Below are 144179 nucleotides of genomic sequence, written 5' to 3' on the forward strand. Positions count from 1 at the left end.
TTTTTTCCTCGGACTCAGCGAGGGATCCCACCTCTACCGCCTCAAGGGCAGTGTCCTGGAGCTTTAGACTCTGGGTCGGGGGATACAACTGGGGAGGATGACCAGTACCTCGCAAAGGCGGCCTCACTTACTATGCTGAACAGTGGCCTTGCGGGGGATGGGGAGATTGGAAGGGATAGACAAGGAAGATGGAAGGAAGTGACCGTGGCCTTGAGTTATGTACCATCCCGGCATTTGCCTGGACGAGAAGTGGGAAACCACGGAAAACCACTTCCAGGATGGCTGAGGTAGGAATCGAACCCACCTCTACTCAGTTGACCTCCCGAGGCTGAGTGGATCCCGTTCCAGCCCTCATACCACTTTTGAAATTTCGTGTCAGAGCCGGGAATCGAACCCGGGCCTCCGGAGGTGACAGATAATCACACTAACCACTACACCACAGAGGCGGACTTTATTATTATTATTATTATTATTATTATTATTATTATTATTATTATTATTATTATTATTATCATTGAAAATGAGCACAATGTGCAAGATACAAAAACTATATTACATTACTCTAGTCCTAGATTTGTTATTGATATTTGTCTTTTATTGCAGGTATTTGCGTGATACCTTGCACAGTGTTCATTGGACAATTCACACTCAGAATTTTCATTCGGGTGATGAAATCTCTTATTTCGGCAGAACTTATGATGAAAAGCATGTGTTGCATATCACGCTATTACGTGTCGAAGCTCGTATTTTGCTTGTTTCCAGTCATGCGTCATTATGGCGTCTGTGGAATAAAAATCGTTCCAGATATAGCTGCGTTTTTCTATGAGAACTTGGAATGTGTTCTCATGGGCCGTAGTGTTTGGCAAGTGTATCTTCATTCTGATGTCTTCTATGTATAAAGTGTCTTTTAGTAAGACATAGGTCAGTCTTGACGGTGCTGTCTTCCCGGTACATGGGATTCGTTTCATATAACGGGCTTTAACTTTCTCTGGTCGTTAATTTTAAGTTAATCCAGATTATATTTTTCCTATAAGTTGCTATTGGTGCTATAACTGTTTTGAATAGTATCATTGCTGTTTTTTATAGTTTTGTGGTTGTTGAATGCTGTAAATTACTTTTATTACTGTTATTGCTATTTCACTGATACGATTGTTGAAAGATGCCAATGTTGTTTGGAGAGTAACTACGAGATATTTGAATTTTGTTACTACAGTACTTCTAGAAGTTTATTTTGAAGGATAAATATATCTTTTGGAGAGAGTTTACCACCTCTTGTGAAAGTAATTTGAACAGTGTTGTTATCATGAGTCATTTTTAGGGCCCATGAAGTGAGCCCGTTTATTACATTCTGGAGCTCTTCTCTGTCTTCTGAACCTATTACCATATCACCTGCATAGGAGAGATATAATTCTGAACTGTTCTTAATGGTATTTGTAACATCCGATGTCATGACGTTGAACAGTAATGGGCTAATCGAATCTCCTTCTAGAACACCATTAGTTTGAATTAAGCTCTTGGATAAGATGATATCATCAGATATTTAGAAAAAAGTGTATTTTACGATGTCTGAAAGTATTTTTCTCATATGGTGCGCTTCACCAATCAAACCGAGTTTTTTGATGAGTGTCTCCCTATTTATGAAATCGAAGGCTTTTCTGTAATCTATGAAGATTATTTTCTCCCTGGGTGGCTTATTGTATCTTGAGCATGTTCTAGTAAGCAGTTCACAGTATGGAGAGTGCTTCTTCCCTTTCCGAAACCAAATTGGTTTTCTGGCATTAGGACATCTACTTCAACAGTAAGCCTGCTGTTTAAAATTTCCATGAATGTTTTGAAAGAAGTGTTTTCGAGGGCTATCCCTCTGTATGAGTCTGGATTACAGAATTCCCCTTTCCCTTTGAAAATAACATTTATTGTTGATGTTCTCCATTGTTCAGGTATATTTCCTCTACTCAAATATGTTTTGTATAATTCTATTCAGTAGTCCTCCATCAGATCGCAAGATTGTTTGGTATGCTATTAAACCTGTTTACGCAGGATTAGATCGACGTTATAGATAATGTGAAATAATAATTTCATTTATTTTTTCGTCCCGCTGACTAATTTCAAGGTGTTCAGATATGCTGAGGTGCCGGAATTTCGTCCCGTGGGAGTTATTTTACTTGCTGGTAGTTCTACCGACACAAAGCTGATGTATTTGGTCACCGGACTGAGGCGGGATCGCTCTCGCCACCTTGAACTCAGAAAACCAGCACTCAGCTGTCATAACTGTATTCTATTATTTGTTTTACGTCGCACCGACACAGATAGGTCTTATGGCGACGATAGGACAGGAAAGGGCTAGGAATGGGAAGAAAGCGGCCGTGGCCTTAATTAAGCTACAGCCCCAGCTTTTGCCTGATGTGAAAACGGGCAACTACGGAAAACCATCTTCAGGGCTGCTGACAGTGGGGTTCGAACCCACTATCTCCCAAATACTGGATACTGGCCGCACTTAAGGCCGTCAATCTCATGCAGCCAATTGTATATTAATCTACCTCATGGATGGCAACGAACCATGGACAACGTAGGAAGTTGAAGGATGTTAAATAGCTTGTACGATACGTACAAATGATTGTATGCAGATTGTAGAACAATAAAGCAAATTAAAACATTTCAAAATGACCTATTTCTCCTTTTACATTAGCAAGGATTCCTGCATCCCTACCCCATGCGGTGTCGCTTATAAAAAGTCCTTGTCGTACACTTCCAAATTTTATTTACAAATTGCTTTTCGTCGCACCGACATACATAGGTCTTACTACGACGATGAAACAGAATAGGGCTGGAGGTTGGAAGGAAGCGGCTGTGGTCTTAATTAAGGTACAGCCTCAACATTTGCCCGATGTGAAGGCAAACCACAGAAAACAATCTTCAGGGTTGCCGACAGTAGTGTTAAAACCCACTATCTCCCGAATACTGGATACTGGCTGCACTTAAACGACTGCAGCTATCGAGCTCGGCCCAATTTTTCTTAGTAGGTCTATATATTTTATATAAGACTTTTTCGAAAGAAAAAGGTGCAATGACTTCTGAATCAACCCTCGCTGTTGGATTGACAGATCGGCAGATCTTCAGATGACAGAAGGCGCGTCTGTCGTATTTGGGAAACAGCGTGTTATTTTGGTGATGTATAATGTCATGTGTTGTGTGCAAGTTCCAGGAATTTTCGACACAAATCGAACACCTCACCCCCAGCTAAGAAAATTAATCGTTTACGATACAAATCGCATGACCCAACAAGAAATCAAACCAGGGGCTCCGAGCCACGAAGGAAAAATCAACTGATATTCAGTCATTGAGTCGGACCGAGCAAATGCTCAAACAGTTCCCTTAGTTTGTCTCCCAAAACAAATGACCAGCTTTCCGGTCCTCGAGGGTCCCAGGCTCGATATTCGACCAGGTCGTGGTTTCTAGCCGCATCTCATTAATTCCTCTGACCTCGAAAACTGGGCGTGTTTGTCTCCACTCCTGTTTATATACACGCAAAACACCACACTACCAACTATCACAGGAACACTGAATAGACAGTCCTGAACTTTACCATTCGTCAGTGTGCAGTACCTCATGTCGAAATGCTCGTACGATGTCTTCTTTGTTGGCAAAGCGTTTCCCATGCAATGACTACTTCACTTTGGGAATAAGGTCGAAATTTCATGGTCTAAAGATGTATGAACACCACACCTTGTTACTTCCATTACGCACCGCTGTCAGCAATCAATCAATCAATCAATCAATCAATCAATCAATCAATCAATGATCTGCTTTTAGGGCTGACGCCCAGGTGGCAGATTCCTTATAAATTGTTTACCTAGTTTCTTCTTAAAAGTTTTCAACGTATAGGGAGCCTGATAACAGCCAAAAAGATACACTCGGCAACATTACGAAATTCATGGAACATACTTTCAAATTAGTGATGGGACATTCGATTCATTTTACTGAATCGATTCATTTGATTCCGTTCACGTTACTGAATCGATACAGTGATCCGATTCACGGCTCATTGGTCACCGCTCCTACTGCATCTGTGTAGTATGTGCTGGTAAGACAGCAGCAACAGCATTCAGTGCTCGCAGCTGCCATCTGGTCTTCATACTATGAACTCCTTTCTTAGAAAAAATGCTAGTTACTCTAATACATCGAAGGTGTCCGGTGATGCAGGGTGGGAAAGGTTAGGATTAGGAAGGTAGCAGCCATGACCTGAATTAAGGTACAGTCCCAGCATTTCCTGGTGTGAAAATGGGGAAACTACGGAAAAACCATCTTAACAGCTGCCGACGGTGGGATTCGAACCCACCATCCCCCGAATGCAAGCGCATAGCCACGCGATATTAACCGCAGTATTTTTCTATCAGCTGAGGATTTTCTTAATAGTCATATTTTGTATAGGCTACCCGAGATGTACAGTAGCCCGCTGGTTTTCTGATTCAACATACTGTTATTGCGTCTGTCCACCTATGATTGAAGTCTTCTGCAACGATGTGACATATGAACTGAGAGAATACTGAGCCGTTCTTCCCAATAAAAAAAAGGTACTTTTGAGTGGTCATGAACATGACTCTGTCATAGGGCAGGCTAGAGTCGAGTATAATTGTCAAGTGTCAACTAAGTTATAATACTAAGATTCATTAAACTAATAAATAATATAACCTAATAGCCTACCTACTTACTAGCTACTTCAGAATTATGTTGTGACTACCTTTATAACACTGCAAGTAAATCCATCTATTATTTAAACTTCCCTGTAAGAAGAGGACAGTGAGTGCAAATGGGTATTATTTTCAAATAAGCTGAGCTCGAGAGTCCATTATAGCATACGATTCTTTCAGTGTAGCATGGCTCACTGTATGTTTCGCTGCAGTGAGCCGATAAGGAGCCGTGTGTATCTTGTGTCTCACTGAGCCGCGCTCGTTCACGATTCTTTCGATGTGCCATGGCTCACTGTATGTCTCGCTGCAGCGGAAGCTCGGCTCTCCGCGTGTCCAGCGAGCCCATAAGGAGCCGTGTGTATCATGTGTCTCACTGAGCCGCGCTCGTTCACGATTCTTTCGATGTGCCATGATTCACTGTATGTCTCGCTGCAGCGGAAGCTCGGCTCCCCGTCAACGTCCAGTGAGTGCGCCACTCAGCACTGTCCGCTGGGAGTAAGCTGAATCATGTGCCGTGAGCTCGCCGTTCCTGTGAATCGATTCACTCGGACACTTGAATGAATCGATACACTGCTTCGAATCATACATTCAGTAGCCAACACTATTTCAAATGTATATAATACATGTTCGGCGTTGGCACATTTCTTCATTTCCTTCTTTCTTTCTTTCTTTCTTTCTTTCTTTCTTTCTTTCTTTCTTTCTTTCTTTCTTTTTTTTCCGTCTTTCTTAATCCGTTTACCCTCCAGAGTTGGATTTTTTTCCTCGGACTCAACGAGGGATTCCACCTCTACCGCCTCAAGGGGAGTGTCCTGGAGCGTGAGACATTTGGTCTGGGGAATACAACTGTGAAGGAGAACCAGTAGCTCGCCCGGGCTGCCTCACAAGCTATGCTGAAAAGGAGCGTGTTGGGGGATGGAGAGATCGGAAGGAACAGACAAGGAAGAGGGAAGGAAGTAGTCGTGGCCTTAAGTTGGGTTCCATCCTAGCATTTGGTTGGAGGGACGTGGGAAATCGCGGAAAACCACTTCGAGGATGGCATAGCCGGCAATCGAACCCGGGTCTCAGTGGGTGGGAGCTAATCACAATAAGCACTACACCACAATCACACAAAATTATTATATGTAATTTGCTCGAATTTGAAATATCTTTCTTTCTTAATCTGTATAAATTCCCAGGGTTGGTTTTTCCCTCGGACTCAGCGAGTAATCCCATCTCTACCGCCTCAAGGGCAGTGTCCTGGAGCGTGAGACATTGGGTCGGGTGGATACAACTGGGAAGGAGAAGCAGTACCTCGCCCAGGTGGACGCACCTGCTATGCTGAATAGGGGCCTTGAATTTGAAATACACCATCGAAATTCACTGTGTGCATAGTCGATGGTCAGTTTCGAACCCTCCTCCTTCTTGTACACACGGATGGGAACAGTACCCAAAACGCATTCCGTTAAATAGCCACTTACACAGTTAAGGAAAATTATGCCATTAAAACACTGAAATGTAGCAGAGTAAAATGTTAGAAAAACAAAGAAGAGAGAAATATATTCGTAGGTTTCACATGATCTAAACTGCTGCCTGTCTGAGAATTGCGTAGACGCAGTCGTAAAGTATTTTCGACACATGCCAGAATCGAACCAGCAATCTTAAACGCGATACCCAGCTTTAAATCAACTGAGCTAGTCAGGTTAAATCTAAGGACCAAGTTACTAGCGCCAAGTTGTTTGAGGATTGTGCACAAAAATATATAGACACGCCGTGTGTCGTGTTGATATATAAATGGTTGGCTAGCTGTAAAAATGTCTTCGAGAGGTTGGCCAGCTCTGTTTTACAGCACACCTGGCGCTGTCATTATCTGGAAAGGCTGGGCGCTGAAATGTGTCCGTGACTATACAGTAACACTACTGTTGTGCTGCTACATTACTGATAAGAAACTTGTGACGGAGAGTAGAAATATTGTGTAACTAAGCACTGCTGGTGTAGTGGTATCATGCAAGATTCCCATTCTTGCGACCCGGGTTCGATTCCCGGGCAGTGCAGGTACTTTTTAACATTTTGAATGCGTGCATGGCTTGATCAGGATACATTATTAAGTTTGTAATTTCTTAAATTAGAATCAGTAACGCTGTTAAATTCCGATTCTGTGCTGTAGTGGTTAGTGTGATTAGCTGCCATCCTCGGGTTCCATTCCCGATTCCCGAGGGACAGGACGGCGTCTACTCAGCCTCGGGAGGTCAACGATGTGGAGGGGGAATCCAGTCCCACCTCAGCCATCCTCGAAGTGGTTCCCCGTGGTTTCCCACTTCTCCTCCAGGCAAATGCCGGGATGGTACCTAACCTAAGGCTACGGCCGCTTCCTTCCCTCTTTCTTGTCTAACCCTTCCTGTCTTCCCATCCCCCAACAAGACCCCTGTTCAGCATAGTCGGTGCGGTCGCCTGGGCCAGGTACTGGTTCTCCTCCCCAGACTCATCGCCGACTTAAAGTCTCTCGATCCAGGACACTGCCCTTGAGGCGGTAGAGGTGGGATCCCTCACTGAGTCCCAGGGAAAACCAACCCTGGAGGATAAACAGACTAAGAAAGAAAGAATACTGTTAAACATACCACACTTACCACCTACCACTTTACTGTTTAACCAGGATTATCCGTATTCATTCGAGCATCCTATGGTCCCCATAAGGCATGTCTGTATCGATGGGGCGTAAACCAAATTTTTAAAGTTTAAACTCTATAACTATGAAGTGGGATGTTCTTCAGTCAGTTGAAACTAATTCAGGATGGAGTAAATTTAGAAAAATAATTGAAATTTTCTTTTCAGGTATTTTCTTTCTTAATCAGTTTACCGTCCAGGGTTGGGTGTTCCCTCAGACTCAGCAAGAGATCCCACCACGATTGGCCCAAAGGCACTGCTGGTGTAGTGGTACCATGCAAAATTGCCATATTTTCGACCCGGGTTCGATTCCCGGGCAGTGCGAGTGTTCTTTCAATGTCGAGGATCCACCTCGGCAGGATGACCGGTAATTCGCCCATGCGTCTCCACCTGTTCTGCTGAACAGGGGCCTTGTGAGGAATGGGATGATCGGAAGGTATAGATAAGGAAGAGGGAATACCGAGCTCGATAGCTGCAGTCGCTTAAGTGCGGCCAGTATCCAGTAATCGGGAGATAGTGGGTTCGAACCCCACTGTCGGCAGCCCTGAAGATGGTTTTCCGTGGTTTCCCATTTTCACACCAGGCAAATGCTGGGGCTGTATCTTAATTAAGGCCACGGCCACTTCCTTCCCATTCCTAGGTTTTTCCTATCTCATCGTCGCCATAAGACATATCTGGGTCGGTGCGACGTAAAGCAAAAAGAAAAAGAAGGGGTAAGGAAGCGGCCGTGGTCGTAAGTTAGTTATCATCCCGCCATTTGCCTGGAGAAGTGGGAAACCACGGAAAAGCACTTCGAGGATGGCTGAGGTGGACATCGAATCTCCCTCCACTCAGTTGACTTCATGGGATGAGTGAATCCCGTTCCACCAACCGTACCACATTTCAAATTTCGTGACAGAGCCGGGAATCGTTCCCGGGCCTCCGGGGATGGCAGCTAATCACTATAACCACTAAAGGACTGAGGCGGACAGGTACTGTCTAAATTTATTGTATCCTGAGTTAATTTCAACAGACTGATGAACCTATCACAATAAGTCGAAGCTGAAAAGAAGTGCCTTCCCCAATAAAAACCGATAGTTTACTTGTGGTTTATTGAAATGAAAATAAAACATCCCTGTCATTCAGATCCCATTTAAACCGGAGTTCCAATTACTATTAACAGTCACGTAATATCATAAACTTGTTTGTTATATCTTTTATATATTTTTATCAAACACCTGAGTGGCTCAGATGGTAGACCGATGACCTTCATAGTACAAGTTGGTGGGTTCGATCCTAGTTCAGTCTGTTTTAGTATTTACCTTTCTTAATCTGTTTAATCTCCTGGGTCGGTTTTTCCCTCCGACTCAGAGAGGGATCCCACCTCTACCACCTGAAGAGCAGTGTCCTGGAGCGTGAGATTATGGTCGGGGCATACAACTGAGAAGGAGGACCAGTACCACGCCCAGGCAGCCTCACCTGTTATGCGGAACAGGGGTTTGTGAAGAGATGGGAAGATTGAAAGGGACAGGCAAGGAAGAGGGGAAGGAAGCAGTCTGAATTTGACTGGGAGAGAAGTAGGGATGCCACGGAAAACCACTCTGAGGATGGCTGAAGTGGAAATCGAACCCACCTCTACTCAGTTGACCTCCCGTGGCTGAGTGGATCCCGTGCCAGCCCTCGTACCACTTTTCAAATTTCGTGGCAGAGCCGGTAATAGAACCCGGAGACGTGCGGCTAATCACGCTAACCATTACACCACAGATAGCATTTAACCTATGTTCAAATACGCCAGCCTCGATTCTGTACATTTTAAGAGAGGACGAGCTTGGCAGTCACAACGAGAGGACGTACGTGCTTCCCGCTGACTCACTCTCCCCGCCAGGCTATATGTACTTCCCAAGTACTAGTCAGGCAACTGTACTTGATAGTACATCTTCCAAAAGAGCATTGTCTACTGTGTTTACTTTGAAGTACGCAGTACGAGCTTTGTCAGGAAGCACTTCTCAGTGCTGGCTCTTCTTCAGGTTTTTATTTCAGGAGGACGACGATGACGGCGGTGGAAAGCGAGACGAAATGGGAAGCCTACAGGGACGTGTGTGACTCCCCTAACGGTTTCGTGTACCGAGAGAGCTGCGCAACCCCGGTGAACCAGGCTCTCATCGTGTACTACAGGCCGGGGAAGGAAGCAGCCGCTGAGCGGGACATGGTCCTACACATGATGCGCCACCACTACACCAAGTGGAACAGGATCTCCCCTACGCAGCTCGTCAAGAGCTTCCTCCCCGGAGGCTTAAATCATCAGCGACCACAGGCAGGAGCGCCTGGACAATATCGCGAGGGAGATCTCTCAGACATACCAGGTCATCCGGCTACCAGGGAGAGAAGACGCACCCGAAATGTTCGACGCCTTCCGATGGACGCCGTCTACCAGCGAAGCGGCCACCCAGACGTCCAGGAAGGACAGATGGACGAGCAGCCCGGCTCTGCGAATTGGACGCAGACGGCTCCCCCAAAGGCCACCTCTGCGAGGTGGACGCAGACCAAGGCCCACCAGGAATGGCCTACCACCAGGGCGCAATCCAGGAAGGCGCTCTAGACGACGGAAGGTTGCTCAGCGGTGGAGAAGGAGCCCCCCTGGCTTTTAGAGGCCGCCACCTAGGCCCGGGCTGCCAGTGAGTCTGTCATGTTGCAGACATCGATGTGCGCCCCACAGGACAGGGAACGCAATCAGGTGTCGGCAACGACTGACGCCACCGCCAACCAGGAGGTGGAAGAAGCCGGCACTGCTACGGGGTCATCAGGCCGGAAGGAGGGCAACCGGGACGAGGCCTCTTCCCCAGCCGAGAAGAGACCGCCCCAGTCAGGAAGCAGGCGCCGCCTTCACACCAGGAAGAAGAAGACGTCCCCAGCTCGCCAGGAGAGGGCAACCCAGCCGCAGCCCAAGACTTCTCCCGGGACAGAAGTCGACCGAGGAGCCAATCAGGAGAGGACCTCAGTGGGTAGCTGCAATCAGGTGAGACCGAAACGTCCCCTTCGGCCGCTCTTGCAGTGTTCCCGCTGCCTGAGCTGGATCCACCGTCAGGAGAGGTGTGGGCTCTTAGTAAGGTACAACCGTTGTGGGTGTTATTACCACTACACTGCCTGCGTAGCACTTAAAGAGGCGCCGGTGTGCTCCAACTGCGCAGGGGGCCACCCGGCCTCTCATCGCAGTTGCCCTGTTTACCGGGCCATGGCGCGGGCAGGGAAGATGGAGGCCCGGCGTCATGTCCCACCCCTATCCAGGAGGCCCCCGCCTTGGAGGGCTTGGCCTCATTCTCCGTGATCGAAGACTGGGTAAGAGGGATCCTAAGGGGTCTGAGCTGTGCGGCTGGCCCTAGTGACCATCGACGTATGGCTCCGCAACCGGCAAGGCCCGCGCTAGTCACGGCAGTGCCCAGATGGATTGATAACTGGACTGGCGAGAATATGGATCATGGCTGGTGCATGATACCTTTTTCTCAACTAACACAAACACCTGGACCTGTCCAAAACCACATCCTTGCATGTGCTATCGAAATTTGTCAGCTTTTACATGTAGGCTCTTTCTTTTTCCGCCTATGTGGTTTTCCCTCACCCTTAATACCACGCCTCAACACCACACACCTAACACAAACTCTGGCCTTGTTAGCATCCTTGACATGGAAACAGGCAGATACTGCTTGGAACACTTCCCACTACTCCCTGCTCCTTTCTCCTTAGAAATAAATAGCATGTCGGAGGCAATGTAGATTAGGGGGGAGCGGACTTCGGGCCCCCATCCGAAAAAATCTTTAGACTTTAAAGAATTTCTGCGGGACCAAATACTGGCACATCGGTGCCTCCGGAAACGATGAGGGTAGTTAGAGGAACATAAGAACAAAAATTGTATTATTTTACCATCACGTAGAACAGGGGTTGCCTGGCCGAGGCGGCAAAGGCGTGGTCGGTTCACCTGGAAGGGCGTCGGTTCGATTCCCCGTCAGGAAGTAGAGAAATTTAAGAAGTGAGATTTCAACTTCCAGGACTGCATATGGTTCTGAGGTTTACTCAGCCTACACCAAAATGAGTACCAGGTTAATTCTTGGGGCAAAGGCGGTCGGGTGTAGAGCAAACCACCCTACCCTATCCAGCGTCGAGGTTACGGATAGTGGAAGCTTTTCACCATCCACCCCTTCAAAGGCCTTCCTAGCCTGTTTGCTTTTTGCTCGCTTAACTTATGCAGAACATATTTTAATTTTAAACACAGTTATTTTCAGCGTAAGGATGGTACGTAGCGAGACGCTGTTCACGAGGTTCCCATGATCGATTCTCAACTCTGATAGATATTTAAGGACTGGAATGGGGTACGTTCAGCCTCGTGAGAACAAGTGAGATGAGGTGATTTGAAATTCCAGTCATCGGCTGTTCGCTTACGATTAGTGGTTTTCCGCCTGTTTCCACGTCAACTCCAGACACATGCTGAGATGGCACCCAACTAATGGACAGAGCCGAATCTTTTCTAATTCTAGCGTATCCCTTTTTGATTTCCATCCTTGGCAGACCTCTGTTCGACTTAGCAGGTAAGGTCTCCTTGACGAAAGGCTAGTCCTTCTCTTCAGTTGTAATTGGATTGAGTGTCTCTCTTTGGAACTCTGCTAGATAGTGTTATAGGGGTGATATTCCCCTTGAGTGAGGGCGATCCTGATGGAATATTCTACTTAAAGCTTTCATGAATATATCCATTAAGGACCAAGCACTGAAAAAACATAGTTTTTTGAAATTTTGTTCTATATATCTCTTGATATCAGATAAATCAGAAATTGTGAGAACAAAAATTATTTACAAATAGTTCAGGTTCAGCATATTGTTGCGTTTACGCAACTTTGGGCCTAGTAGGCATCTTCATTTAGCGAGAGTGAAATTGTTGGAAACGGTTCGAATGAAGATAAACATTGCATTTTTGATACTTGTAAATTGTTGTGCTCTTGCACAGTCGGCATCTTCTTCTAGCTTTATTTTCCTCTTGGATTATGAAATGTCCTATTTGATCACAACGCACTTCCATGGGTAAAGCTGCCTTTGATGGTCGTCGATAATTAGAATTATCTCTCCCTTCTGTCAGTTTATTTGTTGCCTTCCGCGTCATTACCACATACTTCACCATCTTTAGCGCCATCACCTTCAGATTTCATCAGGGAGAGATCTACATAATTATAATCTAAATTGCAGCTGAGAGATTTTTTCATCGTTTGCTAGTCTACGTATTTTCCAAGAATTGACAATTACACTTGTCAACCAAATTTATAAACAGAGGCTACCACCAATTTTTATGCCCAACTCGAATCCCGGAATTGGAAATCCTATTGTCGTGCAGATCAACTCCACATATGATCGTATTGTACTCAGAAACAAATTAGGCTGTGGTACAGAGGCACTTATTTTATTTTCTACTGAGCCTTTTAGCGGTTGCTAGTGGTTGTACAGTACCATTGTTGGGTGACACTGTCACAATTGCATTGTCGTTCCACCTGACAATCAAAACTTCGGCTTCATCTTCGAAAGCAAAATCGAACGAGCCCCTGGCTTTCTTCTTCAGAGCTGTGGAGGGTTCTAAAGGACTATTTTAGCAGTACGGGTTTCACGAATGGTACCGGTTGCAAAAAAAGGAAACTTGAAGTTTCAATATACGGAACAATATGCATAAAGAAAAGAAATTGTCAAAGAAAATGCGGTGATGAGGTGGATTATTTATAACTGACAGCAAGTCTAAAACCACTAACCACTCTTTCCGCCAAAGAAACTTAAGAGTTTTCAGTGTCTAGTCTTTTCACACCATTAGGCATAAACTGATACAATTAACGGTCTGAACTGCACAAAAACCATAGCTTGAAGTTAGAACGTATAGGTTTTCCTTTGATAAACATCTTGAAAGAATGTCTTCCAAAGTACGGCACCATTTCCTCGTCGATGGAGAAATGAAAAAAAAAAATCCGAATTGAAGGCACTTCTTGTTCATTACGTTGAAAACAAGCCTCAGTTTTGAAAATTTGTAATTCTGATCCATTTGACTGTTATCTGACAAATGCTTGTTTTGTTTGATTGTCATAAACTTATTAAAGCTCAAGCAATTTCTAACAATTGTTAGACCTTTGTCTTCGTCCTTTGATCAGTACAACTTCATCGCCGGCAATGAGTGATATCCAAAAAAGGATCATTATCCCCATAAATCTCTTTAGACTTACAATGCTTAGCAGGAACGAATGGCGGTTATTATCGTGAGCATATTTGTTTGTATAATTAACAATCATTTGCAGAACTTGTGAATCGAAGAACAGTGGAAATACTTCGTAAGGTGACTTACCACCTATATTGATGTTCATTCCTTCCATTTTAGACGGTTCTTCTGAGATTGATGAATAAGTATAGACAGGGGCAACTTTTCTCCCGTTTGGGAGCTGTTCCTCCTTTCTCTCTGCTTGCTTTTTAGGTTTCTTTACAGCTGACCCTCCATGTTCATACTCCGGTTCTTGTTCAGTACTTACATATATTTCAAAGGTACCAGCCACGTCACGTACTTGTTCCCATGGGCGCCCGCAGGATCTTTTCCAGGGGGGGGGGGGCACATTAACAATTTTCTTGAATATAAAACCAATATAACGTCAGCAACATTAAACTGTTTACAGAAATTTCCAGTTATAACAAATGCTAGATGACTGTCAGTAAGTTCAGTTTATGAAATAATCTGGTATGATATTAAACAATTGAGCATCAACATTTTTGGAATTCCAGGGGGGGGGCAAGTGCCCCCCCTTTCCCCCCTTGCGGGCGCCCATGCTTGTTCCTCTTACACAAGAAGGTCTTCGTCTATGTCTTCTTCATCCGTTACCTCATCGACATCAGGTGGAACATAGACAGCGTCATTGTTATCTGCATTCATCAAGTCATCATCTTCACCTTATTGTAGTATACTAAGATAGCCACAGTTGGTATTCTCTGGTAGATGTGAGATACGTCTGACAGCAAACAAATCCTAATATAAGTACGAAAGATGTTATAAGTAATTCCACAGCAAACAGAAATAAGTCCTATTTATAAAATAATTCATTTTATAATACAGGTTAGCCTACCTTTCTTGCGATATCGTTTCTTTATCAGCACACAATTTCAGTTTCATGCTTCCTCACTGCACTGCAAACGCACACTTTAACAATGAAGGAAGCAACAGAGGTTGCACGTACAGTCAAGTGAGCAGTCTATGAATCAGGAATACATCCTTGTTAATCCCAAAGTTACCTAAACGCAACATTATTGTAAACTTCAAAAAACGTCTTCACGCCATAGATTCATGGTGTGAAAAAGACCTATTGTCTTATAAGAATATCTATAAAATGTCAATATATACAAACAGTCACAAAATATCCATTCTATTTCTGAAAAAACTTCAGAAACCAATCTGATTACATGTTGTGATTTTTCAATCTTAAAAGAATCAGAAAAAATGCCATTACATGTATTTAGCGTGGCCAACAGTATCAACGATATTTCTAGGATGTTCTTTCAATATATCGATGCTTAAAATTAAAATTCACTAAAACGTTAAGTCGGAGTAAAGACGAAAATGACCTTAATTAAGAATTAGTAAGAATTCCTTAATTAAGAATGATTAATAAATAATTCACCTATTTACTTTTACATCTAACTAGCAACACTCGTGCCGTTTGCTGCACGACTGAATCACAACGAGTTTTCAGAAATAAGATCACGATAAATAATAATAATAATAATAATAATAATAATAATAATAATAATATCCGCGTCTGTAGTGTAGTGTTTCGGGCGAGTTGGCCGTGTGGTTAGGGGCGCGCGGCTGTGAGCTTGTACCTGAGGGATAGTGGGTTTGATTCCCACTGTCAGCAGCCCTGAAGAGGGTTTCCCGTGGTTTTCCATTTTCACACGAGGCAAATGCTGGGGCTGGACCTTAATTAACGCCACGGCCGCTTCCTTCCAACCTATAGGCGTTTCCTATTCCATCGTCGCCATAAGACCTATCTGTGTCGGTGCGACGTAAAGCCACTAACAAAAAAAAGTGTAGTGGTTAGTGTGATTAGTTGCCACTTCTAGTCGAGTTCGATTCCCGGCTCTGCCACGAAATTTGAAAAGTGGTACGAGCCCTGGAACGGGGTTCATTCAGTCTCGGGAGGTCAACTGATTAGAGGGGGGTTCGATTCCCGCCTCAGCCATCCTCGAAGTTGTTTTCCGTAGTTTCCCACTTCTCCTCCAGATGAGGCCGCCTGGACGAGGTTTAGGTCCTCCTCCCCAGTTTTATCACCCGGCCCAAAGTCTCATGCTCCAGGACACTGCCCTAGAGGGGGTGGATGTAGGATCCCTTGCAGAGTCCGGGGGAAAAACCAACACTGGAGGGTAGCGGATTAAGGAAGAAATAATAATAATAATAATAATAATAATAATAATAATAATAATAATAATAATAATAATAATAATAATTGTACCGCGAGGTACACCTTAACGCCGCACATTCAAAATTAGCGCCTAAATGAACCTCTCTATCGAACTAAGGTGGAAATTACTACAATAGGAACTTAGAACTTTAATCAGAAGATGTCGCCACCGAAATATTATGTAATTTTATTATTGTGCAGTTTCCTGTCCTGAGTGAATTTATCCTTGTTTTGTTTGCCATTTATCAAGAAGTTTGGACATTCTCCCATAGATGACTCTACCAAAAAACTATGATCATGCACCCTAGTGCGAGGTGTAAGAAGTTATAATTTAAGGAAATTTGTTATTTCTAGGTTTTTGTAGCTGATGGATGTTCATTTATTTTTGGGTTGGCAATATTTCCTTTTTCTTTCCGCCAGTTTTGAATTTAGGCAATCACTAATTTCTGTAACTTATTTTCAACCTATCACAGGTTTCTTGTTCGATTCTGAGTGTAACTTTGAAATCGACCAATAAAATTGAGAGGGTGTGGTTGGTTTAATCTTGAATGATCTCGAACCTTCCCTGAGGGTTTATAAACTGCGGCTTTTCACGTTTCTTGGCCAATTGATCGTCGCCTTTCTGAGAGTGTGTGTGGTTAAGCAGGAGGCGGGCGGCTTCTTTCGTCGGCAGCTAGAACATCTATAAGGTAATGGCCACTTAACTTCATTCTTTCTTGCTACCTCCGCAGTTTAATCCTAGGGAAAGGTCCGAATCTTTAGTTATGTAACAAACTCTTCTAAAATGTAACTTTCTTCCGGCTAATGTAAAAATTTCATAAAATCTTTAACTGTAAATCGGGGATAGAGAGTGATGTACCCTCTGGAGCTGCCCTTCATATTGGTATGAGGTGACGACTACTTTTTGTAACTGTTTTTCCTTCTGTAATGTGTTAAAGTAATTTCTATACGAGTCACCTCGGTAGTTTGGGAATAGCTCCTGTTTCATCGGCCTAGAACCCCTTAGGTTGTTTTAGTGTTCATATCTAGGAGTGCAAGTATACGCCTCCATTCAGTTTGTGTTTCGGGCTAGTTACTTAACCTGTTCTTTCCCGCAAAGGCCCTGTAGGTTGGGTACTAGATACCCCTGTATAACATTACCTTTCAATTTGTAAGTTGTGTTTTGATGGGCGAGTGATTGTAATTTTCGGATATTGCCTTGAATAGGCTAGAAGAAACTGACAGCCTGTTAGCTCTTTTCCAAGTTTTGTAACTGTAAAGTGTACCTCAGGGGAGGCTAGATATTGTGAGTTAAGGAGCAAGTGCTCTTGAATTAGGAAATTTCTGCCCCTCATTAAATAATTCCTCTTCCTTTTGTAAAATTGTAAAACTAGGGGCTTAAAGCCCAAGGTTCTGTATCTTAGATTTTTCCCAGAATGCTAATTGTACCTGTAATATTGTTTTAAAAAATTGTTAAGTTTGAAGTTCTAAAGAAATATAACCTTTGTTAAAGTTTTAAATCAACTTTGGTATTGTAGATAGGCCCATTCACCCCGGCACCTCTTTCTGCTCTACGGGTGTCTCCGTAACAATAATAATAATAGTAGTAGTAATAGTAATAATGTGGCAATGAAGGCCATGCATGCAGGGGATCGGCGGAAGTAGACAACGCCAGCGAAAAGTAAGGATGACGATGTGCTGGCTGCTGACCCGCGCACATCGTTGCCACATGTGGACATGTGATAAGGATGACAGATGACAGAATCCCTAAGAGAATGCTAAGCTGGGAAGCTGAGGGCAACAAGAGATAGGGAAAAGTGGATGAATGGTATACGGAGGAGCAATGAGGAAGATGTTCAAGATCGAGAATGTTGGTGGAAGAACGTATATGGACATACGGGTTGAAGAGAAACTACTGTATTGTAGAAAATTTCTAAATAATATCTCGAAAATTTCCTTCAACATATTCTCGGGGGCTTAATGGTAAAGAAATATTTTGTAAGGGAATTTTAAAAACCCACAAAACTTCTATGCCATTCCATAGGAGAAAAATTCTCAGTGGATGAAAAATTTATTATGCTTGCGTATTTATGCCTTTTAGCACCTGAGTCTCAAATTCAAAACACCAGAGGTCAGCCCCTGTGGGATTTTGGAAACTTTCGATATTTCTAGAAATCTCGGAGCTATCAGTTTCTCTGATACTACGTTTCAAGCCTGAAAGGGCTCATTCATTCCTTAATTATTTTTTGTTTTTGCTTTTATTTCTTCCACTGCAGTGATAAGGTGGGCCAGGCAGAGGATAGTGCCCACTTTTTTTTTTTTTTTTTGCTTTACGTCGCACCGAGACAGATATGTCTTATGGCGACGATGGAACAGGAAAGGCCTAGGAAGTGGAAGGAAGCGGCCGTGGCATTAATTAAGATAGAGCCTCGGCATTTGCCTGGTGTGAAAATGGGAAACCACGGAAAACCATCTTCAGTGCTGCCGACAGTGGGGCTCGAACCCACTATAACCCGATTACTGGATACTGGCCGCACTTAAGCGACTGCAGCTATCGAGCTCGGTAATGCCCACCTTCAGCCCAGGAGATATGTGCCATTGATTTGATGATTTGAAGTACGGTGAAGTGTGAGAAGGGAAGAGCCGTATTCTATACATAGGAGCTGTCCCGGCATTTGCCTGCAGTGAGAATGGGAAACCACAGAAAATAATTCTCAGGGCAGCCGACAATGGAGTTCAACCCACCGCCTCCAGAATGCAGGGCTCGGCCCCAGAGCCGCACTGCTCGGACTTCATTATATATCGCTGCACTTCGACTTATAATAATTAGTAGTGTATGCTTTTTTTAAAATGATTGTTTATATATTTATTTGAATATTAAAATCCACAGCCTGTTTCCAGTCATTCGAGCAGGTTAAGAATGGAATGAATGAAGCCCCATCTAGCGGCGAGGATAGGAATTGTGCTGGCTGCCGAAGCTTGTCGCGCTCCTCTGGGGCAATTATTAATGGCTGACAGACGAAATGAAATGATATTGGTCAGTCTTGCTGGAATGAAATATGACAGGGAAAAACTTGTCCCGCCTCCGCTTTGTCCAGCAGAAATCTCACATGAAGTGACCGGGATTTCAACCACGGAACTCAGCGGTGAGAAGGCGGAGCGCTGCTGCCTGAGCCACGGAGGTTTTTTTATATTCATTGAATTTATCCATTCATTTATTTTTGATAAGGGGAAATATACCATCGAATCCAATATGCGGTTCCTAACAACTTTGACATTCCCATTCAACGGCTATTGTACGTCCTTTAGCTGCAGGCCCGAGGTAAACATTGCAGGGAGTGATGTGTGCTATAAATGTGGGCTGGCGAGAGGCACAGTGCACTAATAGTTGCCTTGACACAGAGACGACCGAGTACATGTCGAGTTTATAGACTATTTTCGTGTTTTACGACGGGAAGTGACAAGACGGCTTGGAGCTTGTACAGTAATAGAGTTTTTCTTCGCAGTAAACGTTACACCTTTGTAACTGACATTTAATGACGACAAAACATATTTACTATACCATTATGAAATTGACCCTGCGAGAGATCAGTAACAGTGCCACTAACTTCTACAGAAATAGTAACAGTTTTAATCCTTAGCAAGGCATACGAGCTTCTGAAATGGTGGTCCCGACTCCATGGTTCGGTTTGTACGAACAACAGCAACATTCATGGCCTATGCTCTAAGGATTAATTGTTACATAAAATACAGTAACTAACTTCCCTGGTCACTTGCTCGGTTATTTGCTTGTCCTTTCTTGCTAGCAGTTCAACGTCACCTAAGCATATACAAGTTTTCTTCACTTTCTTGTTTACTCGGTCATTTATCCCTTTCAGACCTGAAAGAAAACTGGCGATGTGAATTTTTGTTTGTACGTCAAGAACTGACTAAAAGGCCCTTAAATACATATATTTTTAGTTTATTCTACAAAATAAAAATTAACATCTGAGAAATAGCACCCACACAATTGTGCGTGTCAGGACTTAATTCACTACTTACAAAAAAGAAAAATGACTTCAGTGCATGTGAATATACATATGTACATGATCAAATGTTCTATTTTACAGTGGGACATTATTTAAAACTGTACCGGGCGGTACACCTCCACACCGCTAATTCAAAAGGTGCGCCAGTTGAAACTCCTCTGCTGGAGGAAGTCTGAACTTTATTGACGGTATTAATTTTCTACTTTCTCAGAAGATGTCACTACCTGTAAATTTTGGAGTTTTAGAACTGTGTCATTTTTGATGTGTTTTTGTTTTGCTTGAAGTAAGAAGTGTGAACTTTCTCTTCTAGAGGACACTACTGAAGAACTACAATAGTGCACCCTAGTGCGAAGAAAAAGAACTGTTCTTTGGAGAAAATTTTATTTCAAAAGTTTGTTCTTTGTTAAATTTCTTTCAGTCATTGGTTAAGTTGGCAATATTAACCCTTTCTTTAAATCTAGCCAATCCCGAATTTCTTAACTTAATTTTCCACCAATAATGTGTTTCCTCTTCATCTTGTGTAGGGGTTTCTCCTTATTCTCCAATAAAGTGATTGTGGCCGGGTGTTCTCATTCCCCTAACGCCTAGAACCTTCCGCGAGAGTATATAAACTGCTGATTTTAGGGTCTCTGCGCCACTTCTGTTCCATCTTTCAGTGTGTAAAGTACATAGCAGGGGGCGGGAAGCGCCTCTTTCTTCGGCAGCGGTCAACAACAAGGTAATGGCCAATTAATAACTTCTTTCTTTGCTAGCTCAGCAGTTTAACTCTCGGGGCGGGTCCGAAGCTTTTTCCATTATGTAACCTTCCTTAAAATGTAAAGAAACTTGTATCTATTTCATCTTTTAAACTGCATATCGGGATAGAGAGTGCTTAACCCTTTCGAGCTCCCAATCATATTGTTTTGAGGTGAACTTATTTTTCTCAACCTATTCTTCGTTAATATAATGTAAATTGTTCTTTTCTGAAGTCACCTCTGTAGTATGGGATTAGCCCTTGCATTAACGGCCTAGTGCCAAGTAGGTTTTAAATAAAGTGTATTAGGAGTGCGGAGAGCCTCCTTTCAAGTTGGTATTTTAGAGGCCATATAATTAACCTTTTCTCACTTAATAGGCCTCAGTAGATTGGGTATTTTACCCCTGTGTTTATGTCCGTTGAGGACAGCTTGAAGGTGGAGTTTGGTGTGGCCTGGGAGAGGCTTAAATTTGAGAGCGAGTGGCTCTTTTCCGGAAACTGAGTCTTGTATGCCTCGAGGAGGCTTTACGGTGTAATTTGGAGCAAGTGCTCCAGGGTTTGATTGGGGTCTTCTGCCCCGTTGTTGAAATTTGTATATCGTAAAGTTGGGCTAGTTGCTCAAGAATTGTGTTTTCAGGGCTCGAAGCCCAAATCCTGTAAATACTGTAATTGTACTTTGTTGTCTTGCTACTCCGTACCTGCCATTCTTGTTATTTCTGAATTTTGGAAAGAAAATATAACCTTGTTAAATTTTACATTTAACTTTAATTCCGTAGTTGGAGACCTATTCACACCCGCACCTTCTTTCACCTCTACCTACCACGGAAATCTCCGTAACAAAAACAATTAAATCTTCATGAAAACACAAGTAAATATTACATGTTCTACACTGAGGACGAGTTTTGTCTTACTGCCCTTTTGGTAGCAGCACCTTGTCGTCGGATCTGAAAGAAAACTGGAGGTGTGAATGTTTGTTTGTACGTCAAAAACTTACTAAAATGCTCTCAAATATATGTTTTTGCACTTTATTTTACAAAATGAGAACTTTCAGCTAAAAAACAAACCCACACATTTGTGCGTGTCAGGACTTGATTCACTACTTACAAAAAATAAAAAATAAAAAATTCAGCTCAGTACATGTGAATATACACATGTACATGATCAAACGTTCTATTTTACAGTGTGAAACAATGTATTTTAAACAATTTAAATCTTATAAATTACATTTCCCACGTAGATTACGAGTTCTGCTTTCACAGTCCTTTTGGTGGCAGCACCCAGCACTCTTGCATGCATTGCCTGTAGGGAAACCTAGCCCGCACACATGTGCGTATCAACATTCAAAACCTCATGGTATTACGTACGATGTTGTAAGTTCTCAATTAACGTTCGTTAAACAATTTACACACTTATTTGATTATATTGTGATATTCAGTAGAGCTTCTAGATTAATATGAATGCAATAAATAAATACTTATTTTAGGCATTACTGCTTCCCGCCATCTTGCCAATGAACTGTATTTTTAAACTCTTCTTCTTACCCCCTGGTGGTCAAGTGCTAAATAAAAACAACTGAAGTACAAGCACTGCAGTCCGGTCTAGCGCTATGAAAAAGTCAAGTAAGCTCAGACATAAATAAAATACGAACCCGCACAATTGTGAGTACACGGTCTGAAAGAGTTAAAATAGTTATCTGCTCACTTCATTTCCGGCCAGCTCCGTGGCTAACTGGTTGGAATACTACCCTTTCGTCCGAAGAGTGCAGGTTCGATCTCGGAGGGTTCGAAGATTTTAGCCTTCACTGTTTAATTACTCTGGATCAAGGACTGGTGTTTGTGCCGTCCTCAATATTACATTCCATCCTAGGTAAGGCCCCGTCCTCACAGACCCATAGGTCTCCCATGGATGTCAACTCAAAAGAGTTGCATTTTTCTTATTCTTCTTCGTCTTAATCTTACCCTCCAGGGTTGGTTTTTCCCTCGGACTCAGCGAGGGATCCCACCTCTGCCGCCTCAAAGGCAGCGTCCTGGAGAGTGAAACATTGGGTTGGGATACAACTGGGGACCAGTACCTCGCCCAGGTTGCCTCACCTGCTATGCTGAACAGGGGCCTTGGTGGGGGATGGGAAGATTCTAAGGAATAGACAAGGAAGAGGGATGTAAGCGGCCGTAGCCTCAGTTAGGTACCATCGCGGCATTTGCCGGAAGGAGAAGGGGGAAACCACGGAAAACCACTTCGAGGATTGCTGAGGTGGGAATCGAACCCAACTCAGTTGACCTTCCGAGGCTGAGTGGACCCCGTTCCAGCCCTCGTACCACTTTTGAAATTTCGTGGCAGAGCCGGAAATCGAACCCGGGCCTCTGGGGAAGGCAGCTACCACTACACCACAGAGACGGACTGCATTATTATTATTATTATTATTATTATTATTATTATTATTATTATTATTATTATTATTTGGTTACTCCGTTACTCACTCGTCCAGCTCCTTGACTGTATGATCAGCACCACGGCGCGGTTCAGTGCGTTCTGTATTCGATTCCTGGCCAGCCAGGACGGAGATTTTAGCCACGGCTGTGTAATTCGTGGTTGTTAGTCTCAAGGTATTTCTCTTCATGTACATTCACAATACCAACAACCACGAAAAAAATACGCAATCTTGAATACATTCCTCTACGGGGTTTGGCGTTAAGAAGGGCATCCCACAATAAAACAAGGCCAAATTCGCATCAAGTACTGAGCCCAGTAAACAGGACAAATGGTTGGGAAGAACAAGAAGTCTCTTTCTCATCACCTTGCTTATTTACTTGCTTACGTTCATGACCACCAGATCGCTTATTTACTTGCTTACATTCTTGCTCCTCAGCTTGCTTATTTACTTGCTTACATTCTTGACCAACACCTTGCTTATTTACTTGCTTACATTCTTGCCCCTCAGCTTGCTTATTTACTCGTTTACATTCTTGACCAACACCTTGCTTATTTACTTGCTTACATTATTGACCACCAGCTTGCTTATTTACTTGCTAACATTCTTGACTACCAGCTTGGTTATTTACTTGCTGACATTCTTGCTCACCAGCTTGCTTATTTACTTGCTAATGTTCTTGACCACCAGCTTGCTTATTTACTTGCTAACATTCTTGACTACCAGCTTGCTTATTTACTTGCTTACATTCCTGACAACCAGCTTGTTCATTTACTTGCATACGTTCTAGCTCACCAGTTCCCTTATTTACTTCCTAACATTCTTGACCACCAGTTTGCTTATTTACATGCTTACACTCTTGACCACCAGCTTGTTCATATACTTGCATACGTTCTTGCTCACCAGCTTGCTTATTTACTTGCTAACACTCTTGACCACCAGTTTGCTTATTTACTTGCTTACACTCTTGACCACCAGCTTGTTCATATACTTGCATACGTTCTTGCTCACCAGCTTGCTTATTTACTTGCTAACTCTCTTGACCACCAGTTTGCTTATTTACTTGCTTACATTCTTGACCACCAGCATGTTCATTTACTTGCTTACATTCTTGACCACCAGCTTGCTTATTTACTTGTTTATATAATTGATCATCGGCTTGCTTATTTACTTGCTGACATTCTTGCTCACCAGCTTGCTTATTTACTTGCCAATATTCTTGACCACCAACTTGCTTATTTACTTGCTTAGATTCTTGACCACCGGGCGAGTTGGCCGTGCGCGTAGAGGCGCACGGCTGTGAGCTTGCATCCGGGAGATAGTAGGTTCGAATCCCACTATCGGCAGCCCTGAAGATGGTTTTCCGTGGTTTCCCATTTTCACACCAGGCAAATGCTGGGGCTGTACCTTAATTAAGGCCACGGCCGCATCCTTCCAACTCCTAGGCCTTTCCTATCCCATCGTCGCCATAAGACCTATCTGTGTCGGTGCGACGTAAAGCCCCTAGCAAAAAAAAAAAAAAAAGATTCTTGACCACCAGCTTCCCCATCAGCTTGCTTATATACTTGCTGACAATCTTGCTCACCAGCTCGCTTATTTACTTCCTTACTTTCTTGCTGTGTAGATTACTTATTTACGTGTTTAGTTTCTTGTTGATTAGTTTATTTCTTTACTTATCAGTTTCTATACTTATTCTTTTCCTTGCTTCTTCACTTTATTAGGCATACTTAATTGTTTGCTTTCCTTTTTCATTTTTCTTTCTTTCTTTCTTTCTTTCTTTCTTTCTTTCTTTCTTTCTTTCTTTCTTTCTTGCTTGATTGATTGATTGATTGATTGATTGATTGATTGATTGATTGATTGATTGATTGATTGATTGATTGATTGATTGATTGATTGATTGATTGATTGATTGATTGATTGATTGATTGATTGATTGATTGATTGATTGATTGATTGATTGATTGATTGATTGATTGATTGATTGATTGATTGATTGATTGATTGATTGATAATACACCGCCAATAGACTCACGAAGCATGGAATAATGTCATCTGGACAGATGCTTCGAGGTGACAATTAGTACACGCTGATGGCGGAGTACGAGTGCACCTCCAAGCACATGAGGCGATAGATCTCTTTGGACAGAACGGTAATATTCAGGCCGGTAGTGGTGGTGTCCTCGCATGAGAATGGTTCACATGAAATATAACTGGTACATCTGGCAACGTCCCTCACTGTCAAACGATATAGTATCCCCCATTTGCTTTCCTCCAGCACTCTGAAGGAGACATGTACTCTTAGCAAGACAATTCACTGGTTATTTGCTTCCGAACTGTGGCCGATTGGTTCGATGACCACTCCAAAAACTGGAAGGTGATCCAACCTATATTAGAAGAGATGCTATCAGGAAGAATGTGCTTGCCTTGAACCCTGTTCCGACCAAATTTCGTGAATTACGGTGGGGGGAGAGGCTGTGTAGTGTCAATGCGTCCGAATGACTCCCCAACATTCTTATAAAATCCACGCCATACCACATTTCCATCGTCATCACTACGAAAGAGATAGCTACACGTTCATAGTCAGATATCAGTACCGAGCATGTTGGCCGTGTGGTTAGGATCGCACACCTGTAAGCTTGCATTCGGGAGATAGTGAGTTCGAACCCCGCTGTCGACAACCCTGAAGTTGGTTTTCCGTGGTTTCCCATTTTTCACATCAGGCAATTAAGGCCACGGCCACTTCCTTCCCACTCTTAGTCCTTTCCTATCTCATCATTGCCATAAGACCTGTCTATTTCGGTACGACATAAAGTAAATTGTAAATAAATAAATAAATAAATAAATATGTATATATAAAGAAATTAAATACCCTATACCAGCAATTCAATTGTTCGTCAGTGAGTGTACATATATTATGATCTTTCTGAAATCTGCAGCTTCTAAGGTCAACGTTTCAACACCGTAGAGAAAGAAAGTACAAAAGCCAGAGCTAATCTCCGATTCTATAGCATGCAATAAATCCTCAGTATTACAGTTCTATCAGGTAATAACAAATTTATAACTGTTCTAGCACATGCGAGTGTGGCCCTAGGCATTTCCCGGTAGTAAGATAAAGTGTTAACCTAATCCATAGCTCTGTTGACAAACATTGATGCATGACTTTATTACTCTTTTATCTGGTTGAAACGTATTGACGTAAAGGTAACTATCAAGGACGTCTTATCAAGCCATGAAGGCCGTCGCAGTTGAATGTACATATTGCACATAAAGAGTGCAGTACTTCAAACGACCTCGTAAATGTTAGTATTGTTCTTGAAACCAGATAGCAAGAATGTAGAACTTCGAATACTTCAGTAAATTCTCCGCATTCTCAAGTCTACACATCCAGTAATTATAAGAAGGGAAAAGTTCCTGCGGCCACTTTCTGTACTGTAACCATCCAGACCCATTTAGTAATCCGGGAGATGTTCTCCATTCACTTTCGAAATTCCACTTGCATTACTTGTTCACTCACTATGGAATTTGCTTGAAATCATAACATTCTATGAGGGAAAAACCCTATTATCCTCCCATCCCACACACAAACAATAAAAAATGAACAATATGATCCACAATAACAATTGTTAAGGAAAACCTTATACATTTAAGAAAATGGAAATTGCAACACCATGAAGGCTTTGGTCGTTTGTGTTGATTTTCAAGATATGGAACGATGCCATGAAGATATGTAAACGATCAAAGTTTCAGACCCATTGGATTTTTGCTACAGGTCTCCCCACGTGACTGGTCGTGGAGGAATCAAATCCAGTATACGGACTCTGGTGTAGCGTCGTTGACTTGCAGTCTGCGCAGTGAAGTGTTCCCCCTCAAACATGCCTCGAAGACAGTAAAGAGCACGCCATCAACAAATGTCGCCCTTTGAGAGGGTTTGGATAATTGGGCTGCGGGAGGCTGGATTATCGCTAAGGACTGTCGCTGCACGTGTTGGCCGACAGGCATGTACGGTACAACGTGTATGGCAGCAGTGGTCAAATGAAGGTACCCACACTCGTAGACGTGGCACAGGCCCAGCGCGACAGACAACTGTGAGAGAGGATCGCCGCATCATTCGGATGGCCCGGATGAAACCCCATGCAACAGCAGAGCAAATTCGAGCAGCTGTGGCACCCCACGTTACACAACAAACAGTTGGTAATCGCCTGCGTGCAGCTGGCTTACGAGCCCGTGTCCTTGCAGAAGGTGTTCCATTGATCCTGTACCGGGCGGTACACCTCCACGCCGCTAATTTAAAATGTGCGCCAGTTGAAACTCCTCTGCTGGAGGAAGTCTGAACTTTATTGACGGTATTAATCTTCAAGTTTCTCAGAAGATGTCACTACCTGGAAATTTTAGAGTTTTTGAACTGTGTCATTTTCGACGTATTTTTGTTTCGCTTGTAGAAAGAAGTGTGAACTTTCTCTTCTAGAGGACACTACTGAAGATCAACAATAGTGCACCCTAGTGCGGAGTGAAAGAACTGGGTTTTTTTGGAGAAAATTTTATTTCAAAAGTTTGTTTCTTGTTAGATTTCTTTCTGTTATTGTTTAAGTTGGCTGTATACCCCTCTCTTTCCCCTTGTTTTGCATTTAACCAATCCCGAATTTCTGTTATTAATTTCTGACCAATCAGAGGTCTCTTCCCCCAACTTGAATAAGTTGCTGTATCCTACCCAATAAAGAGTTTGTGGGAGGGTGTTTTCATTCCCCTAACGCCTCGAACCTTCCGCGAGAGGATATAAACTGCTGATTTTAGGGTCTCCGGGCCACTTCTGTTCCATCTTTCAGTGTGTAAAGTACATAGCAGGGGGCGGGAAGCGCCTCCTTCTTCGGCGACTGTCAACAACCAGGTAATGGCCGATTAATTACTTCTTTTCTTGCTTGCTCAGCAGTTTAACTCTCGGGGCGGGTCCGAAGTTTTTCCATTATGTAACCTTCCTTAAAAATGTAAAGAAACTTGTATCTATTCTATCTTTTAAACTACGTATCGGGATAGAGAGTGCTTAACCCTCTCGAGCTCCCACTCATATTGTTTTGAGGTGAACTTATTTTCTCAACCTATTCTTCCTTAACATTATGTAAATTTGTTCTTTTCTAAAGTCACCTCTGTAGTATGGGATTAGCCCTTGCATTAGTGGCCTAGAGCCAGATTAGGTTTTAAAAACAAAGTGTATTAGGAGTGCAGATCGTCTCCTCTCAAATTGTTATTTTGGAGGTCATGTAATTACCCCTTTTCATTTAATAGACCTCAGTAGGTTGGGTATTTTACCCCTGTGTCTATGTCCAGTGAGGACAACTTGAAGGTGGAGTTTGGTGTGGCCTTTGAGAGGCTTAAAGTTGAGAGCGTGTGGCTCTTTTTCGAAAATTGAGTCTTGGATGCCTCGTGGAGGCTTTTCGGTGTAATTTGGAGCAAGTGCTCCTGAGCATGAATGGGGTTTTCTGCCCCTCTGTTAATACTCATTTTGAAGTAAGGTTGGGCTGATTGCCCAAGCATTGTGAATTCAGGGCTCGAAGCCCAAATTCTGTAAATATTGTAATTACCCTTTTGACTTGCTACTCTGTACCTGCCATGTCTGTTATTTCTTTATTTTAAAAAGAAAATATAACCTTGTTAAATTTTACATTAACTTTGATTCCGTAGTTTGAGACCCGTTCACGCCCGCACCTTCTTTCACCTCTACCTACCACTAAAACACGGTAACAGATCCCACAACAGCGACGTGTAAGGCTGGCCTGGTGTCGAGAAAGATCGACGTAGGTCGACGGATGGTATAGGGTCGTTTTTAGTGATGAATCGCACTTCTGTCTTGCCGCCGGCATCGTGTGCGCCGACGTACCGGGGAGAGGGGCCACCCAGATCTTCTTGTCGAGAGGCACACAGGGCCAACACCAAGCATTATGGTCTGGGGAGGTATTGGCTTTAATGTGAAATCACAACTAGTGCTTGTTGAAGGCATTATGACTGCTCGACAGTACGTTGATAGGGTACTTGTAGAGTGTTTGTCAGTATGATGGCGAACATTGCTAATGGGATGTTTCAGCAGGACTATGCCCGGGTTCACAATGCACGCATCTCCAGAGAAGCTCTCCACGACATCACCACCTTAGAATGGCCCGCCAAATCCCCGGACGTCAGTCCTATTGAGCATGTGTGGGATATGATGGGTCGACAACTGGCCAACAGTCCTCAGCCACCCACAACTCTGGAACAACTGACCCGTGCAGTGCAGCAAGCATTGGCCACAATTCCTCAGGAAGCGATCCAGGGCCTTATTGACTCCATGCCTCGACGAATTCATCAACGTATTGCAGCTCGTGGTGGGCACATCCATTATCGATTGTTGTCCAAACTTGCGGTCAGAGGGACCTGAAAGTGTAATCATCGAATTACAACCGAACACTCGTCCTGCATGTTCAATTGCAGCAATGCAGCACTACTCCTTCTGGGTGTTGCATTTTCCATTTTCTTCAGTGCATATAAGTAATGTAAATAGATACTTGAAGACAAATACACAGACTATTATGTAGGACATCTTTATGAAACCTAAATTGTATATATCCCAAGCTGCAGTATGTACTATGAATAAAAAGTGAACAATACAGAATTAATAAAGAGAAGAAGAACAAATACGATTAGCCAATTGGCCAAACCCCTTCTATCTCCTAATTTATACACATCCCATACCTTGCTCCCAAATCCCTTACTCCAGCTTTAACCCACCTGAGTCTCCTGGCCAGACAGAAGGCGTTACCGTACCTTCAAGGTGGCCCGCCTCCCCCTTCAGGGGAGGAATGAAAACTTAAAAGGAAGAAAAAAGACATAACATGAAAAAACTTCTTCGTTTTGTAATAAAGTTACAATTGATCTAGCCTGTAAGAGTGTAGTTACCTCTAAACTAACTCAAAAATCACATCTCACGATTTCTCCTCCGACTTAGTCACTGTCCACTGCCCTCTTGTACTTACAAACTCATGATTTTACCGTTTGGCTTTCGTCGCACCGACACAGGCAAGTTTTATGCCGACCCGACAATAGAATAAGACTGCAAGCGACCGTGGCTTTAATTAACATACAGCCCCAGAATTTGCCTTGTGTGGAAATTGGAAACCACGATACACCATCTATACAGCTGCTGACAGTTGGTTTCGAGCCCATGATCTCCCGAATGCAAGCTTACAGCTACGTGACAGAAACCGCGTAGCCACCTCGCTCCTAATTGAGCTGTTGCACTCGCGTATTCTTTATTGGTAGAGCCTGGATTCGTAGCAGAGCCTGCATTCGTAATTACATCCTATGTTTCCCATAAATAACTAGTGAAACAGAAAAGCTGACGACGTAGAATAAAGGGCATTTAAAAATTAAATCTACATAAATAAAGTTTTAGGGGGTCCGCTGGCTGTTATTTCATTTATTTTGTCAATTTTTCAGATATGTATCCGTTTTAGGTCGACTCAAGACCGTATCAATGGTTTATAGCTTTCGTTTCTCTTTGTCCGCCCGTTTGCCAGCCCGGCTGTTCCATCATCACGGCGAAACGGCTGTATAGTTCTCGACCAAACTCCATATTTAGAGTATTCTCATCCAGGACCAAGTTTAAATATGCATATAATTTAAAAATTACTGAATAAACTGGGGGTTTATTCGAAAACCAGGCGAGGTTTTTGCAATTTTCTCTTATACTATTGATTTTCTGTAAAATCCGAAGACTGCGTGCGAAACTTCTCTTTATTTAAAACAACTTTTGTTATGTACATAATTTCGCTTAGTCTTCAAATGACGGAGAAAATTACGATTTTCTGCGGGTTTCACTCTCTGCGTTGAGTGATCGTCAGACCGACAACGAACCTACCAGTTACCATGGCAACGTAATGTCATTTTCGTCACCATTCCTGTAAACTCGTGGATGTTACATGCGTAGAAGGCGAGGGAGCCATCAAGCTGCCATTCTGCGGGATATTTGCGGAATACCATTAGAGGTTACAATCGTCTTCGAATAGCACCAAGGGGGGCTGTTAATATTATTTTGAACAGTACCGCGGAGTGTAGCCCATTATTTCACACCGTAAGGTGCAATCTGGTATTTGCTTCAATTTTTACTGTATTCCTCTTCTACTTCTGCTTCCCGCCTTAATTCCTTGTCTCAGCCTCGCCCCTTTAGGCTTGAGTAATACTACCATAAGTCATATTCTTTTCTGTTTACCTAAGAATCCCTGCGCTTATATGTCTCCCCTGTTACCGCCTTATCATATCCGTAATTCATATCATCACAATTTAGTGAGGGACATTTCATTTTCCAATACATCTATTTGGTATTTAAATAATTGTCCTAACCGGCTGTCTTGAGTTATAATCGTATTTTGTACAAATTTCAAGTTTCCTTACTGTATTACTTTCTTCCTTAATTGCTCCGTATGTCTGCGAGTGCTAATTCAGCAACCTGGACGGACACTCTTTCCTTTGAGGAACAATTCCAAGCTTTTTCAATGTATAATTTTCTGGCCCAAGAAAATGTCGAAATATGGAGGCAATTTCAATGACGGTGTAAGTCGCATCACAAAACAGATAGCCAAATCGCCGTTCAATTTGGAGAGATCTACAACTATGGTCCTATGACATTTTGTTGTATATCGATCAGTTACACGTTAGTTAGAACTGCATATCTCAATTTTAAGTTAATTTTTTACTTTTTACACGTTTACGTTACTGTTTGACAAACTTAGAGGAAAGATATAATCATAAAATTAGGTACGCGCATTTACACGACCAGTGGTCATACGTTAGCTAAATGTTATTATTCCAGCTGCCATATAAGTATCCAAAAAATAAAGTAATGTGGGAAAACTGTACCCAAATTTAATCCTATTCCATGTTTCTATCTCTATCTAACCAATAAATATAGGAGATGCGAGAACATTTCACAGGATCAGCCATGTAGAACACTAAAACAGGCGTTTGATGGCGGAATCCGTTTGTCGATATGACGTATCGTTCAAAAGGAATAAATCTAGACATAATAAATCTGCACTTACAAACGTACCCATGCTTATTTGTATAAATAAAGTTGTAGGGGGTCCGCTGTCTGTAATTTCGTTTTTGTCAGTTTTTTAACGGCCGTAGCCGTGTTGAAACACCGGATTCCGTGAGATCTCCGAAGTTAAGCAACATTGGGCGTGGTCAGGAGTTGGATGCGTTGCCACGCGCTGTTGGTGGGGCGTAAGGGAATGGAGGAGCGGAAAGGAACTGGCCACCCTACCGCACGTAAACTCCGGCTCAGGAACACCTCTGCGGAGGTTCGGACCTGCCTTCGAGCAGAATAACCCTTACCTCACCTTGTCAATTGTTTAGATATTTATCCGTTTTAGGTCGACTCAAGACCGTATCAGTGGTTTTTAGCTTCCGTGTCCTTTTATCTGTCTGTCTGTCTGTCTGTCTGTCTGTCTATCCGTCCGTTTGTCTGTCCGGCTGATCTACCAGCACGGTAAAACGGCTGAATAGATCTAGACCACACTTCATATTTGGAGTAAACTCATCCAGGATTCGGTTTAAATATGTATATAATTTAAAAATTATCTGCTTGTTTCATGCTCCGCATTGTGTGACCGGCAGACCGACAACGAACCGACCAGTTACCATGGCAACGTCTCTGGCTGCTTGCCAGCAGGGAAGTAACATAATACAATTTTCGTCATTATTCCTGTAAACTCGTGGTTGTTCGTTGGGTAGAAAAAAGAGATAGACCTCAAGCTGCCATTCTGCGGCATATTTGCGGAATACAGTTAGAGTTTATAATCATCTTCAAATAGCTCTAAGGGTGGTTGAGGATATTTCAAAAGTACGCGCAGTGTAGCCTATTATTTCACGCAGTAAGTTATTTTCTGGGATTTGCTATAATTTTTGCTGCATTTCTCTTCCACTTCAGTTTTCTGCTTTAATTGCCTCTGCGCTGCCTCTTTAGGCTTAAGTAATAACACCGCAAGTCATATTCTTATCTAAGAATCCCTGAGACCCAATTTTCTCCTTTGTTACCGCTTTCTTAAATCAGTAACTCATATCATCACAATTTAGTTATTTCAATTTTGCAATACGTCCAATTCGTTTCCAGCTTTAGGTACAGCTGCATTTGAAGATTAGCCTATAATCAAAATCTCCAACTCGATAATGACTGGCATTAGGAAAAGGGGCCTGTCTTTATAATGAAAACTCCACATCTCCATTGTGAATGGCAGTAGGCAAGTGAGCCTGCCGTTATAGTAGAAACTCCCGAAGTCGATTGTGAATTGCGGTAGGAAACGTGGCCTGGCATTTTCATCAAAATTTTCCAACGCGCGCCTTACATCGCAAAGAACGTATGAGGTCCTCCCAGATGTGTTTCTCGGATAACGCCAAGAGACATGCAATTTAATATAATCTTCCTCACTGAGTGTACAGAAATTTACGTACAAATCCGTATACAATGTGAATACCGTAGAGGAACACGTTTACATTTACTAGTTGTACATAAGTATACCTCAGAGTACAATGTAAATGTAGAACATTTATACCCAAGTCTTATATTACATATTTCACTCACTGTCATATATTTCTTAGGATATTACACAATTTCACATTAAATAATCTGAAGATGATTGGTAGCACTGAAAGCAAAGAATAGAACTGGGAAAACAGGTATTTATGACAAAGAAAATCATTTTAAACAGGCAAACATTACTACATATGTCACCGACTATTTTGCAAATAATTTGTCTGGAGTACATTGCTCTATGGAAGCGAAAGTTAGACTCTGGCTAAACTGGAAAGGAACCGCCTTGAAGCTGCAGAAATGTGGATGTGACGCAAAATTACAATAAGGAGCTGGATGGGAAGAAAAACTAACCTGGAAGTGTTTACGGGAAGTCCTTGAAGAGAGAAGATTATTCAAGGAAACGAAAAAGAAAAAACGAATTTATAGGGCATATAATCCGACACAACACTTCCATCATTAACATGCTGGAGGGAAAGTTTTGGGGAGGAAAGGAAGAGGACGAGTTAGGAAGAATTACCAGGAAGACATCAGCAAGAGACAAGGATATAACAATTATATGTAACTGAAGATGACAGCGAAGGACAGAGGAGTGTTGATGTATCGACAACGGGTTGCCTTTAGGATACAAATGAGTTAAGGGGTTGTGATTATTGTCCTAAGAGGAAGTACGACTGGACAACCATCCTCTATTAACACTAATCTGAAAGAAAATGCAAGAGGTCCGATTCTTCAAAGATGAAGCTGTTGTCAAAAGGAAGGGTCTCGAAGGGCGTGAAAATGAAAGACACTGTAGGTCTCGCAAACCTAATACCGGCGGAATGCGAAAAGAAAAAATGTTGACCAAGGGAGGTTGGATAGAAATGATGAAGGGATGGAACATGACATAAGTAACTGGAAGTAATTCCAGGCTTAGTTGGAGGGTCCGTGGTCGCCAAGCCACGTTTTCGAGATAATAATAATAATAATAATAATAATAATAATAATAATAATAATAATAATAATAATAATAATAATGATGATGTTGTTTTTACGTTTTAACGGTATTTTGGAGATACCTAGGAGCCAGAATTTTGTTACGCAGGAGTTATTTTACGTGCCAATAAATCTATCGACACAAGAGGGACGTATTTGAACACCTTCAAATACCACCGGACTGAGCCAGGATCGACAAGCTGAGATCTGAAGGCCAGCGTCTCAACCGTCTGAGCCAATCAGGCCGGCCGTTTCAAGATGAAAGAGACCCTTTTAGTCACCTTTTACGACAAGCAGGGGTACCATGGATCTATTCTACCACTCCCACTCAAAGACAAGTTCATTAAATTTGTAGCTTACACTGTTAGGGAACAGGTAGAATTACCCTATGAATAAAAAATTATAATATTTTCAATATCTGTTTTTCTTTGTTCAAGAGCTTGAACGATAGATAGGTGGGTACTCATGCTCACATACTCGACGTGCGAAACAGTTCCCTTGCAACCGGGAGATAATGGGTTCGAACCCCATTGTCAGCAGCCCTGAAGATGGTTTTCCGTGTTTTCCCATTTTCACATCAGGCAAGGCTGTACCTTAATTAAGGCCACGTCCACGTCCTTCCCATTCCTAGGCCTGATCTATCTCATCGTCGCCATTCGGCCTATCTGTGTCGGTGCGACGTAAAGCAAAACGTGAAAAAAAAAATTCCCCTCGTGTGCTCCATATGTACCTGTTGTTTTATATTATTCCTCTGTTTAAATAGAAGGAACGAGGCAGTAAAAAGTATGTAATGAGCCAGGATCTTCCACATAACGAGTGTTAGAGAACAAATGCCTCAATCCAGTGCTATTGAGTAGAGAGAACTGAGATAAGTAAGCGTGAATCTTCCATGTAACGAGTGTATAGGAGGAAAACGTGCTTATTGCCGTGTAAATTTATGCTTTAACAATAATTTTCATCGAGACTCGTGAACGTTTCTATTTATCGCGTAGTACAAATAATATTGATGCAATTGCCGGGCAGATTATCTCAGACAATAGAACACTGACCTCCTGAGTGGGTTCCATCCCGGCTGAGTTCGGTGGCATTTAATGGTGTTCAAACACGGCAGATTTATCGGTACGTGAAAGAACTCGTTCGGGACAAAATTCCTACACTTCGACATCTCCGAAAACCGTATAAGTAGTTAGTAGGACGTATAACCAATAATAACAGTAGTAGTAGTAGAAGTAGAAGTAGTAGCAGTAACGGTAGATGGCACAAAACCTTAGCTGCGCAGAAAATGAATATCGTATGCGGACGAGTCCATGTGCTGCAGCGTGAGTGAGAAGTTGCTACGAAAGTGTTCACATCGGATCGTCGTGATTCTAACTGTGTTACGGGTTAAGATCTCAAGTGAGCAGCATAGTAGTAGTTACTCTCCACTACCTTCTTTCTCCCTCCTTTCCCGTACAAGCTCATGGATCCTCGCATGTTTGTGCTATTAAGTAGTAATCTACTACTACTAGTAGTTTTATTTTTTCTACTTGTTTAGCGTCATACTAACACATCGAAAGTATTTGGTGACGAAGGGATGGGAAAGGGCTAGGGTTGGGAAGGTAGCGGTCATGGCCTTAATTAGGTATTTACCTGAACAATGAAATATACGGAAAACCATCGGTGGGATTCAAACCCACTGTCTCCCCAATGCAAGACGTTTTAACCTAGCTGGGAAAAAACAAAGCATATCAATATCAAAACCTGTCTGTCTGTTAGGTCATCAGCCCAGAGGCTGATTGGATCCTCAAATAGCACCACCAAAGGCTATGCAGTTATAGGGAAACTGCAAAAACCAATGGCAGAGCCCAAATGAGGTGCACTAGGCAAGATGAGGAGTGAGGTAGTTTGTCATTGCTTTCCTCACTGGACCAGAAGGTGTCACTGCAACACGACTGATCCTATGAGCAACACCTTTCATAACACTCAGACACTAGTTGTGCCCCAAATGTCATTAATCAGCACCGTCCATACCCCAGCAGCTTCCATATTCTCACAGCCATGGATGAGACTGGGACTTCGGTGGAAGCTACACTTTGCTCTGGCCTGTGCCAAGAGACGGATACAAACATACTGCATCCATCAAGAAATGGCAACAGGCGGGAAGAATTAAAATAGCTAAAGTAATTTAAAACATTACTTTTCTGAAAGAATGCCTGTCTAAAAGTTTAACTCCAAACGTTTTAAGAAGTCATAAAAATAGACATAGGAATACGTTTCAAACACGAATCACACAATCCCTAATACAAGCTCTCACTCGGTAGTAGTAGTAGTAGTAGTAGTAGTAGTAGTAGTAGTAGAAGTAGTTAAAGCAGTGATGAATTACGCACCGTTCAAAACAGTTATGTCAATGCTTACATTTTAATGGCCTCTATTTCTGGAAAGCGTACTGTAACATGTAGGCTAAAATCTTAATTTCTAGGAAAACCGTGAGAGTTACAAAGAAAAATCATATGAACTTTTTTGTTTTGTACAAAACTGAATTTGAAGCTTAAATTCTGAGTTTTATTTTGTGATAAGACTAACCACTTACCTACTATTTCAGGTTTGAAAGTCGAATAAATGCCTGCATATTAATGGCCGCCATATTGAAATGGACCTAGATTTTCAAATAGCAGGGGCCTATAAATTAACTGAAGCTACAAGCTTTGAGCTTGTCAAAGTTGAACTTGATCGAGTAGCCTTTTTCGTGAAAGAAAGAGAAACAAACGGACGAACATTTAGTGCATATTTGTAAGGATTATCTTGATCTCCGTCAGACATTTCAGACATGTTCCTTATTACAGGTTTGCGATATCGTGGTCAAGAAACTTGCAGTCTTAGTACTTAATACTCATGACTTTTAACACGTGTGTCCTACTGTCTACATTAGTGAAGGTGATATTAAATAATCTTACTGATGCCTATTTTATAAGCATTGTACACAATTATCAGGGATTATTAATATCCTTTGAATTTCGTAATCTGACGAGCTCATGGACTATGATTTTGAACCATTTTTTTATATTGGTAGAATGTCTCTGGAAGGCCTATGCAGTACCGTCACAAGTTAGAGTTTTATAGACACAGAGTCAGTTTCTAATCTTGTCTAGTATTCAAGAATGATGCACGTTGTATCATTTATGAGTACTCTGAACGGTACATTAAAATAATCGATTGTTGTTTCACATGGTTACTTGCACGTGAAGCAATATTCTCCTATGGAGTTTTCACCACTAGACTTTCAAAACTTAAAGATGAAGCTGGTGGGAGATACCGAAATGGATCTAGCCATGCTTAACCCGCCAGTGCACGGGTCACAAAAAGTTACATGAATAAACGGGTTGGGTCTCACAGACCCATCATCATATTTCTTTTTTATAGTATGCTAATATATTTTTATTTTCAGTATTCATTCCCTCCTATTCCGATAACATCATAAACACATTGCTGTCACAAAACCTTTGATGATTAACACTTACTTAACATTTTACAAAGCAATTCTCTAACCACTGCAAATTTACACACAATACTTTATTTGAACACAAAATTCAGAACTTATCAAGTCAAAATTTATGAAATCGTCATAACCTAATCTTCACGATCCAGAATGTTCACTGGAACATTCAAATTTCAGCTTTACATTCACTGCACATAAATACGGAGGGTTCAAAATACATTTACTTTCTGCACAAACAGCACGAGTAGCGGGTCTTTTCTGACTCTACAGTATGCACGACGTCCTCTTTTATTTTCTGTACTTTCACGCCCTGCTTCTGCCGTCAAGCCAGATATCCTTCTTGCAGTATCGCGAATGCTCTTAGGAAGATATCTTGAGACACCTCTTTCTCTTATTTGTTCTTCAGTTAGAAGAAACAAGAGTCTCTTCAAAAATTTTATTCTGTTCCTTGCGTCTGGAGAGTTAGTGTTGTTGGCTCTGAATATTAAATATTCGTTAAAGCCTGTAATATTCAGCAACGCATAGAAGACGACCATTGTCCAACTTATGGTGTTTCGAGCCGTCCTTTCGTCTACACAGGCTACACCACCCTTACCTGAATTATAGAATGTGACTATTACAGGCTTCCTCTTTCCTTCTATACTTTCCTCAGTTTTATCGTCGCTGTGCATCGATGAGAAGAAAACCACAGTAAATTTCATCATCTGATAATGGTTCCTCCAATAATGCGGCAACTCGTTCCATATTACGTGGATTGCTGACATCATAACACTCCTTTTTCTTACACCTACGAAGAAACGAACTGATTAGCCCAGGTCAACCCATTTTCAGTCTCACCTCTGTACTTAAAACCCAAGGAACTAAGGTGAAAGACAGCCAGGCTAGCTAAACCACGGATTTGGACAAGACGCTAAGTAATAATCACCCTATAATCTTCTTTATGTACACGGTTAATATGGAAAGACTAAAATGCTTATGATAAAAAAAAAACTTACACGACTGCACGGGTTGGGTCTCACAGGCCCACAGAGCACTTTAACTTACCACTGCTCACGTACTAAAGCAATCACTTCCATGTTCGTCTGCAGGAATACTACACCGGTGATAAAAGGAAGGTAGCAGAAGCCGGAAGTATGCAGCTATCACCGTCTATCAGAAAATGTTGGAAATACCAGCGCATGGGTCTCACAGACCCAACCCGTGCATTGGCGGGTTAAAGGAGTGCGGAAGCTCACTTTATCAGGAACAGTTCACGATGAATTACGTGAAGTAGGTTACCATAAAAGCTCTTCTGACTCACTCCGGCAGAATGTTTCCGGAATGAGCATAAACATTCTGGATAAGCTATAAGACTCGGCTCTTCCCGGTTCTCTCTCTCTCTCTCTCTCTCTCTCTCTCTGTTGAATTTGCTTCCGTATTCTAAAGATACTGATGACCGAGCAATAGCCTGCATTGACGATCGAGTGGTTTACTCATCACGAGAACACAGTTTCAAACTTGACTTTTTTAGTTGGAGAAATTTTAGAAGTAAGTACGCCGCTGCGTGCCGTTTGTATGGAAATATAAGTGAGCCTTAGTGAACATATTAGAAGTTTATTCGGCAAAATATATTTCGGTATATTAATCCACCTACATAGAGTGGTGACTGTAGTTACGAATAATTCCGCGACCTGCTTATGACTGATTGAATGAATTGTGGAAACTAGCAGACAAGTTAGTTAAATGGCAAAAACTTCCCTTTCGCAGCAGATATCAGAGACATTAAAATGAGTGTCGTTGTTCTCGTTATCAGTGTTTTTATAATGATGATCATATGACCTAATCTCCCGAGTTTCAGATTTGAAACTGTGTAGTCTAGGCACTCTGCCTGCCAATTTCGACATTGTGATTGAGTTAACCCTTAAATGCGCAATTTATTATTTAGTTCAAATATTATGGCTTCCCATTCCAAAAGTAATACATTATTATCAGAAAAATATTTTTAAAAGTTATTTATGTCAAATATTATTTATCTTTTCAGTTGTGCCAGTCAAAATGTTAAGAGTGTTGAATGTTTTTTACGTACCTGTATATACAAAGCTGTACGATTACTGTAGCGACTGCCACATTTTAGTCCTAGGGATGTCCTAGCTCACGAATTCTCTGAGGTAAACAACATTTTAATTGGTATACTTTAGCTGTTTAAAATTTACATCACTCCAGCTGATTAGCAAGAAAAATCATAAAATAAAAGGTGGTTCATTTTTGCTGCACTGGCGACATCTAGCGAGTTGCTCTGCAAGGTAGAAATAAATGCACAGTTGTAACGTCGTGAAGCAGATATAACAAGCAAGTAAATTCTCCTTCGCACATATGCAATGTTATGCATTTAAGGGTTAATATCTATAACAAGGGAAGAATTCCACAGCACCGTTCCAATTGTTGACAATGAGCGCACCACCAGACATCTTTAACATACCATTGGCAATGACATGGAATATCAAGTTTTCTGATCTACTACCTTAGTCGGCATCGAACCCGAATACTTGGGATCGTGAGTTGGACGCTCTACAACTGATCAACCGAGGCAGTTTGTTGTTGTTGTTGTTGCTATCAGTGCCGGATTAAGGTGTTTGGGGGCCCTGGGCTATTTAAAAATGTGAGGTCCCTTCTTCGTTACATCACGTAAGACTAGCATACTGAAGTCGTTATAGAACTACTTCCACTTAAATTGATGAATAGGGAAGTGTTGAAATAGACTACAAATTTTCTCTATTTTTCATGTTAATATTTCATAATGCCAAAACATATCTTACATTTGTCTCATCATCACTATCAAATCGACATACAAAACAGAACTTACCGGCACCAGTAGGATATTTTCTATCCATCCTACAAGAACATTACAGTTGTAACTTACGAATGGTTCAATAATCAGAGGTGAACTGGAAGTTCTCTTCCTAATGCAAAGATATAGTATAGCATGCGCATTCCACCGTGCTTCCACTGTCCCCTCCCGCTCACTTCCAAGACCTCTTGCCCCCATCCCCCTCTGCCCGTACTCGCAAGCTGCCAGATTTAAATTTTCGTCAACAATAACTTTTACAATAATTACAGTGCGTAAGGTGCGAGGATTCGTGTCTCCGGACGGTAATTGATTCTAGCAGTGATGAAATACTAACGTGGACAACTGATAAGGAGGAAGGAAGAGTGTGTGTTCGATATTTTGCAAGCGTAAATATTCATATACATGCACGGAGGTACAGCAGGCCTTTTTATACAATTTTAGGTTCGACCAAAGGCCGGGGCCCATTGCCACGCGGGGCCCGGGGCTGCCGCGCCTTTAGACACACTCTCCTTAATCCGGCCCTGATTTCTATTGACGACAACGACGAGAACGATGACTATACTACGGGTCTTGGGCAATTTTCTGCCATCATTCTTGTGTATGGAACACGTACCCACGACTAGAAATACGCATGTTACCATCATAACAGAGTGTCCAAAGAATGAAGGAAAATTAGTCTGATTTCGGCCGTTGGCAGCTCTGGGATTTGAAGCATATATAAGCGAATAGTGATTATCCATAGAAGCATCACAAGATGAGGCTTGGCGTCCTTCGCACGAAGTTTCGATGTATGTTGTCCCTGAAGTATTTTGTTGCTTCTCTGCATAGGTTTACGAGCTAGAAAGAGATTACGCCCTTCTCAGCTTCGAGTATATTGCTCTGTGATTATCTTGTGATGAAACTGACTTACTGCGGCATCTGCAGTCAATCTGAGTCAGGATGAAATTTCGAAATGTGCCAGAGGACCTGCAGGGCGACCGCGAAGTACGTGACAAATGTTTGACAAGGAATAAAAAAATCCCAGCAAAATGTTATTGCAAGTAAGAATTGTCTTGTATTAAATATTCTGCTTATCGATGTTCTGTGATATCCGAAACCATCTCTTTTCAGTTTCGTCTCAGTTAATATAAAACTGTTAGGTTCTTTAGTCTGCTGATTCCGACTCATTGGCTGAATGTTCAGCGTACTGTGCCTTCGGTTCAGAAGGTCCCGGGTTCGATTCCCGGCCGGGTCGGGGATTGTAATCGCTTCTGATTAATTCTTTTGCCTCGGGTTCTGGGTGTTTCTGCCCGTCCAAACACTCTCCTCTTCATATTCAGACAGCACACCACACTACCAACCACCACAGAAACACGCAATAGTGATTTCTTCCCTCCATACAGGGTTGCGTCAGGAAGGTCATCCGGCCGTACGACAGATGCAGTTCGCACCCGCGATCCCACAGGTGTGGATAAAGCAGAAGTAAAAGAAGAATAAGTCTACTGAAAATAATTTTGAATAAATACATTTATAAACTACCTGAAAAAGAAACTATATGGTAACAGAAGTATACCCGAAAAATGAACAACTTAATTAAAACAGAATGACATGTTTTGTTCGTCAAAGAACATCATCAGGTTTTATCAAATCACACTCAAAATATTTATAAATATGTACAAATTTATGTTCATTTCTGTTCAAATCCTTGAAAACTTCAAATTTGAACTTATCTTAATGAAGTCTTATCTCCTCTCCAAGGAGAAAATACCACCATCCTGGGAGGTAGGGACCCTCTTGGAGGCAGCCCTACCCAGGGAGTGGCGCCCCTGCCTATGTGAGTCCCAGAGCACACTGACCCGGTGTGCAGCATCTGGAAAGGGTCCCTTGCCAGGGTTACGGTGAAGACCTCAACGGCAGCTATGGTGGAGAAGATAGCCTTCTGTACAGCATAGATGGTGGAAGAGGCAACCTAATTGTCCAGGGCTAAATGGACATCTCCTGTTGGAGGGCAGTAGCTCCAACAGTACCATGTGATAGCACATGAAGAAGGACTTCATTAGTGGTACTACATTGAATGTGAGAAGCGCAGCTGTAACAGCCTCCACGGTTCTCACACTGCAGCACAGGAACGAAACGGAAATCCTACTGAGCTATCTTTCCAAATCTTTCAATATGATTATGGTTACAGATATTAAAGAAACGGCCCTCAGTCCGGGGCACCCCTTAAGTGGGGAGAGGGTGCTAAGAATCCCCCCGAGGTCAAGTATTGATAAGTTTCAAATTTATAACAAAAGAATAAGAATCGTCACATGGAATGTGCGAAGTCTATATATGGCTGGGAAACTTGCAAACGTTGAATCAGAAATGCAACGCTTGGAAATCAAGATTTTGGGCCTTAGTGAAGTTCGATGGCCTGGGTCAGCAACACAACAAACTAATCATGGAGTTCTGTATTACTCTGTGGTAACGATCCCCAACATCAATATGGAGTGGCTGTGCTCCTCTCGTCTGTTCTGGTGAAGTCTGTCATCGATTTCATTCCCTTTGGAGAGCGTGTCATGTTTCTTAAACTACAAACATCCCATCGTCCCATGAATATTATCCAGGCCTATGCTCCAACCGGCGATAAGGATGACGAATTAGTCGAAGAATTCTATTCCATTCTAGAGGAGGCAATGTCCCTTACAAAGAAAGAGGATGTAACTCTTGTCCTTGGTGATTTCAATGCTAAGACAGGTCTCGGTGCAGAGGATGAAATTGTTGGACAATATGGCCTTGGTGAGAGAAATGCCAGAGGTGATCGTCTAGTTCAGTTTTGTTCAGAACAACAGCTCTCTGTTACTAATACCTTTTTCAAGCTACATCCCCGGCGCTTGTATACATGGACGTATCCTGCAGATTGTGAAGGTCATATTGTAAGGAATCAGATAGACTTCATTCTCATCAAAAGTCATCTGAAAAGATACGTGAAAGCTGTCAAAACCTACCTTGGGGCGGATGTTAACAGCGACCATAATCCCGTCGTCATGGACTTAACAATTCATCGTTTTGTCAAGAACATACGCTCTGACAGACCTAAGCGCATCGATACAAAGAGCCTTGACAACCCCGTATTTCGAGCTCAAACAACCTTGAAGCTCGAAGAACGTATGAATACAATAAACAACTTGGAAACAGAGGATATTGAATCACAATGGACTGCATTAAAGAACATACTCACTGATACTCAAGAGAATGATATAGGATATTCGAAAAGTTTAAAAAAAAAAAACAACCATGGATGACAGAAGATATTCTACAGCTTATAGACCAAAGACGGAAAGTGAAACATGTAAGTAAAGTCCAATACCAAGAACTAAACAGGACAGTGAGGAGGAAGTGTAGGGAAGCAAAAGAACTATGGCTCGTGGAGAGATGCAGAGAAATAGAACTTCTCCAAGAGAAACATGACTTGTTTAATCTCCACAAGAAGATCAAGGAACTTGTAGGGAAATATCACAGGCCATGTAAAGCTATACTGAGGGATGCCAATGACACCATTTTGGTAGGAGTCGAAGACAAGTTGAAGTGTTGGAAAGAATATGTTGAGAAACTGTTTAGCGATGTAAGGCCAGACAAACCACCTTTTATTGGCGAAGGCAGCGAAACAAGTCCAAATATAACCCAAGAGGAAGTACTGTATGCAATCAAACTCCAGAAGAATGGAAAAGCTGTAGGTCCGGACAAGATTCATGCAGAAACTCGCAAACTCATTGCTGAAGGCCATGGCAGAGGACTAGAGCTGCTAACTACATTATTCAACGCAATATATAAATCTGGTAGAATTCCATCTGACTGGCTAAGATCTACTTTTGTCACAATACCAAAAAAGGCTAGTGCATCACATTGTGATGATTATCGTATGATCAGCTTAATGTCCCATGTGCTAAAGGTATTTCTGCGTATTATCCACACTCGAATCTACCTCAAATGCGAACACCAAGTTGGACATACTCAGTTTGGCTTTAGGAATGGACAGGGTACTCGTGAGGCTCTTTTCTCCTTGAATGTTTTGACCCAGAGATGCCTAGATATGAATGTAGATGTGCACGCTTGTTCCATCGACTACCAAAAAGCATTTGATTGCGTATCTCATGCAAAACTTGTTGAGATTTCAAAATCTACTGGTATAGATGTTGGTGATCTTCGTATCATTTCCCATCTGTACTGGAATCAAATGGCAGAGGTCAAAATAGAAGGAACTACTATTGAGGACATAGCTATACGAAGATGTGTCCGCTAGGGATGTGTCCTGTCCCCACTCCTTTTCAACATCTACTCTGAAGCTGTGTTCAGAGAGGCTATGGAAGATGTTAATCTAGGTATCAAGATCAATGGCTTTGTCATTAATAACATCCGATTTGCTGATGACACGATTGTGTTAGCCAGCAACCCTAGTGATCTTCAAATCATTATAAACAACATCGTGAGGACCAGTGAAACCTACGGTTTATCCTTGAATATTAACAAGACCAAGCTGATTGTATTCTCAAAAACACCAAAACAGGCCTCCCTTTACATCAACAGCATCGTCCAACAAGTATCTTCTATCAAATATTTAGGAAATCCAGTTAACCAGCATTGTGATTCAAAATGCGAAAACTTATCCAGGATTGGACAAGCAAAAAATATGTTCAATACCATGAGGACATTATTCACCAGCCGAGAACTCAACCTCCAGCTCAGAGTTCGAATGCTGCGGTGTTATGTCTTTCCTGTCCTTCTGTATGGTTTCGAAGGGTGGACGCTTAGCCCTTTATTGGAGAAGCGTATTGAATCTTTTGAAATGTACTTATAGAGAAGAATACTCCGAATATCTTGGGTAGAAAAGAAGACAAATGAAGAAGTCCTCAACATCAAAGAAGAGCTTCTCATAACCATCAAGGAGCGTAAGCTCAGCTACCTCGGGCACATCATGAGAGGTGAACGATACGAACTTCTCCGACTGATCATTCAAGGGAAGATTGATGGGAAAAGATCTGTGGGAAGACGGAGAAATTCCTGGCTGAAAGACTTGCGGCGGTGGTATGGACATAGGTCTACGTCGATAGAAATCTTCCGTGCTGCCGTTTCGCGTGTAATCATAATCAATTGGATCGCCAACCTTCGAAGGGAGACGGCGTCATAAGAAGAAGGGAGAATACAATTTAAAATACTTGAAGTGATGCTATTTCTCTTCTTCTTCATCGTATTATTATTATTATTATTATTATTATTATTATTATTATTATTATTATTATTATTATTATTATTATTATTATTATTATTATTGTACCGGGAGGTACACCTCAACTCCGCACATTCAAAAGAAGCGCCTTAAGGAACTCTATCTATCCAACAAACGTGAAACTGCTTCTACATGAACTTGGGACATTAATCAGAAGAATCATAATTGAGAAGTTTGTCAGTTCAAATCCTAAACTGATTGGATTTATTTGGTTTGTTTTTGCTGTACATCAAGAAGTTTGGACATTTCTCCACATATGTCATTATCAAAAACTATGGTCATGCACTCTGGTGCAAGGTTAAAAATGTTGTTATTGAAAGAAATTTTGTGTTTATGGATTTTCTCAAGTAAATTAACTTTAATTTATTTTTGTAGTCTATATATTTCAAAGTTTGCAACACTTCTTCCTAATTCCGCCAGTTTTGAATCTGGCCAATGAGAATTTTCTGTAATTATTTTTCAGCCTATCACAGGCTTCTTGTTCGTAACTTTTGAATTTGCCAATAAAATTGAGAGGGTGTGTCCGGATTAGTCCAGAATCCCGTCGAACAATCGCCTCGTGTATATAAGCTGCGGATTTTCTGGCTACCTTGTCGCATTGATCGTCGTCTTTCTGAGTGTGTGTGTTAAGACAGGAGGCGGGGCGCCTCATTCTTCGGCAGGCAAAACAACAGCCAGGTAATGACCACCAGACTTTTCTTTAGCTACCTCCACAGACTTACAGAAGGGGAAGGTCCTAATATATAACTATGTAACCTGTTTCCTAAAATGTAAACCTTTTGGCGAATGTAAAATTTCATAAAGTCTTTAACTGTAATTCGGGGATAGAGAGTGCGTTACCCTCTCGAGTTTCCCTTCAACTTGGTTTGAGGTGACTACGACCTTGTAACCGTTTTTCTTCTTTCCTGTAATACATTAAATTAACTTTCATTCGAGTCACCTTAGTACCTTGGGATTAGCCTCTGTATCATCAGGCCGAAAGCCCGATGAGGGTTTTATATTAAAGTTTCTTGGAGTGAAAGTATACGCCTCCATTCAGTTTGTGTTTCGGGCCATTAATTTAACATGTTCTTTTTCCACAAAGGCCCAGTAGGTTGGGTACTAGATACCCCCGTGTAATTTCAATTGTAAATTGTGCCTAGAGAGGGCAGAGATTGTAAAATTTTGAAGTAATGTTGCCTTGAGTAGGCTGTAAGAAGATTGTTAAAGTTGGAGAGCATGTAAGTTCTTTTATGTGTTATCCAAATTCAACTGCAATATTGAGGTGCGCCTCTGGAAGGCTGTAAATTTGTCGGAACAAAGTGCTCTTAAATTAGAATATTCCGGTTCTTGTCTAAAAATTGAGATTTTTGCAGAATTTTGTAAACTGGATCTGGTATCTCAGAATTTGTAAAATAAGGGCTTGAAGCCCCAAATTTGTAAAATTCCGTAATCTTGAGTTTTCCTATTCTTTTTTGTACCAATAATGTTGTTATGTTCATTCAGTGAAAAAATTTTGCTAAGTTTGAAATTCTAAAAAAAATATAACCTTTATTTAAAATTTTAATTCAGTTTCTGATATCGTAGTTAGACCCATTCATGCCCACACCTTCTTTCACCTCTCGCGGTTCCACAGATACCCCGGAAGAATTATTATTACTATTATTATTATTTTGTCCAACCCTTGTCCCATTTCCCCACTGGGTCGGGTATGATGTGAGATGAATCTGTCGTGGCGGGCTTTTTTGACCGGATGCCGTTCCTGACGTCAACCTAATCAGAGGAGTTAATGAGATGAAATGAATGACGTGATATATGATAGTAGGGAGAGGGTGAACCCGGTGCCGGCATATAGCCTACTCCTGTCGAATAGCACCAAAGGGTCTGCTCAAGGTATAACGTCCCCATCCGTCGGACGAATCACCATCGACAGCGTCATATGCCCTCACTCCATATGAGCAATGCGGAGAGGTTTGAAATTTAATCCGGGCTTTTGGCACGTAACTAGTGATTAGAAATAGTATACCACCACCTTCCCTACCCTGCCGGCCATCATTCTGATGGTGAAAACTTTTTCGACCAACGGAACTCGAATCGGCTAACCTCGGTGTCAGACCGTTTAGACTTCAGCGCCTTAACAATCATGGCCTCCAGGCAGGATATTATTATTATTATTATTATTATTATTATTATTATTATTATTATTATTATTATTATTATTATTATAGGCCTACCAAGTTAGACGCGGGAGGGTGGAATCAGAGAGGCTCTGTTGGGAAGAGATCAGTCTATGTGAGCCAATTACTATTGTTGAACGTTGAAAGAGATGAAAATCTTTCGTGGCCTTGATGCCGCAAGTTGTAAGATGTCCGAATTAAGTGAGTATTGAAATACTGAACGTCTCATCTTTCTTCTTGATAACCCAGAGCGTTATCGCGGTCATCAACTCTCTTATAGCAAGAGTTATTCCAATGCGTGACTGATAAGGCAGACACCTGTTCACCTCCCCTGGCTTTCTTCCCAGCAACTTTGCACGATTCACTTTCCCTCACGTTTACGTGAAGATAGAGGCGGCATTGTGCGATAGGGGAATCTAACAGGTCATTTCGTTACTTAAGTCTGGAATCACTCCATCTTACGAGGACTTTATAATACTTTGAGCTGGTTTTGCCACTGTTCTGTGTGGTTAGATCCAGCGATCGAAACTTTCTTCATGCTATCATTGAGTAAAGTCCTAAAGACCACCTTGTCGCTGTAACCAGAGTTTACCGCCTTCTACTGCTCTCTTCATCTGCACAAACTTTCAAAACCCACCTGACTCTTAAATATCTTCCAGGGATTATCTTCTTCGCTCTTCCTTCTTTTCTTTCATCACAGAATCCTTCCTTCTAAAATTTGTTCCAGAAAGCGGTTAGTCTTAATAAGAGATCGGCGAACCATACGAAATGAATTTTCGTCTTTTCTATCATGTCCTGTAATTATCTCTTCTCACCAACGTCCTTTAATACTTTGATGTTTCTTCTTTCTGTCCAGTTTTTATCAATAAATTGTCCTGCTCTCACTTCCGTATAGTAGGTAACATTCTTCCAAACAAAGGTTTGGGCAAATTTCTTCCTTATTTCATGATAAATTTTGCACCAGGTGAAATGGCAGTGCGGTTAGGGACGCACAGCTGTGAGCTTGTATCCGGGAGATAATGGGTTCGAACCCCACTGTCGGCAACACTGAAGATGGTTTTCCGTAATTTCCCACTTTCACGCCAGCAAATGCTGGGGCTGTACCTTAATTAAGGCCACAGTCGCTTCCTTCCCACTCGTAGGCCTTTCCTATCCCATCGTCGTCATAAGACCTATCTGTGTCAATGCGACGTAAAGCAAATCGTTAAGAGAAAGATAACTTTTGCATGCTAACATACTATATTACTGGACGTCAGAGGTAAACTATCCTAATTGACATTTCACTAATTTTACACGCAGAAAGAAACTTCTGAGACGTAATTTTTTTACTAATTCAACGGTTCTGACCATGATAAACTATCGGTAAGAGCCAATACACTAAGGAGTGCGGCAGACGGCATCAGGTTGAACTGTTTTATGATCACTTACCGTTGTCTATTGCTGAGTTCTCCTTACACCTACGATAGTATCACATAGCGTATCTACATTCATGAAAAGAATACACATACAATTGTGTACCCATAAGAAGACATGATGCCTTTGCTGGCCAGATGTAGTGTTTACAGTACATTATGTCTTCTGGTATGGACTAGAATAAATTTGTTACCTTCATTGACCTGTCTCAGCTCATCCCTGGCTTTGATAATATGAAAGTGACTGAGGTATGAGTGATGCTAGAAATACCATTCCTTATGCAGCCAGTCCCTGTTATGAATGGTGTGAAAATACCGCTCATAGGGTCGGCTGGTGCATGCATTTCAGTGGGCTTGGCAGACTGATATGTAATGGCAAATTCTGGCTCGGTGAGTAAAGCAACGGGAAACTACCTCACTCCTCATTTCCCTAGAACGCCTCCTCAGAAGGCTATTATGACAGCCTTTGGCGGAGCTGTGGAGGATCAAACCAGCCTTCTGGCTGAATACCCAACATACAAGAAGACATGACCAAAACATTTTGCATTTACGATAGTTTACCTCTGACGTACAGATATTTTTGGCTATTACTATCCTGATTTGAGTGATGCATTTATCTTCAGTGATGTTTCCCAAATGAGAACATTTAGTAAACTGTTCTACTTTTGAAGTTCCTATTAGTAGAAGTAGTGTTTACAGTGCACCATGCCTTCTAGTATGGGGTAGAACAAATTTATCTTTCATTGACCTGTTTCAGTCTCACCCTTGGCTTTGGCGATATGAAAGTGAGGTACGAGCGATGTTAGTAATGCCATTCCTAATGCAACCAGTCTCTATCATGATGGTGTGAAAATGTTGCTCATTGATATGTAATAGCAACTTCTAGCTCGGCGAGGAAAGCAATCTTCAGTGATGCCTAGGCGACCCGTGGCAAGAGAGTGCCCTGAACCTCTACCCGCTTATCCGCCCTCCGAAGAGGCCGTTGGCACTTGGTAGAGGAGGACCACTTATACCGGTGGTCACTCGGTTTTTATTATTATTACGATTAGACTTCTTGTTTAATGATTTAATGATAAGAGGTGTGGAACTAAACGTAGCTACAGTGTTAGCTGGCAACAGCTGATTGTGGAAACACGTATTTAATTTACAGAGACGTAGAGACTGAATACTGAAAGGCATAACAATAATTTGTAATGAAGATGTGCGTACGTTTGCGGTGCATGTATTCATGCATGCTGTATTGCTTAGTAGTTGTAGAAAGTTTCATTTGTATTGCTTCGAATATACTTTATAATTTACTTGGAAATGTTCTTTTGAAATCTTGTATTTCCTGGTCACATGCAAAATAGGGCTTAATGGTCTTAATGGTTTATTTAGGTCACCAGAATTAGTTTCCTTATTGCCCCTCTACCTCCCATTCCATAGTACTAGAACGAAAACCCTCTTTCATATTCCTTACTTGCTTACCCAAATGTCCTTCTCTATACGTCTCCCAGCAATGTTTAATAAGTTACCTTATTTGTCAACAAGAACCTAGATAACTTCCCATCGTATCCTTCCTTCTGTCGTGATATTTCTCACATAACTTAATTTTCCTTATTTTTCTTTCCTGTCTCAAGTGTATTTCCTTTGTTTATGTCGTTGTTTATGTAAAAATATAAAATATAGGCTTGTAGAGCATTTATTGTGTATATTTGTATCCTTTGTAAATTTTGTATATTTTTCATTTTGTACATATTTCAGTTTTTTGTAATTCGGTGTTATCCTTTTGCTGATCGTAATTAAATAAATTAAAAATTAATTCATCTTGGCAGATAAAATACACCTAATCTAAAAATGTTGTTTTAAATTCGTGGCAGATCCGGCACTGGAGCAAAGGACAGATAAACGAGAATCTATAAAACTAAAAAAGTTTTTTTTAATGGTTAACGTCACACTAAGACAACGAAAGTTTTCGGCGACGCGAGGACGGGAAAATGTTAGGACAGGGAAGATAGCGGCCGTTACCTTAAGGTATAGCCCCAGAAATCTAACTCCTTTATCGAGTCCGTAGACAAGTACATTACTAAGGATAGGCGGATAAGTGAAATGGGCATATTAGTGTTTCGTTAGACAATATAGTGCACTGAGAGTGCCTTCAACCATAATGAGTAAAAATTTAAATGAGTCGAACCTTGTACTTGCAATTATAACAGTCTTGGCGTTACAACATCCCGCACTGCAGGCCTGCATTGATGAAATGTAGACATCACGGAAATCAGGCTGTTTACCACAGGCTGTTTGTGGCAATGTACAATATCCCTATATAATTACGTGATGAAAGGCCTCAGCAAAATGCCACAGTGATGAAGATAGCACGATATTGCAATCTTTCCCAGCGGGGACCTCGTGCTTTGAATAGTCGATTACGTGTATGGATGCCGAATACAATCATTCTCCGCTACATTTTTTTGCTTGGCGGTTGAAGGGGTGGGGGTAGTAATTATATGACCAATAATTCAAAATATATAATTTTCGGACAACTTTTGGCTCAGTTTAGATATATTGTTTCACTGTAAGTTCATACAAATATCAAAAGCACGATAAGGAACTTTGACTCTGAAACCGATAACTCATTAGCAGAGAAATTAAAGTACTGAGATCACCAACGAAAAAGAAGCAATATTATCTCTGTACAATAATGTCCTGTATTTTAGGAATGAATTTGGTACTCATTATTACTATAGGCTGAGTAAAATCCAGAGCCATTTACCTCCCTACAAGAATAAATCTAGTTTATAAATTTCACTTTCTTGAGAAGAATCGAAATCGTGCCGTTCTCGACTTAACAAACTTGACACCGAAAACTCAAGTGTATCTCATTTAAACAACACTGTTATTTGTATTATGCCCCACTAACTGGTTTTACAGTTTTCAAAAACGCCGAAGGGCCCGAATTTTGAATTTTTGAATTTTGTCCTGCTCTACCATGCTGGTAAATAGACCAAAACAAGGTTCGTGCATTTCAAGCATCTTTAAACACCATGGGACTGACGTGGAATAGAACCCACCAACATTGTCCCCATATGCTTTCTGATATGGCTGAGTAACTCAGACGGTAAAGTGCTAACCTTCTCAGCTCAAGGTCTGGGTTCTATCCCGGTTTAGTCCGGTGGTATTTGAAGGTGATTAAATACGCCAGCCTCACGGCGATAAATTTACCACCAAGTAAAACAATTTCTGCGAGACAACATTCCGGAACCTCACCATCTCTAAAAACAGTTAAATGTAGTTAGCGGGACGTGAACTAATAACATTTCGGACGTTGAGTCCCTATGTGTAAATTTAAGGGTGTTACTGTTATACATTGAAAAGGAGGAATGCATCAACGAGAACGACGTGGAACGATGCGGACAATGTTTATATTTTATTACAGTCGCAATATTGCGCATAAAACGTTAGTTATGAAATATTATAGTGCTATATATCGTGGGGAGCTTAGTTTTGTTGCACATTGCAATAGCACAGCTAAATCAGGAGGTACTCGAACATCGTAACAGTTTCTATATGTATAAAGGAAATAGCATTTTTCATCTCTTGATTCCAAATCACTCAAGAGAAGGGATGTTCGCCCTTACAATGAACTTGTAGCTATTTTAAAATTTTTGGCCATAAGACCTAGGTAGTTACACACACACTTTGAATCGAACAGAAAAAGTCGAGCTTCTTATCTTTCGATTTTTTCTAATTTTGTAAACTTGATCAGAGAATTGCAAAAATCCAAAGCATAGCAGCTTGATTTTCTATGGATCGTTTCGGACAAAAGAGTAGCGTTACGAAAATGTCGGAAAAGTTTGATCTGAGAAGATTTGGTGTTTTTAAAAGTTTGGATGTATCAGCTTTCGTCTCGTTTCTCAATCGTACGTTGAGTCCCTATGTGCTCAAGTGTATTTTACAAATGTGTATCATACAATAATTTCTCTACAACAACATCAAATGAAGATAAGGTTGGAATTCAAGAGAACAAATTGGTGCAAATATTCGTTTATAGAAGGAGAAGGAATTGGGAAGAGGGGTTAGAGATTGGAAAAAAATAGCAAGGGAATGTTAGATAAATTTTCGAATTCTTCGAAATTATTTAAGAAAAGGTTAGGTAAACAGCTGATAGGCAATCTGCCACCTGGATGACTCTCCTAAATGTGGAATAGTGGTGATTGATTGATTGATTGATTGATTGATTGATTGATTGATTGATTGATTGATTGATTGATTGATTGATTGATTGATTGATTGATTGATTGATTGATTGATTGATTGATTGATTGATTGATTGATTGATTGATTGATTGATTGATTGATTGATTGATTGATTGATTGATTGATTGATTGACTGCGCAGTGGTCTCTCGCCGTTTTCAGTATCATTCCATATGAAACTGAGGCCTATGACCTTCGATGTTAGGCCCCTTAAAACAACAAACATCATCATCTATATGAAACTTGTCAAGCGGTTTATGACGTGATGCAGGACGACGTTACAAAAATGCGGCCTATATACATATCCAACTACAAGATGACGTGGTTTTCTCTGTGTAGTTGAACTCGCCTTACACACTCTGCTCCCTGAGGGACTTCATGCCAAAAATAGCTCGTGGAAGGAGGTTTTATTTATTACCTGTCCAAAGTTGCAATAACACAGATGTGTTTTCGATTAAGGGTCAAGGAAGGTAGCGAATGTAGCCTTAATTAAACCTTACAGTTCTGATTTTGTCCCCATGGATAGAAAATAGATCACTAGAAGTCTACAATGAGCCCTATTCTTTAAGAAAAAAGTTCTGTATTTTTATTGGCATGTTCAGGAGCAATGGAGGATGATATATTTTCCACTTGTGTCTCTTCGGGAAATAGTTATTCATGACATAAGTTCGTAAACTAGTAATAATAATAATGTTATCTGCTTTAGTCCCGCAGGCGTTCTTTGACGTACCAGTAAATCTACTGACATGAGGCTGGCGTATCTGAGAACCTTCAAATACCACCGGACTAAGCCAGGATCGAACCTGCCACCTTGGGGTAAGAAGGCCAGCGCCTCAACCGTCTGAGCCACTCAGTTCGGTTGTAAACTAGTGGGTTGCTTTTTTCTTTACCAGCTTTCGCCTCGTTTCTTAACCAAATGAAGACCAAGACACTGCTTTACGAATGTGTATCATAGAATGTTTTTCTACAACATCAAATTAAAAGGAAAAGTAAAACTGATTTTACAGTTGGTAAATTATGTATTTAAGGAGCATTATGGCGATGATGGACTGAAATCGTTTATCATCATCATCATCATCATCTGTTTACCCTCCAGGTTCGGTTTTTCCCTCGGACTTAGCGAGGGATCCCACCTCTACCGCCTCAAGGGCAGTGTCCTGGAGCTTCAGACTCTTGGTCGGGGAATACAACTGGGGAGTATGACCAGTACCTCGCCCAGGCGGCCTCACCTGCTATGCTGAACAGGGGCCTTGTAGAGGGATGGGAAGATTGGAAGGGATAGGCAAGGAAGAGGGAAGGAAGCGGCCGTGGCCTTAAGTTAGGAACCATCCCAGCATTCGCCTGGAGGAGAAGTGGGAAACCACGGAAAACCACTTCCAGGATGGCTGAGGTGGGAATCGAACCCACCTCTACTCAGTTGACCTCCCGAGGCTGAGTGGACCCCGTTCCAGCCCTTGTACCACTTTTCAAATTTCGTGGCAGAGCCGGGAATCGAACCCGGGCCTCCGGGGGTGGCAGCTAATCACGCTAACCACTACACCACAGAGGCGGACATCGTTTATCAGAATTATTAAATTTTGATTTTCTCCAAAATGTTATAAAATGTTACATTAAAAAATATAAACGCTACGACATCTTAAATGTGCAAATCTAAATGCTACATTTCTAATTTTAAAATGCTAAAAATCACCGCCCTTAATGATAACTATTACTTTATAAATATTACTGGTTTCCTCTTTATGGCTTTCTTTCTACATTCAGTGAATGATAAGATTTGTCGGCAATCCCGAGTTGTCTCTCACTTCTGCGCCATTTCCTACAAACAACGCCAGTTGTCTGTCGTCACGTTTCTCTGCGGTCTTGGGGGAAATACAACACCTCGCCAAGCCCAGCGCTCCCACAGACAGCAAGACTCACTTCGCATTACTTAACTCCCGCGGAAAAGTAATGTTAAACAAGTAACGAGACATCCTGCCAGAAGTGAAGTAAAGATCACGTTCTCCGGAAACTGTCGAATTAACCGCAAGTCGTACTTTGTTAGTGACAGTGGCATAATTCACTTCCCGAAGGTTCCGTCATGAGAAAAATATAGACTCTGCTGAGTGCTCTTAATGGTTTGCTCTGTACTCACAGCGCACATCAATAAAAGATCCTATCCGAGTGACGGGCAGTGAGTTCGAAACGTTGGGAGGGCAGGGTGTGATGGCGCATTTCAGTTTACCTGACCAACTGAAATTCACAACATAACATAGGCCTACATACATACATACATACATACATACATACTGCACCCTTCCCTTAAGCTATCGGGTGCAATAGGCCTACATACACACAGTGGCGGATCTGTAATATTTGCCCCTCCCACCCACCAAAATTTATAAATTCAGTCCCCTCCAAACAGACAAAAATGGATAAAAGCAATATGAAAGAAATAGGCTTATCGTGTTTAATTATTCGGTGTTTATATTCATATTTTAAACTCAGTTCAAAATTATTCTAAAAATTAGAGGAAGTTACGGTAACAAATACGCATCTAAGACAATAAAAATATCAGCAAATATTACACATGAACTAAAAACTGTACCGGCCTAGTACCGTTAATGAGCCAGTACAAGTAAAATTGCCCTAGGAAGCGAAAGACATCTCCAAAATATAACATTTACTAAGGAAAACAAACATAAGACTTACCTTAAGCAGATAACAACGGAGTCACAATTAACGCGTGAACCAATGAATCCCCTGGTACAGTACCATATTGTCAAGAGTTAACCAAGAAAAGAAAACATCCATTTAGTATAGGTTAATAATTTTAATTTAGAAGAAAGATTCAAATTAAGGTAACAAAGAACCTTCGTCCTCGATGAGTAAAATAAAAATAAAGCTTTGGAACAAGAGTTCAGTTATTAGGTTAGAAAAATTAAATTTAACTTAATCGCGGCCGGCCGACCAAAGAAAGGTGAAGAAAACGAAGCTAAATTTATTACAATTACAACAATTTAAGCATACATCTATGCAGTTTCAGTAACATTATTCTTTTCCTTCTTCAATTCAAATAATATTTTACTTAATTTAGTTGCACTTCGTGAGGATTAGGTTTCATCCAGGGAGCTTCTGCAAGGATATCAAAATTCTTACTCACAATACAGAATTTACTTTGTTTACCAAAACCACCCGAAAACAGGGAAAATAAATACGAACGAAGCAAGGAAGTTCATTAAAATGACTTAAAGAGAGAATGAACATGAAAATACACCATTAAGATCCAAATCCTTTACAGGAGAAATCAATTACACCAACCAGGTCAATCAACAATCAACAATAGTCATCATCACCATCAACATTGCCATGGTAACGTACACATGCTAAAAGAAATAGGAAAGGACAAGTCCAGAAACCAAAGCATAAAAATAGGCGCTTATATAGGAAGAACAAAAGGGAATCTATTAAAACATCAAACTCCAAAAGTAGAGTAAATTAAAATAACGGGCAACAGAAAGTAGATAAAAAATGGGATCAAAACAACATTTTAAAACCCTTTCGGAAACTCACATGGTTGTTAAACCCCTCGTTAACATGATTTCTAAAGAAAAATAATAATATTTTACCAATACAATATAGGGGTGCAACAAGATTGACGTGACCAAACATATAACATAAGAAATTGTTGGCGATATGAATTCATAGTGTACATGTGAAACCCGATAATCCTTTCAAATATAGAGGAAAAGTAAATTTAGAATTTCAGATAATGGACGTAGTTCCTAGAAGTAATACCAAACACACGAAAGTTCACGAAGAGCAGTTCCTTTTAAAGCCAAATGTACCATCCATGAAGGAAATCAAAAACTTAAATGCATGAAGGAAACTTACAGTTTCAGTTGTAGCTTGCACTATATTTTAGCACGCGTTATTCCGTACTCACAAAAGATGAGGTTGGTTAGAAGATGCTTAATTCACTACAGATCCAAAGAAAATGAGGACGATTATTAAAGAAGAAGAAATGAATCTTCTGAGGGGGATAACACCCTCACACTAGATTAGTTATCCTGGATCCATGACCCAAGCTGAAGCCAGGACTCTGCGTCTTCTTACGAAACGACCTTCCTCCACCGTATCAAAACAGTGAGTCATGGCTGCTACAAGCTTACAGGGAGCCAATGAATATTGAATTTTCACGACCGCATTGTAATCGATACAGACTTTCAACGTATTAGGTCGTGTTACGTACATGTAGTACGTGTTGAAGAGATGTTAAGTACAGAACAAAAATGGCCAGCCGGACACCAGTGGGATCCGAACCCACAACCTCCCGATTTCGCGTCGGTTGCTCTACCAATTGAGCTATGGTGGCCTAGGCCATCTTTGTTCTGTTTGAAAGGATCTGAGCTACAGGTCTGGCACTGCTGCTAGCACACTGTAGAGTGCGTTTAAGTCGCCCGTTGTGGGGCATGTCAATGAATGTTGAATTTTCACGACCGCATTGTAATCGATACAGACTTTCAACTTTCAACCCACAACCTCCCGATTTCGCGTCGGTTGCTCTACCAATTGAGCTATGGTGGCCTAAGCCATTTTTGTTGTTTGAAAGGATCTGAGCTACAGCACACTGTAGAGTGCGTTTAAGTCGCCCGTTGTGGGGCATGTCAATGAATATTGAATTTTCACCACCGCATTTTAATCGATACAGACGTTCAACTTATTAGGTTGTGTTACGTCGTAATACGTTGAAAGTCTGTATCGATTAGAGGGAGCCGTTGCTAGCCCAATAATGGCCCCATGCTCTCATTGGCCAGAAATAGCGCCCACAAGGTTGAACCAGCTGCCGTAGAGCGCAGCACAAAGCAAGAACGAATGAGCCCTACTCGTGCTGAGTTGAAGAGATACATCATGAAGGTGGTGGTGGTGGTGATTATTGTTTTAAGAGGAAGTACAACTTGGCAACCATCCTCTATATAACACTAATCAGTCGGAAAATTGGAAGGGATCCGACACTTCGAAAAATGAAGATATCGGCCAAAGAAAGACAAGGGCCACGAAGGGCGTGAAAATGAAAGACTCCCTAGCCCTCGCAAACCTAATAGCGTCGGGGTCGGAAAAGAACAAGAGTTGACCAAGGGAGGTCGGATAGGACAGATGAAAGTGAGGAGCCTGGCACAAGTAAGTGGAAGCAATGCCAGGACTCAGCTGAGGACCCCGTGGTCGCCAACCCACGCTCCAAAGTTCGGAGCCCTGAGGCCCCTTTTAGTCACCTCTTACGACAGGCAGGGGATACCGTGGGTGTTATTCTACCGCCCCAACCCACAGGGGGGTACATCATGAAGTATCTGAACAATAGGAGCTTAGCGCTCAAATGCGAAGTGGATATTAAAATTAAAACTGTGACACCCAGTCACATAGAAAATAATAGAAGACAAATTGGAAAAGAATTCCCAGGAACACATATTTCTACGGCAAGTTTGCCACGTCTAAACTGTCAATGGAAAGGGCCCAAAAAGGTAACCTAGTTTACAAAACTGAAACTCGCTTCCACAGACAGACGAGTATCCTTGTAGAGTACAGTCAATGATTTAAGTTTTAAATGCTTTCCTTTTTATATCAGTCTTGTGAATGCACTTATCAGTTCCATTTTATCCAAAGCAGATACATGTTCTTAATTTACAGAAATTAATGCCAGGTCATAAATTCGCTGCTGGCACTTAGAATTCCCGAGGTAAGTTTTTATTTTCTTCAAAATCTAAAAGGATCTTTCTACTGCTGCTACAGTAAATCGCACAGACAAAACCAAAACCAAGGCCATAGACACCTCTGAACAGCTACACACAACTGCATTATATTTCTCAAGCAATTGTTTTGCGAAGTCATGCAGAGAAGATTTATTTGATATCTCACTGTTGAAATCTGTTTGAAGAGAAAGTATTTCTCTTGGAAATGATGGGTCAGATTCTTTTCCGTAATATCTCTCCATAATTTCTCTGGTTTCGATATCAATTCTTCATTGAGAATTCAACCAACACTTATGGAAAAGTAACAGAAAACTTATTAATGACATGATCAAGTGACAAGATCGTTCCTGGAGTTCCATATCATGAATGTTCAATAATACTCAAATAGATCACTTAAAAGAAAACTTCCACCATGTTTCTAGATTTCGGTAGTCTTTTCTGATTAAAAATAAAATCAACGATCTATTTTCAGCCACTTGAGTTACTTTACTTTTCAGTCGGTCAATCTTATCTCTAAGCTGTTGTAACCTACCTATGGTTACTCTCAATGCTTGTACAGCTCTTTCGAGGCCAATTCTCTCACCCTGCAGAAGTCGAGGTAATATACGTATTTAGCTCTGTGAAATCTTTTGAGGGATGAGAACACGAACTCAAAGGACTCCATTGTCTGTGCAGGAAGACTTATTTCATTTACCTCATCCTTCTTTGGACCAAAATACTGATTTTGCTAAGATATTTGATTATTTCTGTATACCTGAGTCTAAGGGCAAGTACGGATTGGTGTCTTGCTGTCCATCTAGCGCGTCTGAGTTGTTCAGAGTAACATGAGCATTTCCAATAAATTATGAAAGAATAACCCTCCTATTGATTCTATGACGAAAGTCAACATCTGAGTGGAGAAAACCGTGCTCTTCTTTGGTACACTGTTTAAGATAATGGATGCACAGCGTATGTAAATGGCAGTTTTTGAACATTTTGAAATCTCGAATATCAGACTCTCATAACTGTTGCACCATCATATCCTTGACTCCTGCTGTCCGAAGAAGCTCAGACCATTCTTTTGTAAAGTTTACAAAACCAGATGTACAAATCAGAACCAGCCTGATCCCTGGAATTCGAACTACTCATAAATATGTCTTCTCTTTACATAATGCTAACTTTACTCCCATTACTCGTAGCTTCTTCATTCGTATTTTCTTTACATAAATTACAATATCGCAAAACAAAGCACAACTGATATTTCTTAAATATGTCTTCTGTTGTGTCCACTATCAATGGAAAATATGTGGTTAATTTATTATATCAAATTCAGACAATGAATTACTTGATTCTAAAGTATTCTGTATGTCCTTTGGGTGTACTGACTATTCTGATAATAATGTTATCATATTTGATAATAATTGAAGAAAATACTTTCATTTGCATATCATCATGCTCCTTTATACCTGCAAAAACCGGGCGAGTTGGCCGTGCGCGTAGAGGCGCGCGGCTGTGAGCTTGCATCCGGGAGATAGTAGGTTCGAATCCCACTATCGGCAGCCCTGAAGATGGTTTTCCGTGGTTTCCCATTTTCACACCAGGCAAATGCTGGGGCTGTACCTTAATTAAGGCCACGGCCGCTTCCTTCCAACTCCTAGGCCTTTCCTATCCCATCGTCGCCATAAGACCTATCTGTGTCGGTGCGACGTAAAGCAAATAGCAAAAAAAAAATATATATACCTGCAAAAGGGGAATGCATTCTTTGCAAGGGTAAGAGTTACACAAACCAATCTTCCCAGCACTGCCGACTTAAACCTAAAAGGCGTATCTCATAAATTTCAAATATTTGACAAATGGGATTTTTGTTATTACAAACCACATAATTTTAAAATCAATGTTTGTTATGTTTTGGCCAGTTACTGCACTTTTTAACTATATCCAAGAGTAACAGGCACATTGTTAAGAAAATCATGGTACAGCAACCTCACTTACTGTTTCAATAAACTTATGAGGTACAGAATAATTCGTTAGTGTATTTTTTTTACTTTTAAAACAAGATACGGCTACTTTCCTTAGGACCGGACTGAGTGGCTCAGACGGTTGAAGCGATGGCCTTCTGACCCCCACTTGGCAGGTTCGATCCTGGCTCAGTCCAGTGGTATTTGAAGGTGCTCAAATACGTCAGCCTCGTGTCGATATATTTACTGGCACGTAAAGAACTCCTCTGGTACACAATTCTGCAACCTCAGCGTCCCCTAAAACCGTCAAAGTAGTTTGTGGGACGTAAAAAAGCAACACCATTATTATTACTTTCCTTAGGAAATAGGTTAATTGACCCCTAAATATTACGATGGAAAAAAATGAAAATTAAATAAATTGAGACAGGCTTAGGAGGGCAGACTACGCGAGATCGAGCCTTTTCCTTCATATTTACTCTCACTTTCAATAGCTTCATCAACGTCATTTCTCATCTTACATTGGTCAAGTACCACTAAGACTGATATATTATTTTTTGACTTGCTGTGGTCTTTTATTTTCTTGGGAAAATTCGGTCAGCCTATTATCCCCTACTCCACCTGCTACTATTACTATCCACACCAGATAAAGGCCATTAAGACTGACGGTAGACAAAGTCCAAAAGTTTTTATAACATATCTACATTAAGGTAGGATTCGTCTGGCTATGCTGATGCTGTAGCACACTGACGAAAATGACGTCCTAGTCTTCTGAAAAGAAATCAGTCAGTCGCCACTGATCTGCACTTAGGGTTGTGGCTCAGGTGGCAGGTTTCCTATCAGTTAATTACCTAGTCTTTTCTTAAAAGGATTTAAAAGAAGTTCGAAATTCATCAAACATATCCCTCGGTAACAAACCGGAGGCCTGACAGGTTTTTCTCCGGATACTCCGGTTTTTCCCTGTCATATTTCATTCCAGCAACACTCTACAATATCATTTCGTTTCATCTGTCATTCATTAATCATTGCCCCAGAAGAGTGCGACAGGTGCCGCAACATAGGGACTTCATTTATTCCATTCCTCACCCGGTCGAATGACTGGAAACAAGCTGTGGATATTCATTTTCATCCCTCGGTAAATTATTCCAAATTATTCCCTAATTCCTAGTTCTATAGACTAAAGGGTTATTTGCGCCAGGGTTTTTCTTTTGAATTCCAACTCATAGTCATATTTTGATCGGTCCTACTTTTAAGAACAACACTCATGCTTATTCGTCTACTCTACCCACCTTTACCATTCACCATTCAGCCTGGAAACCTCGGCGCGAGCACATCAAGAGCCTAAGCTGACGTCTGTCCGAGCTTGCACCCTGTCAACCGCCAGCTCACCGTCGTCGCCCGCCAAGAGCCAGCTTGCCCACTCGCTCTCGCCGTCGCCACGAGCCCTCACCCGCACTCTACGGCCAGCCAATCAGCGTCGAGCCTGCCAAGTTCCCAGCGCGGTCCGTCTTCCCGGATATACTCTGGGACCAGTCGTTCCGCGGTCTTCCATATTAGCACCAGCTCTTCGACAGGCCACATATCCAACCAAGCCACCCAGCCTGCCCTCAGCCCTAGGGCTGCCCTGTATCGTCAAGCAAATTTGTTTAGCACTCAGTGGAACGCCTGCTCGTGTCTTGTCCCGGCGAGATCCATTTAACTATACCTGACACGACTGGTGCCCACTGAGCGCGCCGTATTCTGGTCCTCTTCGGAGTTTGACCCACCCAGTGCTCCATCCTTACCTCCCCCCCCCCCCGACCCCCCCACCTGTCAGGTCAATCCCGGTGGATTGAGTCGCTGGGACCCTGACAACTACAGTCATGAACCCTTCCCCAATTGCCAAGGCGCGTCCTTTAATCCTGGACCCGTCCTCCACCATATACATCGACTCTGAAACGCTTTCGCGTAAATCATCAGCTTCCAAGTCCCCCTCAGTTACCGACTCACCTAAGCTCAAAAAATCCATCAAAGACCCCTACCGTAAACCTCTTTTCCAATGTGCTCATGAACTTGATACCAAATTCCTACCACTGGTCATTCCACCCATGCCGGATTTCCTTTCTGCCAGTAAATTCCGGCAGCTCGTATCCACAGCTACATCTTCCATCTCTAAGCATATTCAACTGATGCAAGAACTAGAGAATGGCTATGTAATCATATTTACAGACAGCGAGGACAGTTTTCAAGCTCTTTGGAAGCTGCTTCCTTACACTTGCCATATTGAAGCCTCATCTGTGGATGCGAGCACTCAAACACTGTTCTCCCGCCTCCCTCCCAAGATCTCCAGACCCTCTCAAACAGATACAACGATCCCACCTGATCACCAGACAACAACACCCTCCATCACTACACCACCTACCGAACCCGGAAGTGAGACCCCATTAGCCTCACAACCGGTCAAGGCTACTGACTCCCCACCATCTACCGAGTCCGGAAGTGAGACCCCATTAATCTCACAACCGGACAAGGTCACTCTAAACAAGCACACTCAAACTGGGAGCAGGCGTAACAAACCTGCCTCCCAGGGAAAATCCACACCAACACCTCACACCCCCAGAACATCTACACTACCCCGCCCCTCCACACTCATTACACAGTGCTACAATTGCCTGAAACTGGGCCACTCTGCGGCTTCGTGCCCAGAGGCTACAAGGTGCAACCGGTGTGGTGGCCCTCACCGCCACACGGTCTGCACAATACCTAAGGGGCAGGCGAGGTGCGCTAACTGCGATGGCAGTCACGCAGCCTCCTACCCTGGCTGCCCCTTCCTTAAGCAGGCAATTAAGGCACATCACAAACATGCACAACACCTCTACACTCACCCCACCCCTCCGCCTCAGCCACACCGCCTCACAGTCACCACCACGAACCCAGCACCCCCTCCTGCTCAAATTCCCGTCCTGCCAAGTTTCGATAATGCCACCCTCCTTAACCTACTCCTTATCCAGCTACTTTCGTCCCTTAACCAGCCTATGCCAAGCCGCCAGCTAATTGTTAGCTAATCCCCCCCCCCCCCTGTTCAAACACCTCCCTGTACCACGACGTTGAACTCCTCATCTTAACACCCTGTCACGCCAGCACCCTCTCTGACTTCCCCAACTTTCCTCCGACAATTTATGCTCACTTTCACTATAATTATGACAACAACATTGGGAATGGTCATCTATTGGATGGGTGACCATCCACCCGATGTTGCTCCCCTCTCTCCGTTGGCCTCTAGTATCAGAGTACCAACGACCCCACCAACCTCTGCCCTATTAAGGGCACCCCCCCCTTCGCCCCACTTGGGGCCCAGGCCATATCCTGGTCAGTTTGATCCCCCCACAACCATACCACTCATCCACACCCGTTAAGTCACTACTACCCCGACTTATGAAATAGCACTCAAGGCCTGAAATATCGGTCGATGGGCTATAATCACTCATGGTCCCTCGGGACCAGAGAATAGTGGTCTGTAAATATTCGTCTACTAATATCATCCCAAGCCATCTATCTATCCAATGACAGCTCGGAATATTCCTCTTAGTCTAGAGCAAATTTTTTTCATCAATAAAACTTTTTAAGTCGACTTTTAAAGCTTGATCTTTAAAGTTGCAATTATCAGTTGAATACTCTTGTTTTATTAAAGAACAAATTATCGTCAGTGTTAATGGCCCTATTACCGCTGCCATTACCGTTACAGCTGAAGGTTGTTCTCAGGATTTAGATACTTTTAAGTCCTTTGATGAAATGTCAATTTTATTTTTGATGGTTAGTGCATTACAATTCGAAGGATTTTGATCCACTATTATCTTCACCGTAACATTATTTATTTAATTTCTCTAGAAAATAACATATACAAAGTGTATTCAAGAATTTTATAGAACAGGCTCGTCGCAGACACCTACACAAATATTCCAGAACAGCAGTTCGGCTTTATGAAAGGAAGAGGAACACTACATGCAGTAGCAAACCTCATCGATAGCATACATGACACAATCAGACATCAAAATGGTAAATTCTTTGCGGTCTTTGTTGACTTCAAAAAGGCATTCGATCTACTTGACAGAAAACATTAATTTTAGAAGACGCTAAAATATTCATTATTTTCTTGTGGGACCTTTCGACTTCTAAATGTTATAATTTATTTTATCTCTTTAAGTTGCTTCACTTCTTTCACTCATTTTTCCTCAGACAGGCACACTCTTACTTATAAAAATTAAAAAAACTCCATGACGCAAACCCCGAAGGGCCATGGCCTACCAAGCGATCGCTGCTTAGCCTGGAGGTGTGTTGTGTGGTCAGCACGACGAATTTTTATGGCCGTTATTCTTGCCTTAATTGTAATCACGTAGGCTTAGTGGACCCCGAACCAGCTCTCAAATCCAAGTAAAAATCCATGACCGGGCCTAGAATTGAATCCGAGACCTTCAGGTAAGAGGCAGGCATGCTACCCCTACACCACGTGGCTGGCTGCTTATAAGAAATACTGCATGTAATTCGTAGAAAGTGAATGAAAAACTTAGTTACTACATCAAATGGACAAATTTACTTCGCAACCACGATAGCCTGCCCTTTAGGGAAAATTCCAAGCTATTGGAAAACAATAGAACTGAACTGCGGAATAACCGCCCTACTACCTGCCGTCCGAAAAACAATGGCGCTAAATTCTGAAAAAGGAAAAAATCGAAGCTAACTTAAAGCTGCCGATATTAACCCCGCATTAAATCCCTAAGCGTTTAGGCCTCTTAAGCGTCAGGAACCCTGCATACATACATAGTGGCGGTCTGTCCAAACGGGGCTGTGAAAGCTACACGCAGGTGTTTACTATGCTGTACTTCTGAAAATATCCATAAGGTTTTCTCTCACCATTATATGCCATTATGAAGCCTCAGCCGAAGCATATAGCTCCAATCATATTCCCTTTTTAGTCAGGTTATTAGGCCCCCAGTCTAATTGTGAGCAGCTGCCATAGATTCGTGCCAGGCTGAGTGACCTAGACGATAGAACGCTGGCCTTCTAAGCCCAAGTTCGCGAAGTCGATCCCGGCTCAGTCCGATGATATTTAAATGAATGTCCTTCAACGTACCAACCTTGTGTCGCAAGATTTACTAGCACGTAAAAGAACTCATGCGGGACAAAATTGCCACACGACAAGGTTTCCGAAAACTGTAAAACGAGCTAAAAGGACATTAAGTCAATAACATTAAAATTCATCACGTGCATTCTGTCATTCTTTCTTAATCTGTTTACCCTCCAGGGTTGAGTTTTCCCTCGTACTCAGCGATGGATCCCACCTCTATCGCCTCAGGGGCAGTGTCCTGGAGCTTCAGACTTTTGAGCCGAGGATACAACTGGGGAGGAGGACCAGTATCTCGCCCAGGCGGCTTCACATGCTCTGCTGAACAGGGGCATTGTGGTGGGGGGAGATTGGAAGAGATATACAAGGAAGAGGGAAGGAAGCGGCCGTGGCCTTAAGTTAGGTACCATCCCAGCATTTGCCTGGAGGAGAAGTGGGAAACCACGGAAAACCACTTCCGGGATGACTGAGTTGACCTCCCGAGACCCGTCCTAGCCCTCGCACCACTTTTCAAATTTCGTGTCAGTGTCGGGAATCGAACTCGGGCCGCCGGGGGTGGCAGCTAATCACGCTAACCACTACACCACAGAGGCGGAACATCACTTGCATACCAGTTATAAAGCAGATGACCACATTTATTCGTGTAACTTCTCTGAAAAAGAGAAAGATTCAGGTTCAGGGACATGATCAGCGAATAAAAGATATCAATGAAGGGCTGTTTCAAATAATTATTTCGCTTACGAACGAAATAGACCTCGAAAAACTGTTAAAAAATACAATTTACATATATATTAACTTTTATATGGGCCAGCCGCGTGATCTCGGATTTATTCTTGGACTAAGTGCTGGAACGTAATTCGCACACCCTCATGAGAAAAACTGAGCAGATTTAAAATATGAGAGGTAGCGGACCCCGTCACGAAAGATAAGCAGAACACCTGAGGATGTCGCTATGATACCCGCGTGGCAGTCTAGTATATACAGGTCATCCGGCTGGGCAGCAGTCCTCTTGGCAGCCCAAGACCATTAATGGACTAACAAACCAAACCAAACCAAACCCCATGGCACTACAGCCCTTGAAGGGCCTTGGCTTACCGAGCGACCACTGCTCAGCCCGAAGGCCTGCAGATTACGAGGTGTCGTGTGGTCAGCACGACGAATCCTCTCGACCGTGTTTCTTGGCTTTCTAGACCGGGGCCGCTATCTCACCGTCATATAGCTCCTCAATTCTAATCACGCAGGCTGAGTGGACCTCGAGCCAGCCCTCAGGTCAAGGTAAAAAAAACCTCACCTGGCCGGGAATCGAACCCGGGGCCTCCGGGTAAGAGGCAGGTACGCTACCCCTACACCACGGGGCTGGCAAAGGACTAACAAAGCGAAAGATTTATTTTTTTGTTTTATTTTTATACAGGGTGTATCAGAACTATACCGACAAAAAAAAATCGGGATGCTCTTCGTGTTATGCTAAGAACGATGGTGCAATCAGATTGGCGAAGAAAATTTTCTTTTCGAGAAAATTGTGACTTCCGGACACGCGATTCAAATTGACGAACTAGAGTACCAGCCGGTGCCTGTTGCTGTGCGTCAGACGAGGAAAGGGAAGGCAGGGGAAATGCGAAGTTGGAGACAGAGGTAATGTTCGGTGCGAATGCATATGTTTCTCGTTCGTTTCGCATAGTCGCTTCCCAGTTCCAGTAGGCAGTGTGCAGTGTGTTCTGCACAAATTGACTACTATGTGAACCCAGTTGAAAGGGAAGATGAACTTGTATCAAGAATACAGGCATTTTTCCATGTCGTTCGCGACACACCACACATCCTGAGCAGAGTCCAAAAGTCACTACTGCACCGCTGTGAACTGTGCATCGAAGTAGGAAGGGGGCGTATCAAACATCTACTCTAATCAAACCACTGGGCGTGTTGTATCCTTCGTTCAAACAAGTAAATCAATCACTACTGATCTGCATTTAGGGCAGTCGCCCAGGTGGCAGATTCCCCATCTATTGTTTTCCTAGCCATTTCTTAAATGATTGCAAAGAAATTCGAAATTTATTGAACATCTCCCTTGGTAAGTTATTCCAATCCCTAACTCCCCTTCCTATAAACGAATATTTGCCCCAATTTGTTCTCTTGAATTCCAACTTTATCTTCATATTGTGATCTTTCCTACTTTTAAAGACACCATCCAAACTTATTCGTCTACTGTTGTCCTTCCACGCCATCTCTCCAATGACAGCTCGGAACATACCACTTAGTCGAGCAGCTCGTCTCCTTTCTCCCAAGTCTTTCCAGCCCAAACATTGCAACATTTTTGTAACGCTACTTTTTTGTCGGAAATCACCCAGAACAAATCGAGCTGCTTTTCTTAGGATTTTTTTCCAGTTCCTGAATCAAGTAATCCTGGTGAGGGTCCCATACATTCAGTATTTCATTCCTTTTACAATGTTTTGAGTGAAGGAATACACAATCGTGGGGAGGCAGCGTTGCATCTTCGAGCACGTTAAATAATAAAGAGCGTTACTGTAACCTACAGTCCGACTCCGGGCGGCAGCGTTGCATCTTCGAGCACGTTAAATAATAAAGAGCGTTACTGTAACCTACAGTCCGACTCCGGGCGGCAGCGTTGCATCTTCGAGCACGTTAAATAATCAAGAACGTTACTGTAACCTACAGTCCGACTCCTAGGCTGAATGGTCAGCGTTCAGGCCTTCGGTTCAGGAGGTCATGGGTTTGATTCCCGGCCGGGTCGGGGATTTTGATCGTGTATGATAAATTCATATGGCTCGGGGACTTGCTGTTTGTGTTTGTCCCAAAACTTTCCTCCTCATATCCATACAACATACTACACTAGGTACCAACAACCACATCCCTACACATAAGGTGGGCGTCAGGAAGGGCATTCGGACGTAAAGCAGGGCCAAATCCATTCGTGCGACACAGTTCGCACCCACAAGTGTGGAAAAGCTGTGTGAAAAGAAGAATAAGAAGACTGCGACCAACAGACGAGAGGAGAAACGATTTGGTGCATTCCTAACTGACAAGGATGTCTCAGTGTGTTCTTGTAAGGTGTCTGCAGTTACGGCGGGTACGATGCGCAAAGGTATCACCCAAATATCACTATAAAATTTGTCACAAATGGAACATAATAATTGCTTTTACAATTATGTCTTTTGTTACTTTATTCAGGTCCAGGGCTAGCACCGTGGAATGGGAGTGCTATGTCTGTAGATTCTCATTATCTTTGGCCAGTACAAACAGCAAAATGGAGGTCAAAAGAAAAATAGCATGATCCCTGGACCAATAAATATTTTTATTTCTGTTCGAACGAAATCACTAGTCCACTGAATTTTTCTTATGTACATTGGCCATATCATTTTGTCGCCTATTAAATATTGCATATCGCGATACAATTCATGAAATGATGTCATTGACAAGTGAAGAATGAAACGAAAGCAAAGAACTTCAGTGAACACAGATATCACACACGAAATTGTTCAAAGTGTAAGACAAAAGACATACGTGTGTCACTGTGAGCGCAACACCAAATGTACTTGTAAAGTAGTAAAGTACGTATTAATATTCTCCAAAAAAACATATATTTCTTAATTTGCCAGGGATTTTTCACTTGATATGTGTAAAAGTAATTATTATGTTCCATTTGTGACAAATTTTATGGTGATATTTAGGTGATACCAATGCGCACTATATCCGTTACGGCTGTTTAATAAACGAACTGTATATATTGCCTGCAAGAGACAAGGATAATCCTGTGTGAGTCGAACGAGGAAACTCGTGCATACACGCGGAACATTATCTCTGTCTCCATCATACACCCCACTTCCCCTCTCTTCCCTTATTCTCTGAGGCGCGGCATAGGCTTGTGGTCTGGCATAGCAAATACGGCGAGTTCGTTAATTCGAATCGTGTGCCCGTAAGTAACTAATTAACCATATTTTCCCGAAAAGAAGAATTTCCTCCACCAATCCGATTGCACCATCGTTCTTAAAACGAAGAGCATCCATGATTATTTTGTCCGTATAGTTCTGATACACCCTATATGTAGGCCTACAGTCGGTCAAAAAGGAATGAGTGTATGGTATTGTATAAGTTCCTCGCAGGGTTTGCAAGTGCACTATTTTATTTTTCAACTTAGATGAACTGTAGAAGTTGAACTATCAACTTGTTCATGAAAGCGTGTGTTAATATTATGTTCAAAAATATTAGAAAAATTGTAGGTCTGCATCATAAGTGATGGACTTAATTAAATTCAAGGTGCAAAGTGTTATTTTGGTATTTAAATCCATATTAGATGAACTGTAGGGTGTTTACGATTTCTAAAAGAGTGATATTTATTTTGGACATTTTTAAGCAAGTAGATGTATCAGAATACAACAGCATCGATATTTTATTTCTGAATTTTTGAAAATATTGGCTGGAAATTTGATTTTGAAGTTTCAACTGCAGGGTGATTTTCATGAATAGTTTTATTTTAATAAATATTGTCAAAAAGATTTTACCATCTATTATTCGCCCTGCGATACTATCCATCCCTGTGCCTGCTCCAATAAGAAACCGAACACTACCTGAGATCCTTCCCATGCTCTGGCCCCATAATCATTTTCTGGTACAGTATTGTGACAAACATCGAGTCGCCGAGTCAGAAGGACTAATCAGACTCGATTAAAATCCCTGACCTGGTCGGGAATCGAAAATTAAATTAACTCTGATAAAATATTGCATTCGAGAAGATTCCTTCGAAAACTCTTTGGTCCAAAAAAGTCACAAAAGGACCAACATACTTTTCTGTTGAGGTCATACCAGGAACTTTATGAAACAATCGAAAACATTACTACGACGATACGATCATTAACGAAATATAATTCATTTCCCATGTGTGCGGCTCCATGGCTACATGGTTAGCGTGCTGGCCTTTGATCACAGGCTTCCCGGGTTCGATTCCCGGCAGGGTCGGGAATTTTAACCGTCATTGGTTAATTTCCCTGGCACGGGGCTGGGTGTATGTGTTGTCTTCATCATCATTTCATGCTCATCACGACGCGCAGGTCGCCTACGGGAGTCAACTCAGAAGACCTGCACCTGGCGAGCCGAACCCGTCCTGGGATCTCCCGGCACTAAAAGCCATACGTCATTTCATCTCCTATGTGTCCGACACATTGGCTGAAAGGTCAGCGTTTAGGTCTTCGGTTCAGAGGGTCCCGCGTCCATCAATGATTCCTGGAACGTCTTTCTTGGAACCTGTTTCTGCCTTAAAGTACCTATACATACCCTCCATTTCTCAGTAAAATTTGTATGACTGCCAATTATGCTTACCTTCATGTTATCCTTAGCGGAGTAGGGCTATTTGAGCATCTTTAGAGGTAAGAAGTAAAGAGACTAAGAAGGAGGTGCATACTGGAAAGAGTAGTTAGAAATGGCTGTAAAAGTAAGGAGAAATTGAAGAAACTTAACAGGAAATAGAATCCAGCGAAGATATCAGCGTTCAATACGACGAGGAAAAGGAGACTGAACTTTTGGGACGCATTAGAAGGATGAATCAAGGTAGGTTGGCCGACAGAATACTACTTCTGCAGGAAATGTGGATTAAGAAACTAACCTAGGTGGCTTACACAGGTGCACAAGGTCCCAATGGAACTGAGTGTCAAGGAGGAAGAGATACAGGACAGAACAACATTTAGAAAAGAGGTTGCATGAGTGGGTGATGCACCCGAAAAGCTACTGGCCAAGCCACGGAACATCCCGGTGGAGGAGAGAGAAAGGATAAACCAATTACAGTGGTGGTGATGATTACTGTTTTAAGAGGAAGTATAACTCGGCAACCTTAATCTATGTACAGGCTGACCCAAAAGTCCGTTAACTTTTGAAGAGGCAATACTTCTCGGAATTGACACACATGATTGCCATGACATGGGGTTTTATTGACACCAAAATAAAGAACTGGAAAAATCCAAATAAAAGCAGCTTGATTTGTTCTGGGTGATTTCCAACAAAGCAGTAGCGTTACAAAGATGCTGCGAAGTTTGGGCTGGTAAGACTTGGGAGAAAAAAGACGAGCTGTTCGTCTAAGTGGTTATGTTCCGAGCTGTCAGTGGAGATGATGATATTAGTAGACGAATAAGTCTGAGCGGTGTTTGTAGAAGTAGGAAAGATCACAATATGAAGATAAAGTTGGAATTCAAGAGGACAAATTGGGGCAAATATTCGTTTGTAGGAAGGGGAGTTAGGCGTTAAAATAACTTACCAAGGGAGATGTTCAATAAATTTCCAGTTAATTTGCAATTATTTTTGCATGTCCGGTTCGGGTATTTAATCTTAAATGGTTAATTATCTTAGTTCGGGGACTTGGTACTTTTGCTGACCCTAACATATCTACAACTCTTACTCCACACTCAACACTATACTCCACCACAACAACTCCCAGCTTCCCAAACACGGCAGGTGCCACGCATCCTCGTAAGGACTGCACCAGGCCAGCAAAAGAGAGGCCAAAATGTTATTAAAATTAAATCTGAGATCGATCTCGCTCTCTGGCAAAATAAGGTCAAAGATGAATTTATTTCATTTTTGTATTATATTGTGTCCGCCTTTGTGATGTAGTGGTTAGTGTGATTAGCTGCTACCCCCGGAGGCCCAGGTTAGCTCCCCGGCTCTGCCACGAAATTTGAAAAGTGGTACGAGGGCTGCAACGGGGTCCACTCAGCCTCGGGAGGTCAACTGAGTTGAGGGGAGTTCGATTCCCACCTTAGGTATCCTCGAAGTAGTTTTCTGTGGATTACCACTTCTCCTCCAGGCGAATGCCGGGATGGTATTTAACTCAAGGCCACGGCCGCTTCATTCCGTCTTCCTTGTTTATCCCTACCAATCTTTCCATGCCCCCACTAGGCCCCTTTTCAGCATAGCACGTGACGCCGCCTGGATCAGGTACTGATCCTGCAGCCCAGTTGTGTCCCCGACCTAACGCTCCGGGACACTGCCCTTGAGAAGTATAAAGGTGGGATCCCTCGCTGAGTCCTAGATTTAAAGCCTACCCTGGAGGGTAAGCGGATTAAGAAAAAAGAAAATATTATGCATATCGTCATCATTTCCTCATCTCTCCTTTACATCTGTGAGTTCCTGCACAGTGTCTCGAGGACTCGCATCTGCCGGTTTGGGATCCTACCGCCCCATGGTTCGGTACAATTGCTATATCTGGTACTGTGAAATTGAACTGCGAATAATATTACCAATTGTACGCATGATTTAGATTTTATTAAGGTCACAGAACAAGCAAAGTGAGGCTCATTTAATCAGACTAATATTCTGTTTCAAATGAATGAAGTGTTCTAGTTTCCATTCATTACACAACATTCGTCAGTGACATTCCCATAGTGGTTTTCAGATCAATAGCACTCATTTGCAGTCATGAACAGTGGTAGACAAAACGTCAGTCCATATCTAGTCCTCACACGTGCGCTAGTTGTTTTTATTGTCATATGACTTAAAATATATATACATTTCTTTTGTTATTTGCTTTACGTCGCACCGACACAGATATGTCTTATGGCGACGATGGGATAGGAAAGACCTAGGAATGGGAAGGAAGCGGCCGTGGCCTTAATTAAGGTACAACCCCAGCATTTGCCTGGTGTGAAAATGGGAAACCAGGGAAAACCATCTTCAGGGCTGCCGACAATGGGGTTCGAACCCACTATCAACCGATTACATGATACTGGCCGCACTTAAGCGACTGCAGCTATCGAGCTCGGTAGGCTTAAAACATCATTAAATACATGGTTATTAAAAATTATGGTTCAAAAGTAAATCTGATTCACTGAACAGACATATACAATCCACAATGGTATGCAACGATAGATGACTTTCATACATGTGTATGTGTTCATGAATTTCATGTCTACCTGTTTAGTTTAGGGGATTGTCGCCAGGGACGCTGTTGTTCATACGTTTCATATGGACATTACAAGTGTTGGCCACACTGGGCGACATGGTACACGTCTAGACGGTAGTTCATTTCTCCCCAGACGCGTCCCAATATATCGTTGGCTATCCATTCTGTTTCACCAGAGGTGTGGTCGTTCAAATCCCCCAGTTGTTGTGATAATGGGATACCATTACACAGCATCCTTGACGTATCTCCACAATAAGAATAACAGGGTGTTAAATCAGGTGATCGCGGAGGCCAGAACAGCATAGGCGATTCACGACTCCCAGCATGGCCGATCCAGGTGAGTATTACCGGGATGCAGACATACAGTGGATTGAAACTACTACTCAAAGTGATATACAGTTCGTATGCCGTGGGTGCTTATTAATTCGTGCTCGAAAGTGTTACAACAGCCTCTATTCGAGCAATCCCTATCATACAAAACCTTTCCCCCTGCTGCGAGGTTAGGATTTCGAACCAAACTGTAAACAACAATAACTGCAATGCCTATAGCGACGAGTACGTAACTTACACTGGCAGACATGAAACTTCTGAACTACAAATTTATGAAGGTCGGCTCTCACTGAATACCATTGTGGATCGCGTATATCAGTTCAATAAATAATAAATCAACTTTTCTGTTAGGTTACCAGCCCAGGGGTTGGTTGGATCCTCAAATATCCAGCATATATTATACTGTTATAAGATAATGGAAAAGTCGACGGTGATTCTAAAATGAGGCCGTACTAGGCAGGATGAGAAGGGGGATAGTTTGCCATTGCTTTTTCAGTAATAAATCTGAAATGTCCTTCCGAAATGTTTTTGAACCATATCCTCAATTCTTCAGCCAAGAAATTCTCCTTCTTCCAGGTCCTCCATTTCCTTCTGTTTTCTCCTGGAGGAAGTATATATTTGCCTATTCCTCATGGTATGCATAAAATGCTGCAGTTTACGAGATATAACTGTCAAAATAATATCTTTCTGCTTTCCTATTGTTTCCAGAGCAGTGTCATTGCTGATGTGGTCAGTTCAAGAAATCCTGAGTATCCGACCATACAAACACATTACATAGGCTTCCAGTTTCTGACTCGATTCTTGCGTCAAGGTCCAGGAGTAAATTCCATACAGTTGTACAGGAAGACATAACATCTCAATGGTCTGATTTTTGATTGAAGGGATAGATCGTGACAACTAAATATCTTCAACAAAAAAGCAAAGCAAAACAAAGTCATCTCCGTACAGGCCATGAAGGCCCTTGGAGGGGTGGAAGGTAAAGGCTTCCACTATTCGTAACCTCGGCACTTGATGGGGTAGAGTGGTTGATTCTATGCCCGGCCGCCTTTGCCTCCAGGAATTAACCTGGTACTCATTTTTGGTGTAGGCTGAGTGAACCTCAGGGCCATGTGCACCTCCGGAAGTGGAAATCTCTTTTCTTAAATCTTACGATTTCCTGACGGGGATTCTAACCCACGTCCTTCCGGGAGAACCGAGCACGCCTTTACCGCCTCGGCCAGGCAGCCCCTAAATATTTTCCAACCTCAGAAATTCCACCCTGGACTTTTCTATTCGGCCCTTTATTTCTGATGACTGATCCCAGTCTTCGTCAATAGATGCCTCCAAGCATGTGCAATTTTGGACCCTTTTTATTGGATGATTATTATTCGTCAGCATCGCAGGGATGACTATCTTTATTCTTGGAAACGATCATTAGCATTTTACATGTTGAACGACAGTCCACAATTTTGACTTGTCTCAATAATTATGTTCATAAGTATCTGCGGAGAATCCTCCGTTGCTCAGACGTCAGCGCGCCGGCCTCTCACCGCTGGGTTCCGTGGTTCAAATCCCAGTCACTATATGTGAGATGTATGCTGGACAAAGCGGAGGCGGGGCAGGTATTTCTCCACGTACTCCGGTTTTCCTTGTCATATTTCACTCCAGCAACACAATCCAGTATCATTTAATTTCATGTCATCTCTCAGTCATTCATTAATCATTGCTCCAGAGAAGTGCGGCAGGCTTCGACGGCCGGCACAGTTCATATCTTCGCCGCTAGATGGGGCTTCATTCATCCCATTCCTGATGCGGTCGACTGACTGGAAATCAGGCTGTGGATTTTAACTTTCAGTGTCTGCAGACCCTCCAGTCTATCTGCAATAAAATAGTGTCATCCACATATCGAATATCGTTACGGCATTCTCCATTAATAATAATGTCCGCGTCAAGATCCTCCATTGCCCCCTGAAAGATCCTCTCTGAATAGATATTAAATAATTGCGGCAACAGGTTACACGCCTGCCAAACTCCCTGTTTAATCGTGATCTTCTCTGTCTCTCTTCCTTGGATGCTAGCAAGCTAGTTTAGACAACCACTCTCGAGCAATATCTGATATTTTATGGAGACTTTTCGATCCTTCTTCAAATTAAGTGGACAGTTCTACAATAAGCATCACTAGTATGTAAGCCTGTGTACGACAGCAGGAATGACAATGTAAAACGTTACTTAGAATTTGAAATAGACATATTAAAGTATGTTATGAATTGAAATAACACAGTGTCGATAGTTATAAGTCTTTTTAGATGATGCTGATGTTGCTACTAGCAGCAAAATAGCAATCTCACATCACTAAATGACAGACGTTTAATTGAGCATATGGAATTCCTCTTTGCTCGAATCATATCTCGATATACCTACTGTGAAACATCGACGAAGGGAATATGTTGGATATTGTTGGGTGTGTCCTCCGCGCCTACAATCTCCGCAGCCCGCCCGACACATGGATGATTCCCCAGAGACCACGCGGCAGACTGCAGTGCGCTGACGTGATTGTCGGTGACGTCAGCCAGCGCTATAAAAGGAGCAACATTTCTCCCCTCTCCAGGACTACCACAGTGTCCAACGACCAAACTACACCGTAAGTCAGACGCGGAGGCACCCTCTTAAAAATGTGTTCTGAATAGGTGGACTGATTCCTGGCCGTGAGGTTTCACCTCTGGACATTGCCTCATTCATCCTGCATCCCGTAGCCACGTCGAGCACCCATCCAAGCATTCTGCTACTTACTCAAATCCTCTACAGTGCTCCGACTCCAATCATAGCATTCTAATACGAACTCTCTCTACAAGTTACACTTGTTATTATACATGACCGATAGTTTCCGACTATCAAGAACATTCTCTCATTTGAACAGACTGTCTCATCAAGACAAGATTGAATGTATATAGGAATCTCAACTCTTACGTATGTAAATATTATTCAGGCCCTCAGCCTACTACCTTATATTAACATTAAACGTGTGCAACTCAACAAGCTTCAAGAAAAGTTTCATTCTATTTCATGTACATATTGTATAAATGTGTTGAAGCAATAAACTTTTACGTTGTGCCTTGTATACCAAGTTCCTTGTGTACAACACAAATCACGCCACAAACGCAGTCATTCAGTTCACTGACAGAAGCTATTTTCCACTGAAATGTTCATTTTCTTGTAACCTATATCTGGTGTCAAATTTAGCCTTTTAAACATTATCGTTTTCTCAGTTCGAGCATCGGTTTCATGAACTACACCCCTCGACTCCCCGAGGCGCTTCGAAAGGCACTAGTGCCGGTGCGCTAGTGCGCTCCTCTGCCAGTCTTCTTAGGGGTTTGTGTGTTTAATTTGAAGTCCATTTAATTGAGGTTTGATTGGACTTGTTCGATTTGATGGAAGTTAATGTTAAAGTACTGGAGGTAAGTATATTATTATTTGACCATAAGTAGAAGACTAAATTATGTCTCCCAAGATAATAAAAAATGTTTATTTATGCGCTTGTCAATTCCGAATTGCAGTACGGAATTATAGAATGGGGTGGGGCAATGTACAAGTAAATAATTCCACTATTCATTACTCATAAACAGATACTAAAAGCTATGCATGGGAAGATTTTTTCTTTTCCTCAGATAACATGTTCAATTTAGATCAGGTTTTAAACATAAGACATAACATAACGCAAGAGTTGCCACAACATCCATCGTAATAAACTACCACAAATTCCGGCACTAGAAACGTCCACGCCATGGCACTAGACTACAACTAAGATCTGCATTACCAGTCCCAAGTCGAAATACTACTCCTTGGACAGACACATGCAGCATATCTAGGACCACGTATTTTTAATACTCTACCCCCGAAAATATTGAAACCAAACCAAACCAAACCCCATGGCACTACAGCCCTTGAAGGGCCTTGGCCTACTAAGCGACCGCTGCTCAACCCGAAAGCCTGCAGATTACGAGGTGTCGTGTGGTCAGCACGACGAATCCTCTCGGCCCTTATTCTTGGCTTTCTAGACCGGGGCCGCTATCTCACCGTCAGATAGCTCCTCAGTTCTAATCACGTAGGCAGCGTAGACCTCGAACCAGCCCTCAGGTCTAGGTAAAAACCCTGACCTAGCCGGGAATCGAACCCGGGGCCTCCGGGTAAGAGGCACAAACGCTAACCCTACACCACGGGGCCGGCTGGAAATATTAAAGGACCAAAACAAATGCCTGAACAACTGGCTTTTCCAAACACATATGAATCATATTACAAATGTTCACTTACAATAACACCTTCCAAACACCACAGACTATTAAAAGTGATTTTATGATGCATTGTATTAAATATAACTATTTCACAGTATACAAGCCCACACACAAGCTTGCTTATGTGGGATTCACCGAAATGTAGACTAAAATATTGCTACTGTGAATAATATAAATTAAAATGAAAAATAAAATAAATTAAAAATTGGTATAAAGTTGATGTGTCCGCCTCTGTGGTGTAGTGGTTAGTGTGATTAGCTGCCACCCCCGGAGGCCCGGGTTCGATTCCCGGCTCTGCCACGAAATTTGAAAAGTGGTACGAGGGCTGGAACGGGGTCCACTCAGCCTCGGAAGGTCAACTGAGTAGAGGTGGGTTCGATTCCCACCTCAGCCATCCTGGAAGTGGTTTTCCGTGGTTTCCCACTTCTCCTCCAGGCAAATGCCGGGATGGTACCTAACTTAAGGCCACGGCCGCTTCCTTCCCTCTTCCTTGTCTATCCCTTCCAATCTTCCCATCCCCCACCAAGGCCCCTGTTCAGTATAGCAGGTGAGGCCGCCTGGGCGAGGTACTGATCATTCTCCCCAGTTGTATCCCCCGATCCGATGTCTGAAGCTCCAGGACACTGCCCTTGAGGCGGTAGAGGTGGGATTCCTCGCTAAGTCCGAGGGAAAAGCCAACCCTGGACAATAACCAGATTAAGAAAGAAAGAAAGATAAAGTTGATGTTATGAAATATACACTGCCTGGCAAAAAATTTAAGCACTCAGAAGGAGCGGTTGAAAGTGAATGAAACCATACATGCTGAAAGATCATGTGCCTTTATCGAACTGATTACAATATGGGATGAAGCAGACAAGGCCGTTGGCAGTTACAGATGGAATGTTGGCGCCATGTCAGTCGGGTTTCGCAACACCCCGATCCGCCGGCCCCAATGCACGCCCTTATGCGTTTCGGAATGGTGTCAAACAGCCTTTGGATCTTCTCCTGAGGCAAGTTCGTCCACAGTTTTTGCAGCTGTCCCTCCTGATCCCGCAGCTTGGTACTGAGACGTTCTCCCCTTACAATGTCATCCCAGACATTTTCAATAATGGAGAGGTCCGGGGATCTTGCTGACCACAGGAGGACCTCAACTTGTTCTAGGCCGTCCGTAGACACACGTGCTGTGTGTGGACGTGCATTATCTTGTTGGAACACTGTCCCAGGTTGCTGTGCCATAAGGGGTAGGACGTGCGGATGCAGAATGTCTGTGACGTATCGCTGTGCCGTCAAAGTCTGCCGTAGCACTATTAGAGGTGACCTGAACGTAAATCCTATGGCTCCCCACACCATGTTGCCAGGGATTCCGCCTGTGTGTATTTCACAATTTGGGCAGGTTCTGCCCTCCGCCCTTGACGCCACCAAAACCGCATCGGAGGTTATGGAGAAGCGGGACTCATCACTGAACATGATGCGACGCCAGTCGTCCTCTGTACATGCCTCCCGGCCAAGGTGCCACTCCAAATGCAGGCGTTGGTATTCTGGTGTTAATGGCAAGCGACGCATGGGGTGGAAGATCCCCAATCCGGCGGATGCGAGTCGTCGAGACACTGTGGGGGAACTCACAGGTTGTTGTAGAGTCTCCAATACATGTTCGCGGATGGCGGGTGCCGACGTTATGGGATCCCGCAATGCTTGGCGCACCATACGACGGTCCTCCCTCGGGGTGGTTTTTCTTGGTCGACCCGAACCTGCACGACGTGACATGGTGCCCTCATGTGCCCACTGAGTCCAACATCGGGCCACTGTGACATCTGAATGGTCCACATGCCTGGCAATTGCATGATACGACCAACCGGCCTCATGCTGTCTCACAATGCGGCTTCTGACAAATGTTGTCAGTTGGTGTATAAGCTGTCTAACGCGTCTGCGAGGCGTCGCGGGTGCTTCGTACTGTGCGTAGTCCTCTCTGCACTGTCTGACTCACAGAAGTTGACTGGTAACAACTTATCAACAACAGGACAGTGCCATCTCGAATGCACTCTGCTTGGCGTTCTACACATTACATATCCTTGTAATCTAATCATTTACTCACACATTAATGGTATGCATGGATACCGAAATGGGATAATATTGGACCACTCCTTCTGAGTGCTTACCTTTTTTTTGTCAGGCAGTGTAATTAAAATGTTCCTGATGGCCTAAAGTACCCCTCTGTGAAACTGCCGATACAGGGACTGACCACGCCCAATTTTGCTGATTAAAATGCAGCATGGGAGTACATCGCTCTTTCTCTCGCGGCAAGAATGAATTAAATGTCAAAGATGTTAGTGACATGTTTTAAATTTGGAAAAGTGTATAGCATTTGTGTACTGGCAGGTCTAGAATGGACCACCTCGGCTTGAACCTAAGATGCTAATGTTTCAAGGGGATAATATGAGTAGATGGACGCATGGCAGCATCTTGGTTGAACAAATGAGAACTTCGTTTGACTTACAAGAGAAGGCATGGATCTTACGTAAGTTGTGCACACACGTTAAATGAGCGAAGAATAACACAACGGCCAAAAAGTTTATTTCGGTAATTACCTTATGCGATAAACAGAAAGCACATTCGAGGTATCAACCGTACATGAGTGGAAGACACTGTCAGTGTCGGCACTGCTACTCTGAATATTCTAGGACTGGGTCCGTCCCTATGGCTAAATGGTTAGCGTGCTGGCCTTTGGTCACAAGTGTCCCGGGTTCGATTCCTGGCAGGGTCATTAATTTTAACCTTAATTGGTTCATTTCATTGGCACACGGGCTGGATGTATATGTCGTCTTCATCATCATTTCATCCTCATCACGACTCGCAAGTCTTCTACGGGAGTCATTTCAAAAGACCTGCATCTGGCGAGCCGAACTTTTCCTCGGACACTCCCGGCAGTAAAAGCCATACACCACTTTCATTGCAATTTTTTATTCTAATACTATAACACCAAAGATCTGTGATCAAACTCAGTTCATTCTTAAAGATACTATTGAACTTCTGCGCCTAAACCAACCTACTCTATTACAACTGTCGGACTCCATGGCTAAATGGTTAGCGTGCTGGCCTTTGGTCACAGGGGTCCCGGGTTCGATTCCCGGCAGGGTCAGGAATTGTAACCATCATTGGTTAATTTCCCTGGCACGGGGGCTGGGTTTATGTGTTGTCTTCATCTTCATTTCATCTTCATCACGACGCGCAGGTCGCCTACGGGAGTCAAATCTAAAGTCCTGCACCTGGCGAGGCGAACACGTCCTGGGGTTTCCCGGGACTAAAAGCCATTCGCCATTTCATTTTTCTATTAAAACTGAACGGGTTTCGAGAAAAATCCCGCATAAAATCCTTTTCGATTGTTTTAACTTAAATATCCAGTACAAGGTTAATATCGTTGTTCCTCCGACAATGTAATTTTGAAAACAATAATACGAAAAACAAAAGTGGGGAAGCATTATGCAAGTAATTATCCGCGCATAAACTTGAAGCAAAAGCTGCATCCAGCCTTAACTCGGCAAGTCATCTGTTTCTGTTAACAGCGCGGTTGAGGGAGAGCGGATGTGGGAAGTAATAAAAACAACACGTACCAGTAGGTCAAGGTATTTGTGGAAAGGTCGTACAAAGACAATTTCGGTTTAACACCAAGGTTTATTTAAGGGGCGGCTTTCAAGCTTTCAAGGAAACTTTTCGAAGACAGTAAAATTACACCCACTGACATTCTCAAATAGGGACCTATACTGACACAAAAGAGTTCAAAAATCAACTACATACTGATTTGCTTATGATGATACTTATACGTTTTAGAAATTTGTCCCACGAAATAATTCTAGATTTCGTGAAGTTATAGTTAAATATCATTTCATTTTCAAGTCCGAGGGAAAACCAACCGTGGAGGGTAAACAGATTAAGAAGAGGAAGAAGCGGCAGAAGAAGAAGAATAAGAAGAATAAGAAGAAGAAGAATACCCATAAAGTAGTTCTTTGATGATAGTTTCTAGCTGTTTTAATTTGCAATGCAACTAGAGGACTGTAACAGCAATCGATGAATAGTGAAACAAGATTATTATTATTATTATTATTATTATTATTATTATTATTATTATTATTATTATTATTAAGCCCTATGACTTTTGATTTCATTATCCCTTTAATTTTTAGGGTTGGTTTTTACACTGGAATCAGTGGGGGATCCCACGTCTACAGCCTCAAGAGCAGAGTACTGGAGCGTGAGATTTTGGGTCGGGTATACAACTGGGCAGAAGGACAAGTACCTTGCCCTAGCGGCCTCACTTGCTATGCTGATCAGGGGCCTTGTTGGGTAATGGGAAGTTTGTAACGTATAGGCCAGGAAAAGGAACGAAGAGGCCTTGGCCGCCAGCCCCGAAGTCCCGGGATCGATTCCCGTCTCTATCACGAAATTTGAAACATGTTACGAGGACTGGAACGCTGTCCACTGAGCTTCGGGAGGTCTGCTGAGTAAAGGGGATTCAATTCTCACTTCAGCCATCTTCGAAGTGGTTTTCCGTGGTTTCACACTTCTCCTCGAGGCAAATGCCGGGATTGTACCTAACAAGGCCACAGTCGCTTCCTTCCCTCTTACTTGTCTATCCCTTCCAATCTTTCCATCCCCCCTCAAGGCCCCTGTTCAGCATAGCAGGTGAGGCCGCCTGGGTGAGGTATTGGTCATCCTCCCCAGTTGTATATCCCGACCCAGAGTCTCACGCTCCGGTCACTACTCTTGAGGAGGTAGAGGTGGGATCCCTCCCTGAGTTCGAGGGAAAAGCCAAACCCTGGGCAGTCAATGGGTTAAGAAAGAAAGAAAGAAAGAAAGAAAGAAAGAAAGGAAGAAAGAAGGAAAGAGAAAGTAGCATTGTTCCCGTAATTTAATGGAAGTTATCAAATGTATTCAAACCATAAGAATTATTTAATTCTTGTGCAGTAAATTTACAAGGGATGCCATAAACAGCTCATCATATTAAGTTCTACCTACAGAAGTTTCAGTGATGCAGAGTCAGATATCTGAGAAATCTAACATTCACTATTCCAAATCCCATTAACACTTCCCATTTAATGACTACGAGTTGTCTCCGTAGCGTAAGGGTTAGTGTTATAAGCTGCCATGCTCGGGTTTCGATTCCCGGTTCTGCCAGAAATGTGAGAATGGTAGGTGGGCTAGTAAGGGCTTGAAATGATGCAGGGGTGTTCCTGAAAATAGCTGCACGGCCTCGGGATGAGGACATGAGTTTACTAAAAAATTATTATATGTTATAATTAAAATGGCAATCAGTTCATGGCTCCAATGACCAATTCGATATAAGAATACAAGGAACTTTCACCAATCAACAGCCGTATTTCAGGAAAAAATATCGACTGCGATTTATTGCACCTCCGTGCACTTCTTGTATATGCGTTTATCAGAATATCGCACTCAAGCATGTATGTAAAAATGATTGGCGACACATTCGATATTCACCCAATAAAATTAATTAAAACTGAGCAACAGTTCATCTAATCGAGTTCCAGTTTATATGACGTCTGGCTGAACAAAGTGGAACGTGAAATTGACAGGAAGGCAGCTTATGTGGCGTCAAGCCGAAATGTGCTCACGGAGTAATGGAAGCTATATTATTATAGGTACACCTCAACCCCGTGCATTTAAATGAAGCGCCTTGAAGAAAGCTATCACATAAAAATTGAAACATCTAGTACAAGAAGTTGGGACGTTGATCAATAGATGTCACTACTAAAGTGAAAAAGTAATGGGTTATTTTAAGGTTTCCTAAACTGACTGGATTTCTTTTATTCTTTGGTCTATCATTGTTTACAACAGGTATTTCAAGAAGTTTGGACTTTTCTCCATAGATATCTCTACAGTATTTAAGAACTGATGTCATGCACTGTGGTGCAAAGTGGAAAAACTAGAAATTGAAAGAAATGTTGTGTTTATAGGTTTTCTGAACTGAATCGACTTTCTATATTTTTGATACTTCAAGGTTTGCAACACTTCTTACTCATCCCGTCAGCTTTGGAGTCTGGCCAATCATAAATTTTGTGTATTTATTTTTCAGCCAACCAAACGCTTCTTGCACCTATTTTATCTGCCAATAAAGTGAGAGGGTGTGCCTGGGTTTTGTCCAGAGCCTTCTCGAACCTTCCTCTCGGGTATAAAAGGTGACGCCTTTTCGAACCAACTTGTCGTATTGATCGTCGTGCTATTGAGTGTGTGTGTTAAAAGAGAAGGCGGGAGGCCTCATTCTTCGTCAGGCAGAACATCAGCTAAGGTAATGGCCGCCATTTTTCTATCTCTGTAGTTATTTCCACAAGCTGATTCGAGGGGAAGTTTGCAATTTTTAACTATGTAACTGTCCATTTCCTAAAATGTAAACTTCTCTTTCTTCTCATGTAAATGTTCAAGTAACTTAAGCCAAAGGTACTTTAATTGAAAACCTGGGATAGAGAGTGAGTTACCCTCTCGAATTCCCCTTCAGTTAATCTTGATGTGACTACAATTTTGTAACTGTTTTTCACTTGTAAATTATAAATAAACTTGTACATCTAGTCACCTCAGTAGTTTAGGATTAGCCCCTGCATCGTCAGGCCTTAAGCCCAAGTAGGGTTTTAACCTCTTAATTTCAAGGAGCGCAAGTGTACGCCTCCATACATTTTGAATTTTGGGCCAGTAATTCAATCTGTTGTTTTCCACAAAGCTCCGGTAGATTGGGTACTCCATACCCCTGTAATATTTCTTTGGTGTAAACTTAAAAGACTACGGTCTTGTAGAATGTAGGTAGTGCCTAGAGAGGCCAGAAATTGTAAAGGAATTGTACAAGTGTAAATGTTAAAGGCTGTAAGAGTTTGGGAGCGCAGTCTCCTTGTTAGAATTGGTAGAGCACATAGGCTCCTTCTTGTAAAGTAAAATGGGTGCCTTTGGGAGGCCGGAACGTGTAATATTTTGGAGCAAAAGTGCTCTTGATAATTAACATCCTGTAAAAGAAAATTGGGAGGTCTTTCTCCTTGAATGTGTTAGAAATGAGCCCCAGTGCTCTTGTTTAATTGTCATTTTAAAGACAAGCTCAGGTTCCTAATGTCTATGTTTTCAATGTTACCTACTTTGTACCTGATCTAACTAAGCAGTTCTGTAACCCTATTTTCGCAAAGCGAATTGATTGTTAAAATTTTATTTCTGGAAAGAAATCAAAAGAAATATAACCTTTATTTTCAAAGTTTTAAATGAGTCTCCTAACTATCAAAGATAGATCCATTCAAGCCCGCACCTTCTTTCACCTCTGCCTGCCACAGAATACCCTGGAACACATGCGTTAGAAGTAATAAACATGAAAGTAGCGAGAATGAGAGCTGGTACAAACAGATGGGAACAATGGCAGGAGAGTATTCGGAATGCGGATATAAAGGCTAAGTTGGGAATGAACTAGATTAATGAAGCTGTACACATGAACCGGCTTCGGTGGTGGGGTCATTTGACGTGAATGGAGGGGGATAGATTACCTAGGAGAATAATGGAATCAGCCATGGAGGGTAAGAGAAGTAGAGGGAGAGATCACAACGACGATGGCTAGACTCAGATTCTAATAATTTAAAGATAATAGGTATAGAACTAAACAAGGAGGCAGAGCTAATTACAAATAGAAAATTGTGGCGGCATTTACTAAATTCGCAGAGACTTTCAGACAGTATGTACGTACGTACGTACGTATGTATGTATGTATGTATGTATGTATGTATGTATGTATTTCATGTAATGTATACGTTTTGCTCTCTAACGAGCATCTAGAACCATTGTATATCCTTGGTATTCTTCAACTTGATCTTTTTGTTCTTCGAATCTTCCCAAAACTTCCTCACCCTTTCAGTACGGGGCAGTCGTCTTTCTTGTGTCCACGAGTTCTTTATTTATAAGTTTCTTGCCGGTGGATTCTTGGATCCATATTTATGGTTGTTATCTTCTGTCTGTATCTACAATGTTCCTTGCTGTTGTCAGTGGTTCAATATAATATATTATTATTATTATTATTATTATTATTATTATTATTATTATTATTATTATTATTATTATTATTATTATTATTATTTCTGGCTCCGTGCTAAATGGTCAGCATGCGAAACAGCTCTAATTTCTCGCATAAACGAAGCCACGGACAACGTGACTTAGGCTATACATATAAAATTTTCCCAATACAAAGGAGAGTATTTATGCATTTGAAATTATCCTGTTTTGTCTTGGTTAAGCAACAACAATAATTTATCTAGGTTTTCCGTTGTAATTACTTGATACTTGAAACCGATAAAATCACTTTATTAGCGTACATTGATATTAAATTTTTTGCTAAGTTTCTGCGATTGCAATATCATTATTTATTAGGTTTATTACGAATCATGAGTATTCATGGCCAGTAAATTGTGTAACAGTGGTGAAAATAAAGAAACGAGACTTCAGGGCGAGTTCACAAGCTTTCAGTCTTCATTTACAGACTTTTTATCTTTGCCATCCTGCTGCAATTTCTTTTTCGTGTGAAGATTCTCTGTCTAACCAAGTTCCTTCAGTTAGTATCGGTACAGAGAAAAACAATGTTGGTGGACATCACTTGTATCTAACCAATCAATTATAGAGCAATACATTTAGGAGAACAAAAGAAGATTACTACTGTATACAAAGCAAAGCAAAGTCACCTCCGTACAGGCCATGAAGGCCCTCGGAGGAGTGGAACGTAAAGGCTTCCACCATTGTTAACCTCGGCACGTGATGGGGTAGAGTGGTTAGCTCTACGCTCGGCCGCCTTTATCCCCAGAAATTAACCTGGTACTCATTTCTGGTGTAGGCTGAGTGAACCTCAGGGCCATACGCACCTCCGGCAGTGGAAATCTCGTTTCTTAAATTTTACGACTTCCTGACGGGGATTCGAACCCACGTCCTTCCGGGCGAACTACTGTATACTACTGTATACAACCCGTAATAAATATACACATAAGACTGGACTCACGCTTCGAGTGAGTTATAAACAGTTACAGTATTGTATCCAGTACTCCTCAGGTCTGTAAAAACCAATAATATGTAATCTGAGAAAGACCGTTCTGTCCCTCGCAGTACTCAACTGTATAACTGCAGCTATCCCGCTCGGTTTTTAAGTATCTAGAACCGCCACTGCACATATTGTAATAGGCTACAACTGAAAGAGGAACAACGTGTATTTATAGCAATTTATTCTTATTCAGTATGAGGGTTCTCAACCATTACTGCATCTCTTTCTGTAACGTTACGCCATTTAGCCATTCTTTTAGTAAGATATGTTGTAGCTTATTCGAACTGACGATTCACCTCCGACCTACAATTACCAATAAAAATAAGTTAATTGTCTTATTTTGAATAGTAAGCATCATTGCGTCACTAATATAACAAAGACACTTCATTAAAGTCAGGTAACATCTACCTCAGATAAGGCAGCTGTTTTAAGTTCATTCGCAATTTCATGGTGTTCTTCACCAACATATTTGTCATATTCTTCGGCGTGTTTTAAAGAATAATGTCGATGAATGTTAATATTTTTTGCTAGTGGTTTTACGTCGCACAGACACAGATAGGCCTTATGGCGACGATGGGATAGGAAAGGTCTAGGAGTTGGAAGGAAGCGGCCGCGGCCTTAATTAAGGTACAGCCACAGCATTTGCCTGGTGTGAAAATGGGAAACCACGTGTAACCATCTTCAGTGCTGCCGACAGTGTGGTTCGAACCCACTATCTCCCGGATGCAAGCTCACAGCCGCACGGCCAACTCGCCCAGTGTTAAAATTGTTAATAAAGTTTAATGTCTTATTACAAATCAAGCATTTTGCCATTCCATTGCACTCGGTAAAAAATATAACGTGCTATTGAAAGGTCATACCACAAGTAGCGAGTAACGAAGTATTGTCAGCGTGTCCACTGCCGCTTGTTATGAAGCAAGGGTGAGGAAGCTACTGATAGCAGCTGAAGATCTCGCTCACCACATCCCTGCGTGGGTAAGAGCTAATCTATCATCATCCCTCTTCAAGGACAAGGCTTTGTGACGCTGCGGCATCTGACGGAAACTGGCTGAACTACCAGCACTAGAATTCGGCCGACACTCGGAAGTCAATAAGCAGAGCTTTATTAAAATCACGATTAAATATATAAAGAATCCCTAATTTTGAAGTATGTTAAAGTAGCCACTTAGAGAAAAAAATAAACTTCCCTACGGTATAGTTTGCTTCTAATTTGAACACCATCTTGACTTAAAACAAGTTTAGGAAAACCGCGGTTCAGAGCTCAATTTCATATGGAGATTCGTTATTTTAAATACCATTTTATAACTATACTTGCATTTCTTTTTAAAATGCTTTTACACTAATGAGAAGTGTATCACAGACTACCGTTCGCTATAAAAACAAAATAATTTTACCTTGTTCCGTTTCCTTATAGAAACTCTTACAAACATTTGACCCATGTTACAACAACTACTGAGCTGGTGGCCGGCCGTTCCAGCTCCGGCCGCCTCTTAAGTTCTAAGAAGCAGAGGGACACCACTATTCCGAGTAACTATGAATGTGATGAAACCTTTGTCAGTGAAGCGGGGACCTTCGTGATCCTTCGTGCGTTACAGACCATGTGGACAGTTAATGGCATTTATTTTGGAGCTCATTCGCCCAGGTTGCGCATCGAGTAAACGGTACTGTGACCTTGTAACCCTACCCAATTGTAACCAATAGGATTGCCAAATCTCGCAGTTTAGCCAGGTACCACCCGGTGTTTAACTTGAAACATTCAGAAAACTTATAAATACTCTGATCTCTGTATGTTTGCATTTTATGTCCTCCTTACTCCTGCCTTAATTGGTTATTCCACAGAGAGTATAGTTTAAGACTTCCCACATCTGTTCACAGGCCGTGGAAATCCCCATATGGCTTGTGTCAAGCCTGGCGTGTTAAGAAGTGTTGAGAGCTGAGACAGCTCAGTCCACACAAGAAGAAGAAACCAGTGAAAGGTGCCTTCGAAAATTCTGTAGACAGTTTCCCGGTTTTACAGTAATATCGAAACGTTACGTGCATCAACTCATTCACAAGCGGCGTAGTACTAGTTCCATAACCAATAAGAAAAAAACAGTAAAAGATAACACCTCTCACACAAGAGATGTTAGAAGATATACAAGAAAGACTACAAGTCAGTCAGTCCGCGCAAGGCGCTTCGGAGAGAAGCTCAGGAAACGGATATTTCACATTCGTCAGTACGTCATCATCATCATCATCTGTTTACCCTCCAGGTTCGGTTTTTCCCTCGGACTTAGCGAGGGATCCCACCTCTACCGCCTCTAGGGCAGTGTCCTGGAGCTTCAGACTCTTGGTCGGGGGATACAACTGGGGAGTATGACCAGTACCTCGCCCAGGCGGCCTCACCTGCTATGCTGAACAGGGGCCTTGTGGAGGGATGGGAAGATTGGAAAGGATAGGCAAGGAAGAGGGAAGGAAGCGGCCGTGGCCTTAAGTTAGGTACCATCCCGGCATGCGCCTGGAGGAGAAGTGGGAAACCACGGAAAACCACTTCCAGGATGGCTGAGGTGGGAATCGAACCCACCTCTACTCAGTTGACCTCCCGAGGCTGAGTGGACCCCGTTCCAGCCCTCGTACCACTTTTCAAATTTCGTGGCAGAGCCGGGAATCGAACCCGGACCTCCGGGGGTGGCAGCTAATCACGCTAACCACTACACCACAGAGGCGGACTCGTCAGTACGTAATGAACAAAATTATCAGATTTTAGATCTTACCGGACTCATTCAGTTCATCACATACAACCTACAGATTTCATTGCAAGAATAAGATTTTGCAGTTGGCTAATTAATAGTGTCCACGATGGTATCGTGGATCCGAACTTTCTCTTTATGCGTGACGAAGCGTGGTTTCATTTGAGTGGACATGTCAATTCACAGAACAGTAGGATCTGGGACACAGAGAACCCGCACATTTTAGAGCCGAGACCTCTGCAGGACGTGAGAGTTGGTGTACGGTGCGCTATTAGAGCCCAACGAATTATCGAATTTTTCAGGAGACAATATTACTTCCGACCGTTACATTCACAAAATTCTCGAACCATTTTTTACTGAACTGAATGAAGAAGACAAAGGTACGGCTATTTCTACCAGGATGGTGCGACGGCTAATACGGCGTGTAGCTCTTTGCGACGGTTGCAGGAAATGTTCGATGATGAACAGATCACAGTAAGGGCTTATGGCCCCCTCGTTCACCTGATTTAAGCGCCTGCGACTTGTATCAAATGAGAAGACATTTACAGGAATACTCCTCGAAATGCATAAGAAATAAAAATCGAAATTAGGAACATTGAGGGTTCCATTAGTGTCCATGAACTGCAAAGTGTGTTTAAAAATCTTATTACAAGATGTAAAGCTTGCATCGCAGCTCAGGGGGACCACTTTCAACATCTTCTGTAAGTAATGTAATACCCAAATAACAATATTCATCTACTTCCTTTAAGATACCATTTCCTAATCTAATATTTCCTCCATCACCTGACTTCATTCTACTGTACTCCAGTACTTTTGGTTTGCATTTGTTTATTTTCAACTTGTTCACCTTCTCCAAGACTGTGGCCATACCATTCAGTAATATCTCTAGATCTTCTGTGGACACATATGAGCAATAAATGGACTCAGAATTATTACATCTTCACGGCGGTGGAGTGGATCATTAGAATGCCAAGAAGTTCAAAATCACCTATGCGGAGCGTCAAAAGTCTTATCAGGAGCGGCGGCCGGGCGTCGCGAGGCAAATCTTGCGCTACTCGAGCTGCTGGAAAATGATATAGTACTCGTAGATGTGGAGAAAATATGCACGAATTTATTTAGAATAATATATGAAATGTTGATAATGTTATTGATTTTACGTCCCACTAACTAATTTTTTGACGGTTTTCGGAGATGCCAAGGTGCCGAAATTTTGTCCCGCAGGAGTCATTTGCGTACCAGTAAATATACCGATATTTGACGTACATGAGCACCTTCAAATACCAATTGGCTGGGCCATGATCGCACCTGCCATGTTCGGGTCAGTAGACCAGCGCCTCAACCGTTTGAACCACTCAGACCGGAAAAAAATTTCATCAATAAAAATTCAAATTGATTTTGACTAGATATTTTATTTCGGTAATACCTTTCACATGGTACGTATTCTACGTCCAAACTTGAGGCCGGTACACCAAAATCAGCCTCGCTCGATTTGTTTTCTTATGGATCTTCTTTATGTGGCTTCCGCAGGCCTGACATTCTAATAATAATAATAATAATAATAATAATAATAATAATAATAATAATAATAATAATAATAATAATAATAAAGAAATTCAAATATTTGGGTGAGACAATTCAAGAAAATGGTTTAGAAAAATCTGCTATAGAGGAGATGATACAAAAGATGGAAAGAGCTTACGGTATAACTAAGAATACTTATAACAAAAAGTGCTTATCAAGAAAACTTAAAATAAAGCACTACAACACAGTAGTGAAACCAGAATGCCTTTATGCCAGCGAATGTCTAGCACTGAACTACAAGCTCGATAAATTAGAAATATTAGGAAGAAGAATTATAAGTAAAATATTAGGTCCTCTAAGAATTGCAGAGTTTGGAAATTAAAAAGTAACAATGAAATTTACCAGAACATAGAAAACATATCAGAAACAATAAGAAAAAGGAGATTGCTATTTCTTGGACACATTTACAGAATGGATGACAATAGACTAACTAAACGAATCTTCAAGTACCTTTGGGAAAAGAAATCAACTACCACCTGGATTCAAGGTCAAGAAAGACCTGGAAAGGAACAACATACGAGAAGAAGAATTATTGGAAAGAAAGATTTTTAGGATGAAAGTCTTACAAATGGAAGGATTCCAAGGGAGGAAGGAAAAGAAAACAGGCACAAAGTGGACTGAAGACAGGAAAAAAAAGCACAGTGAAACAATGAAAGAATACTGGAAGAAAAGGAAAGAACTAAGGAGGAAGAATTGAAATTGTAACGTGGTCCTTAGAAGGCCGGAACGCAAGAAGAAGAATAAAGGGGTGGAAAGTAAAGGCTTCCACTATCCGTAACCTCCATCCTTGGAGTGGTACAGCGGTTAGCTTTACGCCCGGCTACCTTTGCTGCCGAAGAATTGACCTCGTAATCATTTTTAGTGTAGGCTGAGTGAACCTCAGGGCCATACTCATACCTGGAAGTGGAAATCTCGTTTCTTAAGTTTTTCGACTTCCTGACGGGGAATCGAATCCACGTCCTTCCGCGTGAACCAAGCACACATTTACCGCTACGCACCCCCTAATAATAATAATAATAATAATAATAATAATAATAATAATAATAATAATAATAATAATAAGCAGAAGAAGGTAACATACGATCTGTTCTATAATAAATGGTATCAAATACATGCAGAAGACATTAGAAACCGTGTTGTTCTTCTTCAACACCGCACTGATACAGCAGATAAAGCAGGAAGGTTACTCTACGGTGATCTCAAAAGATGGAGATTCTTTCTAGAATTGGTCAGGTCAGAGCTGGAAGTCCAGAAATGTATCTTAGTGCGACTCATCCTTTTCTAAATCACGCTTTTCTGTGGCTTCCGAACTTTCCCACCAAGAAAATTCTGGGGTTATACCTTAATGAAACGCCATTCTCTTCCTAATCGTAGTCCTTTCGTATCCCATCATTGCCGAAATGGCGTGTAAGTGTGACGCCTAATAACAATAATAATAACAATAACAATAATAATAATATGTATTATTATTTTATGTCCACCTCTGTGGTGTAGTGGTTACTGTGATTAGCTGCCACCCTCGAAGGTTCGCCTTCGATTCCCAGCTCCGCCACGATATTTGAAAATTAGTACGAGGGCTGGAAGGGGTCCACGCAGCCTCGGAAGGTCATCTGAGTAGAAGAGGGTTCGATTCCCATCTCAGCCATCCTCGAAGTGGTTTTGTGTGGTTTCCCATTTATCCTCCAGGCAAATGCCGGGATGGTTCCTAACTTAAGGTTACGGCCGATTCCATCCCACTTCCTTGCCCATTCGTTCCTATCTTCCCAAGGCCCCACAAGGTCCCTATTCAGCATGGCAGGTGAGGCCGCTTGGGCGAGGTACTGGTACTCCTTCCCAGTTGTAACCTCCGACCCAAAATCTCACGCTCCAGGACACTGCCCTTGAGGCGGTAGAGATGGGATCCCTGGCTGAGTTCGCTGGAAAAACCAACCCTGAATGGTAAACGGATTAAGAAAGAAGAAAGAAAGAAAGAAAGAAAAAGAAAGAATTGAGTAGCTGCGTGCTTGGGATCACGTAGTTTTCAGCTTGCATTCGGAAGATAGTGAGTTCAAGTCCTACTGGCGGCATCCCTGAAGATGGTTCCCTGGCTTCCCATTTTCACACCAGCCAATGCTGTGGCTGTACATTCATTAATGCCACGATCTCTTCCTTCCCGATCCTAGCCCTTTCCATTATCGCCGTAAGAACTATCTCTGTCAGTGCTACGTAAAGCAAACTGTAAAAAAAAAAAAAATACTGACCGTGGTAATTATGTTCTTCAAATTTATTTTAGTAGGTCATTTGTACTGCAGTAAAACTGATTCGTGGTAATTAGAATATTGTCCTGAACGTCATTCTGCGGTCAGCTATTCATCATCAAAGTGGTGAAAGTAATTCTTTGTGAGCAATCGACAGTTTGCTTAACGCTATTGAACTCGACGGACACATCTCCACTTTGAATACTGGTTTATTCACTATATTCTGAGGCTATGCTTCGTTCCGGCTGCCGCCGGGTAGGGCTTACCATTACATTTTCCCGCTCGGTTGGCCGTCGATCAATTCCTGTTCCATTAATGAATTTATAAAATCTATATCGAGTGTACTCAGCCGCGTAATTGAAAGCGAGTGAAAATGGGATTTCTAAAATCCCACCATCAGTCATTCTGCAAATGTTATTCTGTGTTTTTCGCCTTTCAACGCAAAATAATTGGCGTGGTGACGATAGTGGTCATCAGTACTAATTTAAGGAGAGTACAACAAGAAAAGTATTAACTATTAACTATGAATTATTATAACATCAATTACGTGGTTTCCCATTTTCACACCAGGCAAATGCTGGGGCTTTACCTTAACCAAGGCCACGGGCCGCTTCCTTCCAACTCCTAGGCCTTCCCTATCCCATCGTCGCTTTAGACCTACCTGTGTTGGTGCGACAAATTCTAAGAGTAACTTTAATATCACGGAGTTACCTACTTCCACTACCAATATTTGTAAGTTAATTCCTAATGTTTTTTTTTTGCTAGGGGCTTTACGTCGCACCGACACAGATAGGTCTTATGGCGACGATGGGATAGGAAAGGCCTAGGAGTTAGAAGGAAGCGACCGTGGCCTTAATTAAGGTACAGCCCCAGCATTTGCCTGGTGTGAAAAAAATTCCTAAAATTAACATGTGGCTATTTGTAATATATATGTAAGAAATGCTTCGTAGCACATCCCTCTTTCACATGAACCAAATGAAAACAATGGTAGTCTAAAGTTTCTGAATCCCGAACAGAGAAAGCTTAGTATCACGGAGTTACTTGTGATTTTTTGATAAATTTCCACACCGAATGTGGTTATAAGTGCTTAAGTGAAACTCTGTATCGACTGACATTAGCGCTGGTATGGTTGACGCAAGTGTGATAAACAAATAGGCCTATAACTTGAAAACAATATTCTCTCACCCAAGGGTATATTATGCACGTATCGAGCTCAAATTATTATTATTATTATTATTATTATTACTTGTAATGTATAGCTATGAAGTGTTTACATCCATTTATTATTATTATTATTATTATTATTATTATTATTATTATTATTATTATTATTATTATTATTATTATTACATCATAGGTACTTAAGGTACCCTTAGTCTCCGTGGTTTAGGCGGCAGCTCGTCGGCCTCTCACCGCTGGGTTCCGTGGTTCAAATCTCGGTCACTCCTTGTGAGATTTGTGCTAGACAAAGCGGAGGCGGGACAGGTTTTCCTCCGGTTACTCCGGTTTTCCCTGTCATCTTTCATTCCAGCAACACTCCAATATAATTTCATTTCACCTGTCAGTCATTAATCACTGCCCCAGAGGAATACGACAGGCTTCGGCAGCCGGCAAAATTCCTATCCTCGCCGCTAGATCGGGGTTTCATTCATTCCATTTCTGACCCGGTCAAATTTTCATTCAGGTACATACGATACGATCGCGTTGTTTGTGAGGTTATGTCATGAAACATGCGCTGGATATTGACATTTATATCAGTTCAATTAATGTAAGAACCTGTATATAATTTATTCTTACCTGTTATATATACTTTTTAATCCACTACGAAATTGTGAAACACACTGCAACTTCCAGAATGGCACTAAATCATGGTAGAATATTCTGTACATTATAACAACGTTGTTAAGCACTCTGGAATTTTCGAGAAGGTATTTTTTGTAACGTATCTTTCTGGAAGCCTGGCCAGGCACGTATATAAGGAGGTGGTTTTGATGGTAACGAAGAGTTATTGTCTAGTAGGAGTTTCACTGGTGAACACGTGTTGTGGTTAACTGACATGCCGATGTAGGCAGTCGGTAGTCATCTGCTTCAACTGTGTTTCAAGGTTGTAATCTCTATGTGCTGTGAGACACAATTGTTAAAATGGCGGCTGTTGATGTTCTCGGAGTAAAGTGTTTTGTTTGCGATACAGTGATTAAGGTTATGTGCATTCAATTTGTAAGTAATTGTAAATAAATCCGTGTACACAAGCTGACAGCATTTCGTGTGCGTCTTTGTGGGTACATTATGGTATTTAAGTGAAACAACGCATTGACTCACATTAGTGCTCGTAGTAGTACAAAAAGGCAAACTGCTAATCTAATCGACCGGATAATGATGATTAAGAAATGGTTTGTAGATTTTAGGAATAAATAAAGAATATATTCTCATACTTTATTATATTTAATTACCTAAAAATAGTAGCTCATATCCCTTCAACATGAGTTGCTTGCCTGAAGGAGTTTTTCAACAAAGCATCCTCTCTTCAAATCCCGGTCAATGCATACGGGATTTTTAAATTGAAAGGTCTCTTCCCAGCGGTTCTTTGCTGTTTGTTTTACGTCTCACCGACACAGATAGGTCTTATGGCGACGATGGGACAGGAAAGGCTTAGGAATGGGAAGGAAGCGACCGTGGCCTTAATTAAGGAACAGTCCCACCATTTGCCTGGTAGTGAAAATGGGAAGCCACGGAAAACCATCTTCAGGGCTGCCTACAGTGGGTTCGAACCCACTATCTTCCGAATACTGGATACTGGCCGCACGTAAGCGACTGCAGCTATCGAGGTCGGTTCCCAGTGGTTCAGTCTGCAAGTTAAACCATAGGATCCGTAACCATGAACGTGAATAAATACGGGCTCACACAGCAAAGGCCACCCCAAGAAAATGATACCAAAATATGTTGACTTCTTCCTGACCTGATCCCCAATATATTGGGTTCGGTACTTGATATAGATCTGGCCCAGTTTTACGGCTGTATGCCATACCTATGAGAAGGGATACGTTCACTATTGCGTGGTAGTGTGAGGTATTGTGTGTGTTTGTAAGGAACTGTATTAAGACGAACACAAACACCAGTCCCCGTACCGGAGAAATTAACCGTCACCATCAGCATGTACCAAAGGCAACATCTTGTCGCTGGAACCAATCTTTTCTCTCCTCCAATCTACTTTACGTCGCGCCGACAAAGATAGGCCTTATGGCGACGAATGAATAGGAAAGAACTGGGAGTGAAGAGAAAGCGACCGTGTCCCTCATTAAGGTAAATCCCCAATATTTGAGCGGTGTGAAGATGGGAAACAACGGAAACAATCTTCAGGGCTGCTCGCGGTGGGCTTCGAACCCACTATCTCCCGAATGCAAACTGATAGCAACGTGACTCAAACCACGCAGTCACTTGCACGGTGTTCTAAGTTTTCATTATTTAACCTCTTCTAAATGACGCCCATTAAATCTATAGGTATTTACTGGCAAATATTTTATCCACTAAAATCCAAATAATGGGCGAATTGTTAATTCTACCACCAAATAAAGCCTAGAATGCGTACTTAGAAATTATTAGACATTTCTACAAAAGAATTACAGGAATATGAATTTTAATTTCATGGTTCTCCAGGAAATTTGCCTCTTATGTGTTTAAAACACGCGTTCGCCGATAGAGTGCTACTTACAAATTTACACGCTTACGAAGGGTAAAACAAACAGAGGTCAATAACTTCTCCTACTATCGGCTCGTCAATTACGGGTACGTTCTACTCGTGTGTAAAACCAGCTTATGAGAAACAAATGGGCCAAATTTCAGCTCTCTAGCTTCACGAGAAGTGGTGGGCTTCGTGGGAAGCGAATGATTTTTGGTATTATCTTTAGGGAACTTCAACACATTCAACACCTTTACTTTCCCTAACTAGCTTATATGGAACAGCGTGCCAAATTATATGTGTCTAGCATTGCAGAAAGTGTGCGATTTAGTCAATAAAATAAAATTCATTTCCATTCAAGGAAATCTATTGGTTCAGAAACAAAACAGACACAGTTTTCTGAGAACATATCAGACTAGCAAAGATATCTCAGCCGATATACTGCAACTTCCTTCGACTGAACTAATGCAAATGAAATCTAGCGTAGGGTCAGAGGATATAAACTGATCGCTTCATCTGATCTCATCTTAACGTTTTTCCGACTTCCTGACGGCGAATCGAACCCACGTCCTTCCGGGTGAACCGAGCACGCCTTTACCGCCTCGGCCAGACAACCCCTCTGATCTCTTCTACTGAGTGGTATTTTTTTTTTTAATTTCGTGTGGCTACTTCTAACCGAGTGCAGCCCTTGCAAGAAGACCCTCCGACGAGGGTGCGCGGCATCTGCCATGTGTAGGTAACTGCGTGTTATTGTGGTGGAGGATAGTTTTATGTGTGGTGTGTGAGTTGCAGGGATGTTGGAGTCAGCACAAACCCCAGCCCCCGAGCCATTGGAATTAACCAATGAAGGTTAAAAATCTCCGACCCGGCCGAGAATCGAACCCGGACCTCTCTGAACTGAAGGCCAGTGCGATTTAGTGATATTGTATTTAGGGTAGTTACCCCAACTTCATCCCCCTTTCCACAAAACATTGGACTAAGACATCTTTATTTTACTTTTCCCTTTACCTTGCAAGGAAATTATGTGCCATATTTCAGCTCTCTGTACTTCGTCTTCTGGTAAGGGCTAAACCAAATTTCTTACTTTCATTGAACTGTCCCAGTCTCATCCTTGGCCTTGACGATAGGAATAGGCTATGACTGAGGTATGAATGATGTTAGTAATGCCATTCCTTATGCAGCCAGTCTCTGTTATGAATGGTGTGAAAATTTCATTCTTAAGGTCGCAGGTGCGTGAATTTCAGTGGGCTTGTCAGATTGGTATGCGATAGAAACTTCTGGTTCGATGAGGAAAGCAACGGGGAACTATCTCATTCCTGCTTTTCGTCTTCACCGTCGCCTATGCGATCTATGACAGCTGATGGTTGGGCTGTTGGGCATTAAATGAAAATTCGGGCTTAATACCCAACATATACAGATAAAATTATTTCTCACTCAGAAGTTATACTTAACAATCGTTTATGGTAACTACTATGACTATACCATAGTACACGCATGCGCTGTTTGGCTGTTGACTACGCTGCACTGTGTCCAAGTACGTCCAGCGAAATAAATAGTATCGGGCGTTAAAAGTACACAGTTTTGCTCCATACTGAAGTGCCAGTGATAAAAGTACTATCACTGCTGACGTTTTCACTTTTTAGTACAATTTTGACAGATATGAAGAATCAGATGAAAACTGAGAGAAAGGACAGAATTTGGATCAGGGTAGGGCGAAACGAACTAATATTTCATCTGGTGGTCTTCATTTTCATGTGTCTGGTGTTTATTTCTACACCGTGCCCGGCTGAGTGGCTCAGATGGTTAAGGCGCTGACCCTCTGACCCAGCTTGGCAGGTTCGACCCTGGCTCAGTCCTGTGGTATTTGAAGGTACTCAAATACGTCAGCCTCGTGTCGGTAGATTTACTGGCACGTAAAAGAACTCCTGCAGGACTAAATTTCGGCACCTGGGTGTATCCGAAAACCCGAAAGAAAGTAGTTAGTGGGACGTAAAAGCAATAACATTATTATTATTATTATTATTATTATTATTATTATTATTATTATTATTATTATTATTATTATTATTATTATTATTATTATTATTATTATTATTATTATTATTGTACCGGGAGGTACACCTCAACTTCGCACATTTAAAAGAAGCGCCTCAAGGAACTCTATATATCAAACTAAACTTGAAACCACTAGTGCATGAAGTTGGGACACTGACCAGAAGATGTCACCACTGAGTAATCGAGTAATGTGTTATTTTGAAGTTGCCTAAACTGACTGGACTTATTTGTTTTGTTTTGGTTTATGTCAATAAGTTTGAACTTTTCTCCATAGATGTCCTTACAAAAAACTGAGGTAATGCACTCTGGTGCAAGGTAGAAGAATTAGCGATTTAAAGTAGTTTTGTGTTTACAGGGTTTCACAACTAAACTAACTTTCATTTATTTCAGTATTTCAAGGTTTGCAGCACTTCCTTCGCATTCCGCCAGCTTTTTAATCTGGCCAATCAGAAATTTCCTGTAATTATTTTTCAGCCAATACTGTAATAGCCTTATTGTACCTTTGGGATCATCCAATAAAAACGAGAGGGTGTGTCCGGATTTAGTCCAGAGCCTTCTCGAACCATCATCTTGGGTATATAAGCTGCGGATTTTCAAGCTACCTTATCTTATTGATCGTCGACTTACTGAGTGTGTGTGTTAAGACAGGAGGCGAGGCGCACTCATTCTACGGCAGGCAGTACAGCAGCCCAGGTAATGGCCACCAGTTTTCTATCGCTGTAGCTATCTCCGCCAACTTATCCGAGGGGAAGTTTCTAAGCTTTAACTATGTAACCGTGTGATTTCTAAAATGTAAATTAATTCTTGCTAATGTAAAACTTCATAAAGTCTTTAACTGTAAATCGGGGATAGAGAGTGCGTTACCCTCTCGAGTTCCCCTTCAATTCATCTTGAGGTGACTACGATTTTGTAACTGTTTCTCGTTCGGTAAAGCATTAATAAACCTTCTTTCTAGTCACCTCAGTAGCTTGGGATGAGTCTCTGTATCATCGGGCCACGAGCTCAAGTAGGGTTTTCAAAACCGAGTTTTCAAGGAGAGCTAGTGTGCGCCTCCATACATTTTGTGTTTGGGCCAGTAATTTAACTTGTTCTTCTTTTCCACGGAGATCCAGTAGTTTGGGTAATAAATACCCCTGTGTACCAAAATTGTTACTTGTAGGTTGAGCGTAGAGAGGCCGAGTAATGTAAATCTATAATTTATGTAAACTTAAAGGTGGAGCTTGTAAGATTTTTCGCTGTTATGTAAGATATTGCTGTAACATTGAGGGGTGCCTCCGGAAGGCTGTAAAATTTGTATCGGTTGGAGCAAGGTGCTCTGTCTTGGGAGATTTCTCTCCTTATCTATGTAAACGCTACATTGGCGATATTGTAAATTTGCAAATTAGGGGCTTGAAGCCCAAATGTGTTAAATTCCGTTTTCTGGGGTTTTCTATTTTTATATCAAAATTGTCATTGTACCTGATACATTGTTGTTAAGTTTGATTTTCTGGAAAGAAATATAACCTTTATTTCAAAGCTTTAAAAGAATCTTTGATATTGTAGATAGACCCATTCAAGCCCACACCTTCTTTCACCTCTCTGAAACACGGAAACTCCGTAGCAATTCTTATTCTTATTCTTATTCTTATTCTTATTCTTATTCTTATTCTTATTCTTATTATTATTCTTATTCTTATCTCTTCACCATGCCCGGCCTTGAGCAGACGCTTTGTAAAAGAGGTTTCTCTTTCGTAAAATCACTTCCACCATCAGACTGAATAATTGCCTTCTGGCAGATGAGACTGAAATGAAAAATTAGTGTTGTGGCACAACGTCCTCTCTAGTGGCCAGGAGATATTTTTAGTAAAAGAGTTTCACTCTAATCACCATCTACTAGGGTTGAGCTCAAGGACTCAGCTGTCGATAGTAATGACGCAAGATATATTAATGTGCGTAGCACCTCTCATTGCCATTATAATGTAGTAATGCAAGAAATAAAGAGCCAAAAATAATCGTCGAACAATTTGATGAACTCCATTTCAACACCATTATTGAAACGGCTTTGAAACACTTCCTTGACCTGAAACGTACAATACATCTACCATAAAAGTGAGAAATTCCTCCTAAACATCCCTGATGATTTGCTAAAGGATTTGAGGTAATGACATTTGTTCCGTAACACATATTCTGAAAACTACAGCTTTAGATTTAAACAAAATTGTAAAAAAATCTTCTAGAAGGCCAAAAGTTGTCTTTTTAATACTCCCTCAAATTTAGCTTTAAGGGGCACGTTCTAATGAATATTCATATTAGGTTTTCAAGCATTTATTTCCAGTGTACAAATGAAATAACGAACCTGGGACTTATTCTCGTCCAGGGAAATTCTCTGAGGTGTTATAGTTTCACCAAGGTGACCACGGTTCGATTACGGGCCAATGTTAAATAGATTTTTTTAAACAACAGATTGCATTCCTTCTCTTCGAATTTCACATAAAATTGGAAGTCACGTGGCACAATATTCACAGCAGAGGTATGCACAATTTTGATAAATAATTTAATTTATGGCATGTTTTCCATCCGTACATTAATTAATTAATTATCGACCCAAATTGTTCATTTAGCACTGGTAAATGCTATGAAGTGTGAGTAGTGAAAAAATTCTAGTGCTGCAAGATCAGTTCATTCAAGAACGTCGAACCAGACGCGAGGCCACAAAATTGACTCTTCTTCTTCTTAATCTCTTTACCATCCAGGGTTGGTTTTTCCCTCGGACTTAGAGAGGGATCCCACCTCTACCCCTCAGGGGCAGTGTCCTGGAGCGTGAGACTTTGGGTCATGGTATGAAATTGGGGAGGGTGACCAGTACCACGCCCAGGCGGCCTCATCTGCTATGCTGAACAGGGGCATTGTGGGGTATGGGAAAATTGGAAGTGATAGACAAGGAAGATGGAAGGAAGCGGTCGTGGCCTTAATTTCTGTACCAACCCGGCATTTGCCTGGAGGAGAAGTGGGAAACCACGAAAAAAAACTTCCAGGATGGTTGAGATGGAAATCGAACCCACCTTTACACATTTGACCTCCCAAGGCTGAGTGGACCCCTTTCCAGCCCTCGTACCACTTTTCAAATTTCATGGCAGAGCCGGGTATCGAACCTGAGCCTCGAACCCTTCTCTAAAAATGTATATTTTATTATAACTACTCCTTTTAAAAACGTATTCATACATACATTCATCGCCTTAATAATAATAATAATAATAATTGTTCCGGGGTATTTGTGGAACGCAGAGAGGTGAAAGAAGGTGTTGGTGTGAATGGGTCTATCTGCAATATCAAAATTAATTTAAAACTTGAACTGAAGGTTGTATTTCTTCAAAAACAACAACTTAACAAATTTTCACTTAGTGAACATAACAACATGTCAGGTACAAAAACAAATAAGGGTGGAACACCCCAGGAATAGGGAATTTAACAAGTTTGGGCTTCAAGCTCTCAATTTACAGTTTCTGAGCTACTAGCTCAATTTTACAAAATTTCAATTCAAAATTAGGAACAATTTAGTCAAGGAGAGAAATCCCCTAATTCAAGAGGACTTGCTCCCTAAATTACAATATCTAGCCTTCCAGAGGCACTCTTCACTATTACGAAACTTTGAAAAGAGCTAATAGGCTCTCAGTTCTTCCAGCCTACTCAAGGCAACATTACCTCAAAATATTACAATCTCAGGCCTCACAAGGCACGAATTACAATTAGAAATAGTATTACACAGGGGTATCTAGTATCCAACCTACCGGACCTTGGCGGAAAAGAACAGGTTAACTAAATGGGCCGAAAACAACCTGAATGGAGGCGTATATGCCCTCCCGACAATGAAATATTAAAACCTACAGGGCTCTCGGCCGATGAAACAGGGGCTAGTCCCAAGCTACTGAGGTGGCTCGCATGGAAATATCTGTAATATATTACATGAAAGAAAACAGTTACGAAAATGAAGTCACCTCAAACCAAGATGAAGGGGAGCTTGAGAGGGTAACTCACTCTCTATCTCCGATTTACAATTAAAGATTTTATGTTTTTACATTAGCCGAAAGAAGATTTACATTTCAGAAAAGTTTGTTACATAATTAAAGATTCGGACCTTCCCCTCGGATAAAGCTGCGGAGGTAGCTACAGAAAAGATCATTTATGTGGCCATTACCTTGTAGATGTTCTGCCGGCCGAAGAAAGAGGCGCCCCGCTTCCTGCCTTAACACACACGCTTATAAAGACGGCGATCAATAGACAATATACCCGGAAAAGCCGCAGTTTATATACCCTCAGGGAAGATTCGAGAGAAATCAGGATTAATCCGGACACGCCCTCTCAATTTTTATTGGTAAATTCAAAGTGAACAAAAAATGCGGGATTGGTTGAAAATTACTTACAAAAATTTATGATTGGCCAGTTTCAAAACTGACGGAAAGAAAAAGAAGTATTGCCAACCCAGAAATAAAGGAACATAGATTCAGTTATTGAAAAGCTAGAAATACGAAACTTCTTTAAGTTATAAGTTCTTCCATCTTACGCCATAGTGCACGATCATAGTGTTTTGGTAGTGTCATCTGTGGAAAAATGTCCAAACTTCTTGATGTAAAGCAAACAAAACAAGGAGAAATTCAATCAGTTTAGGGAACTTCACAATAACGCAATTACTTAATATTTCAGTGGTGACATCTTCTAATTCAAGTTCCAACTTCATATAGTATCAGTTTCACCTTTTGATCGATAGAGGAGTTATTAAGGCGCTGATTTTGAATGAGCGTAGTTGAGATGTACCTCCCGGTGCAATAGTAATAATATAATGTGCCGGCCGGCGCCGTGGTGTAGGGGTAGCGTGCCTGCCTCTTACCCGGAGGCCCCGGGTTCGATTCCAGGCCAGGTCAAGGATTTTACCAGCATCTGAAGGCTGGTTCGAGGTCCACTAAGCCTACGTGATTAAAACTGAGGAGCTATCTGACGGTGAGAAGGCGGCCCCGGTCTAGAAAGTTAAGAATAACGACCGAGAGGATTTGTCGTGCCGACCACACGACACCTCATAATCTGCAGGCCTTTGGGTCTGTTGCACCATGTTTCTTTATTTTCTTAATGTACCGGTTTGGCTAGCTCAGCCCACAGACATATATGTCTGTGGTTCAGACGGTAGAGCGCTGGCCTCCTGAAACCAACATGGCTTTCTGTGGTTTCCCGTTTTCTACTCCTGGCATATGACGGGAAAATTCTTTTTATATGCCACAGCCACTCCCTTCTCGCCCTTCACCGCAACTCAAATCACCACAGCACATCTCCTGGCCTGAGAGAGGGCATCATACTCCAGGAGGCCCGCCACACCCCATTAGCGTACGGAATTAAATCATAAAAAGAACTGAGCTAAGCAGCAAAAACTTGTTATATCTTATGAGATAATGGTTTCGAACCCCACTGTCGACAGCCTGAAGATGGGTTTCCGAGGTTTCACGTTTTAAACCAGGCAAATGCTGAGACTGTACCGTTATTAAAGCCACAGCTGCTTTCTTCCCTAGCCAAGAGACCTATCTGTGTCGGTGCGACGTAAAACAAATTGAAAGAATGGACAGACGAGTTAACATTAGGTCCAGCCCCCTTTATCCTCTGGAATTAACGTGCTACTGAATCATACGCCTCTCCGAAGGTCTCACTTCTAAATGTTTCTGATTCCTGGAGGGGAATCGAACACTTGTCCTTTCGAGTGAACCGAGTACTTCACTGCCTTGGCTAGGCAGGGCCATATTTAAATTTTAGACGCCGAATTTCAGCTATATCACAAGAAACTACTCCATCATTAATCATTTAGTGACACGGAGCACATTGATTATCATATTTAATAGATAAATCTTACTAACACCATAAGTATTTCGTGTCAATCCGTACAATAGTTTACCGTCGCAGTTTTGAGAGGTTTGATAGTATAGGGACAACAGGATAAAGGAACGATATCCATCTTTTGTTCTGTCTGACTGTCAGTCTGTATATCTGTCCGTCACTTTGTCTGAATAAAGGCAAAAGATACTGACACATTTTTCATGAAACTTGCCTACATTGAATTAAGAGTTATCCAGAATGTTTCAGCACTCGTTAAGTAGTATGTTAGAAATAACAGGCCTATTTAGCCTCGAGAATACCGTCTCTCAGCCATGGTGTTGTATGAGTCATCAGTCCACAGAATGGTTTGATGAAGCTCTCCATGCCACCCTATCCTGTGCTGACCGTTTCATTTCTACGTAACAGCTACATCCTACATCTGCTCTAATCTGCTTGTAATATTCATACCTTGGTCTACCTCTACCGTTCTTACCGCCTACACTTCCTTCGAAAACCAACTGAACAAGTCCTGGGTGTCTTAAGATGTGTCCTATCATTCTATCTCTTCTTCTCGTCAAATTTAGCCAAATCTATCACCTCGCACCAATTCGATTCAGTATCTCTTCATTCGTGATTCGATCAATCCATCTCACCTTCAACATTCTTCTGTAACACCACATTTCTAAAGCTTCTATTCTCTTTCTTTCCGAGCTAGTTATCGTCTCAGCCATAGAGAAACAAATAATGAATCCACGCCTTCACTATGCGGCCATCGATACCACACCCAGGTCCATTGTTGGTTTCTTGCTAACAATAGAGGTTGTATTTGGTACCGTCTTTTGTTCGCTGCATGGAATCGAAAGCATCCGAAGTACCTTATTATAAAATACGTAGCACTTTACAGACCTCTGTCTTAGTGGTGTACTACTTAAAGGTACTAGAATTTCTTCCCAATCATGGTGTTATATGCCAACTTTGAGTTATTTTATATGGGCTGATTGTTTCTCTTCACTCCTACTCTCTCCTTTCTGGTAAGTATTCAATTTCTATCAACAATTCAACATAAACCAACTCGTTCTAACATTAATAAAGAGATATTTAAGACATTCTGTTACAGTTTTCAGGGCTCGTCCCTTCTTCAAATGGCCAAAAGATTGATTTCCACGCACCGAGAAACTAGCCGCGCGGTTTGGGTCACGTTGCTACCTTCTTGAATTCGGAAGATAGTGGGTTCGAACCCTACTGCCAGAAGCCCTGAAGATGGTTTTCCGTGGTTTTCCATTTTCACTCCAGGCAATTGCTGGGACTTACCTTAATTAAGATCATGTTCGCTTCCTTCCCACTCCTATCCCTTTCCTGTCCCATCGTCGATCTGAGTCGGTGCAACGTAAAGCAAATTATAAAAATAAAAAACGCATTAGAAGCGGCGGGAAAAATAAAGTCTGTAACAAAACAGTCCTTCGACTAGACTGAGGGATAGAAGCGGATTTAGCATTTCTGCACCCCCTAGCTACAATTAAATTGTGCATCCCCCATCCCACCAAAAAAAGGGGGAAGAGAACAATAATCAAGTACTATAAATAACTGAAGAATATGGTACACTGAATGTTCTGGGATCTTGCTCTCATGGAGAGATTCTGCGGAACCCCAGTCATAACAAGATTCGGTCCCGAGAAGTGACATTATAGCTTACAGGGAATCAGATGGTGTAGGATGCATAATAGACCCCACAGTTCGTTTTGAAATCTCAGACCAGCTAGAGGATGTTGATAGGGTAAATAAGCTGATCTATGAACCGATCATACGTTATTATGAAGATAAAATTAAACTGAGAGACATTAAAATGAAAGGATTTATGGCACGGGCTTGAGAAACAACTCCTCGATTCATAGTAAATTCTCGGAAGCAGTATGACTTAGACTTTCCAGAACTCTAACTATATAACTGTTCACTTTACGATCTCATTGCTGAGAAACGACTGCTCTTAATTATAATTCTTGTATTTTAAATAAAACCAAACCCCATTGCACTACAGCTCTTGAAGGGCCTTGGCCTACCAAGCGACCGCTGCTCAGCCCGAAGGCCTGCAGTTTGCGAGGTGTCGTGTGGTCAGCACGACGAATCTTCTCGGCCGTTATTCTTGGTTTTCGAGACTGGGGCCGCTATCTCACAGTCAGATAGCTCCTCAATTCTGATCACGTAGGCTGAGTGGACCTCGAACCAGCCCTCAGGTCCAGGTACAAATCCCTGACCTGGCCGGAAATTGAACCCGGGGCCTGTATTTTAAATACATTATCAAAATGATGTTGTTATTAAGTGCCATTGTAAACTGAAATTACGAATACCATTGTCTCCTTGTGCTTTACCCATTGTGGCAACCTTTAACTGGAAAGTTTTTGTAAATAAAATGATAGTAAAAATTAAACAATACATCACTATTCAGATTCTGGTAACTTTAAAAAACGAGAAGACACTTAACAGTCATAAAGGCTTTCCTTCCACTTTCGCCGTAGCGAGCTCGTCGACCAAATTCTCATTGTTCTCGCTCTTTGTTTCATTTTCTAGTCAATGTCAGACAAGTCGCTCCTCCGATTAAGTTTTGGCGGGGGGTGGGGGGGGGGGGAACTGCGACATGCCGTCAGCCAGTAGCGATATCTCGATAAGCACCAAAAAAAAAAAAGGAAGTTCCATACTGTGCAACCACACACAGCATGTCCATCGAACGCAACAGTTTCCTTGATAATGTGTTTTCATGGATAATCTTGCCACTTTGAATGTTAACATCCACAAACATTATCAAGATTTTGTTGAAATCAAGAAAATAACAAGTTTAGTGAAAATCATAATCTAGTTTAAAATATGAAAGCTGATGTTGATATAGAGGACAAATCAAAACGAGGTCATTCAAGCAGTGACGAGGAGAAGTCACAAAATGAGTAGCAATATTGTGGTTGTTGTACCGGGAGGTACACCTCAACTCCACACTTTCAAAAGAAGCCACTTAATGAACTCTATCTATCCCCAAAAATGTGAAACTGCTACTACATGAAGTTGGAACTTTAATCAGAAGATGTCACTACGGAAGTATTAAGTAATTGTGTTATCGTGAAGTTGCCTAAAGTGACTGGATTTATTTGCTTTTTGTTCGTTTACATCAAGAAGTTTGGACATTTCTCCATAGATGTCACTACCAAACTTTCATTTATTTTTATATATTTCAAGGTTTGCAACACTTCTCTCTCCATTCCGCAGTTTTTGAATGTGACCAATCACTAATTTTCTGTACTTAACGTTCAGCCTATCACAGGCTTCTTCTTGGTTTTTTGGGTGTAACTTTTGAATTAACCAATAAAATTGGGAGGATGTGTCCGGATTAGTCCAGAATCCTCTCGAACCTTCCCTTCGTGTATATAAACTACGGCTGCTCTGGCTACCTTGTCATTTGATTGCCGAATTTCCAAGAGTGTGTGTTAAGACAGGAGGCGGGGTGCCTCATTCTTCGCCAGGCAGTTCATCAGCCCAGGTAATGGCCATCAGTTTTATCTCTCTGTAGCCACCTCCGCCGACTTACACGAAGGGAAGGTCCGAATTTCTAACTATGTAACAATTCGATGTAAACTTCTTCATTTTCATAAGTTCTTAAAACTGTAAATCGGGAATAGAGAGTGCGTTACCTTCTCGAGTTCCCTTTCATCTTGGTTTGAGGTGACTACGACTTTGTAACTGCTTTTCTTCCTTTCCGTAATGCATTAAATTAACCTTTATTCGTGTCACCTCAGTAGCGTGGGATTAGCCCCTGTATCTCTGGACCAAGAGCCCCGTTAGGATTTTATTCTTCAGTATCTAGGAGTGCACAGTAATCTAACCTGTTCTTTTTCCATGAAGGCCCAGTAGGTTGGGTAATAAATACCCCTGCAAAAGTAACTTCAATTGTAAATTGTGCCTAGAGAGGATAGAGAGTGTAAGAGTTTTGTGTAATATTGCCTTAAGCGGGCGGTTAAAATTGGATGAATGTGGGTGAGCCTGTATGCTCTTATCTAAGTTTACTGTAATTTTGAGGAGTGCCTCTGGAAGGCTGTAAATTTGTTGGAGCAGTGCTCTTGAATTGCGGGATTTCTGCCCTTGCCAAAATTATACCACTTTGAAATTGTAAATTTGTAAATTTGGGCTTGAAGCCCAGAATCTGTAAATCCACTAATCCTGGATTTTCCTAGTCTTGTTTCAAGATTGCTATTTGTACCTGTCATGTTGTTATGTTTACTCAGTAAAAAAGATTGTTAATTTTGTTTTTGGAAAAGAAATATAACCTTTTAAAGTTCTAATTCAATTTTTGATGTCGTAGTTAGACCCATTCAAGCCCACACCTTATTTCACATCTTTCTGCTCCACGGATATCTCCGTAACAGTTGTCATGGTGAAAAGCCACTGCGCTAAGCAATCACCCGCCGCCGTCTCTCCCAGTTTTAGGATGTACCGTATGGATATACACATAAGTTTACAAGATGTTAAATAATAATTCACGCGTCATATTTGCAAAATAAGCACATCACTGAACTTGCTGCCCGATTCTTAGTTGTTGTATAGAGTTAAATTAGTGTAGCCTCATTTGATAAAAACATGTTACTGGTTTCGTGATGCAGACAAATTGGACAGTGCTTTATAATCCCCATAATGCAATTTAAGAATTTGAACACAGAAAGTCTATATCTTTAATGTATCAAAAGATACTTGAGGTGGGTAACTTAGTTGAATAACTTTGTGAGATGTACAATATATACCCCACAACAAGAAACATGGATTCACATCAGGCATTAATTGCTATTTACTTTACGTCGCACCGACACAGATAGGTCTTATGGCGACAATGTGATAGGGAAGGCCTAGGAGTGGGAAGTAAGCAACCCTGTCCTTAATTAAGGTACAGCCCCAGCATTTTCCAGATGAGAAAATGGGAAAACACGGAAAACTATCTTCAGGGCTACCGACAGTGGGGTTCGAACCCACTATCTAGCGAATTCAATCTCACATCTGCGGGCCCATAAACGCACAGCCAACTCGCTGGACGTATTGTGTATTCATCCATCTATGCAATGTTTTGAACCCCGTATCAGGAGCACTACGTGTAAATAATTGTCTTATCTTCCTATTCTTCCTGACACTTTTCCAAGTTTATTGGTGTCAGAATTGATGTGTATTGGCCCAGTTTTACAATCATATGCGCTTTTTTGACGTTAGACCTGTCTGGAGGAATGTATTCAACATGGGATATTTCTATGATGGTTGGTATATTGTAGTATGATGTGTTGTGTGCAGATGAAGAGAAGTAAATTAAGGCGAACACAAACAAACAATCCCCAAGCCAGAGAATTTAAACATACACTGTTAATACCGTTTGCCCGCCCGGGAAAGGAACCGGTGCTATGTGAATCGAAGGTCAGTGCGCAGACTATTTAGCCAAGGAGATGAACAGTTACTTAGTTTACGGCAAATGGTATGTCAAATCTGCCATACAAGTCACTCAGATGGTATCAATTCAAAAGACATGCAAATGACAGCCCAAACCTTTGGACTGTATCACCGTCTTTCCTGTCCAGCTGCTTGGCGGGATGGTCAGCGTAGTCGCCTTCAGTTCAGAGCACCCTCGGTTCTATTGAAGGCCGCGTCGGAGATTTTGACATCAAATAATGATTTTCTAAAGCAGAAGAGGAAGATTCCCAATGGTTTAGCGGGCGGAAGAACCAAACTCTGGGGCTTACAACCTCACTTTTAATTCGGAGGAGCAGGCAATGCCTACCCTCCCAACTAACTTCAACGTAAGGAATGATGGAAACACCTTCAGGAAAGACTACTCCAGGGGGCAGCCGGAAACGGAAATACCCCACCGCCGTAAGCGGTGCAACCAGGCCTTTGGATTCTGGAGAGCCTGGAACGTCATGCAGGGAAGAGTCGGAGCTTCCCACAACCTCCTCAAGAAAGATACGAACCAAGCAAAAACATATGCTCGGAACACTGAACATCAACACGCTCCTAAAAGTTGGAAAATTAAAACAACTTACTGATGTTTTGACAGAAAGGGATATTTACATACTTGCACTTCAAGAGACAAGATACCTTGATGAAAATCACATGGAATCTAATGGTTATAGAATTTACAAAGGAAAACCGGCAATAAAAAACAACGCAAATGTAACGATCCTAGGTACGGCCTTTATGGTTAAAAGTAACATTCTGGAGTCCAACATCAATTTCACCTCATCAACAGAGAGGATCTCGTTTCTGTCCTTTAGATCTGGCAATAAAGCATACACGATCATCAATACACATGCGCCGATAAATGACGATAACAAGGAAAACCCGGAGAATGTAGATGACTTATGGGAAATTCTTGAAGACACAACGTCCAATATTCCACAACACCATGTGGTTGGTGATTATAATGCTCAGACAGGTAAAGAAAGAAGGTACAGGAAAATTGTTTGGGGACTACCCAGCACATACCAGAACGAACATAAATGGCGAAAGATTAATCAGTTTCTGCAGACATTTTAACTTGAAACTCATGTCTACACACTTCAAGGCACTCTCTAGCAAGAAAAAACATGTTGCTGGGGGAGTTTCAGATCGACCGTGTTACTATTACGACCAGAAACCGAAGGGACATCTTGAACGTCAAGGTAAGAAAAAGCTTAAACATAGATTCGGACCACTACCTCTAGGAGATTAAAGTAAGATTCCAACCAAACAAACCCAAACAAAGAATCAAGAGGAAGCTTAGAATTGATGCAGATACTCTGAAACAAAGCAAATAGACATATTGTGAAAAATTGTCGAAGCTGAATATGAAAAGCCGGGAAGAGATCAAAAAGTCAATGTTTAAAGCAGCTGAAGGTTTGGGAAATCTAGCGAGGAAACTAAAACACAGGTGGTGGAATAAAAAGTGTGATGAAGCTTTGGACAAAAGACTACAAGCATGGAAGAGGTAGCATTCCAACAAAACCGAGGATAGATGGGAAACTTTCAGGGAAAAGAGGAAGCAAATAGCTAAGATCATACGATTAGAGAAAAGAAATTATGATAGAAGTAGGATGGATAAGATAGAAGATGATTTTCGAAAGAACAACACTCGAGCATTTTAGAAAACTTTCAGAGAGGAACTACAGGGGTACCAGCCATCAAGTTTGTGTTTCAAGCTGGAGGATGGTAGTGTAGTAACGAACAACAAAGGAAATTGTCAATTTCTCGCAGATTACTTCAAAATGTTTCTGAGTTGTGCAGAACCTGTGGAAAGATGGGGTACGAAAAATCTATCTCAGGATAACCAAGATTCCAAGCCACCGAGTCTAGAAGAGATCAAAAAAGTATAAATGAGCTTAAAAGCAACAAAGCACCAGGTGAAGATTGAATTATTGCAGAAATGTGGAAGTTCGGAGGAGAAACTGCAGCAAAAGCAATCCATGCCGTCATAGGAGAAATCTGGAGAGATGAAAAGATCCCCAGTGATTGGAAGTGTGCTCTTATACACCCACTTCACAAGAAAAGTCTCCGGACGAACATCAATAACTATAGAGGCATCACTTTACTCCCAATAACACATAAGTTACTCTCTAAAGTACTACTGAGAAGAGTTGAAGAACAAGCAGACCATCTCATTGGTGAGTACCAAGCTGGTTTTCGAAAAGGAAGATCACGCGCAGAACAAATATTTAACCTGAACATTCTCAGAATAAGAGCTTTGAAAATCCAGAACACCGTGGAAATATTTGTTGGTTTTAAGAAAGAGTATGACTCAATTGACAGGCAGACTCTATTTAACATCCTAGAGGAATTCGGAATTGACAGGAAAACAAGCATGTTAATAAAATCCTGACAGAATTCTCAAAAGTCAAATTCTTCGGTGAAATTTCTGAACTATTTGAAATTAAAATGGGAGTCAGACAAGCGGACTGATTATCACCAATTTTCTTTAACATTGTTCTAGAAAAAATCATTTGAACCTGAGAAAAAGCCTTGGAAGTGAAAGGAATAAAGGGACTATATTTAGGGAGGAAAAGACAGAAAGAAATTAAGTGTTTGGCTTTCGCGGATGATCTTGCCCTCTTGGCTCACAACCGAGAAAATGCCCAAATTATGCTGAATACTCTACATGAGATTGCTGAGAAAACGGGTCTCAAATCATCATGTGAGAAGACGGAATACATTGAATATGGACATCAAGGGGAGAGACACTTAGAAGTGAAGCATGGGACTGTAAAAAGAACTGAGAAATTTAAATATTTAGGAGAATGGATAGAACATAATGGATTGGATAAAGAGGCGAATGGGGAAAGAATTATAAAACAACAATTGGCTTAGAGGTTAACCCAGAACAGATACAACAAAAGAGCAATATTTTACAAGGCGAAACTTAGACACTGCAGCACAGTGGTAAAGCCAGAGGGTCTCTGCGCTTCAGACAGCCTGACAATGAATAAAAAGGGTGAGCTTCAAGATCTCGAAAAAAAGGAGAGGAGAATATTAAAGAAAATTTTAGGACCACAGAAAAATGCCGATGGGGAGTGGAGGCATAGAAGAAATGATAACCTCTACAAATACCCCGAAAAAAATCACTGTCACCATGCGAAAGCGAAGGCTAAAATTCTATGGGCATCTGGAAAGAATGGATGAGAAACGGCTAACTAAGAAAATATTCAAGTACATCACTGGACTGAAAGCTTCGACGAAGTGGGTGGAAGAGGTAAAAAGAGATGCAGTAGAAAGTGGACTTACAATGGATATGGTTCACAACAGAAAAGAATTTAGAAGCCGAATACATTTTGGTTATCACTGATTATCACCAATTTTATTCCAGGAGAAACCACCAAAATGTAGACCCAAACTGGTCATATATGAGAAAGAAAGGACGATCATAAGTGAAAGGATGAAGAGGTTCTGGGAGAAGAAGAAGAAGAACAGAAAACCTTAAGTTCAATGCGGTCCATAGGCGGCAAAATTCGGAAACAAGAAAGAAGAATTATTTTCCCTGGCTCTGGGACTCTGTCCCAACATTTCTGCAACTCACAAAACGCTATCCTCCACTACAAAAACAGTTCCCATACACGGCAAGTAGCAAGTATCACCTACCCTCGTTGGAGGGTCCGCCTTACAAGGGCTCCACTAGGCGAGCCGAACATGTCCTCGGACACTCCCGGCACTAAAAGCCATAAGATAAATAAGAAATAAAATAAATAAATAAATAAATAAATAAATAAATAAATAAATAAATAAATAAATAAATAAAAATAGATAAATAAGTAAGTAAGTAAATAAATAAATAAATAAATAAATAAATAAATAAATAAATAAATCATCTTATGTGTAATAGGCTGGTGGAATAAATACGGAGTGAAGTCGAACTCCACCGACAAACTTTCGGAGGTTGTTCAGGGATATCTTCTGAGTATATTGGTGCAAGTGAACCGTGGTTTCCGGTGGCTCATTGCAGAGTAATAATATAATTACGATTTAATCAGTTTGTTACCCCAAACATCCTTATTTATGTGAAAATACCTCCATATCAGTGAAAACGCTTGCAATATGCAATAACCAAAATGTATAACACAAAACACAGAGTATTTCATCAACCCGCAGACGAATCACGTGCACTTTGTCACAGTGTGTTCAATCTGTTCAGTCAGTGCACTGTACGGTATAGTACATACAAATGTATAACTGTTCCCTTACAGGTGTTGTTCAAAATGTCGACAACCATGACCGCGGCGTTTGTCAAGGAGTTGCGTTTATTAATTTTAGTGCAATACAGGTACAAAGCTAACTGAGGCAACAAACCAAACGAAATGCAATTACTCCGTAACGAACCACCGGAGACCACGGTACCTTATAGAAAAATACTCAGAATGTATCCCTGAACAACCTTCAATAGTTTATCGGTAGAGTTCCGTTTCACCCTGTATAATAATCCTGGTTACTGTACAGCAATTGGTTTCCTGAAATTATTATTAGCGCAAGAATCTTTCGAAAATGTTTAGGTTTTAATTTTTTTAATTTCGTGTGGCTATTTCTAGCCGAGTGCAGCCCTTGTAAGGCAGACCCTCCGATGAGGGTGGGCGGCATCTGCCATGTGTAGGTAACTGCGTGTTGTTGTGGTGGATGATAGTGTTATGTGTGGTTTGTGAGTTGTAGGGATGTTGGGGACAGCACAAACACCCAGCCTCCGGGCCTTTGGAATTAAACAATGAACGTTAAAATCCCCGACCCAGCCGGGAATCGAACCCGGGACCCTCTGAACCGAAGGCCAGTACGCTGACCATTCAGCCAACGAGTCGGACAATGTTTCGGCAAACAATACTGAATGAAATCAAATTTTGTACTACAACCCTTGCAACAAATAACAGCCAATTAGCCAAAAATATTCCACCTAAAATATACTGTAAATATTTACTTCATAATCCTGCAATGACCTTCTAACTAGCCTCCATTCAAAGTCAGTAAAACGATGTCAGGCGTAGGAGAGAATGAGGGAATACACTTGGCCTATATTTCTGGCAAGCAAATTTAAACAAAACTCAATCACTGCCAACAAGCCTTATTATCGCTCATTAATAAAGAGAGAACTGGAACATTTATGAAAACTCACCTTCGAATATGACAAGTCATCTCACACTATAAAAATAGGATTTAAAATAGACAGTAAGGAATTTGAAATTTATATTTTAGAACAAATAAAAATTATCAGAGAATGAAAATATTGCATCCGATCTTTTTAACTTACTATGAAATATCTCACGATAATCTTTCATTCAAGTCAAAGGGAAGATACACTGAAGAAAATGGAAACTGCAACACCCAGAAGGAGTGGTGCTACATTGCTGCAATTGAACAAGCAGGACGAGTGTTTGGTTGTGATTCGATGATTAGACTTTCAGGTCCCTCTGACCGCAAGTTTGGACAACAATCAGTACAGGATGTGCCTACCACCAGCTGCAATACATTGATGAATTCGTCGAGGCATGGAGTCAATAAGGCCCTGGATCGCTTCCTGAGGAATTGTGGCCCATGCTTGCTGCACTGCACGGGTCAGTTGTTCCAGAGTTGTGGGTGGCTGAGGACGGTTGGCCAGTTGTCGACCCATCATGTCCCACACATGCTTAATAGGACTGAGGTCCGGCGATCTGGCGGGCCATTCTAAGGTTGTGATGTCGTGGAGAGCTTCTCTGGGGATGCGTGCAGTGTGAACCCGGGCATTGTCCTGCTGAAACATCCCATTAGCAATGTTCACCATCATAGGGACAACCACTGGATTGAGTACCCTATCAACGTACTGTCGAGCAGTCATAGTCCCCTCAACAAGCACTAATTGTGATTTCACATTAAAGCCAATAGCTCCCCAGACCATAATGCTTGGTGTTGGCCCTGTGTGCCTCTCGACAATAAGATCTGGGTGGCCCCTCTCCCCGGTACGTCGGCGCACACGATGCCAGCGATCACTGCGGGCAAGACAGAAGCGCGATTCATCACTAAAGACGACCCTATGCCATTCGCCGACCCACGTCGACCTTTCTCGACACCAGGCCAGCCTTACACGTCGCTGTTGTAGGGTCAATGGAACACCTTCTGCAGAGACACGGGCTCCTAAGCCAGCTGCACGCAGGCGATTACCAACTGTTTGTTGTGTAACGTGGGGTGCCACAGCTGCTCGAATTTGCGCTGCTTTGCATGGGGTTCCATCCGGGCCATGCGAATGATGAGGCGATCCTCTCTCACAGTTGTCTGTCGCGCTGGGCCTGTGCCAGGTCTACGAGTGTGGGTACCTTCATTTGACCACTGCTGCCATGCACATTGTACCGTAGATGCCTATCGGCCAACACGTGCAGCGACAGTCCTTAGCGATAATCTAGCCTCACACAGCCCAATTATCCGAGCCCTCTCGAACGGCGACAGTTGTTGATAGCGTGCTCTTCTCTGTGGTCGAGGCATGTTTGACGGGGAACACTTCACTGCACAGACTGCAAGTCAACTGCGCTACACCAGAGTTCGTATGCTGGAGTTGATTCCTCCGCTACCAATCACGTGGGGAGACCTGTAGCAACAATCCAATGGGTCTGAAACTTTGATCGTTTACATACCTACATGGCATCGTTCCATATCTTGAAAATCAACACAAACGACCAACGGTCCATGGTCTTGCAATTTCCATTGTCTTAAGTGTACTATGATTATTTTATTTTATTTTTTACTTTTTGTTATTTTATTATTCTTACAGTTTGTACGAGGTTGAATGGAAAAGTAACTCACAACACTTCTTTTCATATGCACGGTTTCGGAACCGTACCTGGGTCGGTACAACCGGGTTGAAAATGTACTCAAGATGATAAACATCTTCTTCTTCTTCTTTATCTGTGTACCACCCAGGGTCGGCTTTTACCTTGGACTCAGCGAGGGATCCCACCTCTACTGCCACAAGAGCAGTGTCCTGGAGCGTAAGACTCTGCTTCAGGGTAGAAAACTGGGGAGGATGACCAGTACCTCGCCCAGGTGATCTCACCTGCTATGCTGAACAGGGGCCTTGCGGGGTGATGGAAAGATTGGAAGGGATAGACAAGGAAGAGGGAAGGAAGCAGCCGTGGCCTTAAGTTAGGTACCATCCCAGCATTTTCCTGGAGGAGAAGTGGGAAACCACTTCCAGTATGGCTGGGGTGGAAATCGAACCCACCTCTACTCAGTTTACCTCCCGAGAATGAGTTGACCCCGTTACAGCCCGTGTACCACTTTTGAAAATTCGTGGCAGAGCTGGGAATCGAGCCCAAGCCTCCGGGGGTGGCAGCTAATCACACTAACCACTACACCACAGAGGTGGACGAGGATAAACCTGCCAGTCAGAATTTAAAGGAGTCCAAAATCACAAATACAAAGTGTTAAAATTATTTAACAGGCACCTCAAATTCAAGCGGCCCGAAGATGGTGCGGGAATTTCCATGCTACTGGAGCCCCAGCCAAGCACATCTACTCCCTCTGTGGTAGCAAATTATTTGAAACACATGGATGTGGATACTGATCACTAGTGCACGTACTTTTAGGCACCACTACGTTAGAATGCAAGGAGCCTCCGTGGCTCAGGCGGTAGCGAATCGGCCTCTCACCGCTGGGTTCCATGGTTCAAATCCCGGGCACTCCATGTGAGATTTATGTGGACAAATTGGAGGCGGAATAGGCTTTTCTCCGGGTACTCCGGTTTTCCCTGTCATCTTTTATTCCAGCAACACTCCCCAGTATCATTTCATTTCATCTGTCAGCCATTGATCATTGCCCCAGAGGAGTGCGACAGGCTTCGGCAGCCGGCACAATTCCTATCCTCACCACAAGTTAGGGGCTCCGTTTGTGCCATCCCTGACCCGGTCAATGACTAGAAAACAGCTTGAAAGTTTTCTTTTCAGGTTAGAATGCAAACTTAGTGCAATTAGTTATTTCCTAGCGTTATTCCCACTTTGGTGCAAGGTCCGCTTTTAAACATCCCATCCTCCACTTCCTGCGATCAAGAGCGTCAGCCTCAGTGATGCCTAGAAGACGCATGTCTTCCTTGATACATTCGAACTATCGCTTCTTCGGTTGACCTCGTGATCGGGAACCTCCGGGATCAAATTGGAGGGTTGTATGTATCACTGAGTCTGCAGGGCTTCGGACGACATGGCCATACCAACTAAGTCGTGCTTCTTGCATCTTCTGTGGGATAGGTGCCACTCCCAATCGCCTTCGGACATCTTCATTTCTGACATGGTCCAGTCTTGTAAGGCCCACTGACAAACGTAACATCTTCAACTCCATACCATGTAGAACCTGCTCATGCTTATTAGTTGTAGGCCAACATTCCGGCCCATAGAGTGCAACTGGTCGGACCATGGATCTGTAGACTTTTCCTTTCAGGCGGGTGGAAATGTTCTTGTCGTAAAGCACACCAATGACCTGACGCCTCTTCACCTACGTAGTAAGTATACTCTACCGTGCAAAATAGTTATACTATGCAATGAGATTTGCATAAGCATCAGGGGTACGGCTTATCAGAACCCCTAGAATTTATGTTATTCTCCTTACATTATGGAAGAGCGGGCTAGCTGATACTTCTTTACCACCAAATTTGTTTGCATTCTAACCAATTACCGCCTAAATATCCGGACCCTGCAGATCACCTTAGGGATGATGAAGAGGCTCCGATGCGCCCTTGTTACCATGTTTGCAAAATTTCTAACCGGTTTGACAGGGGGCAGTTCGGTTTTAGGAAAGATTATTCCAGTCCGGTTCAACTTGAAGGATTCCGCCAAAATATAGCAGATAGGCCTAGGCTATTTAAGATTCAGGAAGTCAAATGGAATGACCGCTTTTGATCTATCCAAGGCATTTCACAAGGTAGATCACTGGAGACTACAGATGGAAATGAGGGCTACAGGACTAGACCAAAGAGCAGTGGAATGGGTGGCTAAATTTCTAGAATATAGGAATACTATAGAACTTAGTGAAAGGAGTAGGTGAAGTATTATCTGCTTTTACAATGATTAACAAAGGGGTTGCGCAAGGCAGTATTATTGGACATTCATGTATTCGTGCATATATAAATCATACGAATATCACAGATTTTTTTTTCTCCTGATGATGTTATGCTGCATAGACCTTAGAGCAGAGATTTACAACAGGCGGCCCGCGGTCCGCAAGAGACCAGCGACTCCACATTTTGCAGTCCGCGAAAGCCTTTTGAAAAATACGAATGCTTGTTGCTTTAAGGGGCCTAACATCGAAGGTCATCGGCCCTTTTGAAAAATAAAATCTAAGAAATGTGAGGAAAATTTACGGAAAAATGTCATAGCTCGTTCAGAAAAATATGCATGCCCATAACAGACGCGAGTGAGAATAAATTCATTCATTAACGTCATTTCTTGTTTTATGTATTCACTTTATCGAAAGTCCGGCTTCATTGCTAGATGTTGAGTGTGCTGGCCTTTGGTAACTGGGGCCCGGGTTCGATTCCAGGCAGGGTCGGGAATTTCAACCATAATTGGTTAATTTCGTTGGCACGGGGGCTGGGTCGATGTGTCGTCTTGATCATCATTGCATCCCCATCATGACGCGTAGGCCGCCTATGGAAGTCAAATTACAAGACCTGCATCTGGAGAGCCGAACTTGTCCTCGGACACTCCCGGCACTAAAGGCCATACGCCATTTATTTCCTTTGCATCCTTGCATCCGCCAAATACTCTCTTAACCATATGAAGAGATCTGCAAAAAATTTTATAACCTCGTTAATATGATTACCCCAATGAAGATCTTTCCTTATTGAATAAGTTTTGATTACGATTATAATTTGCAGTAATCAGGTAGGCAGTGCGTATGTTGCACGAAGACAATGGACAAAAACAATATGGAGACTTACCATTCCAGGTGCTCCAATGTATGGTGTAAATAAATTATTATTGTTAAGGTTACAGTTCCTTTAACTGTCAGAGACATAAACACTTAGTTACTTAGTGATCCTTCTGATAGTACTTACACCCCATCAAATCTGTAAATAAAACTGGGAGGACTTTTCTTCTTGGTGAAACTTACAACCTAACTTAACATCACGTTTACCAACATACCATCACACAACATTGTCGAGGTTCTCTCGCAATAGTTCATAAACCTGTAACATATTTATTACTCTATACCTGAGGTGCTCACTGGGCGCTGGTTGATTCTAGCCCAGTGCAGCCGGGCTGACCTGACGTAAATGCGGGCAGCTTACGTAGCAAGCATACGTCACAGTGAAGCGAAAGATCGAACATACTTTGCAGGGAAGTGGAGCAGTGACGGCCGATTGTGACTGCGAAGTTTTCCTCCGCCACTCATCGAAATGTTGATTTGGGTACAGTATTCATCATGATGATGCTTGCTGTATAAAGGGGTCTAACATCCAGGCCATTGGCGCGGTGGAGTGTTTAAAAAGAAAGATGCTATAATCGCAAGAGAGCCGATCTTTTCAAGATATTCTCGTTTGATTTAAACTGCGCTCGATATAAACAGTCAGCTTTATTTTGTTACATCTCTAGGCTACTGACGTTATAAGTTTTGTGTTAAAATTTATAAAAGATACAGGGTTTGTTACTTGTTACTTGTTACTTGTTACTTGTTACTTGTTACTTGTTACTTTGTTACTTTACCTGTAAATAGTGTATATTACTGTTTTACTTTAGGATTTAGGTAATTATTTCAAAGGTCAGGGGGCACTACGTGTAGGGGGCTTGTCCTTTTCCCCTGACCATCCATAGATGCTGTAAAGGTTTATGGTAAATAAATAATGAACGAATGAATGAATGAATGAATTGGTAGCATGTTCAATGTGTTCACTTTAAAATAGCGTCGTTTCTTTAGGAATATTGAAGTAATCGTCTGTTTGACGAGTGACGTATACAGTAGAACAGCGTGTATTCATTGTGTTGTGCTATGCGAAGCATTCTTCTTAAACAGAGTGCCGCTTTCGATTCATTGCAAAATTTCTGGCTTTCTCTCTCCTGATAGGAGTACGGTACGTAAATTCGTAAAGAAGTTCCGCACCACCTGGTCCATTCTTAACAAGAAATCATGCAGGAGACGAACCGTTTTAACAAAGGAAAAGCTTGACGAAATAGAAGCACTCTTGGAAAGAACTCCAACAAAATACCTGTCGCGTCTCGCCGTACAAGCTAATGTGTCATTATCTTCTGCCCACAAAGCAACAAAACTGTTAAAAGTAAAAACCGTGCAAAACCCACCCCTGCCCAATATTTAAGAGGGCCTGACATTTTCGCTAAGGTTCGGTATTGTAACTGGTTGCTTCAGTCAGTTCACGATGGGTATGTTGACTCAGAACTTTCATTTTATAGTGGTAAAGCATGGCTACACTTAAGTGGCTATGTAAATAGTAAGAACAATCGCTACTGGTGTGCAGAAAATCCCCACCAGTTGCATGTTCGTCCACTTCATGATGTAAAGATAGGAGTTTGGTGCGCAATAAGTGCTCGCAGAATTATAGGGCCTATATTTTTCCGTGAAACAATAAATGATGATCGTTATATACACCTTATTCTCAGACCATTCTTTCAAGATCTGACGGAAGAAGAAAGGAGTAATGGTTACTTCATGCAAGATAATGCGACAGCACACACTGCTAATCGGTCTATGGAGGTAATACGGGAACATTTCGAATATCGTGTGGTTAATTATCTTCCTAGATCTCCTGATTTAAATCCCTGCGATTATTACCTGTGGGGGGTGCTGAAGGGAAAAGTGTATATGAACAACCCTCACACAAGAGAAGAATTGCTCCGAAGACCGTAAAAGTAGTTAGTGGGACGTAAAGCAAATAACATTATTATTAGAGAGGAACTGCAAGAGAACATTACACAAGTTACTTCGACCATCACACGGGCTGACGTCTGCAAACCTGTTTACGATGTGTCAGGTTTGTTTGACAGGTGAGGGATAACTTTTTGAACATTAACTGTAATTCCAGGTAGGTTTTAGACTAATAGTTTCACTAGAAATGGATTTCTATAAGTATGAATTGCCGTGAGTAGTGGGGAGGGAAAGCGCGCATTATACCGGCTAGCGACGGAGTGTCATTGCGCCGCCATGCCGTGCTTTGAGTGGTGCAGCGGAACGAGCTAAGGAAAAGACCCTGTAGAAGATATATAGACATGACTGTAGAGAGAATTACTGTTACAACAAACAGGTGGGAGCAACGGCAGGAGAGGAGAGTACTCGGAATTAAAGCAAACTTAGGAATGACCTCGATGGATGAAGCTATTCATATAAACCTGCCTTGGTGGCGGGGTCACATGACGTGAATAGAGGAGGAAAGGTTACGTCAAGGAACAATGCACTTGACCATGGAGGGTGAGAGTAGCAGAGGAAGACCAAAGTGACGATAGTTTCATTCCGTTTTAGTGATTTTAAAGAGGTGACAAACTAAACAAGGCTATAGAGATAGTTGCAAACAGAAGACTGGGAAGGCGCATAGTTCATTCACTAAAGCTTGCAGACTGAACGCTGAAAGGCATAGCTGTCTACCACGATGATGCATGTATACATTGTTACAAAAAGTAGCCCTATTCTTATCTTGAATATAATTTATCGTTAGAACAATGTAGTTGAAAGTGATTAAATATAAGGAATGGTATTACTCAGTGGTTTGTTAACAAGGAAGCCAGTCTTCTTTTCAGTGTCTATTCAGTTAATATTGCCTTAAGGATTTTCAGGAGGCCTAGGGATTCTTTCATTTTCGCCCCCTTCGTGCCCTTGCCTTTCTCTTGCCGATATCTTCATTTTTCGAAGTGTAGGATCCCTTCCATTTGTTTCTCTCTGATTAGTCTGTTTCGGTTGAGAAAATTCACAAATCAAGTCTGTTAAAAGCCGACAACATGATCAGAAGCGCACTTAAAGAAATTCTACAACTTCCGAGTGACACACCGACAAGTATGATATATTCGAGCCACAAATATAAAGGGAAGCGTACCTTCAACAGCTGAACATCAATCTTAAGCTAGAAGCTGTGAATGATTCGCACGTAAATGCTGTTCGAAATTTCACAGCAATAAAAACTCGCTGCCTATCTGCACTTCAACTCAATGAAGAGACATCAACGAAATCTGTTAGACAACTGCGCGATATACTTACAACACGCGAATTTGAAGCTTGGTGTGCATATCCACAAAAAGGAAGAGGTGTTGAGATATTTGCTCAAGTTCCTGCTGCTAATTCTTGGGTTACCAGAAGGGATGGTTTAACTTGTCCGGAATGGAGGGAGATGTTTAAGACGACCGCGATGGTTGCACCAGTACGTACTCTGCCGGGACGTTCTACCAGCACAGGCCACTGCAGACACTGCAGTGAGTATGAAACCTTACCACATGTGCTGGGGAGTTGCCCTCAAGGAGAACTGCTTAGGATCAAACGCCATAACATCATCAGAAACATGATTGCTAATGCTCTTCGTCTCAAACATCTAGAAATGTACGAAGAAGTCCACTGCATTGCCGAAGGAGGCAGCACTCGCAGGATTGATGTTATAGCGATTGACAGACGGAGGAACGAAGCAGAAATTATTGATCCTACGGTACGCTTTGAATCTTCAGCCTCGCAGCCGACTGACGTAGACAGAGAAAAAGGATATCTATAATCCAACCATCCCTTTCTTTCTTTCTTGAGTCGTATAACCTTAAAAAAATTACGGTGATTGGACTTTTCTTTGGCGCGAGGGGGACTATTCCCAAATCTTCCGTCACATGGCGACAAAAATATAAACTAGAGAGAAGTCTACAAGATGAGATAGTCGTCTCACTAATCAAATACTCCTTTTCGATTCTTCGTCACCATTTATATGGGGTTCATGACATTTAACATGGTTAATTGTAACCTATCATTTTTTTAAACGTTAATCTTTTTTATCTTCCCTCAAAATTGTTATTGTGTATTATTATGTGTCTTATGGCAAATCTAGGGTGTCCTGGATCAGACTAAATAAATAAATCAAATACAGGATGGTTGCCTAACTGTACTTCCTTTTAAAACAGTAATCACCACCACCCCCTCTGTCAAAAATATAACACTTAGAACATACCTGTAAAAGAACAAAGTTTCACGCTTCGAGAGATTTAAAACTTAAAAGGTTATATGTACCGTACTATTCAGTGGGTATTGAAAATAGGCGTGCACTATATAAGGTGTATGAATAATAATTTGTTAAAGAAACTTTATTTTGGGGGATGATGTTCATTTTTGGTCCTTTCAAATACCAATATTCATTGCCATAAGACTGTACAGAGTTCTCCTTCATATTCAACAGTCATTATGTATAAATTAAATGATGAATAGCTGCATGAATGAATGCATGAATAAATGAAAATGAATGATTGCGTGACTGAATAGTATTCATGCATACATTAATGAATAAACCCTTCTCTCCCAGTCACTGATAACCACCAACTGGGCATATAGCATTCCTAATTGAATCATTCGATGAATTAATGCATGGATGAATTTATGAATAATAGATGAAGTAAATGCACTCAGCCTATAGTGACGAAGCACCGGTAGCTAGGCAGGGACTATCCCATTCGGAATGAATAGAATTAATGCGTGCATGAACAGCAAAGGAAACTCTTCACTCCTAATAATGAATAACCAGTAACTGCAGATAAAGCCCTCATTAGTGATGAATGACTGAATGAATGGGTGGGGGAATGAATGATTGTATGAGTGAATGAATGTTCTCACCTACAGCTACGGAACACCAGCAGCTAAGGAAGGAACATTCCATCTCAAATGTTCATTGAAAGGGAACTCTTTTACTGGTGGAAAGAAATTGAAGTCTGAATGGTTTCAAGCAGCAGAAATCAGAGTTAATAAAGATGCATATTAACACTCCTTTCTAGAAATACGCATCAGTTTAATTATATACGCTGGGTTGATTATCGTAATTCACTCTGACGTGTAGGAGGGAGTAAAGAGCGGATGCAAAAAAAAATTAAAATTCAACAAATGCACGTTCTCCGTAATATTCTCCGGGTCAAACAATAATTGTAGACCGTATGTATAGGCGGTACTCATTTCCCGATCACAGCATCACATTTCCACTCGAGCTGGCACAACTAACGAACTCTCCATTCTCGACGTAAGGCATTCATATGTTGTCGTTATACCACGATACTGAGTGCCTTGACAAAGCCATCAGAGATGATTTCCAGACACCAGTCTGCGTTGCACTGTTCCTTGACATTATATTGTGCAATACTTCCCTCCTACACATATCTAACAAGGCGAGGCCCTATGACAATCATGGAGATTTCTGTAATACTAGGTTATTCATATCTTAGACGAATAAAGATCTGAAGTAAAAGTGAACGGAAGGGGAAGAACATGAACGAAGACTTCAAATACTCCATAGTTCATCATCATCATCAATTCCCCGGTCCCGCAAACCGTATGTGGGTATTTATCCGCCTCATCCAGTGCGTCCTGTCAATCCACAGGCGATATTTTACGTTTTGAAGCCAATTTACAACCCATTTGGCAAGATATTTGAGAATTTACTTCACCCAAACATAACGAGGCTTCCTTCTGGGCCTCTTACCAGCAATATTTTATTCATTGTATTCACTTGGTGTCCTATTTGGAGCCGCCCATTTCATTGCTAAAGGGCCGCAGTTCCCAGGCGAAGGCGCAAGGCTATATATCACTTATTAGGCCAGTTCTGAAATATGGAGCAGCCGTATGGGATCTATACCAACCTAGCTCAAACTATAGTATTGTAAGCCTTAGTGTTAAGCACTGAAAATACTTAAGTTATGTGTGAATTTGTATATGATGATGCTGGATTTAGAATTTTAAATTAGTAGTATTTCTTGTAATACTTTATTTCCATGGAATTGCTTGTTGACTCATGTAGTAGTAGTAGTAGAGTAGCAGTTGTTGTTGTTGGGTAATTATGGTTTTACTTTATTATCACACTACTGAAAGTGATCACTACCACCGGGATATTTCCCAATTGCGATGTATCTGTTGATAATAATAATAATAATAATAATAATAATAATAATAATAGCCCATGGCCCGCGGTTGCAAATTGGTGTTCGGTTTACAAGTGGCCATAGCTGGTCCATAGTCCGACGGCTCTGCACTCCGACCGACCGACCAGAGGAGGGGTGGCCGCGGTTCTGCCGCGGCTCTACGCCTCTGCATTCGAGAGAAAGAGAGGAGCTGGTCCCCATTGTCGGCTGTCCTGAAAATGGTTAACCGTGGTTTTAAATTCTCCTGCGTGCACTAAGGCGAATACCGGGACAGTTCCTAGTACACGCCACGGCCGGCAAGCACCTCACCGTCTCCGAACATCTCCTTCACCGTATCACATCTCCTGGTCTGAGAGACGGTGTTACCCTCTAGGAGGCCCGCTGTCCCCTTCAGAGATGGAATGAAACGTTTTAATAGTAATAGTATTTGTATCGGCTTAGTTCTAAGGTTTCCAACAGATTGTTTTTTCGAGACAAAACGGAGGAATTTAATTTCAATGTCCTGTAAGCAACTTTTTGCAGGGACAGTCAAAATTGCTGCTTCCAGTCCGTACGTTATAATTAGTAGAAGGTATATTTTGTACAGTGTGAGTTTTGAAGCTTAGGGAAATGTGTCATCCCAAAGAAGTTGATGAACGGAGTGACAAAAGTTTGAAGCAGCTTGTATCATATTTCCTATTTCTGGATTCGTGGTATTGTGAATACATCTCTCCAAACTCGAACGTAAAGCAGGGCCAGGTCCACATGTGCAATACAGTTCGCAACCCCACTAGGGTGCAAGAAGAAGGGAGCAATAATAATAAGGAGAAGATACACTCTCCAGCCGTGTGGTTGGGGGCACGCAGCTGTGAACTTGCATTCGAGATATAGTGAATTCGAAACCCACTGTCGGCAGCCCTGAAAATGGTTTTCTGTGGTTTCCCATTTTCACACCAGGCAAATGCTGGGGCTGTACCTTAATTAAGTCGACGGCCGCTTCCTTCCCATTCCTATCCCATCGTCGCTGTGTCGGTGCGAAGTAAAGCAACTTGTAAAAAACTGTACAAAGTTTGCCCGGTACCTTGGTTGCATGGTCGGTTCGCTGATCATTGAGCTAACAAGTTGGACAGGTCTCAAGTATTCTTCTTCTTCTTCTTCTTCTTCTTCTTCTTCTTCTTCTTCTTCTTTACTAGTATTGTATGTGCCCATAATATGGGCACTCTCGAGCTCTCTGAGGGTCGGTTCGTCTGACTCGGAGTGTGTATGTCCGACGATCTTATACTAGATCTAGCGGCACCTCACTTTTCCTTAAAGCAGCCTCATCAGTCCGTTCCTTTGTTGCCTTAGGACTTCCTCTTTCTCTCTTCGGCTCTTCGATGACAAGACGGTATTCATCGCGTCTTTTGATGTGACCTTACCAGCGTAGCTGTTTTTCCTCCATCTTGTTGCTGGTCGGCAGAAATTTAAAAAATCCTCGCGCATGCTTACATGCAGAGTGACGCCTGCCGACGATCGCAACATCCATATTTCTGTGACATGCATTCGATGATCATGATGCTTCTGTCTTGCCCAATAGTTGTAGCCATACATGAGAGCAGGCCGGATAGTGGTTTGTAAACTTTGCCCTTCAATTTGAGTGGCATCCACTTATCACATAGAACACCACTAAGAGACCACCATTACGTCCAACCAACACTGATACGGTGCTTGACATCTGCGTCGATATTGTCGTCACTTGTGATGACTGATCAAAGATATTTGAACCTGTCGGTCATCATCAGCGATTCTCCAGCATGAAACACAGTGTTGTGCGGGTGTTCTTGCCCGGGCTGCGCAAAGTTTAAGTTCGTGTACTCTATCCCCTTCGAATTATACTGAATCCCTAACAGAAAAGAAAGAAAGAAAGAAAGAAAGAAAAAATCCTACAATAATTCTTGATCATATTCCGGGTGTACAAATGATTCTTCTGTTTAATCGTCAATTCGACTCATCATCGGGAGAATAATAATAATAATAATAATAATAATAATAATAATAATAATAATAGTAAATGTAAACCACCTGCTCTCTTGTGTGTGAAAATGAAAAGTACTACCAATGCTATCACTTCAGTATTATTATTATTATTATTATTATTATTATTATTATTAGATTCGTGATTTCCCATTGAGTGACGCGTTTGAACTTTAGCATTTTTTATTTTTCTTCTTCTCTTCCAAATATATATTCATCCGCTCGCTGTGTTCCACTTTACGTTGATTTCGTTTAGCCAATTATCGTGATTTTTCATTGATAAAGCTAAGTTTAAAATTTTCTTTGGGAGTCTGTTATTATCCATTCTATCCGCCTGCAGCATTTAATAGGTGGATTAAGTATCTTATTAACTGTTGTTGGTGGTCCCTAAACCCGGATAAAGGAGGAGCGTTGGCGTCAGGAAAGGTATCCAGTCGTAAAATTGACTGCCAAATACCAAACAACAGTCAGAATACATCTTGAGGCAACCTCTAGGGCTCAAGAACCTTAGTTGTAATTTTGAGATCGATTACAGTTGATCTCCCCATAATCTTCAAATTATTATTATTGTTACCGAGTTTTTGTGGTAGTTAAGCATGAAAGAAGGTGCTGGGTGGTGAATAGGTCTCAAGCTACAAAAGAGAAATTAAATTTTAAAATTTAACAAGGTTATATTTTCTTTTCAAAATAAGGTAACAACAAATAGAACAGGTACTTAGTAGCCGAAATACAACTTGAAATGTACAATTACAGGGATTAAAGAATTTGGGCTTCGAGCCCTGAAAACACAATTCTTGAGCAACTAGCTCAACTTTACGATATACCAATTTCAACAAAAGGGGCAGAAGACCCCACTCAAACCCTGGAGCCCTTGCTCCAAATTACACAGCAAAGCCTCCTCGAGGCATACAACTCTCAGTTTTAGAAAAGAGCCACTCGCTCTTAAAGTTAAGCCTCTCCCAGGCCACACCAAACTCAACTTTCAAGTCGTCCTCAAAGGACATATACACAGGGGTAAAATACCCAACCTACTGAGGTCTATTAGGTGAGAAAAGATTAATACATGACCTCTAAAATACAACTTGAGAGGAGGCGAACTTGCACTCCTAATACACTTTGCTTTTAAAACCTAATCTGGCTCTGGGCCACTAACGCAAGGGATAATCCCATACTACAGAGGTGACTTAGAGAAGAACACTTTACATTACATAAACGAAGAAAAGTTTGAGAAAATAAGTTCACCTCAAAACAAATGTGAGTGGGAGCTCGAGAGGGTTAGCACTCTCTATCCCAATATGTAGCTTTACAAGAAAAGGATGAAAAGAGTAATTACATTTTAGGAAAAGGTTACATGATGGAAATGCTTCGAACCCGCCGCGAGAGTTAAACTGCCGACCTAGCAAGAAAAGAAGATATTAATAGGCCATTACCTGGTAGTAGATCGCTGCCGAGGAAAGAGGCGCTTCCCGCCTCCTGCAATGTACTTAATACACTGAAAGATGGAACAGAAGTGGCCCGGAGACCCCAAAATCAGCAGTTTATATCCTCTCGCGGAAGATTCTAGGCGTTAGGGGAAATAAAACACCCTCCCACAAAATCTTTATTGGTTCGGGAAAAGAAACCCCTACATAGAGGAAAAAGAAACACATTATTGGTGGAAAATTAATTAAAGAAATTCGGGATTGGCTAGATCCAAACTAAGGGGAAAAAGAGGGGTATACAGCCAACTTAAACAATAACAGAAAGAAATTTAACAAGAAACAAACTTTTGAAATAAAAATTTCTCCAACAAAATAGTTCTTTGATTTCGCACTAGGTTGCACTATTGTAATTCTTCAGTAGTGTCCTCTAGAAGAGAAAGTTCACACTTCTTACTTCAAGCGAAACAAAAACACATCAAAAGTGACACAGTTCAAAAACTCAAAATTTTCCACGTGGTGACATCTTCTGAGAAAGTAGAGAATTAATAGAATAGATAAAGTTCAACCTTCCTCCAGAAGAGGAGTTTCAACTGGCGCAACTTTTAAATAAACAGAGTAGAGGTGTACCGCCCGGTACAGACCTCCCCCCCCAAAAGTTCCTCCAAGGGGTAACACAGAAGAACATAAGCTTTGTTTCCAAAATAAGGTCCAAGTTTTGATGTTGATATTAAGATTAATGCGGAAGCATTTATAAGATTTTAGTAATTGGGTTGGTTGCAATTTCAAAATTTTGTTGTTGCCGGTGCAGTAAAGTTTTTATGTTTGTAGAAGTTGAATTTCTGAAGATAAACCTTTAATGCTTAAAAGGTGAAGAAAAGTTTTTGCAATGTCCACCAAATATTGTTGTTAAATTCCCAAATGTAATTATTGCTTATGGTGACTGTCCATGTAGTTGATGTAGATTGAGTCGGATGGCCAGACCGGCCGTTGCAGCTTGCGTCCAACGGAGGCCGCTCGGACCCCTCAAGTACCCTGAGATACCGCTCGCCCGCACTATGAGGGGAGCAGAGGTGTTGAAGTACGCCGCGCCCGCGGTGAACAGATACAGGCTGCGGGCATGTAGCAGGACGTGCGCCGCACATCAGCCTTGGCCGGGGGGAGAGCTCCGGCTCGCCGTGCACATGTCGTCCTCGCTGGAGAGGAGGGGGCCCATCCCCCTCCCCAGTCGCTGCACGGCGCTGCGCGGCTGCGGGGGCGCTGAAACATTAAAGCTAGGCGGCAGAATTGTGTTGGACAATCATTTTCTTTGAGGGTACAGGCTTGTGGAGAGGTTGAGGGGCCAGCGGCGTGTAGATATCCATGGCATTTACTATTATGAAGCCACAGTGTAAGGTGGAGCAGGAGACGGGAGCGTGGTAATGGCCGTGGCAAGAACAGGATGGCAGTTTAACGGATCGGGGTGGGTTTTACAAAAGGCTTACATCTAAAACCAAAATATTACAGAAGGGGCAGAATGCCTTAAAAGTGAAACTCAAAAAAATATAACCTTCATGTCCTTTCAAAATAATATGAAGCAAGTTAACACAAAATTACACCGGTTTCACCTGGGACAGGTGAACTCTAAATATCCTCTCGGTGGCTGGATTACTTAGCAATAAGGTAACCGGCGTAAGAAAATCGAGAATGATACAAGGCCCATGAAATCTGGGGGCAAGCTTGCCCGCGGGAACAAAATTTTTGACCATAACCTGGTCACCTACCTTCAAAGTGGTGGGTCTCCGTCCACGATCATACCTTTCCCTAACCTTTTCATGAGACACTTTAAGATTAGCTTTAGCCTTCTTCCAAAGATCTTTAATGTTGTCCGGATCTATTGTCTCGGGCAGAATGTCATTCAGAGACCAGAGGTTAGAGAGCGGCGTGTTGGGAACGAACTTAAACATCAAAGAAGCTGGAGTAAATTTGTGAGATTCATGAACCGCCGAATTCAAAGCAAAAGCTAACCAATGCAGGGACGTGTCCCACCTAGAATGATCTTCATGATGATAGGCAATAAGTGCGGACCTGAGATTGCGGTTAACCCGTTCAGCCAGAGATGGTTGAGGGTAATAAGCAGATGTAGTTACATGAGAGATGGACAAGTCAAAACAGAATTTACGAAACAGATTTGATGTAAAAGCTTTAGCATTATCAGATACAATGTATTGGCACGGACCAAAAGAAGCAAAAATAGAATTTAGGCAAGTAATGGTGGACTGAGCGGTAGCCAGCTTAGTCGGAAATAACCAGGAAAATCTTGTAAAACCATCTACACACACAAAGATGAACTTGTTGGCATTACCCTTTGACTGGGGGAAGGGTCCCACATAATCGATATACAGGCGTTCCATGGGGCGCGACGCTTGATGAGAAGACAAAAGGCCTACTTTAGTGGACATGGTGGGTTTACTGATCAAACAAGATTTACAAGCTTTTACAAGTTCTCGAATTTCACCGTCCATACCTTTCCATATGAACATTTCACGAATCTTTTCACGAGTTTTAAAGATTCCAAGATGCCCCCCCAATGGGGTCTCATGATAGTATTTGAAGATCATAGGTACAAGAACCGCTGGAACAACAACTTTCATCAACTTATCATGCCTCGAAGGGCAACATAGAACACCATTCCTCAGAACATAAGGGACAACATGTTCCCCAGAAGAAAGGGTTTCCATTATAGGAGCCAGCGTCGGATCTTCACGTTGGTATTTCTCAATATCCCTAAAAAGCATGGGAGCACCTGTTAAGATGGCATTAACACCAGATAGTATGGACTCGGAAGGTGATGAACTATCGACCGGTTCGTGGGTCTCGACGTCGTTATGAAACATACGGCTGAGTCCATCAGCAACAACATTTTCGGTACCTCTGATATGTCGTACATCAAATTGGAAGGCAGAAATGCGGATGGCCCAACGGGCTATACGACCAGTACGACGCGGCCTACCTAAGACCCAGCTTAAGGCTTGATTATCTGTCTCCAGGTCGAATTTGACATGTTTCAGATAGAGACGGAACTTTTCTAAGGCGAATAAGACTGCCAACCCTTCGAGCTCATAGATGGAATACTTGGCTTCTTGAACCGATAGAGTCCTAGATGCATAGGCGATGGGACGCCTCCCTAGTTCAGTCTCTTGAAGAAGGACTGCAGCTACAGCTGACGACGACGCGTCCGTTTGGACGATGAATTTCTTCGAGAAATCAGGCATAGCAAGTACAGGGACATTACAGAGAGCTAATTTAAGATCTTCGAAAGCGGCTTGTTGAGAAGGTCCCCACTCGAATTTGATGCCTTTCCTACGAAGAAGGTTTAAGGGCGCCGCTCTATTAGCGAAGTTAGGAATAAACTTCCTGAAGAAATTCACCATACCAATGAATCTAGCGATACCTTTGATGTCCTTAGGAGGTTTAAAATCACGGATGGCCTGTGTTCTAGAATGATCGACTGCTACACCATCAGGTGACACAATATGCCCTAGGAATGACATAGAGGGCTTAGCAAAGGCAACCTTGGACAACTTAACAGTTAACCCAGCCTTACGAAGGCGATTGAGAACTTCTCGCAAATGATCTAGATGTTCTTCAAAGGTTTCGGAAAATACGACGACATCATCCAAGTAGTGATATAAGTACTCAAATTTGATGTCGGAAAAGACCCTATCTAGTAGCCTAGTGAGCACAGCTGCCCCCGTGGGGAGCCCGAAAGGCACGCGGTTATATTCATATAAATTCCAGTCCGTGGCAAACGCTGTAAGATGTTTAGACTCTTCGGCAAGGGGAATTTGATTATAGGCCTGATTCAAGTCCAAGATGGTGAAGAACTTGGCCTTACGAAACCATGAAAAGCAAGAATGAAGGTCGGGAAGGGGCACAGATTGCAACACCACCTTCCGATTGAGAGCCCTGTAATCAATGACAGGCCTGAAGCCTCCTTGGGGTTTCGGGACTAGAAAAATAGGCGAAGAATACGCTGACTTAGAGGGCCTAATAATACCATCCTTCAACATCTGATCGATGATTTCTTTCAGAGCCTTCATTTTAGGTGGAGATAGCCTATACGGTGGAAAACGGACAGGAATTGAATCCGTGACCTCAATTTTGTATTCAATAAGGTCAGTAACACCAAGAGTATCAGAGAACACCTCGGGAAACGACTGACACAGTTTCCGAATACTATCAGCCTGCTCCTCAGGTAGATGTCTAAGGTCTAACAACATCTCATCCTGGGTAGGCGAAATAGATGAACATGATACAGAATTACACTTGAACAAGGGAATTCTACAATTGGACGCAAATTTGAATGTGCACGACCTACTCTGGAGATCGAGCACAAGACCAGTGTGAGAAATAAAGTCAGCTCCCAATATAATGGGGCAAGACAATTGCTTGGCCACAAACAATTTAACTTTCCATGTAAACTTAAAAACACGAATTTTGACATGTAAGGAACCTAGAATTTCTAATGGAGATGAATTAGCCGAAACATATTGAACAGGAGAAGAGACATAGTCAGGGAGTTTACAAACAGATTTCAATTTAGAATACCAATCAGCCGAAATAATGGAACAAACACTGCCTGAATCTAAGAGAGCTGTTATAGGCTCGTTATTTAACTCAATCTTAAGAAAAGGAACAGGTGCGGGGGTATCCGCCGCAATCCTAAGACACTCTTTAGGGCATTCAAAAGATGAATTTGAAGGCTGGTCGTTCTCTGCATTTACAACCTGTTTACTAGGGGCTAAGTCTCGGGAAGATGGATTAGTCGGCTCAGCCGACGCCACTAGTCACTTTTTATTATTGGAATAGCTGGAATTTGCACCAGAAGTTGAGCAGGAGGGGGTGCTATTTGAGTTTGGGCAATTCTTGGCGATATGTGAGAAGGCCCCACACTTAAAACAGCCTTGTGATGACCCTACTCCCTTCCTTGTCCCACTTGACTTGATCAGAGGACACTTATTCCGCAGATGGTCAGGCGACCCACAAGCATAACATTTACGGGGATTGACTGGTCGGCGAGGTGGAGGCCGAGTGTTACTAAAGGAAGGCGGGGGTTCTTTCGCCACACGCAAGGAATCGGCATACCTAACTCCTTCCGCAGAGACGGCTAATGCTTCCAGTTCAGAGAAGGTTTGCGGGCACGCCGCGAAACACAAATATGACCTGTAGGGTGGTGAAATCCCTTCAACAATAGCTTGCACGATCTGATCCTCAGGGAAGTGGAGAGCAAACACCCTAGTATAAAACTTAATATCTTGGATGAAGTCTGCCAGGTTTTCATCCAAGCGCTGTACCCGATAATAGTATTTCTGAATAAGGGAGGACCTGGCCCTAGCCGGGATGAAGTTAGCTAGCAAATGGGCGTGGAAATCCTCAATAGAAGATTGCTCGGCAATGGCTCTAACTATTTTGTCAGATAGAACACCCATAGCATAAGGATAGATAATTTGCAAAATTTGACATGGGGAAAGAGAGAACACAAGGGCATGATCCTGAAATTCCACTAGAAATCTTAAAAATGAAATGACGTCACTGGTGGTGTTGACGGAAAACTTAGAGATACCTCTAAGCAACATTGCCAATGGATGAGGCAAGCTGCTGAACCCAGGTGTCATAGTCGTTAAAGGTTTCAAGGGCAAGGAAGTTAATTCAGAGCGGATGTTACTCAATGACGCACGGCGTTCAGATTCGTTGTTCGATGGGGCAGAGATAGTTTGAGCAGCAACGGTTATCCTATTGACTTCTCCCTGAGGAGGCTCTTCCTCGTTACCTACATTCACCGTGGCGGGTTGATCAGTTTTGGGAGGAGCTTCGCCGGTTAGCAATTGAGTGACCTTATTAGACAATTCAGAAATAGTTTCAAGGAGCGTATTAGCTTGCTTCCTCTGAACGTCATTCACCTTTAGAGACAATAGATCATTAACTCTATTTGCAAAGTGATACAGCCTGCCTTGCACACGCTTAATTTGATTAGGAGATGGATCGTTTTCATCAAAAAAGCTGACTACCGATGCTAGCCCAGTAATATTCTCGACAATCGTGGAAAGAGAGTCGTCAATTTCTTTCTCTCCCAAATTGGGGATGGAAATGGGCAAATCAAGGGACTCTCTAAGCTTGTTAGTGTCTATTGCAACCGTGCCTCCAGATTGAACGTTTCTGATAGTTAACTCATATATCAACTCCTCTTTGCGCAAGTAGTTAAGGAGGAGAACATCGCGAGGGCCGGGCATGATGACAGAACAATTTTGAAAAACTCAAAAAATTCCAGCAACTGAGAAAATTGTTAGAGTTCGAATCAAAGCAATGTTTAGCCGTCAAAAGGGGCTAAATTGAGACCCATTCAACCACGCTCTGCTACCACTTGTTACCGAGTTTTTGTGGTAGTTAAGCATGAAAGAAGGTGCTGGGTGGTGAATAGGTCTCAAGCTACAAAAGAGAAATTAAATTTTAAAATTTAACAAGGTTATATTTTCTTTTCAAAATAAGGTAACAACAAATAGAACAGGTACTTAGTAGCCGAAATACAACTTGAAATGTACAATTACAGGGATTAAAGAATTTGGGCTTCGAGCCCTGAAAACACAATTCTTGAGCAACTAGCTCAACTTTACGATATACCAATTTCAACAAAAGGGGCAGAAGACCCCACTCAAACCCTGGAGCCCTTGCTCCAAATTACACAGCAAAGCCTCCTCGAGGCATACAACTCTCAGTTTTAGAAAAGAGCCACTCGCTCTTAAAGTTAAGCCTCTCCCAGGCCACACCAAACTCAACTTTCAAGTCGTCCTCAAAGGACATATACACAGGGGTAAAATACCCAACCTACTGAGGTCTATTAGGTGAGAAAAGATTAATACATGACCTCTAAAATACAACTTGAGAGGAGGCGAACTTGCACTCCTAATACACTTTGCTTTTAAAACCTAATCTGGCTCTGGGCCACTAACGCAAGGGATAATCCCATACTACAGAGGTGACTTAGAGAAGAACACTTTACATTACATAAACGAAGAAAAGTTTGAGAAAATAAGTTCACCTCAAAACAAATGTGAGTGGGAGCTCGAGAGGGTTAGCACTCTCTATCCCAATATGTAGCTTTACAAGAAAAGGATGAAAAGAGTAATTACATTTTAGGAAAAGGTTACATGATGGAAATGCTTCGAACCCGCCGCGAGAGTTAAACTGCCGACCTAGCAAGAAAAGAAGATATTAATAGGCCATTACCTGGTAGTAGATCGCTGCCGAGGAAAGAGGCGCTTCCCGCCTCCTGCAATGTACTTAATACACTGAAAGATGGAACAGAAGTGGCCCGGAGACCCCAAAATCAGCAGTTTATATCCTCTCGCGGAAGATTCTAGGCGTTAGGGGAAATAAAACACCCTCCCACAAAATCTTTATTGGTTCGGGAAAAGAAACCCCTACATAGAGGAAAAAGAAACACATTATTGGTGGAAAATTAATTAAAGAAATTCGGGATTGGCTAGATCCAAACTAAGGGGAAAAAGAGGGGTATACAGCCAACTTAAACAATAACAGAAAGAAATTTAACAAGAAACAAACTTTTGAAATAAAAATTTCTCCAACAAAATAGTTCTTTGATTTCGCACTAGGTTGCACTATTGTAATTCTTCAGTAGTGTCCTCTAGAAGAGAAAGTTCACACTTCTTACTTCAAGCGAAACAAAAACACATCAAAAGTGACACAGTTCAAAAACTCAAAATTTTCCACGTGGTGACATCTTCTGAGAAAGTAGAGAATTAATAGAATAGATAAAGTTCAACCTTCCTCCAGAAGAGGAGTTTCAACTGGCGCAACTTTTAAATAAACAGAGTAGAGGTGTACCGCCCGGTACAATTATTATTATTATTATTATTATTATTATTATTATTATTATTATTATTATACCATCAGTAAGGCGTCCCCCTAATGGTAGGCAACACCTCTAATGCCTGTGCATGCTTAGGTCTTGCGGTGACGGACGGAAATTTCAGAAAACCACATGATTTTCAAGTTGAGTTACAGATGTCACCACTGTAGTTTGGAGTGCCACCCAGGGGTTTGGAATGAACTATGCTTAGTGGAGTTTCATAACTGTTAGGGGTTGTCACTTGATAGCTTCATATTTAAGTTGCCACAACTGTCATTTCAAATTAGGTCAACTAATCATAGCCAGCTCGCCCTAATAGACAAGAGCTATCTTGGAGCTTATGTATCTACCTTGATCACTGCGACAGCCAGTGATGTCCTCCTCACAAAAGGTTGCAAGTGAACTGGGACAACTTCTAAGGTAGGTGGCCAAATACAAACTTATCCTATCATGTGAACTTACTTCCGAGTGGCAACGGGAAGATACCAGCGTTTTCCTCTAGCATGTAACGGTTAATGCTGAGCTTACCGTGTGTTATGTAGACTTTTCTTCATTTAGTTTGTAAAATGTAGGTTTCTAAGCATTTTTTCTACGAGTGTAACCACCCGTGTGGGTGCCATGTAATGTCTAAGAACGTACAAGCGTGAACCTTCGTTTACTTCAATCATTTTTCAATTTAATTTTATTACTTCTTACGTTTTGGACATTCTTCTTTGCCTTAATCACAATGTAGCATGGCTTATCCTCTGTGTCACCCGGCCTTCTGCCCCATTTGGTTTTATTGTAGGCATGTCACGGGATTGCTTGAGTGGGTACAGCATTCCATTCTAATTTCTTTTTCGGTCTTTTTCTGTTTCACTCTTCTTGGCCGTATAGTAATGGCTACTGCTCATGTTCCTTACGATGGTTCTGATCCAAATATTGTGTTATGTCTTTCCTGGTAGATAAGGGACGCGACTGTCTGAAAGCGTAAAAGTTCATAGGCTTTTAATGTTAATAGTTCTCCACTGGGAATAATTTAGGAAATACCTTGATGGAGGTACGTAGCCCTAAGGGTGTTCAAGTTTGGGAGTTCGATCTTCTTTTTTAAATATAACTATTGGAAACTTACGCCTCTTGTACAATATACCAAAGATTTGTAAAGGATAATAAGTCTTGTGAATTGGAAGCTTATCCTCCCCGATCATTTATGAAGCTCTAAAGCTTGTATTGTTAATTATTTGGTAATACATTTTCTAATATTTATTTCGTTGTTAATCATTAGTATTTTCGTTGATGTTTTTGAAAAGGAAAGAACAAACTATTTATTTAGGAAATACATACGAAATTAAAGATTTCTGTGTGGTCATTTTGTCCAGGATCCTAGGATTTGCCCCTTCTTCTCCTCTCCTGCTCTCGTTACGGTAACAATTATTAATTATTATTTTTATTATTATTATTCTAATGCTATAATTCTGCATTATTTACCGTCTACATAAATTGTTTCACTAAGTTCCAGCAATTCTTCTATTTAGAGTTAAGTAGAACTACACCATTCCAAACAAAAAGATCAAATTTCTTAATAAATATCGTAAGTATAGTATCTGAAAGTGATGAAACTGCAAATTAGTACGGTTTTAATTTTCACGTAGTGCTCTTCTTTCACGTCTCTCCTGTTCCACGTTTCTCACTTTGATGCTCCCTGCCATTCTTTTGGTTTAAGGTACATAATAGATCACAGGTAGTATTTAAAATTTGACAGAAATCGACGTACCTATTTGGAGTTAATGGCATATAAGCTAAGAGAACTTGATCTCCTACAATCAATAGTCGAGTTGCTTAGACATAATAGAAAACAGAAAACATATCATCTCCTTGACCAATACTGTAACATACAAACCTTCAATGAAAATGAATATTATAGGGGACATGATAGACGAGTGGAACCATCACTGACTCACAACGGCTGTTAAAGTTCGAAATCCGACAAATTGATGTGGGATTTTTTAAATGAAGGTTTCCTGTGGTATTGTGTGCACAAAAATACTGGATGTCCTGTAGCCAATATGATATCAACGTAGAAATACAAGTTTTCTTGCTTAAACATACGTTTCTACGTCGGTAGTAAAACAGCATTGTAGGTACAGCTGAAACGATAGCAGTTACTAAAAGAAAGTGAAGACGTGTGATAATAATAATAATAATAATAATAATAATAATAATAATGGCGTGAGTCATCCGGAAACGTCTGGTGTAGGTCTTTCGAGTAGAAGACGAATAGGCGACCTGCGCATCTGGGGAAGTGGCCCCACCAATGACGAATTCTAATGCGGAATACGGCACATACACACACCCGTCAGAATTAACTAATGAAGGTTAAAATCTCTGACTCGGCCGGGAATCGAATCCGGGACCTCTTGCACCAAAAATCAGTACGCTAACCATTTAGCCATCGAGCCCGTCAATAAGTGTGATGAAGATAGCTGATAACCATATGTCTTACCAAATCAAAAGGTAGAAAATGTAAATAATGACAAATATCGCAGTCATATAAAGTTCATCAAGCCTGCTATGCAGTCTAATAAATGTCTATTACTCTAACAAGTACCAAAATGACTCAGTTTGATAAAAGCAAAGAGTCACACAGACGTCATGGAGACAGAGAATACTTTCCGCGTTGGACTAGTCATGTGACGTGATTAATGAAGTCTCTCTTTGGATGTCATTGTATCCTACACTTACGACTTCCTGAATCACAGGAACGTGAGGTACCAGTCCTTACTTAAATGTCACTGCTTACGTATTCAGGACTGACAAATGGTAGTAGTGGGGAGAGTACGTGGAAGGACGTACAGTACATCTGATCCTCCTTCCTTTGTGCAAGATTTGCCACGTCCTGCTTTAAAATCTGCTAAAAACCAAACCAAATCCCACGGCACTTAACGCCCTTGAAAGGGCTTTGGCCTGCCCAGCGACCGCTGCTCAGCCCGAAGGCCTGCAGATTACGAGGGGCCGTGTGATCAGCACGACGCATCCTCTCGGCCGTTATTCTGGGCTTTCGAGACCGGGGCCGCCATCTCACCGTCAGATAGCTCCTCAATTCTAACCACGTGGGCTGAGTGGACCTCGAACCAGCCCTCAGGTCGAGAGAAAATCCCTGACCTGGCCGGGAATTGAACCCGGGGCCTCCGGGCGAGAGGCAGGCACGCTATCCCTACACCTGCACGGTAATATTCTTTAAAACTCTAAATCAATTTAGCATTTAAAAAGGCAGTTTACTTAGTTATTTAAGGAAGTGTAGACGGCTGAATGGTACAGGTAGGTCTTATTTCTTTCTTTCTTTCTTTCTTTCTTTCTTTCTTTCTTTCTTTCTTTCTTTCTTTCTTTCTTTCCTTCTTTCTTTCTTAATCCGTTTACCATCCAGGGTTGGATTTTTCCTCAGACTCAGCGAGGGATTCCACCTCTACCGCCTCAAGGGCAGTGTCCTGGAGCGTGAGACATTGGGTCGTGGAGATAAAACAGGGGATTAAGACCCGTACCTCGCCCATGCAGCTTCATCCGCTTTGCCGAACAGGGGCCTTATGCGGGGGAAGGGGGAGGGAAGATCCGAATGGATAGACAAAGAAGAGGGAAGAAAGCGGCCGTCGCCTTAAGTCAGGTACCATCTCGGCATTTGCCTGGAGGAGAAGTGGGAAACCACTTCGAGGTTGGCTAAGGTGGGAATCGAAGCCCACTCTACTCAGTTGACCTCCCGAGGCTTAGTGGACCCCGTTCAAGCCCTCGTAGCACTTCTAAAATTGAGTGGCAGAGCCGGGAATCGAACCCAGGCCTCAGGCGGCTGGAAAATAATCACACTAACCACTACACCACAGAGGCGGACAGAGGTAGGACAATTCATTAATATTAAAAACAGATTGGAGAAGAATACAAAAGCAACGTAGTGAAAACAACACCGACTAGAGAGCCATGGAAGAGCCTGCTTGGCTCAGGCGGCAGCGCACCGGCCACTCACCATTGGGTTTCGTGGTTTGAATCCCGGTCATTCCATGCGAGATTTGTGCTGGAAAAAGCGGAGGCAGGGCAGATTTTTCGCCGGTACTCCGGTTTTCCATGTCATCATTCATTCCAGCAGCCCTCTCCAATATAATTTAATTTCATCTGTCAGTCATTAATCATTGCCCCAGAGGAGTGTGACGGACATCGGCAGCCGGCACAATTCCTGTCCTCCCCGCTAGATAGTGTACCGTACCCAAGGGTAAATACCCTCTAGGACGATGCCTCCATTCCTGTATGAACATCTGACTAACTCAGGGTTGGGCAGAGTGTGGGTAGGTTGTCGGTTGGGTCAGGATAAAAAGTCGAAGTTCTACTCTAAAATATCAATCAATGACAGGAAATGGAGGTATAACACGAATGAGAAACAATCATAGGGGGTAAGACGGATTTATTGATAAATATCCCCGATCATATTACGAGAAAACAATTAAATCAAGAAAAATTAATATGTCAAAATGAACTCAAAAATGTAGAAAATAAATGGAAATCAAAACGTTACTTGAATGATAAGACAAAATTTGAAATAAAAAATCAAGTACAACAAAGAACATTTATATACATCAAGACTGAGCTGCTTCTTATAGTCCATTGTTTATATTGTCTGGCAACAAGTGTACGCAAACACTGACATGTGGTATTTCCGTATGGAGTTACACACTATCGCATCACAACGATACGGTGTCCAAATTTAAGTTAAATCCGAGAGTCGCCGAAATATAACCGTTAAATAAAAGTTACATTATAAAGAAAATTTACGACGAAAAGGAAAATAATTAAGACGCAATGGACGCTATGTGTTATGCAAAATACTAGTGGCATATCCTACACTATATTTACAACAATTCGAATAATCAAACTAAACACATCTATATACATCGGATATCGAGTAAACTCTTAAATGCTGCACAGATTCTAATGTGAAAACCGGTTCACTGCAAAAGATCTAGACAGAACTAGATAAACCACCAATACTTCAGCACTCGGGCTGTTCCCTTTTAAAACAACGAGACAAGGTATACAATCACAAATAACAATGTAAAAC

The 144179-nt window shown here is 41.9% G+C and overlaps 1 non-coding gene across 1 annotated transcript; it reads left to right on the plus strand.

Annotated features, from left to right (window-relative positions):
* The first annotated feature begins 6647 nt into the window (after positions 1-6647).
* On the plus strand, positions 6648-6718 carry TRNAG-CCC (transfer RNA glycine (anticodon CCC)). Its single transcript has one exon. It is a non-coding gene; the product is annotated as a tRNA-Gly (tRNA).
* Positions 6719-144179: the final 137461 nt, after the last annotated feature.

This window comes from Anabrus simplex, chromosome 1, assembly GCF_040414725.1.
Source record: "Anabrus simplex isolate iqAnaSimp1 chromosome 1, ASM4041472v1, whole genome shotgun sequence".
Classification (NCBI taxonomy): domain Eukaryota; kingdom Metazoa; phylum Arthropoda; class Insecta; order Orthoptera; family Tettigoniidae; genus Anabrus; species Anabrus simplex.